This window comes from Pipistrellus hanaki, assembly GCF_964339955.1.
Source record: "Pipistrellus hanaki genome assembly, chromosome: 1".
Lineage (NCBI taxonomy): Eukaryota > Metazoa > Chordata > Mammalia > Chiroptera > Vespertilionidae > Pipistrellus > Pipistrellus hanaki.
This window is the reverse complement of record NC_140503.1, coordinates 19,856,801-19,998,895: the sequence shown is the minus strand read 5'-3', so window position 1 is coordinate 19,998,895 and position 142,095 is coordinate 19,856,801. Positions and strand designations below refer to the sequence as shown.

General features: G+C 51.8%; 1 protein-coding gene and 1 pseudogene across 2 annotated transcripts; one reads left to right on the top strand and one right to left on the bottom strand.

The window, feature by feature from the left end:
* The first annotated feature begins 37,214 nt into the window (after positions 1-37,214).
* ESRRB (estrogen related receptor beta) lies at positions 37,215-140,285 on the top strand. The gene is made up of 7 exons (XM_084891078.1): positions 37,215-37,464; positions 85,571-85,980; positions 103,242-103,358; positions 121,616-121,726; positions 122,251-122,412; positions 130,546-130,815; positions 136,773-140,285. The coding sequence occupies exons 1-7, from the start codon at positions 37,415-37,417 to the stop codon at positions 137,015-137,017; spliced, it is 1,365 nt and encodes a 454-aa protein (XP_084747204.1). The 5' UTR covers positions 37,215-37,414; the 3' UTR covers positions 137,018-140,285.
* LOC311611729 (large ribosomal subunit protein uL11-like) lies at positions 92,531-93,795 on the bottom strand (annotated as a pseudogene). The gene is made up of 3 exons: positions 93,756-93,795; positions 93,296-93,380; positions 92,531-92,959 (listed from the first exon to the last, which is right to left on the bottom strand). The product of its transcript is annotated as a large ribosomal subunit protein uL11-like (transcript).
* Positions 140,286-142,095: the final 1,810 nt, after the last annotated feature.

Genomic DNA, 142,095 nt, shown 5'->3' with positions numbered 1-142,095 from the left:
GCCTGCGACATGCATTTTTAATCATAACAAAACAGAATGACAAAGGGAGTCATTTGCAGCGAGGCAGCCCCTGCTGGCCGGCCCCCTCCAAGAATCCACTCGGAGGGGGAGGAGGAGCTGGCTTGCCAGCCCAGGAGACATCCCCCATTCTGGTGCCAAGATTGCTCCCCGACTTCAGAGGAGGTGTAGCTAGGGGCCCAGCCTCTGGCCCTGGAAGTCATTCTCTCTGGTCTGTGGCCCCTGCCAGAAGGGGCTGCTGGGTTGCAGGAAACAGAACCCCCTGGGCACCCATTGGCTGGGGCTGGAGAAGCTGGTGTAGTGGAGACTTGACCACCTCCCTAAGATGTGGCTGACCCCCAGCAGGGATAAAGAATTTGCCTCTGCTGATGTGGCTCAGTGGTTGAGCATCAGCCTATAAACCAGGGTTTGATTCCTGGTCAGGGCACATGCCGGGATTGTGGGCTCGGTCCCCAGTGGGCAGTGTGCAGAAAACAGCCAATTAGTGATTCTCACCATTGATAGTTCTTTCTCCCTCTCCCTTCCTCTCCATAATCAATAAATATGTGTTTTGAAAAAAAGAATTTTGGGGGTGATGTGGGTATGGGGGTTCTGAGGAATCCACCTGCCCATTCTCCACAGCCTGGGTCATTCTTCTTTCCTGAGCCCCCAGCAGGCTTGGGATGGGCACACCAGAGCTGGCCAAGTGCCATCTGGGCTGGCCTCCCCTTGGTGGCACCTGGGATCGGCTGGCCCCTTTCTGCTGGAGGCGACACCTCGGTTCCCTGTTAGACCACCTTCTGCAGCTGCTGCTCTTGGCCCGTTTGGTTTGGTGACCAGCTTGGCACGGAGCCAGCCTCGGTGCTCTCCTCACTCTTCCGGATCCTGTGCGGGCCCAGCCTGAATCCTGTCTCCTTTCCTGACTGTCAGCCACAGGAATGATCTCCTTCCCCCAGGCTCCCCGTCTCCTTTTCACCCACATTTCCCACTGTCTGCCCCACTCCCCTGGCAATTCTGCTGCCCTCTGACCATCCTTCTGTCCACCCACCCGCTCTTGCTGTGCCTGCTCGCTCAGCCCAGTGGGGAAGGCCAACAGTCAGCCTGTAAACCTTCTCACCATATGGAAAGGGAATGTGAAAAGGAGTGTTGTGCTTTAATGTACACGTGCTATTTATTCCACCAACACTTATGAAGGACCTACTACGTGCCAGGCCCTGTGCTGGGTATGCAGCCACAGAGGCAAAGGACGCAGACACAGTCTCTGCCTTCATAGTGTTTAGAGTTAGGTGGGGAAGATGCAACAAACTCGCGGGCACCCTGTGCCGCTTTTATATTCTCCCTTGTGTCCTGTACACAGCAGGCACTCAATAAGTGTTTGCTGGCTGGTTGGCTTCAGAGTTAGGTGACGGTGCCACTTTCAAATCCTTTGCTTATAGCATTTTTGTTTGTTTGTTTGTTTTGTTAATCCTTACCTGAGAGTATTTTTTTCCCATTGATTTTTAGAGAGAGTGGAAGGGAGGTTAGGGGGAGAAAGAAACATCAGTTTGAGAGAGACACATCAATTGGTTGCTTCCTGCATGCACCCCAACCAAGGCCAGGATTGAACCTGCAACCCAGGTACTTGTCCGTGACTGGGAATCTTCATGTGCCAGCCGGTGCTCTAACTTAGAAGCACTGGCCAGGACCCTTGCTTTATGCTTGTGAAGCTGGTTCCTAGGTTGGACCTTTTACCACCATGAAATCCCAGTCACGATTTGGCTAGCTCCCCTCTCAGGTGCAATAAATTAATAACAGCGACCACCAACATTTATTAGCTGCTCCTTATGTGCTAAGCACGTAGGGGCTAAGCACTTTGCCAATACAAGCAATACAATCATTTAATCTTCACAACAACCCCGCGGACCAGGTATTATTATCCAACTCACTTCATCCAAGAGGAAAGTCAGACACAGGGAGGTTAACTCGCTTGCCTGCGGTCGCCCAGAGCTGGGATATAACCCGGGGCAGTCTGGCCCCAGGGCCTGGGCCCCATGCCACACTGTTACCCGGTGGCTGCCTCCTGTCGGGTAGAAAACGGGTCAGGAGGAGCATCTTCACCCCTTTTGCAGAAGCTTGTTGCCTTTTAGTTAACAGGGCACCGTTGCTGGGTATGCCCAAGCTGTGCACCACATGCCCCAGGAATCTCGGGATGGCAGCCCCGGGGCCTCAGAGGTCCTCTCTGCACCCCCCTCAGGGGAAGGGAACCCAGGCCCCGGGATGGAAAGGGACTGGCCCAAGGGCTCACATCCAAGCCCTGGTTGGGCACCTTTCCGGGGCCAGGCTGTCCACAGCCACATTGTTTTACACGGTTCGTAGAGACAGGGCGGCTGACAGCTGGTCTCCGGGGCAGGGGCAGGAAGGCCAGTGAGCGGCTCCTGACCCCTGAGTCTGTGCCTGCTTTTCAGCTGCCCTTTGACTCTGAGGACCCTTATTCCTGGCCTCTCAGGCCCCCTGCCCCCTGCCCTCCTTGCCCTATGTCACCGTCTTCAGAGTTGGCACCTCTGGCTTCCTTCCCGTTGCCTTTCCCCTGAGGTGCCAGGTGCCAGCAGCCCGTGCTTCCATTCAGGGGGCCTGGGGAAGGGGTGTGGGGGGGAGAGGCCAGCCCTGATGGCTTGGTAGTGACTGTAGCTGCCCCGGCTCTGCTCGTCGGCAGGAGGCGCCTGTCCCCTGGTCTCTCCTCACTCTTCATTCACTCATGCGTTCCAACATGTACACTAGCATGTTCCGGTGCAGGGTACAGTCCTGAGCAAGACAGCGCACTGTGGGGTGAGCAGAGGCGGGTGGGCAGGAGGCCCAGTCTCCAGGCGGCACAGACTCTGCTGGGGCAGAGGCTTCCGGTCCCCGTGGGCAAGGAAGGCCGGCGTGGCCTCTCACTGGGTGGAAGCAGAGGATTTTCCCCGTGAAGCCGGGGTCCCTGAGCAGCCCTGGCTTTCTCAGGCGTGCCGGAGGGTTTGTGGGAACCTCTAGCAGGTAGGACGAAGGCACAGAGATGGCTGTTTCTGTCCTCTGCAACCCCCGCCTTTGACCGAGGGCGTCCCCGAACAGGGCTTGGCAGAGCTCTCGTGCCCACACCGGCCCTGGGAAGGGGGCCACAGTCCATCCCGGGCTTTCCTGGGGTCTTCCAGGGTCCGGGTCACGGTTCCGAGGGGCCTCTCCGGAGGACACGTCAGTGAGCACAGCCTTGCGCTGACCCATCTCTGCTTCTCCTGCTCCCGCCTGGGGTCCCTAACCCAGTGGCCCAGGGCTCCCGGGGACTCCGGCCACGAGGCGCAGGCCGTCTGGCCGTGGAGCCTGCGGCCTCTGCTCTCCATGCCCCTGTCCCCTCCTTCCCGCCGCCAGCCGCGCGCTCTGATCTAAGGGCAGCTATTCCCCAGCCGCCGGAGGCTCCTCTTTCTGATGGTGTTACAGTCCCCACAGTTCTCCCCTCATTACTGATCGGCATATTTTTACCTCTCGCTGAAGGAGCTTCAAGGCGCCTCCCGGGGGGCTGCTCTCCGATGGAACAATTTCATCCTGCTCCAGAAACGCATTAAAAAGGGTTTGTCAGGATCTTACTGCCCGTTAGAGAAAGCGAGTCAAATCGCTCCTATTTACTCGGTGGGGCAGGTGTGTGTCTCTCCAGCAAGCCCTGGTCCCGGCTGTGGCCTGGGGTGGGTGCGAACAGAGCACCCTAGCACCCCGGCTGCTGGAGGAGAGGCCGTGCTGGCCGCCGCTGGCCAGCCTCTCTGTCCCCAGTGGGCGTCTTTGTATCAGCCCCTCCTGCCAGGCGAGCCACGATGAGGCGCTGGTCCACCCAAACCAAAGGCACCTGTCAGAGGCGGCTCCTTCCCGGCACTTGCTGCTCCCACAGCCAGAAGGCGCACCTCCGCCCAGGTGGCTGTGTTCCTAAGATCACACCTATTCTCCTCCACTTCACCAGAGAAAAGTGTAGACTATTTCTCCTTTGGGGGTAGGTGTGTGTGTGTGTGTGTGTTTTTAAATATATTTTATTTATTTTTTACAGAGGAAAGGAGAGGGACAGAGTTAGAAACCTCGATGAGATAGAGTTATCGATCAGCTGCCTCCTGCACACCTCCTACTGGGGAAGTGCCCGCAGCCAAGGTACATGCCCTTGACCGGAATTGAATCCACTGAGCCAAACCAGTTCCGGCTGTTGCTTGCTTTTTTTTTTTTTTTTTTTTTTTTTAAAGAAGACAGCATTAAAAAAAAAAAAAAAAAAAATACTACAGGATATAGTATGTATCCACCACTCCAAAATTGACAACTGATAATCTGTTGTGATCTATGCTTTATGTCTTAGCAATGGAATTGCCCTTTCGGGCAAGTGAAAGGCTCCTCTGTGCCCATCCCTCAGCTGCATTATGTTCCAGCGCCTCCACCGTGATGAGTGTCCTGAACTTTTTATGTATCTTTCTAGGTCCTTACAACTCCCTTTACACTCCCAAACCGGTTTGGCTCAGTGGATAGAGCGTCGGCTTGCGGACTGAAAGGTCCCGGGTTCGATTCCGGTCAAGGGCATGTACCTTGGTTGCGGCACATCCCCTGTGGGGGCTGTGCAAGAGGCAGCTGATCAATGTCTCTCTCGTTGATGTTTCTAACACTCTATCTCTCTCTCTTCCTCTCTGTAAAAAATCAATAAAATATTTTTTTTTTAAAAAAAACAAAACAAAACACTCCTTTTACGTAACCTCTGTGTCCCCAAGGATGGTGCTGCGTGCTGGGCTAGTGGCTCTCCTCCCCTCGGCAGCTTCGTGGGCCTCAGCATGGACGCTGGGAGCCAGCGGCAGCTCGCAGCTCCGTGACCTTGGCTAGTAACGGAGGCCCCCCACACACCTCGGCTTTCCCGCCTCCAACATGGGGGTACCCACGGCACCTGCCTTGTGAGGCTGGTGAGGATGAAATGCGATGATGGAAGCCCTTAGCCACATGCTGGCCCCTGATGAGTGGCCACAAATGTCTCCCCTCTCCCCTTCCACCTGCACCTCGTTGGCGGGGGGGGGGGGAGGGGGGGCGCGCGGCCCGAGGCTTCCAGGTGCCCCTCAAATGTCCACGTCCATGCCCACCCAACCGCAGGCTGCTTCAGGGTGTGTGGAGGACACCTTGCAGACAGGCCCAGCTGGAATCCTTTCATGTGCTGTTGGGAGGAAGCGGGCCGGGAGGGAAATCCAGCTGGTCCCCCGGCTCCCAGGTCCAGCATCCCTCGATCAGGGCCAGGATGGAGCAGAGGAGCAGCCGGCCCGGCCAGCCCGAGGCCAGGGCCCTTCCAGCTGCGCGGCTCCGAGAGGGGCTCCGGGAGCGGTTCAAAAGGCTGTGCCTCGTGCCCCGTCACGAAGCACAAAAGGACGTATTGATTGGTTTGTAGGAGCATTTCCTGGGGTCCTTTATATCTCTCTCCCTCGCCGCCGTAATGAAGAGGCTGAGTGCTCGGAGGAGGGGCGAGGCCGGCCCACATCCGTCCAGGTGGGGTGCCTCGTCTTATCCATCAGCACTTTAATTAGACACGTCCGAGAGGGCAGTTCCATCTCAGGGCGGGCGGCAATCTTTATCAAGCGTGCCACATCTCTAATTACTGTGTACTGACAGATAACGACGGAGGGGCAGGTGGGGAGAGAGGACAGCAGGGCCCCGAGAGTGGCTGCTCACCCAAGGAGAGTGTCCTTCCCCGGCAATCTGGAAGGAATGGCTCAGGCCCTGCTGCCCAGGGGCAGCAACGTGGCCTCCGATAACAGCCTTCCGAGTGAGTGCGGGAGGAGGCATGGGAGCGGCTGGGTCAGTAGATGGACAGGGGTAAGGATTCCCCCTCCCCCCTACCCCTACCTGTGCTCCTGACACACACATTTGGCTCTGAATTTAATGTTTGCTCTGTGTTTTTAATGATACGGTAGAAAGAACCATGGCCTGGCTGGTATGGCTCCGTGGTTGGGCATTGATCTAGGAACCAGGAGGTCACAGTTCAATTCCTGATCAGGGCATGTGCCCAGGTTGCAGTCTCCATCCCCAGGATGGGGCATGTGTAGGCAGCCGATCAATGGTTCTCTCTGATCATTGATGCTTCTCTCTCTCTCTCTCTCTCTCTCTCTCTCTCTCTCTCTCTTTTTTGCCCCATCCCTTCCTCTCTGAAATCGATAAAAATATATTTTAAAAAAATAAATAAAAGAACTAGCAAGTTCTAGGTTTGAATCCTGTGGCTTGGCTCCCTGGCTCCAGGACCCAACCAGTTTGAGACCTTGGATGGACGGTGTAACCTCTCTGGGCTCAGTCGCCTTCACTGCTAACTGGGGACCGTCACACCTCCTGGTAGGATTGCTGTGGCCGTGGATTGGACCGAGGTGTGAGCAAGGGTCCGTGCGTTTTTTTTTTTTTCTTGCCCTTCCCTCCTGCCCCTGCGTCTGGTGAGCCGCTTTATTTAGGGAGTGGGGGCGGTTAGACCATCAAAGGCTAATGGCAAAGGCTCCTGACTTTCCCGGGTGATTTCTGCTCGGCAGTGTTGGCAGATCTCAGGGACGTGGCATCTGCGGGTGATGAACAGGGCGTGGAGCTGCACATTCTGTTTTGGGTGAGGTTCGCTGGCTTGGAAGTAACATAAATACCACGAGTTTGGGCACTGGACCTGGGTTGGACCGATTGAGTTATGAATTGGATTCATCTTTCATTTCTCTTTGAGGCTCGGTTTCCTCAGGAGCTGCATGGGTGTGACCATCCCTCCCTCTCAGGGCTGGAGAAATAACCGGACTGGGCTCCGGCTACACCCGGGTTAATCTAAACCGCATTGCCCGCCCCCCAGCAATGCACATGCTCCGGCTGCTGTCCCCAGAACCCCTTCTCCTTGCTCCCTCCAGAGGTCCTGTGATCATTCTCCGTGGCCTCCTGTCCCTGGAGACCTGTCTGGTCCCTCCTGACGCCACCAGAGCCCTGGCTCTCAGGCCCCGGGGACCAGCATCTCTCCCTCAAGAGAGAGTTGGCTTGACAGCACTCGTGCTTCTGGCTGCCAGCCTTTCAGGCCTCGGAAGGAATGGGCTTGAGATAGTGGAGGTGGCGTGGGGAAACAGGCCTGCTAGCTCTTTATGAATTATGTAATTTATTAGAGAGCCTTGCTGGACAGAGTTTCTGCTCAGACAGGTACATAAACCCACCCACTGTCTCTCAGAGCCTAGTACAGTAGCCAAGTGGGTATTTTTTTAAAAACTACTTGCAGGAAAGTGAGAACATTGAAAACGCAATGAGACGGGGCGCCACAGGCTCCGGATGTCTGAGAATGTCCTTGGATGGGAATTCTGTGAGACATTTCGACACTCCAGACTTCCCTTTCTCCAAGCAAAAACTCCGTGGGAGAACGATGGTGTGGGAGGCAGGTCCTCAGGGGGCAGAGTTAATGTGTCGCTGAGTGTGCCCCATGGGGCCGCTCACCTGCTGGACCCTGGACTTGGTCTGATGGGGACCCCAGGGTGGAGTTTCATAGGCAAGACTGGTTGAGGTGTGGAGGACAGGCGGTGAGGCAGTGACGAGGTGTACAGAAGGAAAAGACATGGTTATACCCTAGAGCACATGTGTCAAACACAAGGCCCGCGGGCCAAATCCAGCCCGCCAGGCCTTGCAATGTGGCCCGCACCGCGCTGTCATCACTGCACTCCGCTGTCAGTTTATGACATTGTCAGTTTATGACTGTTCAGTAAACCATTCGGCCAGCGATTTAGGCTGGATTTTAGATTTTGGCCCCTTCTCTGATTGAGTTCGACACCCCTACCCTAGAGACACGGGACGTACATGGGGAGACAGAGCCAACACAAGACCCTGCTGGAGAACCACGGGGGGCCCCCTGGTGGCACAGTGAGAGTTCACAGGAAGGCCGGGCAGCATGGGCCACAGCTCCCCGAGGCCTCCTCGGATGGGAGCCATTGTCTGTCCTCTGTCTCTTCTAATCACACACCTTTCTGAAGATGTGGCATTCCTTCCAGCAGGGAACAAGGAACATCAGGAGCAAAGGTGGCAGGTCAGCAGGGAACTTGGTGAGAGCCCTAAGCAAGCCTGTAGCCAGGTCAAAGGTGGCAGGTCAGCAGGGAACTTGGTGAGAGCCCTAAGCAAGCCTGTAGCCAGTGGTTGGCAAACTGCGGCTCAAGAGCCACATGCGGCTCTTTGGCCCCTTGAGTGCTCTAACGCCACTTCAAAATAGACTCGCCCAGGCCAAAAACCGACTTCTGCGCATGGGCCACAAAGTTTCAATTGCACTGTATGTGCGCGCCCACACGTGGTATTTTGTGGAAGAGCCGTACTCAAGGGGTCAAAGAGCTGCATGTGGCTCTCGAGCCACGGTTTGCCGAACACTGCTGTAGGTAATGGCCTCCAAGCTCCTGGCCTTGGAATATTCCAACCCGGGAAAGGTATTCCTCCACCCGACACGTGACATGTTCCACTTGCATTCCTCCCCAGTGGCCAGCCAATCTGAGAGGCAGGGGATGGGATGATCTCCATTGAGCGAGATGAGGAAACTGAGGCAAGTGAAGAGACTCATGCAGACCAGACCGGAGTTAAGCACATGGGGTTATGGGGCCAGAGTTCTGGTTTGAATTCGGTGCATTGAGCTTTGATTTTCTTGTCGGAGGAAGGGGATTGGTATCATTCCTGCCACAGAATCATGGGATAGCCACCACTTAGCATACTTCCTGGCACAGAGTTAGAACTCAAAAAATAGTCACTGCCTGAATGTTTCATTCATTCATTCATTCATTCATTCATTCACTCATCTATTCATTGAGATGATGCTTGTGGAGCACCTACTTTATGCCAAGCATGGTGCCAGGCCCTGGGGTCACAGCAGTGAACAAGGTGGCTGAGCTCCAGGTCTGCTGGCACTGAGGAACTAGTGAGGAGATGGGTGATACACAAAGAATGGGATTGTAACAAAGTGGAATAAGAGGGGATGAAGGAGAAAAACAGAGTGGTGGAGAGACAGTGGCCGGGAAAGACGGAGGGATCTCCTAGGCAGGGTGCTCGGGGGAAGTCGTCTCAGAACTTCCTGATCTCGGGCCTGAAGCGTGAGAATGACTGAGTCCTGCCAAGACCGGCCCAGGTAGAGGCACAGCAAGTGCAAAGGCCTGGCCTGGGGTCGTTCAGCTGTCAGAGGAACAGAAATGCGTGGAGCCCAGCCAGGGAAAGGGTGGTCCAAGGAGAAGTTGGACAGACAGACTAGGCAGGGCACTAGGTGCTGGGAAGGCCAGCCCCCACGCCATGCCTTCATTCCCAGGCACCCTGGTTCTGCCCATGCCCCTCCGCTTGGCTGCTGCCTCTGGGGCCTGCTGTCCACATGGCCAGGCCCTGGGGGGGGTCTGCCCCAGCTGCTCCCCACAGGCTGTCCCAGCCAGGCTGAGCCCACGCCCTGCCAGCTCTGAGGAGTGTGCCCAGAATCAGCCAGGATTCCGTAATTGGACTGTTGTTCTTTCCTCTGGCCACGCCGTAGCGTGCAGATTATAGGCACCACATGCTATAGATTTCCTGTCAGACCTCATGAATCAAGCCCCACTGTCTTATTTACTGTTGGCCAGCGACTGTGAATAACATGGCCCCAGGCATGTGCTTGTACAAACCCCGCCCTCAGAGCTGGGCTGTCTGGGAGGGGACAGGGAGGGAAGGGCCCCCACCCCCTCCCGGCCCTGGCTCTTGGGAACCAGCAAGGGGCCTTGTCGCTGGGACAGCAGCCTTACTCTGTAGGGAGATTGCTTCATTCAGACTTGACTTTTCTTTATCCAAGTTGGGATGACTTTCTGTGGGCTTCGGGGAGAGTCAGACCCTATAGACCAGCATGCTGTGGGTCTGAGCCTATGCATGCAGATGGTAGAAAATGTTAATATTGTGCATGGGCTCTGGGACCAGAGAGATGTGGCTCAAATCCCAGCAAGGCCTCTTGCTACCTGTGCAGCCCTGGGTCGGTTCCATAGCCCGAGGTGATACAGCATTAGTGTGTGTGTGTGTGTGTGTGTGAGAGAGAGAGAGAGAGAGAGAGAGAGAGAGAGAGAGAGAGAGAGAGGATCATAGATACTGAGCCAACTCATTAATCTGCCCAGATCTCTTCCAGGTGGGGCATGGCTCCACTTTGTATATAAAGAACCTAAGGCTCAGAGGGGTTTAGTAATTCGTTCAAAGTTGCACAGCTATTAAGAGACAAAGCCAGAACTCAAATTCAGCTCTGTCCAGGACACCTTCATTAGGCTCACTTTGAAGTCAAGGACCCAAGCAAACTAGTCTGGAGCCTCTACTCCCTACCAAGCCACCAACCAATCCAATTGCCAAGGTGGCACCCCTTCATCCCGTTCTCCTGACCTGGCGGGGACTTCGAGGTTGGCATTTACCCTCCTTGTGGAGCTTAAACCCTGATCACCTTGCTCAGGGCTGGCGGGGGGTCGGGGTGGGGCTCAATAGATGTTTGCCTTTTGTTACAGAGTGTCTATCACTGATAGCATGCACGTCAGACTGGAGCCTCTGAGGGCATGCGCCATGCATGTCTGTGCCACGGTTCTCCCTGCACTGAAACCGCACAGGAGTGTCTGAATGGTTAGGTGGGTGGATGGATGGATGGATGGATGGATGGATATGTCCCTACCAGCTTCATAAGAAAAGTGTCTGTGTCAAAACCGGTTTGGCTCAATGGATAGAGCATCGGCTTGGGGACTGAAGGGTCCCGGGTTCGATTCCGGTCAAGGGCATGTACCTTGATGCGGGCACATCCCCAGTAGGGGGTGTGCAAGAGGCAGCTGATCTATGATTCTCTCTCATTGATGTTTCTAACTCTCTATCTCTCTCCCTTCCTCTCTGTACAAAACCAATAAAATATATTTTTTTAAAAAGAAAGAAAAGTGTCTGTGTGCATTTTAAACATAATAAGTGCCACATTTCCCATGGAATGTCTCTTGTCCAGGATCCTCAGTAACAACCCCTTCGAGGTGGCACGCACCTGGGAAAATCATCCTTGAAATTCAATGTAAACAGAGATGCCAGCTCCCAGCGGAGGGAACACCAGTGCTGTCTCCACCCTCAGGAGTGGGGCGGACCCCGCCCCAGGGTGGGTGTCTGGGGTGTGACCCTGGTGCTTCCAGAGGCTGGCAGGGGGCTGGCCTTCGACAGCAACAGGACCTTTCCTCCTGAATGCTTTCATCACAGCCACCGAAGCCTGATTTCTCACCATCCTCTCCTGGAGTCTTCAAGACCCACATCAGGAAAAGGGACTGGGGCTTCCATTTTTCTGGGTTTTCCCCAGTCACCGGTGCTAGAGCTCAGAATCATTTTGGCTAATTTCGTTGTTAAAGGCTGTGTGGTTCTGAGAAAGCAGGTCACTTCCTGTCTCCGAGCCTTGATTTCCGGACCCTGAAATGGGATGAAGAATACCTGTCTCATGGGGATGGGATGGAGCCTGGAGGCTTTGATTCTTCCCTCAAGCTGAGGGTGACGGATCATATTTCATTTCTTCTGTGTCTTGACAGGCACGTGGGCGCTTTTACTATTTGTTTTGTTTTGTTAATCCTCACTCAAGGATATTTTCCCCACTGACTTTTTAGAGAGAGAGGAAGGAAGGGAAGGAGTGAGGGGGGGGGAGAGGAGAGAGAGAGAGAGAGAGAGAGAGAGAGAGAGAGAGAGAGAGAGAGGTTGGTTACCTCCTGCACATGCCCAAAATGAACTGGGGCCAGGAATTGAACCTGCAACCCAGGTACATGCCCTTGACCAGGAATTGAACCTGCGATCCTTTAGTTTGGGGGTCCGTGCTCTAAGCACTGAGCCAAACCGGCCAGGGCTCAGCACAGGTGCTTTGCCAGGGTCTGGTACAGCCATGCTGAAGTACGCACTAGCCCCTTTCTCTGGGGGTAGACGCATTTCTTTCCTTCCCCCAAGAAGAAGACTCCGCAGAGCAGTGAGGCCCACCAGACAGATAAGGTTGGAGTGAGACCATGCCCTTCGAGGCACCGCTGACCTCCAGGCCTGCTCTGTGAGTCATCTCCAAGCAGCCCCCTCCCGCTCCCCCAGAAATGCTTTCCCTGGCGTGTTCTGTGCCCGGAGGAAATGCTTCATCTTCAAATGTAATTGTGTCTGCGGAGGTGTCCTCTGCACTGGGCGGGTCAGGGAGCCCAGGAGTGAGTCAGCGTATCCGGGCCGAGTTAATTAAGGCGGCGAGGGCTGGCGAGCAGTGAGAGTCCGGGTGCGGGGCTGCTGCGGGAGCAATGGCTTCAGGGCGGGCCTGGGCTCCCCTCTGCGGTCTGCTGGACTCCAAAAGGTGCAAAGGAGACAGTGGGTGTGAAAGGGGTGGTCTGGGTCTGGGTACAGGAAGGGAGGTGGATGCCTCAGTGGCTCCCCAGCCAGCTCAACACATTGGCTTAATATTGGCTGTTTCCGCTTCCCTTTGGGTTCTGTGCACAGAATCCACAGGTAATCACGTTTCCTGTGGCTTCTCTGTGTCCAGTGAGATGGACTGGTGTGGCAGGGAAGGTAATCCTCTTAGATGGCTCTTCACCCATCAAATGTGGCCTCATGATGGGCGCCCAGGACATCCAGAGCCTGGCATGGGGCCTGACACCCTGTAGGCACTTCATTGATAGCTTTGCATGAAGGATGAGATTGAGACTCTCCAACTGGAGGCTGTCTTAGCTAGCAAGAGCTAGGTCCGAGGTCAGAGAAGAGAGTGGAAAGAAATGAGCTGTTAAAAGGGCATCTGGTGGGAGGTAGATTCTACAGAGGCGGGATTTTTGCCTGTTTTCTCACTGCTGGGTCTGTGCCAGCACCTAGAGCAATACCTGGCTCAGAGTCATGCCCCCTAAAGACTTGTAAATAGAGAAGGAAGGAAGGAAGGAAGGAAGGAAGGAAGGAAGGAAGGAAAGGAGGGAGGGAGGGAAAAATGGAGGGAGAGAGGGAGAACTCATGCACCTGGGTTCCAGGCAAGCTTGATGAGAACAATGCTATTCTCTATACCAGTGGTTCTCAACCTTCCTAATGCCTCGACCCTTTAATACAGTTCCTCATGTTGTGGTGACTCCCACAGGTTGCGAACCGCTAGCAGGGTCGCCTGAGACCATCAGAAAACACATACATTTACATTACGGTTCATTAACAGTAGCAAAATTACAGTTATGAAGTAGCAACGAAAATAATTTTATGGTTGGGGGTCACCACAACATGAGGAACTGTATTAAAGGGCACTAGGAAGGTTGAGAACCACTGCTCTATACTGTCTTCCTTTCTCAGACACCTCTTCGTGGAGGAGACAGCATTCTCTTAGCAAACCATGGTGTCCCAGGTTTCTATTCTCCTCCACACCCTGATGCCACCCACCCACCTGCTCTGGTTTCTCCATCCCAGGGTCAGCTCCAGCCCAGGGCTGTCTCCAGTCCCAGGGAGGATGTCTCCCTGGAGTCTCTGCCTCTTTCCCTCCCTCCTAAGCGGAGCAGACCATCCAGAAGAAGCCTGTACTTCTAAAGCATGTCCCCATCGAGCCAGCGGGGGTTGGGGTCAGGCAGGCCACACGCCAGCTGCCTTGGATTTCGGAAGGTGCCGTGCTAGACAAGAGGATTCAGAGCAGCCTCTCCCTCTGAGTTTGCCACCTTCCGCAGACACAGGTTGCCTGCAAAGGGAAATCAGTGAGCCCAGAATCATGCAGCGAGCTGAGGGTGACGGGAGGCTCGCCAGGCTGCCCAGGAGATGGGATGTGAGCACAGCTGAGGCCCAGCCTCCCAGAGAGTAGAAGCCACTGGGTCCATTCATATCCGGGGTTCCACAGAGAGGGACTCGGTCAGGCCAGCGTTCAGATTTGTCACTGTGCATTTCCCATCCGAGTGAATCAGTGTCAGCCTCCGGAACTGAGCCCTCAGATGCACCAGGCAGGCTGACAGCTGTAGCCAGGCACTTTGTGGGGTGACTGTTGAGTGACTTCCCACGGCCCTGATGGCCTCTGTCTGCCACCGTCGTGGGCCACCTGGACACAGCTGGTTGGACTGGTATGACTTGGCCTCTCCCTCTGCCCCTTCCCTCTCCAGGAATCAACAAGCAGCACAGCGGCACCACGGGGCCTTGGCAATGCCGAGGGAGGCTGGCAGGGCTGAGGCGGGCAGGTGAGGTGCGGGGGCCCGGGCACACCTGCCAGCTGTGTGCCCTGCCTGCCAACTGGATACACCTTTAGCATCTAGGCTATGAGCCATGGGCTGGTGCGGACAGGTAGAGGACGGTGAGGCTGAGACCATAGCTCAGTTGTGGCCACCGTAACACCCCTGACTGTGACCTTGACCGCTGGGAGGTGGAGGGAGAAAAACACTGGCTGGATGAGCCAGGTTCATCCCATTCATGGGAACACAATTGAAGTTAATACCATCAGAGGAGCTTCCTGGCAGCCGGAGTACCCTGGATGGCTTGAAACCACGGAAATGTGTTGTCTCGGTCCTGGAGCCTGGAAGTGTAGAATCGAGGGGTCAGCAGGACCGTGCTCCCTCTGAGATCTATAAGGGAGAATCCCCCCTTGCCGCTTGGCACCTTCTGAGGTGGCCGGCAGCCCTGGGAGTTCCGTGGCTTACAGGTGCATACTCAGTCTCCGCCTCGTGTGAGTGTGTGTGCGAGTGTGTGTGTGTCACAGTTTTGTGTGTGTATGAGTATGTGTGTATGCATGAGAGTGTGTGAGTATGTGTGTGTGAGTGTGTATGTGTGTGTGTGTGATTATGTGTGTGAGTGTGTGTGTGTGTGAGAGAGAGAGTGTGTGTGTATGTGTCTTTGTGTGTGAGTCATGTCCCATTAGGGCCACCCTACTCCAGTACGACCTCATCTTAACTTGATTGTATCTGCAAAGACCATATTCCCCAATGAGGCCACATTCACAGGCACGGGGGAGGAGGGTCAGAGTTTTAAATATCGCATTGGGGGTCACAATTCTACCCATAACTGCCATCAAGGTCAGGAATGTGCTCACCTATGGCACCGCAAGCAGAAAGCTCGTTTTCCTTTCCGTACACATGGCCTCGCCCCCTAAGCCACCTGGAAACAAGAACTGGGTGATGTCACGGGGGACTTCCTGAAGCTGATGAAGAACGTGAGCTCCGGGAAAGCGAGGGTTTTTATCTGTCCCAGCACCCAGCCAGCGCCTGGCACAGAGTAGGTGCTCAGGGAAAGTGTGAGAAATGAATAAATGAATGGATAGGTATGGTGGTGGGACCCCCAGTCACGTTTTAACTGTGACTTAGAATCAGTTACCTCTCTGACTTGCGTTCCTTGTATGTAACATGGAAATAAGAACCAGCACGTATAATTCCCCCAGCATTGGGAGCGTTGCAGGAGAGCCTGTGTCAGTGCATTAACGAGTTAATTCCTGGCACATAGTAAGTGTTCAATAAACGTTAATTACAGCAGAGTCTGTTGGAGGCCATGGCATGGTTGTTGCATTTGGCAGCTGGAGAGATGGAAACGTGGCTCCACACCGTCTTTGCTGCAGGGAGGGGCTGAGCTGCTTTAACCCTCGAGCTGCTAGTGAGAAAGTGATTGACCCTCCGATGGAAGGAGGGGAATGGATCACTAGAGAGAGATCATTATAACCTGTCTCTTAAGGGCACAGGCTCCGGGCGGGTCTCTGGGGATTTGGATCCCAGCGGTGGCCCTCGCCAGCTGAATGATCTGTGGCCCACTGAGGCTCAGTTTCTCCAGCTATAAAGTGAGGTGATCATGGCATCTGTCTCCTGGGGTTGCAGTGCGTGAGGATCGGATTACAGGTGTCTAGGTGTCCCTCATGGAGGGAGCAATGTGTGAGTTTGGTATGATCACCATCACTTTTCTAAGTGCTCTGTCCTAATTGCTCCGAGCTAGATCATTGGAAAACCTAACCCTCCAGCTCTCGGCTGACTTCCGGGAACACAGGCTCTCTCCCCTGTCTTTCCGTGGTCCGCAGCACACAGGCCAGTGCTCCCCAGCCAGCCTGCGCCTCGCACCGTGCCCTCAACCGTGCAGCTGGCCAGCTCGCACTCTGAAATCCAGAGCGCCCTCTGGTGGCGCTCGGCCTGAGACCGGTCGCAGGAGGCCCCTTTGCTCACAGCTGGTGAGTGGAGACTCCCCCAGAGGGAACTCCTGTTACTCTGCCACCTCCCCTTCCCAGGCACGCTTGGCTGTGCCTTTCTAACCTGGGGGGTTGGAGAGAAGCTGTTTTGCTCCGCAACTTCCCTCGCGCTGCTTTCCCGGAGCGCTCCAGAGTCCACCCTCGAGAGCAGGGAGGAGAGGTGAGAGGTGTCAGGGAAGAGAGGTGTCAGGATCTTCTCTCCTGTCCTGGACAAAGAGCGGGGGCGGGGGAGGAGGAGGAGAGAGCAGAGCTGAGGAGCACTATTTTGTGTACCCTCATCCCACTACTTTTCCCTCTCTTCTGATGTTGAAACCGACTGGCTGCTGAAAGGGGCTAATCTCTGCAAATTGGCCTGTTTGAAGGTTCACCCTGGATACCTTGGATTCACAGTCATTTCCAACCCCTAAGACCCGGGATTAGAGTTCCCACCCTGTCTATGTTGGCATTTCCATGTCAGGATTCAGCAGCAGCAGCATCTCTAACTTTTATTTAGACTAAGCCTGGCCCAGGGACGGTGCTTAGGGCTCTGCGTGTATCCCTCGTTCTCTCCAGGAACGCCTATGAGAGACTGAGCTCGGAGAAGGGAGGGACTGTGGCAGGTGGCGGGGGTTTGGGTCCGGGCTCCAAGCTGATGTCACTCCCACTGTGTCTTACTAAGCCCCCTGCTGAATTCTGTGCAGGGGACCCGACCCCATGCCCTTGCATAGGTGTACCCTGACCTCTCCATCTTGCATGCTCTTCCTCACCACCAGGGCATCTGCTTAGCAAACTCTCCGTGAGTTCTCCTCGCCTCCCCCATCCCACCGCATCCCTCCATGTGCCTGTCCCTGTACCACTCGTCTGCCTCTGCTGCTGGGCCATAGGGTCTTGCTCTCCTGCTGCCGAGCACAGCACCAGGCACACAGCACAGTGCCAGGCACACAGCAGTGCCCACTAGGTGAAGCCAGGCTCAAACAGCGGCCGCCTTTTCCCAAGGACACATCCCACCCTTACCGACTGAGGCGGGAAGGGAAGGTACCTCCATCCCATGGGAGAGGTGGCAATGCTGAGGTCACGGAAACAAGGGATTCCGCCAACTCCGCAGAATGAACCGAATCGCTGTTCTTACCTCAGCCCCTTGGTCTGTGTTCAGCTCCTCGGGCCAGAGACTTACCTGGGGGCGGGTGTCTGTGTAGGAAGGTCCTAGGTTTTATCTGTATGGGAGAGAATTTGAAATCAACTTTTTATTCTTACTCCCCATCCTGTGAGTGCAACTTCCTCCCTGGTGTGTCTCCTTTGCAGGCAGGCCTCTCAGCAGCCTGGAGCAGGGACCACACAGGGACAGAGACAGTGGAGCCCTAGTGGGGGCCAGAGAAATAGAGGATGGTTGCCAGAGACTGGGGTGCTGCTCTCCGGGAGAGCTGGAGTCTGTAAGGCAGAGTGTATGCCTGACAAGGGCCCTGACACATGCTCACTCGCCCCCTTTCTCCCTCTAGTGATCGAAATGCTTGCCTCACTCCCAGTGCCTACCCCATCGTTCCAAACTTCCAAGCCCAGTCTAAGCCAGGCCACACCTCTTCTGGCCCAAGTGTCAGGTCTCCTCTCTCCATCCCAACTTCCCGTGAACGCCACGGAGCCCCGAGCCATGGCATGGAGCATTTGGTCAGCATGGGTCGTACCATGGATTTCCCAGGCCAGTCCTGTTTCTCCCCGACAGTGGGTGCTCCTTGAAGAGAAGGCGCAGGTAGAAGGTGCAGGTGGAAGGTGCGGCCTGGCTGCCATTGACTTCACCCATTACAGAGCCCCTTCCCACCTTTACCATAAGTGGATGGATGAATGAATAGATGGAAGAATAGGGTCCAGGGCTAGATTTCTTATTGATTTTTAGAGAGAGAGGGAGGGAGGGAGAGAAACATTGGTGTGCGAGTGAAACATTGATCAGCTACCTCACCCATGCACACCCCTTACCAGGGATGGAGGCCAAAACCCGGGCATGTGCCCTAACCAGAATCAAACCCGCAACCTTTCAATGCATGGGGTGATCCCCAACCAACTGAGCCACACTGGCCAAGGCTACTATTTCTTTTCTTTTTTAAAAAAATATATTTTTTATTTCAGAGAGGAAGGGAGAGTGGAGAGACAGAAACATCAATGATGAGAGAGAATCATTGATCTACTGCCTTCTGATGCCCCCTACTGAGGATTGGGCCCACAACCAAGCATATGCCCTTGACCAGAATCGAATCCAAGACTCTTCAGTCTGCAGGCTGATGCTCTATCCACTGAGCCAAACCAGCTAGGGCCAACGTTAGGATTTCTTGATGGGCACTTGTGTTCATGGGTGATGGTGTGAAGGTCAGGAGCAAACACTTCTTAACCTTTCTCCCCTGGCTGTCTTCCAGCCAAACCATGGCTCCCCCAGTGTGTCCAGAGGTAGGCTTATTGGATGTTCCTAAGTGTTTTCTTATATTAACTCATTTCATCCTCACAAGAACCCTATGAGCTAGGTACCGTGTTTCTCACATTTTACATGTAAGGATACACAGAATTTAGCTCTGGAAGCTGTGCTGTCTACTGTCACGCTGTCTCCAGGATGACAGAGCAAACATTGTAATTTGAACCCCACAGCCTGATTTTCTCTGGTCCCAGCCTGCCTTTCTGGCCCGTGGCTGAGTGGGCCTGCCCGCCTCACATGGACCAGGGGAGGGAGAACTCTCCACTCAGGCCTCCCAGCTCTGAGCTCCCTCCAGACTCATCCTACCCTTTGGCGCTGCCCAACTTTTAAGGAGAAGAGGAAGTCCCTGGGAATGGGGAATGAGCAGCACAGGAGTCAATAATCACTCCTGTCGGGCTCCATCAGCTCCCGGGCTCGTGATTGCTCAGGGAGGCTGGACTCTTTCTGTGGGTTTTCACCCAATCTTACTTTCTTGTCCAACCTTATGACCTTTCACTGCACGGCATCCACCATCCCTTGCTGGGCCTATGATGGCCACAGGGAGGTTCCTGTGGGGAACCTAGGAAAGGTTTACACTCTCCTGGAGCCACCCCCACCCTGGGGGGAGGGAGGTCCAGGCTCTTGCCTGTTGTTGGGGTCAAGCTACTGCCTTCCTAACGGGGTTAGGGGCGAGGGTAAGTCATCAGCATTCTCCACTCCCACCCAAAGTTACCAAAAGTGTTCTCCTGAGTTCGAAGGAGGATGGGAGAGAAGAGTCTAAATCAGGGGTCTTCAAACTTTTTAAAGTGGGGGCCAGATCACGGTCCCTCAGAGAGCTGGAGGGCCGGACTATATGAACTACTAATTCCTACTGTAACACCTTGGCTGCACTCACTGCCCAAAAAACCTGGCGGGTAGGATCAGACTCCCCTGGGGGCTGCATGTGGCCCCCGGGCCATAGTTTGAAGACCCCTGGTCTAAATTCAGAATTCTAAGATTCTGGGAGCTCGGAAGTGCACAAAGTATTACCCAAATGAGATGGGGTTTGCAGTTTTTAAAAAAATATATTTTATTGATTTTTTACAGAGAGGAAGGGAGAGGGATAGAGAGCTGGAAACATTGATGAGAGAGAAACATCAATCAGCTGCCTCCTGCACACTCCCTACTGGGGATGTGCCCGCAACCAAGGTACTTGCCCTTGACCGGAATCAAACCCAGGACCCCCCTAGTCTGCAGGCCGACGCTTTATCCACTGAGCCAAACTGGTTTTGCCTGGGGTTTGCGTTTTAAAAAATAGTGCAAATAATAAAGAGCCACTAAAATGCCAGGGCCTTTGACAGTAACTTCACTTCTGAGAGCTGATTCTATAGAAATCATTCTGGAAAAGAAGGAAGCATGAGGTTCAAAGAAGTTCATTGCAGAAGTGAAAGTTAAAAACAGCCTAAATAGGGGCCTGGTAAAATTGATGAACACTTTGATGTGATGGTATAAAGTGGGATCATTTTAACTGATGCTTAGGAGGAATATGCAATAGCAAGGAACATGCCTACGTTATAACTACAGAACATACAAAACTACATAAAATAGGTATGCAGAAGGGAATGAACAAAGTTGAAATAATTTTGGTGTAAGTGACTAGAGTGGCAACTTTCCTTTTTAAAAATAATTTTCCTCGTTTAAAATATTTCCACAATTAAAAAAAGAAAAGAAAAGAAAAGAAATGAATGGGAGCAAGAATAGTGATTGAAAGGGGGACCCTGCTGGCCAGGTTCCATGTCTTGATCTGGGTGCCGGGTACATAACTGTGTTTATCCTGTGAATATCCAGGGAACTGTCCACTTAGCTGTTCTATGTCTCTTGCTTCCATGAAAACTTGAAAAAGAAAAGTGAGATACTATTGAAAACGAAAGGGTGGTCCCTCGTGTTTAATCAGATGCACCATTAGTGAGGGTTTATTTTTCCTAAAATGTCCTCTTATTAGAGATTAGTAATGACTATTTTAAAAAGTTATTTGCTCTGGGATTGTTTGAAGCTGAAGACATGGGCTGCAGAAGGTAGACTTAAGAAATTATACTACTTCATGTGTGTGAAACCTTTCAATTAGGATTCCAAGCCTGAGGTGCATCCAGATCTTCTGGTGCCTTGACTGCTTACTGCAGTACAGATTGTTGATCCCCACCCAGGGCTGGGATGGGGCCCAAGACTCAGCATTTCTCCTTCTTCTTCTTCTTCTTCTTCTTCTTCTTCTTCTTTTTTTTTTTTTTTAATAGTTTATTGATTTTGAGAGAGATGGGAAAGGAGAGAAACATCTATGTGAGAGCAGAACATCGATTGGCTGCCTTCTGCACAACCTTCCCCCTTTCCCCCACAAAGGGGATCAAGTCGAAACCTGGGCATGTGTCCTGACTGGGAATTGAACGGGCAATCTTTTAGTGCACAAACAATGCCCAATCAACTAGGCAACACTGGCCAGGGCTAAACTCAGCATTTCTAACAAGTTTCAGGGTGATACCTGTGCTGCTGGTCTGTGGAACCCACTTTGAGAACCATTGCCCTAAAATAACCCTCTGGAATTCCAAGCATGATGGTAGGGGAGGACCATTGCTGATGAATATTTAGGCATATTCTTCCTTTTGCAAAACCAAATCAGGTCTGGTGTGAGAGGGACATAGAAACAAAATCACTCAAGGATGCGGAATGTACAAATTAAAACTCTTGGCATTGTATCTTTATTTTTATTATTTCTTAAGATATATTTTATTAATTTTTTTACAGAGAAGAAAGGAGAGGGATAAAGAGTTAGAAACATCGGTGAGAGAGAAACATCAATCAGCTGCCTCCTACACACCACCTACTAGGGATGTGCCCACAACCAAGGTACAGGACCTTGGCCAGAATCGAACCTGGGACCCTTCAGTCCACAGGTGGATGCTCTATCCACTGAGCCAAACTGGTTAGGGTGGCATTGTAAGTTTAAACACAAGTGAGTGTCATTTTAGGGGTGAAAAACCAGTAAACACCTATTGAGCAATAATTCTGGCCCAGGCACTATGCCAAGAGCTTTATTGTACCCTTGTGGCAGTTCAGAGCCATCTTCTGAGGTCACTACGACCATTATCCCCATGGCCAGAGAGCTAAGTGGCCGCCGAAAGCCCTGTGTCCAGAGCCTGAGGCCCTGCCAGGCAGAGGCGATGGGCACACATCACCTGCTCTGTGAACCACCTGTTCTGAAAGAAAAGAGGAGAATGAGAACAAACTGACTTTGTCTGTAAGAAGAAGCTGGAGGCCCTGAAGGTCAAGTGGGCAAGACAGAGTCCTGGGAAGGTCCTGCCACGAGTAGAATGTGGCCCAGAAAATGTCCGAGGCACTAACCAATCAGACGAACTCCTCCTGCCTTTCCTGTGGGCAGAGGGGGAAGGGTGAGGAGCAGGCTGCCAGTCTCCCTTTCCCTTTAGCAGGCATCCTTATATGAGGTGGGGTGCCCCACCAAGCTGAAGTTCACTGCTTCGCAGACTGCCTTATTACGGGCTCTTTGTAGTAGCTGCGTTGAGTATAAAGAGACTGAACGGATGATAAAGATGTCCTATGTATTGCTCTGATCCTGGGCTCAGGTCTGTAAGCACCTGCCTACTATTTGGGTTCCATCCTGAGCTCCAAGAACATGCTGTTAATCTTCAATATCTTTTCTCTGCACAAGCCCCTCCCCCACCAAAAAGGACCCTTGAGTGTCACACAGAGGGTGGGTTGACTATTTCCCACTTGCCAGGTGGAAGGTATTGCTCTGCCTCTGATTGTAAGCTAATAAGACTCATGAGATAACATTGAAGAAGGGCTTTGAGATGGCAACTCATCGTACACACGTAGGGCTTCCCTCTGCTTGAAGGTGCTGCCACCTGGTTCCTCCTGCAGATGCTGGACAGGGAACTCGTTCACATTGTTGGTCATGAACTCATGAAGGGCCATTTGAGAAGCCATCTCTGTGTTTTCATTACACCGGGGCCATCCTACATTGGAGAGGGACCCAACCCATCCCAGGTGACTTGGCTGCGCGATGGCCACATAGGTGGGGCCAGGGGCTCACATGCCTCTCCGCCTGGGCCCATTCAAGGTGGCTGCATTGAGATGGGCGGCTGGGGTGTGAGGGGGACCTCAAGGTAGTCAGCTCCCTCTCTGCCCCAGCAGGGAGGTGAGGCAACTCCAACTGTGGGAAATTAAATAACCTTGTCTCCTCATTACCTGCAAAAGGTCCCTTGGAGAAGAAATGGCCAGCATTTGGATTTTTACATATTGATGACTTTTCCTTCAAGAGTAAGAGATGGGAGTAATTAATATATATGTCTGGTGTTATGAGTTAACACTGAAGCTAACACAGGTGTGTAGAAGAAAGGACTTCTAAGGAGGAATAAGTCTCAGAGGCTGCAAAGAATGCAGTTCTTTGAATCCCTGCTGAAGGACGCAGATCTATGATGTGTTAGGTTGGCATAAGGTTTCATGTTTGATTCACAGCAAGGACTTGAGAGCATCTCTAATGGGTGGTCCTGATGGTGGCCTTGACCCTGATGTTGAATGAGAGTCTACAGCTCCCCATGATGGGCCAGGCATTGAACACTTGGGCTGTGAGTTTGAGGAGCTCATGGTGAGGTGGGCAGAGGATGTGGGCTCTGGGGAACTGTGCTCCAATTACAGCTGAGAAAATGCTGTTTCATATCCTCAGGGTGGAAATGAGGTGAGGCAGAGAGAGGAGCATGTGAATAGGGCTGTCACCGTGAATAAAGTCAGCCACTGACTAAATGCCTCAGTTGCTCTCTCCTCTGGGGAGCTGAGTGTAATACAGATGATGGATATGCTATAGAGAAGAAAATCACCGTGAGAGGCAGGCTAGAGTTGAGTCAGGACCTCCATTTAGGGAAGGAGGGAGCGGAACTAGTGTCTGTTGACCACCTACTGTGTGCCAGGCACTATGCATAGTGCTTTTATACACACTGTCCTGCAACAAAACATTTTAAAAGTTGAGAAAACATGGACAGGGCGGTTACATACTATCTCCGTATCATAGCTAATGAAGGGCAGAGTGAGGATTTGAACTGAATTCTGCCAGACTCCTAAGTCCACGCCTGTCAGCTGCTTCCCCCCAGACACAACAGGAAACATTTGCCTGGAGACACGCTCTCATCAGCACACAAGGTGTTGCTTATAACTCAGAAAGCAGTAGATGTATCTTCATTCACCCCTTATTCTCCACTCAAGAAAGCAATCCCATGCAAGTAGATGGTAGTGACATTATTAAGTACTAAATGAGGAAGGGTATTGTGCTTGCACATGCTGGTGCTTTACCAATATTAACATTCTTGGTAACTGACTTCATACCTGATTTGAAATCTACCTGCACAGCGTGATGCTGTTTGAGCACCACCATGCTACACTATCCCTGATAATGACTTTGGTCCTTGCTCATAAGGATGCTGTAAGGCCAGCCACCTAAATGGGGTTGGCCTCATTCTGAATGGCAAAGGACAGTGATACAAAAAGCATGATGTTTGAGCAGGTTACTAACCTTTTAACCATGGCCTCCTCTAGCATGGCCCCTGGGCCTCCAAAGGGATGCCGTTCTAGGCATGTGTCCGATTTATAGTAGCGATGCTTGTTATTTTATTTTTATTGGTTGATTGAGTCGACACTATTTAGAGAACATTGATTTTAGAGATGCCATGCTGATTTTCAAAGTTGGCTCCCAGGGGACCTAGGGTTCTATAGAGGTGGCTTGAGGTCTCCTTGGGGGTGGGAGGGAAGGACTGAGAGTGAGACCCACTTGTCTAAACCAGGACAGCTATTTTTTTTGCTGCTTTATATACCAGAGTTCTAGGTACAGTTCTATCTGAAGACTCTTTAAAAAATTAGAATCATTGCTTTAAAATTGTGCTTTTGCAGTCCCATAGGTAAAAATCATTGCGGGAGAGTGTGTCTCCTGTGGACCACCTTGTTGGCTGTCACTGACGAGTATTAAGGAACTAAGTCTCTGTAGAGACCCATCTTCTAGCCCCGTGGTAGGCAAACTGCGGCTCGCGAGCCACATGCGGCTCTTTGGCCCCTTGAGTGTGGCTCTTGCACAAAATACCACAGCCTGGGTGAGTCTATTTTGAAGAAGTGGCGTTAGAAGAAGTTTAAGTTTAAAAAATTTGGCTTTCAAAAGAAATTTCAATCGTTGTACTATTGATATCTGGCTCTGTTGACTAATGAGTTTGCCGACCACTCTTCTAGCCCATCCTCCGATAGTGAAGCTGGAAGTGGATCTCCGTAGTTGAATGGGTAGGTAAGTTAGGACCCAAAGGACAAAGGGAAATGTGCATTGGTTGATGTTGGAAGAAATGGGGGAGGGGAGAGAAACACGTATTTGGTCTTGTGGTGGCCTTTCAAACTAGAAGGAGAAAGACTGTGAGGTAATGGGCCTCCTTATTTTATTAAGGAATTCACTCTACCTCCAGAGGGGACCTCCTCATTTCCTGGGTGTTTACAGAAACCATTCACGCACACCCAGCTGTCTCAGAATTTCTACCCGTTTGAACCTGCTCCAACCAAGCAAATTGGCCCAAATTGAGGAAATTTTGCTTGGCAGTAGATCATCTTCCTTTTCATCGCCTCCTCCTCCTCCTTCTTCCGGTTGCCCTTCACTTTCTCCAAGTCACAGAAAGTTAAAATTTACCCCTTGGCACCATTCCATGAAGTCAGTCAGTTTATTCCCCAACGTTACACTCCTTTTTCTCATTTTCTCCCTTTCGTGCTGAGAGCACACCTCACTCTGATGTTAAAGAATGCCTTTATTCGTAATGAACATGTCTTGCTAAATGCATTTACAGAGGGGATAGGCCTGGTTCTTGCTGACTTCCCAGGGCCTATGTTCCTGAAGTCCTCTTATAAATTGGTTGCTTGTACCTGAGCTCTTGTTTTCCCAGCTCCCTATGATGCTAAATAAGGTTCCACACTAGCCCACAAGAGCCTCTTCCTTAGTCATAAGACTGAGTGCGGTGTGGACTGCATTAACGTGACCTAATGGAATGGACAGGCTTTTGGGGCAAACTAGAAATGGGGTTAAGTTTCAGGTTGTCTTCTGGTTTTGGGTCACTTACCCTCACTGCTTCGATTTTCTCCTCAGTAGATACAGTGAGGTGATCATAACCACCTCAAATGGAGGCTGGGCTTGATTTCCCTGTGCCAGGGCTATTACCCCTCTCCGCCCTCATCACTGAGTCTGAAGAGTCACACTAGAGTTAGTGTTCTCCAATGAAGAGTGCAAAAATGAAAACAGAGAATTAACCATGTCATGAATAAGAAATAGAGTTTCTGTCTTTATTGATGGCATTTGGTAAAGGGCAGAGTTATTCAATTAAAGGGAGACAGAATAAAGATGCTGAGGGGATTTTTGGACACTTTGAGGCTTAGACTGGTTACTACTGATCTGTCTGGAGATGAGTTCCTTAAATATATCTTAGGGGATGCCCGCTGGTGTGGCTCAGAGGTTGAATGTTGACCCATGAACCAGGAGGTCACGATTTGATTCCTGGTCAGGGTTGCATGCTCCAACCCCAGTAGGGGGCCTGCAGGAGGCAGCCAATTGATGATTCTCATCATTAATGTTTTTCTCTCTTTCTCTCCCTGTTTCTGAAATCAATAAGAAGATATTTTTAAATATATATTTTAGGGGAATAGGGACAGTTGCCTTTCTGATTTTGAGGACCACTAGCCCAAGATAAAAAAGATTTTTAAAAAAAACAACTGGGAAAGATGGGAAAATGGGAAAAAGGAAGATGGGAAAAGAGGAAAGATGGGAAAACCTTAGGTAACACCTGGGACTTCCCTCCTCTGTACAACAAAATTATACTTAGTAATAATCGTGCCATAATTAATAATTATCATAATTAATAATGAAAATAATTAAAATTATTTTCCTGATTTGTTGATTAACTTAAAAACCATAAACAATTCAAAATGAAGAGTAAATGTCTATGCTAAAATATATTCAAGTTCAATAAAATTTGTCATGTGTGAACTAATATTTGAACTTATAATATCATATCTCATAGTTCTGCCCTGAGCCACAGTTTTAAAGTTTAAATGCAAACAGAAACACCAAGGGTCACATACAAGAGCATGACTGGAGCACTTCCGGTTCTTTCTCTGTCTCCAGAGTCACTGTGCCCTCACTGTTGTTTTCTTCTTATTGTTTAAAAATAAGTTTTCATTGATTTTTTTTTTTTTTTTTTTTATAGAGAGAGAGAAAGGAAGAGGGAGAGGTAGAAATCTCAATGAGAGAGAAACATGAACACCCATTGGCTGCCTCCTGCATGCCCCCTGCTGGGGATCGAGCTCACAACCTGGGCATGAAACCATGACCTCCTGATTCATGGGTTGACAGCCAACCACTGGGCTACCCTGTGGGGTGCTGACCCACAGCCGTTCCCACCTCTGCTCTAACGGAAGTGGATCTGTTTGCCTTTGAACATTGGTGCACTCAGGAATGGGAGCCTCGCCCCCAGCTTTGAGGAGTAAACATATTTTAAATAAATCACGGTGATCCATTTCTCCTCGACAGTGGTTGGTTTGGTGTGAGTATGTGGCTGGACGCTGGCCAAGAAGATGTGAGGATACGCCTGCGGGGATGGGGAGGGGGAAATTCTGGGGAAGAACTTCCTCTCGACTAAAATCAAATCAAAACAAACAAACGATAAACAAACTAGAGTCCCAAGGAGCAACATTCCCCCCAGCAAAAATGCACATCTGCATACACCCCCTTCCTGGATTTGGGTGCAGCTGGGGGAGGCAGTGGTGCCTAGGCCAGGAGAGCCATTCTTCAATCACGGGGGATGAGCTGGAGGTGACAGCCAGTGTGCCAAGGACGGTAGACCAGAAAGCTGAAACTACTTGCCACTTAGATGTCTGCCATGTGAGGCCACAAGCTTCTACTCCTGAAGCTGTAAGCCCAAAAGCAGCTTAGAGGTATTGCTGGGTGGGTATGGGTACAGGGAAAAAGGAGCGTACAGTACAGGTGGCCCATGAACAACCTTTCGCAGCCAGAAATCCACTAACTTCTGGCTCCCCAAAACGTTACTATTAATAGCCCACTGTTGACAGGAAGCCTTACCAATAACATAGTGGAATACCATGAATTTTGTATGTTACATGTATTACATACTATACTGTCACAATAAAGTAAGCTGGAGAAAAGAAAATGTTATTAAGAAAAATCATAAGGAACAGAAAATGCATTCACAGTATTTATTGAGGGAAAAATCTAGGTATAAGTGGGCCTGTGTAGTTTAAACCCTTGTTGTTCAAGAGTCCGTTGTATGCGCTTGGCCTTCTGGGTATGTTGGGTGAAGGAAAAAGGAGAGTGGAGAAGGGATACTGGGTCAGATGGTCCCATCAGCCGGCTTCAGATGACGCCACTGAGCTGAACTTCTTGATGGTAGAATCACAGTGTCCAAGTGGATGGGTGAGTGGGTGAGTAGGGTGAGGTCCAAGTGGGCCTTTGTAAAACAGTGAGTCTGTAACTCAAGCAGTGACCACCCAGCGTAATCCATCAATCACTGTCCTGGTTATACTCGCCTCCCCTAACCAAGGGAGAGGTGGTAAATAACAGTTTCATGTGGGAGCAAGTCAGTGGACCTTCGTTGTTTGCTCATTCAGCCTGTATATTAGCCCTGGTCCCCTAGAACGGAGACCCTGAGGCAGGCATGGAAAATGCCAACACTTCATTTGGGAGGTGCAAGGCCAGGGAATCGAGGGTGAGAAAAGCGGGGATTGAGGTGAGAACCGATGCCAAGCAGTCTGACATGATACGCTGTGGTGGTGGCCACCACTTCCCATGCAGCCCCAAAGACACTTGCAGGTGGCTTTGACATGTGTGTCTTTTCTGGAAGGTTTCTTAAAAAAAGGGAAAAAAAATCACCACAAAACAGTACACAAAGGGCAGAAAAGGAGGAATTTGGGGAGCTATTGTCCTTCTCGTCTGGGGTACATCATCTGGCCTCTCGGTAAGCCAGACCCATGCACAGGAAGGGTAGGTGAGACTTGGCCTGAATGGGGTGCTGAACAAGAGACAGAAAAAGGAGGCCGTCACAGGAACTTGAGACGACACCTACTGTGTGCAGGGGCAACCCATCCCACCTTGCTCCCTGTTGTCCCTCTCCTGGGGGGGCTCACACACCTTCAGGAGGCCGTGGGCACCGTCTCCACCTCTCTTCAAGACCTTTCCTCCTCACCCCTCCGGTCTGCTTTCGAAGCAAGCTCCTCGGGGCTGAGCATAAAATCTCATCTGTGCCTTTTGTAAGGGAGAGTAAAGAGGAATTATTGCTGCTCCTTGCTCGGCTGGGTTTTGTAGAATTACCCCAAAGCAGTGTTTATCATGCCATTGAGCTGGAGGCCCATGCTTAATGTGCTATCTGCTCTGACCCCAGATGTCTCTCTGCATCGCTGCTCTCCCACCGGCTCTGCCACCGTCCGCTCCTTCTAGGGTCATTGCTGACAAGTGTATTACCGGTGTTTATCCATATTAAATCTTGTATCGCTGACTGCCTTCCACCCATTTTTTCTAAGCACTCTTGGGTTCTGTGGTTTCCCTTCCTGACTTGTCTTGTCCTTCTAGGGAAGGCAACCCCTTCTAAGTCAAGAGGCTTCCTGAAGCCCCATGCTCCCAGTTGTTTGTGAGGAATAAAGATGTGAGGGACGGCCCTGCGACAGAGCCCAAGACTGCATCTGGAATTGGTACTGACCGCTCCCGATCACGCTGTCCCAAGCAGGGGGCAGCTCACCAGGGGGGCTGGTTTCGCTGTGATATACATCGTGAAGGTCGCGCTTGTCCAACAGAGTGTTCCTGGAGGAACACTGTCAGAAGGTACCACCTTGATCATGTTTATGCAGGGACAGTTTACAAACCACATTTGATTGTTCCTAAAACCTAAACATTTTTTTTTCTTCTCCATTAAACATTTTTTTAAATATATTTTATTGATTTTTTACAGAGAGGAAGGGAAAGGGATAGAGAGTTAGAAACATCAATGAGAGAGAATCATCGATCAGCTGCCTCTTGCACACCCCCCCACCGGGAATGTGCCCACAACCAATGCACATGCCCTTGACTGGAGTTGAACTTGGGACCCTTCAGTCCATAGCAGATGCTCCATCCACTGAGCCAAACCGGTTTTGGCTCCATTAAACATTTTATTAAAGTGAAACAAACACCAAAAAAAAAGCATTTTATTCTGAAAAAGAATGAAATAAAAAGGTCTACCTTCATTGAGCCATTAGGAAATGAAGGTGCTTCTGAATGTTCCCAGTTTTGAATCTCATATCATTGAAGCCAGGGAGACAGGCCCGGCCAAAATGTCCCTTTGTTCTCACTCAATAGCAACACTTTACATGTGTGTGGCCCCTTCGAATTCATTTTCCAAACCTATCATGTATTTGGAGGTTTCTCTGAGATAATTATCCTTGAGAACAGGAATATATATGGAGGATAATCTGTGAGTTCGCAAAGCAAACCGTTACTTCTGTGGCCAGTGCTGACCATGAGATATTCACAGTTGTTTTCCCATCGAAGAGAGGCTTTCCTTTTACCTTCAATTCTGAGTGATAGCTTTTCTGGGTAGAGTATTTTTGGCTGTAGGTTCTTGCTATTCATCACCTTGAATATTTCTTGCCATTCCCGTCTGGCCTGCATGGTTTCTGTTGAGAAATCAGCTGACAATCATATGGATGTTCCTTTATAGGTAACTACCTGCTTTTCTCTTGCTGCTTTTAATATTCTCTTTGTCTTTTGCTCTTGGAATTTTAATTATGATGTGTCTTGGTGTGTTCCTCTTTGGATTCCTTTTGTTTGGGGTTCTGTGCGCTTCCTGGACTTGTAAATCTATTTCTTTCACCAGGTGGGGGAAGTTTTCTGTCACTATTTCTTTCAGTATGTTTTTGGTATCTTGCTCTCTCTCATCTTCTGGGACCCCCATAATTCTGATGTTGGTTCGCTTGAAGTTGTCCCAGAGTTTTCTTACACTACCTTCAACTTTCTGGATTCTCTTATCTTCTTGCTTCTGTGGAGGAGTGTCCTCTGGCTCTTTGTGTTCCAAATCTTTGACTTGATTCTTGCGATCTTCTATTCTGTTTTTAGGACTCTGTATAATATTTTTATTTCAGACAATGTAGTCTTCATTTCTAGTTGATCCCTTTTCATATCCTCACAGGTCTCGTTTATTTTATTGGCCTTTTCTAGGAACCTCTTGAAAAACCTTATAAGTGTGGTTTTGAACTCTATATCCAGTCACTTCTTGTCCTCCATTTCTTTTGTTTGTGATCTGTTTCCTTGTCTCGGCATTTTCACAGCTTCCCTGAGTTGGTAGGGTGGCTTTGTGTGCTAAGGTGTCCTATATGGTTCAGTGGGTCAGCTTCCCAGTTATCTGAGGTGGACAGTCTTGGTGTAGCCCTTTGTGGGCTGTCTGTGCAGTCTTGTTGTTAAGCTTTGCTTGTTGTTGGTATCAGTGGGAAGTGTTGATCTCCAAGCCAATTGGCTATGAGGATCAGAAGTGTCTCAGCTAGGAGGATTTCTGTATTCCACTTGGATGGGGCGGAGTCTCAGGGTGGCACAGCCAAGTTTGGTGAATCCCAAAAATTGGTTGCAGGCACGCGCACCTCTTTGGTATAGGCGCAGACAAGCTTTAGATTCCTGTCTGCCCCTCCCTAGGAGAGTCCTATTCGAGGCAAACGAGAAAGCTAGTCACTGGAAGGGCTTCTGTGCTCTGCTTGGATAGGGCGGAGTCTCCGGGTGGTGCAGACAAGCTTTAGTCAGCCCCTCCCTATGAGGGTCTGGTTTCTGAGTCCCGCAGTAATGGCTGCTGGCTTCACATACCACCGAGAGATCTCTGCCCACTGCCTGACAGTCTGGCCTCTCCCTGTTTAGGGCCGTCTATCAAAGCAATAGGGTGCTTCTGTTTTCCTCCCACACAAGAAAGCCAGCCACGCCCTCTTCAAGCGCAGGGAGTAAGCCAGCAGCGAACTTGGCCCACCCTCTCCACGCATCGCAAGTAAGCCAGCAGAAAAGTCTGGCAGCCACCTTTTCGCGCGCACAGTTCTCCGCACCTTCACAGTTCCTGAGGTTCAGCGTGCCTTCTCTCTCCTTCCCAGATGGTAGAACCTCCTCTCAGCCAGCTGTCCGGCACTTCAGGGTGATGCTTCCCCTCTTTTCCAGTTCTAAATTAAAATTTGTTGTGGTAGGCTGCATTCAGGTATTTACCCTATGCCGCCATCTTGGTTTCTCGAAAGCTATCATGTCTTAATGAGCTTCTATCCTCCTGGTGATTGGGAGGGAGAAAGGTCCTTGTTTCTACTGAGAGACATGTGTCACATGCCTGACCCCCACCTGCCTGGTCGGCAGTTGCCCCCTTGCTCACTGCCCAAGGGAAGGGGTCTTTTTGGCAGAGAACTCAGATATCCTATTCAGCCATGTTGATGAGAATAGGATTTTGAGACTCAAAAAAAGTCATAATGGATCTTTGAAATGCCTGGAATGCATTCCAAGACTCCTGGTAGGGCTTTCAGATAATGAAAGGGATGACATGACGGTGATGGTGGGAGGGACCCAAGCATTTCTCCACTCAAGAAGCAGTCCCTTTAGTATGTTGTCTTTGGTGTCATGGTGGCGGTGCTAATAGGACATGAGCCTTCTTGCCCCAATAATGGCCCATTACAGTGCCAGGAAAAGCCATCATGCTTCCGCAGCATTTATCTGTCAGCAGGAGACTATTATGGGAGCACAAACTCTCATTGTATTAGTGTTATCAGTTAATTATGATCCTTGGGATGCGTGCCAGCCAATGGGCCGCCAGTCTGCTGACCACCACTGGGGGATATAACTCCACACACCACCCCCCATTCAAATAGGGGAGACAAGAGTGAATGGGACCGCAAATGTGTGGGGCCAGAGACATTCGCCCTAGCATGGAGCCCATGGCGCCCCGGCCCGAGGGGCACTGTGGCCGGGGATGCGCCAGGTAGGCTTGCTGTCCAGGCTGGGCCCTCCTTACTCCTCACGGACTGTCGATGGACCCACCTCGTCCAGTGCTGACCCCGGGGCGGAGGAGAAACCAGCTCGGAGTGTGATTCAGACAGTGGGTTCCACGGAGGCACCTCTCCGGCCCTGGCTGGTGGTAAGAAGTGGCTGGGCACCTCGGGTGTTTCACAAGGCACCATTCTCACCAGGAAACATGAGTTCTGGGAATATGGGTGAGGCTGAGGGTCAGGGATGGCATCACAAGTCAATTAGCGTCCACATTTTCTGGGCTTATGGACATGTGGTGGCGGAGTCTTCAAAAATTCCCCGTGGCTCCTATCTTTGAGTGGGGAAGCCATTAAGTCCTCTGCCTTCCTGAGGCCCAGGATGAGTCCAACAGCTCCTACTAAGTTGCCTGGCTTGAAAAGTGAGGGGGGGAGGGGGAACCTGCCTCTTCTCTCTCTCTCTCTCTTTCTCTCTCTCTTTCTCTCTCTTTACAGAGAGGAAAGAGAGAGGGATAGAGAGTTAGAAACATTAATGAGAGAGAATCATCAATCAGTTGCCTCTTGCACACCCCCTACTGGGGATGTGCCCACAACCAAGGTACATGCCCTTGACCGGAATCGAACCTGGGACCTTTCAGTCCTCAGGCCAATGCTCTATCTACTGAGCCAAACCAGTTTCAGCCTGCCTCTTCTTACTGGGTTGTGAGCATCATATAGGGAGGGGATACAAGAACCCAGGATAACCTGCTTGCTGCTGCCTTGTGTGCAGAAATGACTGGTGTCAGCAAGCCTGCCTCAGGTGAGGGAAGATGCATACCAAGACCAGACTTGAGAGCGGTGGGGTTTTTACCACCTGTGGCCAGAAGTGCTGTGCTGAGGTCCGGTGACCCTGGAGATCCAGGTGCAGGCAATAGGACAGCCCATTCTAAGGACTTAGCCAGACTGGGATGGGAAAGTGGGGTGGGTAACGTGGACCTGTGTCCCACAACCCGCCGCTCAGTTGGAGATTTTCGTATCCGGAGACACACGGGTTTGGGGAACAGAGAGGGCAGACTGTGTCTGGGGATGTTTTCCTGGGCTTCTGTCTCCAGGCACCGCCTCCCAGGAAACCACCCGGGGAGGGTGTGGGCATAGAAGCCGGGGTGTGTGCTGCTCGGTTTGGCTTCAGATTCCCTAGGAAAGAGGTTGAACTTGGGGGAGGAGAGAGGAGAGAAAGTGAAGAGACTTGAGGACGGAGATTCAGGAGCTGGATACGTGGAAGTCCACCGACGGCATGCTTTGCTACAATAGTTACTCGCTGGGTGACCTTGGGTAGGTCACTTCACTGCGCAGCGAAATTCACCAACTCCCTTAATTATAAATTCTGATGGCAGTTCTAAATGATCCCTGAGCCTTCTTACCTGTAAGGTTCTGTGAATGCAATACATATCTATGTAAGGGGGTTTGTCATGAAAACAAAATGAGCTGCGGCCCCTTACACGCTCTGCAGTTACTGCGTCTAATACCATTTGCCCCATTTCCTTTTGGCTGGTGTGCCCGGTTGGGGGTGCCAGTATTGGGACATAGGACAGTGAAGGGGTGGCTGGCCTAGAGCTTTTTGTGAGAGGTGGATTACACACAGCCCCTGCTCTGGGTGAGCTGTGGAGGTATGAAGTGATGATTGATTGGTTGGATGAATTTCTGGTTTGAAGAAATCCAAGGGCCCTGCCTGTCCCATTTACCCCCTGTGCCATCTTGGTTTTCTGGAGAACAGATGACTTTGGCAAGGTCGCAGGGATCCAGGAGTCCTCTGAATTCACCGCCCCCCCCCCCCTGCCCCTGCCTCTCCAGCTCCGTGGAAAGGACCCTGGCTCTGGGGAGAAATCCTGTCCCCTGTGAGCTGGCTGCAGACAGAATGGGCTGGCCCCACGAACACTGTAACCTGGCCATGGTGGCCTGGGCCTGCCAGGCTGGCTCGGATTCACAGGGTGTCCCTGCCGGGCGGGCCCTCATCTCTCCTGTAGCAGGGTCTGCAGGCTCAGGCTTGCCAGGGAGGCAAAGGAGAGAAAACTCTGCCCCCAGGCTGAGGCGGCTGGATGGGCACAATGGAGGGAGGCAGTCTGAGGAGGATGGGTCTCAAGGACCTCCTTCTAGGGAGGACAACCAGCGAATGCCCAGAGGCGAGGCCAGACAGACAGTGCTTGTGTGCAGGCGTGAGGTTAGCTTTCCAACCAGCACAGACCTCCTCCTGCCCCTTGTTTGCCACCAGAGGCTTTGCGCCCACGGCTCTGGGCTGTGAAGTTTTCTTTTCACGCTCCACCGAGTGTTCTGCCGCCATTTAAACACAGTGCACCCACACCAGGCACAGTCAGCTGATCCCGTGCAACCTGCCAGGGCCTCACCCCCTTCTGGGGCAGCAGGCCCTGGCACCCCACCCCAGGCGGCCACAGTTTACAAATTCATTCACAAAATCTTTATCAAGCAACTTCTAAGTGCCAGTGAGATTCCCCAGTGAACCAAAACAGACAGGGTCCTTGCCTTCACTGAGCTTACAATCTAGTTGTGTGTGTGAGTCTGTGTGTGTGTGTGTGTGTGATTGCTCATACCGATACGTGTGTGTGTGTGTGTGTGTGTGTGTGTGTATATATATATATATATATATATATATATATATATATATATATAATTGCAAACTGGTAAATTACCTCAAGCAAAGTGACTAGCTGAAGGTCTGGTGTGGTCTGGGAAGGTGGGGTGTTCTAGGTGGCAGACGCAGGGACTGGGCTGAGGAGGGGTGCCGAGGATGCTCAGGAGCCTGTCGTGCGGGGCCTTCCTCGTAGGCCATGGGAAGAACCGGGGTCTCTTTCTGAATTGTGACACGGGCGCATCAGACGTGCATTTACAAAGCGCTCCCTGGCCGCTGCGTGCTTGGAGAAGGGACTTCCGGAGCCAGACAGGATGCAGAGAAACCGGCACTGAGGTCTTGGCAAGATAGGGTGGCTGGGTAGCCACTGAAGGAGAGTGTCTCTGCACCCTTTCCTTCTCTAATGTCACCAGGTCCTTCTGCGGTGGAAAAAAAAAAAAAAAAAAAAAAAAGCCCCGGGGCTGCTGGGGTTCTGCTGACAGAGCAGACATCTTCATCCATCTCTCTGTGAGATACCTGCCCGAGCCCCTGCGCAGAGAATCCCGCGTTCCTCCACTTCAGCGCTTATGAAAGATCTCAGCTGCGTCCCAGCCTGCGCGCTTTCATTTATCCCAGTCAAGAATCATCTGCAGCCTTTGCTGCCCAGTCCCCTGCCCCTCCCAGCGGCAGGCCCCTCCTGGGGTTTCTCACAACCCTCCTGCTTTTATTCCTGAAGTGCTTGAGCACTGCCTGGAGTTACACTCCATTTAGAGGTTATTTTGATGATAAAATTATGTCTCCTTTCACCCCCACCCCCCACCCCCCACTGCTCATTGTCTTCTGTAGAATCTAGGAGAACAAGGTGGTGTTCTCTCCTGAGGGCTTTTCTTCCCCTTTTAAATAATTCTATGCCTACCTCCCCTCCCCACACTCATTTGAATCATCAAATTGATTATTATCCCTGTGGCTGGCACCTCTCAGATGACAAGCCCCAGAAGAAGAATTGGGGCATGGCTTACAGCTTGCTTTTGGTTCTGTGGCAGCCCATAACATTCGGGTTCAGGGAGGGAGCAGCAGACAGGAATGCAGGTGTGTTCGTGGCTGGGGATTCAGGTGTGTGTGTGTGTGTTGAAGTGCCTACTTGTGTGCCTCGAAGTGGATGTGGCAGGGAGATTGGTTGTGTTAACCAGTGTTGTATTTTCCGAAGCGGACTGGGATTTATTTGCCTGTGTCTGTGTCCTGGGTACATTTCCAAGAGTTGCCAATGAAGAGAGGGTCATTTTATGCATCTAGAGAGCATTTTATAGGCGCACACCCTGGGTATGGGGCCATGTGAAAGCGGTTCAGAACCAACTGGCCCCGATGAGGGGCGCTGGACAGGGAATTGTTTCTCTTCTGCGCTCTCTCTCTCTCTCTCTCTCTCTCTCTCTCTCTCTCTCTCTCTCTCTCTCTGCCTCACCTGCTGGCCTGACCCTTTGCACTTCTGCACACCAAACACAAGGTTTGAGGCTGCAAATGTCTAGGGCGCTGGCCTCTTCTCCTTGGTGTACGAGTGGAGAAATGTGACTCGTTTTCAATCTGGAAAACAGACCCATTCCCCAAAGGCTGAGAGGTGAGTTTGCTAGACCTGCCAGTTAAACAGATAGGACGGAGGTAGGGCATATAGGCAGCAAATCTTTCAAACCCCCTCCTCCCCCCCCCGCCCCCCCCCCCCCCCAGTCCCACGAGCCAGTTGGACGAGCCAGTTGGACAAAAACTGTTTTTTCTTTAACGGTGCGAGGGCAGGCTTTGTGGCTCCACTGCCCGGTCCCCCTGCTCCTCAGGAGGTGGGGACCTCGCTGGAGCGCCTAATTCCATTGAAGTCTCTCTGGCTCTCCCCCCCTCCCCCCACCCCGGCTTGATTCTGTCACTTTAAGTCCAGCCCCTGAGAGGTAGCCAATAGGAGCCAAACCATACATCAGTCTCCCAGCCTTAAAGCTACAGTAGAGTGAGTGGGCTCCAAGTCTCCCGTGCCCGCCCGCGCCTCCTCCGCGGCGCCCCGTCCCCTCTGCCCGCCCGGAGCAGCGTGTGCGGGAGCCGGTGCGCCGGGCTGGGCGCGCACCGCTCCCGCCTCCCCTCGCCCGCCGCGGCGCTCCCCCCGCCCTGCCTCCCGCGCACCGTGCCCGCCGGCCGGACTCGCACCTCGCCGGTGCCCTTCACTCGCTCTTCCGCGCGATTTCCCCGCCGTCCTTCTCTACCAACTGGGAATGCTAAGCCGGGCCTGATGGACGTGTCAGAACTCTGCATCCCGGACCCCCTCGGCTACCACAACCAGTAAGTAGGTGCCCGGCTCCTCCGTGGGTCGGTCGGTCGGTCGGTCTGTCTGTCCTTCCGCCGGCGGGGCAGTCTCCGTCCTGGGTGTCGCAGTTCTGGAAGCGACCGGGACCCCGCGTGCACTTGGGGGAGTGTCGGATGGGGGGAAGCCGCACACTTCCTGGGGTTTCCTTCTCGGCGGGGTGGCCTGCTTCTAACTTTTCCCCGCATCCCCTTTGCGAACTCTTGACTTTCAGAGCCGCGGTTTCTCATCCGCTCTCCCTTCCTCTCCTGGAGAGAAAAGATTTGAGTTGCTGTGGGATGGGGAGGAGCAAGCCCAGAACAGGTGCGGGGAAGTCGCGAAGCTGTCTGGTCCTGTGTGAGAAAGCCTCCCTTTGAACATGTATTTCCATCCTGGGGGGTCAACAATGGTGGGCAAGGAGGCGAAATCGTAGGTGGTGCGCGGGTTTGGAAACAGCGGGCGGGCAGCGTGGGGAGCCCCGAGGGCGCGCCCGCAGCGCGGTCCCCGGGGCCCAGGCTCCCCGGGGTGCAGCCGGGCCGGGACGCACTGCACCCCGCACACCCTGCGAGGGAAGCCCGCACCGGCCGGGATCGGGACGCGGCTCGGCGCTGCGGCACCAGCACCGGCACCGGCAAAGTTGGTTCCAGGCTTTGGAGGAGGCTGTGCCCTGTGGAACAGACAGGCGAGGTTTCCGAGCCCCGGGGCGGCTTTGCACTCACCTGGAGGGAACCCGAGGTGGTCCGAGCGGCGTGGGCGTAGGTGGCAGCTGGGGGCTACGAAACGGGACTCCCAGGACCCGCGGGTCCCCGGGCTGGGGCAGCCCACCGCGCAGGAGCGCACGCACAGTGGAAAGTGGAGAACGGATCCCCCTGAAAGGCGGAGGGCTGACCCGAGCATCCAACCCTGGGCTCCCTCCGCGGAGTCAGGCTCTGGCCACCGGCAGTTTCCTGCCCAGGGCCACCTGTCCGGGTCCCTGTCCGGTCCCTGTCCCGGTCTCTGCCCGGGTCTCCCCTCCGGCGCTCAGCGTCCCTCCGCTTCCGGGCAGGTGCCCAGGCACCTGGGTGCGGGAGCCCGCACAGGGGTCCCTCGGAATGCTTAGGAAACAATAATGAAACGAAAACTCTAGGTTCTCTCGGACCTGCTCAACTTCGTGCTTTTGTTCCTCTTTCCCCACCCCACCCCCACCCCCTAAAGCTAAACTACCAGAGTCTCTGCTCGTTCCGCCTTTCTTTCATTTTTGTACCCCTCTCCCAAGACACAGTGCACCCCTAAAATAAATACTCTGGATTGTGATTGTGGGATTCAGGGGAGCCTTCAGCCGCCCCTTCGCTGCACAGACCACCTCCATCCCGGGTGGACCACGCGCGAAAGCCAAGGCAACTTCCCAGCAGCGTCTCCCGTCAACGACCAACAGGACAGCTCCAGCTTCTGAGCTGACTTTTTCGGTTCTAGTTTTAGGAGTTCCTTGGGTGAGGGTCCTTTGGGTGCCGCTGGAATTTAGACAAGATTGTAAATTTAGAAGGTGGTGCGTGGGTCGGGAGAGGAGGGGAACCCTTCATTATAATGGATTCAGGTTTCCCTCCGCTGGAAAAGTGGCTCTTCCTTCTATGGATGGGTTACACAGAGGATCCCAGCTTGTATGGCGGGTGGGGAAGGGGGTGGGGTGGTGCCATGAGAGACTCCCTCCTCAAAGCTAGTGGGAGCCGGGAAAGAAACCTCCTAGGGTGGGTAGGTGAGGCTGAGAACAATGTTGGATGCCTGCGGGGCATTTTCTCACATAGCACTTACCAAGTGCGACAAATATTTGATATTTAAATTATTTAGGCTCCCTCTTTCCAGAGGTGACTTCTTTAGGTGAGCTGGAGATATCTGTGTAGGTGTCCCTGGCGCAAGTCTTAGACAAAAATATAAAAATTCGAATGGGGGAAATACATCCTTTGACAATGATCAGAAAGCAAGGAGAGGGGAGGTGGAGGCGTTAGCAGCCAGGTAATTCATCGACGTGACAGCAACCCTGGCTTGGGGTTGAGGAGAAATCTGGGCAAAGAGGGAAGGTCAGGGAAGCAGCTGCAGGAGTGAGGGAGCCGAGGTCCAGGGTGTCTGGGAGGTTTGATGTGGGAGTCATTGATGGAGGGAGCCTGACTGTGGTTTGGATTCCCTGCTCTTCCTGGTTTCTTTGCAAAGAATCAGCTTCTCACTCCGTGGGGCACAGGAAAACCCATAAATATACCCGCTGTTGCCCCTGAGGAACGAAGCAAGCCTGTGCGGTGCCCGGCACATTGGCGAGCTGGCCCCACACACAGAAGTGAGCCTCCTGGCGAGGTTTAGGTCTGCTGTAGTTCAGGTGCAAAGTCTCCAAGGGCCAGGCTGGGAGGGCAGAGGCTGGGGTAGGGGAGGCAGCTTTCTGACCTCAACACCCTCCCCCCCTCCCCGTGCTTCATGAGAAGTAGCTTTAGAGCCCTTGGTACCATTTTGTGGTTGGCTGGAAGGCAGTAGGGCGAATCCTACATTCATTTCAGTGCTGATGTTTCTCCGGGACCATATACAGGAGTGGGTGCATGTGCTCCGTACACACGGTTTCTACCCATGTGGCTTAGTCAACATTCCAGGACTTGAGAAAACCCAGGGACACGGGGGCCACGCCACGCTCAGCCCTCCTCACCTGCTGACATTCAGAGAGCATTTTTCAAGGCTTTAGTGTTATTCTCACTTCCCCAGGTGAGAAATTCTCTCCCCCCCACACACACATACATGTGCGCGTACACACACACACACACACACACACACACCACACACACATACCTTCATACCTTTCTATCCTTCATTTTCATTTTCCTGTAGCCAGTCCTGTAGGTGACTCCATTACCATTTCTAATCAATATTTTATGTACATATATAATCAGCTGGAGTGGGAGTGAGCGTGCTGGCCTGCGTGTGCCTGTGTATAAATGTACCCGTGAGCCACCCGGCTGGAGACCCTCAGCATGAAAACCGGGGTGTGGAGGGGGGGGGGGGGCGGGCTGCCAGTGACCACTTTCCTGCTATTAAAGAAACAAAGAACAAATTGTCCTGAAGGTAAAATATGTGGCTTCACACGTAGGAAAAATGCCACATGGTAATTCAGAATCAGTGACCCAGAGAAAAACAAAGGGGGAAATTAATTTTTAATGGTACATTTAAAAATAAATCACAGCGAGGACATTAGCCTGGGTTTTCCAAGGGCGGGGCTCTAGGAACTAAGCCTGTGTGCCGGCCCCCCTTCTGGAAAGGCAGGCTGCCGGGCGAGAGGATGGGTGACAGGGGGCCGGACCTGCTCAGGCCCACGGGCGATGAACTGGGAGGAAAGGGGAGGTCAATGAGGAAGGCCCAGTCCCGGGAAGGCCCTTTCCAGCTCAGTGAGAACCTGACATCAACTGGAAATTTCCTCCTGGGGTTTATTATTGCCCCAGTCCCCTTCCTTTTAGAAACAATCCTCTATTTTACCAGTAATGGTAAAGATGTTTCATATATATATATATATATATATATATATATATATATATATATTTATTTATTTATTTATAGAAGCAACTTGTCCCACAATTAAGTATCTCATTTAGTCCAAGAGAGAGGGACAGAGGGGACTGTTTTAGGAAAGTGGCTGTGATAGAGAATTCATGTCACAACCCCGCCGTCTCAGCCTCAAAGTGCCCCCAGCCTTAGCTCAGGGCGTCCTTGTATCTTTGTCTGGATTCATGTTCCTCATAATTGTTGTTTTAAAATATATTTTTATTGATTTCAGAGAGGAAGGGAGAGGGGAGAGATAGAAACATCCATGATAAGAGAGAATCCCTTATCGGCTGCCTGCTTCACGCCCCACACTGGGGATCGAGCCTGCAACCTGGGCTTGTGCCTTGATCGGGAATTGAACCGTGACCTCCTGGTTCACAGGTCGATGGCTGGACCACTGAGCCACGCTGGCTGGCCCCGAATGGTTTTTAAAGATAATATAAACTCAATGAAGAGGTTTGCCTCCTTCCTCAGCCCTTTGCAAAACACCTTGTTTCTTTGGATCGCTTGGAACTGGAGGGGTCGGTGCAAGTTTGCAGACCAAAGGAGAGGGTGTGAGAGAGACATTGAGAATGCATGTGCACTGGGGGTGGCGATGGCATTGGTGTGTGAATGGGCAGGACACAAAAGGAGGGAGAATTTTCTAGTAGAAGACAAAGGGACGAGAAACAGATGCTTTTGATGGTCCTCCAGTGCCCTTCCTGGACCTTGTCTTCCCAGATGCGCTAGGACTTCCTCAACACGATTCCAATTGTTTGTGGTTCTAATGTAAGGGGGAGGGATAACACATATTCAGACCATAAGCTATTCCTTCAAAGTGAACTCTGACCCACACCCTGAACACCCCATGTGATGCCTTCCCACACCTGTGGGCCCTCCCGGGGCTCTTTCCGCCTCTCCGGAGAGCGAGGCCCCCATGTGCTGGCCCAGCCTGCCCAGGAGGCCTGCCCAGAATCAGCCAGAACTCCCTCCGGCTCTGTGGGAGCCTCTGTCTTAGAGTCTGGTGACACTTGACCGAATGTTTCCATAGGGGCCCTTTGGGCTCAACCTCTGATGTCCTCCACAGGCACTTAGAGGGCACGTGGGCCCAGGAAGGGTTTCAAGTGGAGGGTCCGCTCACCATGCCAGGAACTCGGGAATGGGCTGGAACCAGACAAGTCTGATTCTGCCTGTCTGCCCTTGAGGCCTTTTGCTGATTTCTACGGATAAATCAAGGACCATAAACGCTGGTGACCCCTGACTGGGCTTTGTCTCTGGTGAGCTTCCCTTTCTCAGCCCCAGCTGTCCCGGACCTCCAGGAGCGTGCGTGTGGTCATTCTTCGGAGATGGGGCCCAGAGGCTCCCCCTGGTCCCCGTGTCCCCTGGCGTGGCCGGTGTGGCCTGGTCCCCAGGCAGGGAGGTGGCGGTAGTTATAATTGCAAATGTAATTAGCAGACTGGCTCTGGGGGTCGGGGATGCTCAACTTCTCTGCACATCACGGTGACCCTGCGATGGCAGGCCGGGCGGATTAACTCTCCCCGGGCCAGCCCGCCTCCTGCCTCCGGGGCGGCCGCTGACCTTTCGCTGGTCATGGCAGAGCTGACCTGGTAACGAGTGGCGGGGCCAGCCCAGTCCTCAGAGGGGGTGTCGGGGCAGTGTCTGGGAGAGGTGCGTTATTTCTTCCCTAGGCCACTGGACAAGTGACCCTCGCCTCCTGTAACAGGGTGACCCAGTGTGGCAGGCTGCTCCGGGCATTCCCTCCCTCTCCCCCCAGCACTCTGGGCCCATGCTGGTCTGTAGCCCTCAGGGCCTTCTGGGAGAAAGGCAGGCTCTAGAGGGGACACATCTTAACTTCCGGTGAGCACTCCTACGGCTCAGCAGACAGGGGGTAGGGCCTGTCTGTCTGCCGGCTCCTGGGTTCTGCAGAGCTGGACAGCCCGGGGGTCTCACTCAGGGAGGGGCTCGGCCATAGGAGAGCAGTGGCTCCATTTGTCCCTGGGAGCAGAGAGCCCCCCAACCAGCCACCTGGACAAGTGGGGAGCCACGGAGCCACGTGGTCTCCCTATCCTGTGAGTGCACTCATACTTGCCTATCTGCAGCATCTTTCTGTGCCGGTCAGGATTAGAATAGAAAGGACCCTTCAGCCCCTTTATCTGTCAGCAGTGGCTTAAGGGAGTGTCAAGCCCTTTCTTATTGCTGTGAGCGCCCCTGTTGGAGGGGATTTCTCTGAACCCCCAAACATGAAAAGCTGCATCCATTCCTGGGAGAATTCCTTCCTGAAGGGCGTGTGTGTGTGTGTGTGTGTGTGTGTGTGTGTGTGAGAGAGAGAGAGAGAGAGAGTTACAGACTGTTTCCCTTCAGGATGGGAGGAAGAGGGGGCCAGGGGCTCTGCTATTTAAACGCAGCCCCTGCTGCCTGCGGTGTCCGGGCCTGAGCTGAGATTGGGCCGTGGCCACATTCCAGTGGCAGCTGTGGAGCCTGGGGTTTTTCCACGGTGCGTGAGGGAGCACGGAGAGAGCGGAGGGCAGGCTGTCCCTGCAGCCGACTTCAGTCTTTCTTAACGGCCTCTCCACTGTGCTGGCCTGGGCAGGGCTGGGCAGAGCCTGGAGGACAGGAGGGGGCAGCCCTGCCCACACTCACAGGAGCCTGTGGGCCGCGCTGGGCCAGGTTCCCGGCTTCCCCTTCTCTCCCTGGATGTAGCTATTGATTACCTATTGCTGAAAGGGCCCAATGTTTTCTTAAACCGAGGACAGTCATACCAGTTATCCTGCCCATGGAACTTTCAGTATGGAATTGGACAAGGTAGAAAAACAACTTATTGGTGGAACAGCTTAAATTCAAATGTGTATGAACTCAGATCAAAATAAACCCCAAACAAAAGTTTTCCCGGGGATTAGAGATACAATTTCCTCCTATCTTCTTAACCTATACACATTTTAGTCTCAGAGAAGTATATTCTCTCTCTCTCATTCTCTCTCTCTCTCTCTCTCTCTCTCTCTCTCTCTCTCTCTCTACTTTAAAATATTCTAATCAGTACTGTAGTTCTGCATCTCTGGGAATGAACCTTTTCTAGGAATGGTTTTCTGGACCAAGTTCTTTTATTTCTCAATGTCATTTCATCCAGAGGTCAATAGGCAGTCAAACGAACTCCGACAAGGTTTTGTTTTTATCTTCTGGTTTTAACTGCGATCGATTTTCATTTAAAATGATATCAGGGTCCTCTCCCGCCAATCACAGCGGCATCCAGCCTCTCCGGGAGGCCGGTGTTTGGGGAAAAGACTGTCCGGATGCAAAGTGCCAGTGAGAGGCGAGCCTTCACCTCGGAAACCAGGCGTTTCCAACCCCCAGCCCAGGTGTTATTTTAACTCGGTGCTCTTTTTTAGAAATTGCTTGAATTCACTTGAATTGATAAGTTAAGTTTGTGTTTTATTTTCCTTGTTAATTTTTTAGGATTTTATTACATTGATGGTTTTGGTGGGGTTTTTTACCTGGTATGTGTGTATTTTTTTTTTTTTTTTAAGATACCTGGAAAATGGTTTTTGAGCATCCCTGGCCTATTCGTGTTTTCTTGGTTTCTGAAGGGCAAAGAACAAGGAAATACAGTCGTAAGGAGATGCTACGGGAAGGTGGGGGTGTGAGGGGTGATGTTTTAGATGAGATTTCTCTGGTGCCTTACAACTTAACACTTTCCTTTGTCCTTACTTGTTTCCCCCTGCATTTGTATTCCAAGTTGCTCTGTTTGCCCTTGTCCTTCCCTCCCTCTTTGATTTTCTGTTTTGGAGAAAGGAAGACAGGGTGTGTAGGTCTGTGTGTGTGTGTGGGGGGGGGGTGTCTACCTGAGTGTGTGCGTGTGTATGTGCCTGTATGAGTGTGTGTGTGTGTGGGGGGGGGGGTCTACCTGAGTATGTGCGTGTGTATGTGCCTGTATGAGTGTGTGGGTGTGTGTGTGGGGTCTACCTGAGTGTGTGCGTGTGTATGTGCCTGTATGAGTTGCATGGGTGTGTTTGAGCTGTTTTGAGGGACCGAGCAGGATTAGCGGGGTGAAGTCCCAAAGCAGGGTGCCCTCGGTGGCCAGCCTGTCCTGACGCAGCCTTCAGTGTCTGATGCACACGGTCAGGGGTCGGCTCACGTGCCTGGGTGGGACCAGGGAGGAAAGCCTCCTGGTTACAGGCAGATGCCGGGTTTGCTGTGCCTGGCATCTGAGAACCACGGTGTGGGCGAGGATGTCCGGAAGTACGAAACTTTATTCAAAAGCAGTATTTAAGTCTCTCCTCTCGTCTCACTTCCTGGCACTCGGAGCTCCTATTTGGGACCTTGGCCACACGGAGGGAACGAGCTGGCGCATCCTTTTGTTGTTGTTGTTTTTGTTTTGTTTTGTTTTGTTTTTGCACCGGTCGGCAGGACACATCCCCTTCGGAAGGCGCAGCACCCCCCCTCCAGCACGCATGCAGAGCGCGGTACTCATCCTCTCCTGTTAGCCTCCATCCTTGTCGTTTGTCTCCAGGGTGTGTTGACATTGTCTACCTAGGCAATCAAGCTTAACACGCGTTGGCAGAAAGCACGCCGCTTTTCCAGAAATAATAGCAATAACGTGACGGTTGCAATAATTAGGATAACGGTAATAACAGCTTGCAGCTTTTTCCTTCCCCAAAAGCACAAAGTAATTCCCCTGACCAGTTTCTCATGGTAACCGACTGAGGGTTGCCGTGGCTTCCCCCCCCCCCCCGAACATAAATGTTTTCCTGCAAACATAGCCATGCGTGTCTGAATCCATCCCGGAGCGAACACTGCCTGGTCTCTGAAATGATGGACACACGGACAGTCAGCCCCGAGTGCCCCCCGCCCCTCCTCCACCCCGAGAAATGCTGGGTGTGTTGCCTTTGGATTAAGAGGGGAGAAATGTGTCTTGTAGAAGGATGCTGCGTCAGGTCTGACCACTGCCACAAGCAGCTGAGGCCCATGCTCTGCCTCTGGATCTCCCCGAGTCCTGGGTTCCTCTGGCTGCGATCTCAGGAGCAGTTTGCAGACCAAAGGCACACAGAGGACGGAATGGGGGGGGGGGGGCGGAGAGGGGGGATGGGAAGGGGGGCTATGACTGGCGCATGTGAGTAGCTGGGAAAAGAACTGTGTGAAGCAAGAGGCAAAGTCACCTCACCACCCTTGATTGCCTTCCTGGCCATCCCGCTTCTCTGAGGCTGCTGTTCCCTGCTCCTGGGTACGCCACCTGCATCTCCGGAGGCAAAGATTGGAGGGAGGTCACCAGGGAGCCAACCCCCTGGGTCCCGTGTCCCTCTCCTGCGACTCCTCATACTGACTTCCAGGCTCAGACCTGCTCCCGCGCAGACTGCTCATCTGGGCGTTACTTTTGAAATCGGAGCTGCCATTGTTAATTCCTCCCATGCCTCACCCCACCACCCACCCCCCTTTTTGTATGTGCCTTGAAAATGGGAGGCAGCCTAATACACACACCAGCCTAGTATAAAGGAGGCACCTCAGATTCCAGGGTCCCTCCGCTGTTTGTCTTTTTTCTGTACTTTAATTTTTTACTTATGTTCTTATTTAATTTTTTTTTTCCCCTAAAAGGAAAACAACCCAAAGCTTTGGGCTTTTAATTGATTATTAACTGATTTGACAAACAAAACGGCCTGCCCCCAAGGATCCCCGCCTGCGTGGCCGTGCTGCGCAGGTCGGCCGAGCGCGATCTGCTTTCTCCCCCTCCGTCGGCGAGGAACGTGATAGCTTCAATTCCCTGGTTGGACCCCGAGTAAAAAATTAATTCATGAATAATAAAAACCAATCAGTCTTGTTGAGTTTAAGAGGGATTAGGAGAAAGGGTGCTTTTTTTTTTTTCTCACAGAGAACATTTGGAATCCGCCTGTCATTGTCCCCGAGTGCTGGGGTGGCTGGAGCGTGCTTTTATTCACAGCAAATGAGCTGTTTGTTATCCCGGGTGTAACACACCCCCCTCGGCTGTAAGGCCAACTATACGGAAGACTGTAATGGGTTTCCCGCCCGCCCGCCTCTCCCCCGCAATCCCGCACCCCACGCCAGGGATGGTTTATTGAAATTCAGACAGTTTCCTGGGGTTGCATTAGGAATATGTCATTTGCCGATGGGATGGAGTCTGTCTTGGTTTCCTTCCTCTTCTCTCCCCCCCGCCCCCCCCCCCCCCGCCCCCCGGGAAGTAATTGACCAGAAATGTAGGTGCCTTTGCAAGAACTACAGAAACGAGACCTGTAGGTGTTCTGTTCCGTTTCCACGGACAGTGTCTACTTCCCAGGGCTGTGAAGGGTAAACCTTGTTCATTCACAAGGGCCAGGTGGCAGTGGGCGTTCACTAAGTGTTTCCATGCTCTCGCTAATTTCTTGATGTTACCTTTTAGAAGTTGCTTTTCCTCCCTTTGACATAACCTCACCAGGAGCGTCCTCGGCAGTAAGATTGGCGTGCCTGGACGGATTGCCTTGTTTAATGCGATCAACGTAGCTTGGGTTTCCCTACGTAACACAGGGGATTAGCGAAGGAATTATGATTTGGGACAGGGATAGGGGTGTGTGAATAGGATATTTCCTCTGAATGAATTTCTACATCCTCAGTCCTGTGGGCAGTGTTGCCCAGTAAAATACAGGACACCCAGTTGAGTTTGGATTTTAGGTAAACAGTGACTATTTTTTTTTTTTTTTTTTTTTTTTTAGGATAAGCATATCCCAGGCAATATTTGCTAAATCTGACAACCCTACACATGGTTGTGTGTGTATTTTTTAAGTTGTTTTGGTTAAGAAACACAGTTTCCTTATTTTTTTCTATTTTTGGAGCCCAGAATAATGATTACATGTTTAGTGTTTTTAAATTTTTTTTTAATGACTATCTTTAACTTTTTGCCAATATTAACTTGTTCGGTTGAGAGTGTCCTTAGAAGTTAGTGGGTACTAGTGATTTCTGTCATCCAGACACATGGATAGAATTTCAGTCAGGTAAGTAAATCTGCCGAATGCGGTCTCCGCACCCAGGACCCAAAGCTGCTGAGTTTTGCCTTAGGGAGGAACAGGATGAGCCAGGTCTTTTCAGGAACCTGTCTCTGCGTGATGCTTCCCCAACAAGCAGGTTGGGGGCTGGATTGTTAGGCCCTGAGACCCCAGCAACTGGAAGCCACCCTTGCTGCACCTTGGAAGCCAAAGCAGTGGCCTCTGCCTGCCTTCCCGCACAAGGACGAGAGGCTGCCCTTTGGCCGAATCCCCTGGGTGGCCGTGGAGAAACTGCCCCAATCAGTGTTAGACGGTGGGGTAGGGGGGACAAGGAGCTAAATCTGCAACAGCCAGTTGGGAGTGTGGACGCACTGGGGCTTACTAATAGGGCATCCGCAAACCTCAGCTTCTCTTCACTCCTCTTTGAGCAGCAAAGTCACACAGTCTGGGGAAGCACACCATTGTTTTAAGCGTGGTCCCTTCACAGCTGAGTATGGGGAATGGAAGAGCTCTAGAGCCCCCTACAGGCCTTCGATGGCACTACACCTCATGGGCCACTACGGAGCCTTCCCAGGGTGGGAAGGAGTGTGGAGGACGCCAGTGGGTGAGCCTGCAGAAACGCAGGATCCTGGAGGAGTGGATGCAAGACTCCTGCTCTAGAAAGCAGGTCTGATTTGGGAACTGCCTTTCAGAGTCACTTACACACACACACACACACACACACACTCACTCACTCACCACATACTTAGTCCCCATGTCTTGTCTGACCTCCAGGCTGGAAAGTGCTCAGGCCTCATTCCATCGGAGGAAAGCCATCCATCCAGCTGCTGGATTTGTTGAAGCAGCACAGCCAGAGCTCAGCCAGCAGCATTTTCAGAGCCCAGTACTTGCATTTAGATTCTGCAGTGTCAGAGGTGGGCAGTTATAACCGTAGTAATAGTATGAACACGTTTATTGAGCACTTACTATGTGCCCGGCTTTGTCCTAAGGGCATTTCATGTATTAACTTATTTCTTCCTCACAACCATCCTATGAAGTAGGTCCTATTACCATTCCCCATTTGACAGGTAAGGAAACTGAGGTTCAGAGACATTAAGACACTTGTCCAAGGTCACACCGCTGGGATTTGCTCAGGGCCAGTCTAGTCTGGCTGCCAGCCTGGTCTCCTAACCACCACATGAATTTCACTCTTTGTGTTTGGAATTCCGGCTAACTCCCCTCTCAGGACACCCCTTCTTGGCTGTGTGGGCCGGACACATAGGTAAAGTTTAGTGCGGAGGTGGGAGGGGAAATGGGGCCCTTGTCTCATTTCTGAAATGGCAGGTGGAAGAATTGCCACAGCCTGAGAGGCTTCTCCTCCCTCTCAGCCTGTGTGGTTGCACAGGGGAGGTTCGACTTCCCGACATCCTCCGGGGGGCGCCCTGATGCTCCGCCCTGCTCCGTGTCTCCCTTCAGTCTGGCATCAACATATTTGAAGGCCGAAGGCCTCTCTTCTGAGCCAGGGCTTTCCCCCATCCCATGCCCCTCCTTATTCTCTCACCACCTGCCCTCAATGACCCCTGTGTCTGAATCTCAGCGCCTCACTCTGGTGCCGACTCAGGATGGCTCACACCAGGAATACAACATGGAATTGCGGCCTCGCTCTCCAGCCCTGCTTCTCCCGTGCCTTCCTCATCTCCCCCTCCTTTGATGCAGGGACCCCAGCCAAGACATGGAGGGTATTTTATTCGTCTCTCTCTTCTTTGTCCAATCGCCTCCTTAATCTGGACAACTTTTATCTCAATATACACCTCAGACTTATTCCTTTCTTTTTGAACAATTGCTGACCCCGAGTCAGCCTAGCAAATGCCTATTTATCCTTTAAAACCCTTCTCACCTATGAGGGAAGCCACCCCTGATCACTCCTGAGGGGAAATGATCTCTCTCTCTCTCTCACTCTCTCTCTCTGCAGCTGCAGGCTGGCCCATCTCCTTGACTGGTTATCATCTGTTGGACTTGAATACATGCTTATCTCTTCTCACCAGATTATGAACCCCACAAATAGAAATCATCTCTGTGTCCCCAGTGCCTAGAACAGCACATCGCCCAGAGTAGGTGCTTAACGCATAGTGGTGGAGCTAACCTAGGGACACAGGAAGTGGTTAAAGGGGAATTCCAAGGGCATAGAGGGAGGTCAAAGCCATGGAAAAAGTGTAGAGTCTGTTGCCTTGTTGATCAACAGGGGCAAAACTCGCTGGCTAGATGGGTGTCCTCATCCTTCTCGGGGGCAGTGTAGTGTAGTGGTTAGGACTGGGCATAAAGCCTGGCCCCAGTGGTGTGCTGCAACCAGCTCAGACTGGCTTGGGAGAGCTGATTTGTTACATTTTCAGGAATTTTGTGGGCTGATGGTTAAATACAAACATTAAATATGACATTATATACACTTACAAGTAAATAGATTGTATTAGAAGCAATGATAATAAGTACTCAAAACTCACGGCTTCCCAGTATTTCACTACCTTTAACTTCACATGCTTGAAGTCAGTTTGCATCTCACGAATATGCACAGTGGGAATACGATATGAAGGTTGCTTAGGGGCCCGGGGCTTCACACTGCACAATGCCAATCACAGTGGAAGCCAGAAACTGGCCACGATGGGAGTGTGTACCCCATGGAGATCAGCAAATGCTTCTATCATCCCCCCCCCCCTTCTAGCCTGTTGTTAAGCCTTGGCCCCACCCACTGCCTGGCCATGTGACATCCCAGCTCTGTGACCCTGGGCCAGTGACTTAAACTCTCAGTGCCTCAGATTCCCATCATCAGGGACCACCTGGTGGTTATAACAATTAACCAATCCTGGATGGGCCTGGAAAACATTACGCTAAGTGAAATAAGCTGAACAGAGAAAGACAAGTACCACCTCACCTCCCTTGTGGAATTAAATGAACAAAACGAATTGACCAGCAAAATAAGACCTGAACGAGGCTGGGGGAAACAAGAAGAGATAAAGCACAGAACTGATATACTTACGTGCTTAGCCCTGGCACAGGGCAATAGGATAGTGAAGATCTAGGGAGGGGGGATTTGGGGCTGGGAGGAGGGAGGGGAGATATCGATAATGCTATCAACAACAAAAGATAAAATAAATTAAAAAAAGATTCACCATTGATCCACATGAAGAACTTAAAGCAGAGTCTGGTTTGGCTCTTTTTAGGATTTCTTCCTCAAGGCTCCAGTCACGTCCCCATCCAAATTCTATCAGAACAAATGACCTTCAAAGGTGGAATGTGAGTTTCATGCCTAAGGTGTAAGGTTATTATTGCTTTTCCCTGCTGGGCTGTTGGTGTAACTGCAGTAGCTAAAAGCAGGAAGCAGGAGACACTCACTCGTTTTTTTTCCAAGGGGAAAGGTGGGAAGTGTGCTCAGTCCTCCAGCCAGGGCGGGTTGTGCCTCAGGCTCCGTGAGGAATTGGGACCACAACAGCAGCAGCCAATCCGACCCTTGCTGGGGCAGGGAGGGGGCAGAGGAGGAAAGAGTGGGGCCATGTCCACAAAAGCAAGGGCCCCTCTGGCTTTGGGGGATGAGGGATATTACAGACCATTCCCAAGTTAGCGCGTGCTGTCCACAGCTGGAGCTGGGCTGGCACGGGCTGAGCTGCAGCGGCTGGGAGGCCACAGGAGAGCATCTGTCTGCAGCTCCCAGGACGGCATGGACCCGGGAGTTGCCAGAATGCGCTAGGGCCCTCCCGGCTCTTCCTCAGCGGGCTCCTCAGTTCCCAGACCTGGACATGCCTTCGCCCTGGCAGAGGGTTTGCACAGGTCCCTGGAATCTGGTTCAGGCTCAGACCTTTGGCATCAGGAGGCCCAGCTCAGTAGTTACACACAATCCCACCCAGCCAGCCCCTTGTGGTGATAAGCGAGCTGCAAGCCAGCAGACACCGGGGACTGGCTGGGTCGGCTTTACAACCCGGGAATTGAATCCCTGGTCTGTAGGGAAATGCCCTTGGCAGTCTTGACAATGAAGCCATCCCTCCCACCTCTCCATGAGAGTCGTTCCTTTACCCTGAGCCCCTCCAGGGCCCGGATCCGATTTGTTGTGAAGCTGCAGCACAGGGCTGGGCCTGGAAGAGCCTTCAGTAAATAGGAGGGGAACATGGGGGTACATTTTGAGAAAATGTGTGCACTGGGCTGCCCTGCCAGGGGGCTGCCCACCCAGTTGCACAGGTTGACTGACCAAAGTGGCTGGTTGAGGGGGAGTGACGTCTGAGCTGAGTTTTTCTAATTCACGTGAAGGCATGCATGGCAGCAAGGGGTGCAGAGCCGAGAGGGGGGCTGAGGATCAGGCCCCGGCTCCGGCACTGCAGCAGCCCCTGGCGGACTGTGCTCTGGTTCTCTGAAGCCACCGTGTTTCTGTTTGCCCAGCACCAGCCCTGCATCCTGAATGGGGAGCTTTGGAAAACTCCCGCAGCTCTCAGCAGCCCCGCTCCTGCTGCAGCTGGTGGTTCAGGATGCCCGCGGAGCAGGGGCAGGCGGGGACCCTGTGTTCCTGGACTCAGGTGGCAGGTGGGGTGTGGGTGTGGGGAAATTGGGGGCCTGGCCAGCAGGGACATGTTATAGGGGCTGTGGCCAGTCCCGAGCAGAACCAGTTTAATGTTGGAGGCTTTTTCTCCCCTGGGTTCCCTGAGCTCCCCTGCACCCCTAGCTCCACACCAGCCAAGCAGTCCCAAGGGGAGACCCTGTAGGCTTGATGTGGGGCTCTGATCTGCCCTCCCTAGAGACAGGGACCCCCCTCTCCCCACAAAAAAAGCTCTCATCGCCCTGAGCGGTGCCTCTAACGTGGCTCCATTAGATGCCCCCTGTGTGCTCCTGGCCATCAGCCTTACTCATCCCCTCCACCCCTCAAAACCTCCTGAGCCTCCTCTTTACCAAGCACTTCCCTGTGTAATAAAAACAATTAGTAACAGCAATAAAAACAGTCTGGCAATGGGTCACTTTTTGGAGGTCTGTAAATGTGGTTATCTAAACATTTGCACGTTTGATGCCATCTTGGTGTTGCATGAAATATCTTTATTGCAAAGAAAAAAGTTAGGTGGGATCAGAGCAGTCCAAGAAAATGGGGACCCCTGACAGCCAACCCATGCCCATGGGGAGAGCGGAGGTCAAGCCAGGAGGTGGGCCCACGGGGAGTGCCCCTGCCGGGGGTGTGGCCAGGTGTGGGCTGCATGTGGGTGAGTCTGCAGTGTTCCCAACCTACAGCAGCACCTACAGGACCTGGATCAGAGGCCTCTCCCCAGTGGCAGGGGGGCTGGGTGTGCAGGGGCGTGCAGGCGGGGTCTCCATCGCTGCCGTCTTCTCAGGGGCAACACTTTGGATTCCGTTGATGCTGTAATCTCAGCTCCTGGCCGCCCAGGTGAGACCAGAGACTGTGCCCCTGACAGGTGGACTTGACCACGCCAGGCTCAATCAGTTTCTCTCCGATTCTGCAGCTCTTTGCTTTCTCTCCATCAGTCTAGCCCTGTATGTCTGCCTCTGTCAACTTAGGCTAGTCACTGTATTTTTCTGTTCTGTTGCTGGTGACAACAGTAATCATTGATAACATCTGCTGAATGCCTACTATGAGCCCCCACTGAGGGTCCTGTATGACGACTCTGGGACTTCCTCCTTCCCAGCGGGAGAAGGCAGGGTGTGTGGGGGCAGGGGAAGACCCAAGAGGCTCATCAGCTCCTGCGCACTCATTTCACTCAAACCAGGCCCTGAACAGATGAGGGCCTGTCCACAGCCCGGGAGCTCAGGTGCAGAGCTCAGCCCAGGCTCCAGCCTCTGCACCCCAGCCAGCACTCTGTCCTGCACTGCCTGGCTTTCCTCATGTACATTCCATCTGCCCTCAGCTTCAGTAAGCCCGCATGGCCTGTGCTCTGGAGGACTTGAATGTGAGCCTCAGGGCCGAATAGTATAGCCAAGGAGCCAGACAGAACCAAAGGAGGTCTGGACAGAATGATGCAAAGAGTCCCAATTAAAAAAAAAAAAAAATCAGCCCACCCATCATGGCTCAGTGGTTGAGTGTCGACCTAAGAACCAGGAGGTCATGGTTTGATTCCAATTACTAGGGCACATACCTGGGTTGCAGGCTCGATCCCCCGGTAGGGGGTGTGCAGGAGGCAGAAGTTTAATTATTCTATCTCATCATTGATGTTTTTTATTTCACTCTCCCTTCCTCTCTGAAATTAATAAAAATATTTTTTAAAAATTAAATCAAAGAATTGAAAGAGTTGTGAGTACACAAAACATGAAGTTTATTCTTGAATTGTTATCTATTAATTGTTGTATTATTGTATTTTTGAAATAGATGGAAACTGGTAGGATCAAGGTGAGTGGATCTTTCTGGCAAGGTGTTCTGCTCCACAGGGTTCCTCTGCCATTGCCCCTCAATGCAGGCCCTTGACCCTTCATGCGTCTCTCCCCCAGCCATCTCATAGTTTTTAATTCATTTTAGAGAGAGATGAAGGGAGAGGGAGAGAGAGAGAAACATCAATGAGAATGAAGCATCCATTGACTGCCTAGCGGGGTATCCAGCCCAAAACCTGGGCATATGCCCTGATAGGGAATTGACCCTGTGACCTTTCTGCATAGGACAACACTCAACCAACTGAGCCACACCAGCCAGGGCATCCCCAGGCCATCTCTTTAGGCTGTTCTCTGTTCTTGGTGACAAAAGAGGAGACACAGTAAGAAGGTCCTCTTCCCGTGGGCATGAGGAAGAGACGATGGGAGAAAAAAGCCATGTGAAATAGACCACGTACTCTGCCTGGCTCACATTGGCCTTCCTGGTGCCTCGCCCCACGGCTGGCATGAAAATAGGAACACCTGGCCCTGCTGCCGGTGCCGTGGGTACTTCCAGGCAGCATCCTAGCTAACTGCAGCCCATGTCCAAGGTCAGCACCTAGCCGGCCATTCCTGCTCTGAGGTCAGCCTCAGGCTCTGGTAGTGTCCCTGTGTCCACAAGATCAGCTGGCCCAGCTGCCAAGGCTAAGGAAGGGCTCTTTGGAGGAAGGAGAGGGGTTCTTTCTGACTCAGGACTCATAATAGATGGACGGACGTGTGGGAACGGGCAACCCCTGTGTGATATGGTGGAGAAGGTGGGACCTTGGAAGTCAGACTGGTCTGGATTCGCCTGGTAACTCTGCCTCCCACCTTTGCTCTGAAACCTTGGGCAAGTCACCTAACCTCCCTGTGTCACGCTGGCCTCATCTGAAAAATTGAAATAACAATCCTTCCCTTATAGGGTCACAGGAGGATTCAGTAAAATAACCCTTGTTAAATGCTCACACAGGGGTATTGTCAGGACTTCACGGAGTCAGCCGTGCCCTGAGCATTCTCTGTAGATGTTGCTGTGGCCATTTGCAAGTTCATTTTAAAGTATTATTGAACTGTGAGTTTATTATGTTTTCTTACAGCTAATGGAGAATAAAGATCATGGTACAGGGGATCAAGAAATATTGTGGCATTAAAAGGAGACCCTCACAGGTCCATCGGTACCAAAATGCAGGCAGCAGAGAGCTAACTGGGCAAAAGTAGGCTTACCGTTGTTTGTATGGAAAATAAAAGAATACAACAATTAATAAGTAATAATTCAAGAAGAAACTTGGTGTTTTGTGTTCTCACAACTGTAAACTTACTTTCGCCCCACCCTGTACGTAGTAAAATCACACGGATGGGTTTTAAGTTCCGATTGCTGGGCATTCGCTTTGGAAACTTCTGGGAGGTAACACAAAGGCTGTCATTTGAGTCACCTCCGGGGAATCTGCTTTGAATTCCTGGGATTGTTACCTTTGATTTTACCCTTTGATTGTATGCAAGTATGTACAGTATTCTACAATGAAACCAACTTTCAGGTAAAAGTTAAGGACAAAGCATGAAAGCAAACTCACAAAACCTCCTAAGAAAAATCACCTCAACATAAAGAAGGTCCTTCTGCCAACCTAGAAGCCAGGGTGCAGACAGACCAACTTCTAGAAACAGGGTCTGTCCTTGCCCGGCTCCTGTACCTGCTCTCCCCCCATCCCCCTCACCCCCCATAGTGCACTTCTCACCAGCCAGGGACCTCTGCCAGCACCCTGACAAAGACAAGCCAGGTGGGCGCTCAGCCCGCAGGCCGGGCTCCCAGGGGCGGAGCTGACAGTGGACTCGGCGGGCCAGCCTGGCTCGGCCTGGCTTGGCAAGGGTTGCCTCTCACCAGCTTCTTTCTCCACTTCACGCCTCACGGAGCCAGGCCGAGGGAGTCACTGGAGGATCGTGACTGGACCAGTGGGCGGCTGCCCCCTGCCTCGGAAGCCATTAATCTTGTGTCTCCCCGCCTCCCGTGCTCCCACCCCGGCCGCCCTGGCACAGACTGACTCGGGGAAGGGCATGCAAAGGGACCCTGGGCTTCTCTCCACGGTGGACTGCGACCCTGGAAAATGCCATCTGGCTTTCCTGTGTGTCTTCTGACACCCATTCCCCAGGTCGGGACACATCCAAGAGAGCCGTGTCTGCTGACAGTTCTCATTGTTATTCCTTTGGCAGGGCCTTCAGATTCAAGGTCACAGGTAGACTCCTGCTTCCAGAGGCTGCCTGTGGGCCCTGGGCCTTCCGTCCTAGGATGCCATGGAAGGGGGCTCGTAGAGGGCAACCTTCTCCCTGCCCCAGACAGGCCTGCCAGGCCAGGCCAGGCAGCAGGATGCCCTGGCTCTGCGTTTCCTCCCCTGCAGGCTGACTCTGCCCACACAACTAGCCAACGCGCTGGGTAACCGATCTGGGGTGTCAGCAAATGTGCGTGGTTTGACCTTGGCCCTGAGATTCTTGGCTTTACTCTCAGATCGGCATTTTCTTTAAGATGGCGAGGTTGCTGGCTTCAGAGTAATCCCCAAATACAATTATTTGGTGTAAAGTCAGTTTTTGTCAAGATGCTCAGTACTCAGAAGTGGACTCCTAAGCAGCGAGTCCTCTGTCGCTAGAGGCATGTAAGCGGCAAGGGGACTTGTTTGGAATGTTCTAGAGGCTACATAAATGGGTAGGAGATTGAACACTGTCAGAATATCCCCCTTTGGAATAAACCTCTTCATTCTATATTGGTGGGGAGCTGATGGTGAGCCTGAGCAAGGCCCCAATGGCCATCTTCTCACTTTTATTTTTACACTAGAGGCCAGGTGCATGAAATTCATGTACGGGTAGGGTTTCCTAGGTCTGCCTGGCAATCAAGGCCCATCTGTGGGGTGATCAGCAGGGTGATTGGGGCTCCCACTCACACTCACCTAGGCCTGGCGCTGCCTACTCCTCTCACCACCACTGCCAGTTGCCTTCCTCTGCAGAACAACTGGTGGGGTCGGGGGGCCCTGGCCACCGCTGGTCAGGGTGTGTGGGCTGCGGGCAGCTCCTGCATTGAGCATCTGTCCCCTGGTGGTCAGTGCACATCATAGCGACCGGTTGTTCTGCCTTTCAGTCAATTTGCATATTAGGATTTTATATAGATAGATCATCTTGCTTGTCTTTCCAATGGGGCCAGTGCCTCCTGAGCTGGCCTGCATGTGTTAGAAAGCTGGTTCCCTAACCCTAAAAGCTAACACACGTGTTTTCTCTGTGACACGCACAGCACTGCTTTTCCCTGTTTTCTTTTTGTCTCTGAATCTCCATTGTACAGCTGCATAGGCACATGTATTTTCCCCCTTTTACAGATGAGAAGACGGGGCCCCAGTGAGGTGAGGACCATCCCCAAAGTCACAGAGCTCATCACAGGCAAAGCCGGGACTTGAACCCAAGTCCACATCCAGAGTCCACCGTGCTGGACATGCCTGTGGATGACAAGTGATTCCCCCTGTATTCAGTCCTCTCTTTTTTGGAAATTGTTTGGTTCTCTGTTATATATGCCATCAGGGCTCAGAGGCAGCCAAGGAATGGGGTGGTCCCTGCTCTGCTGCTTTCTGCCCCAGCAGGTCCAGTGAGGGTGCTTGAGCACCTCTGAGAGAGCCACGGTCCTCACCCTCCCTGTCAGCTCTGAGGTCTGCCTCCTGCAGGGACCGGCTGCATGTGTCTGAGAAGAAAGGCTGCCGTCACCCTTTGTCTGGCCAGGCCGCTGCTGAGACCAGCTCAGCCCTGGCTATTCACGTGGGAGGACGGAGAGGAGAAAAGCACTAAACTGCGTGTGTCAAAGACGGGAACAAAAAGGGGGAATCTGGAACAGGCTGGGAGGTGCCATTCGTGAAAGGGCAGGCCTCCCTAATCCCTCCCAGTCTTCTCAGCCTGGAGACTGCGGATTCAAGAGAAGGTGATGCATGGGGACCACAGTGATACATTCTTCAGAGGGCATCCCCCGGGGTAGGCTGCGGGTAGCCCCAGAGCCCTGGTCCCTTAGATTCTGACCCTCAACTACAGCATTCCTGGCAGACTTTATGGAACTTAATGACTGCACGATACCCTTGTGGAGAAAGAAGCTTTCTGTGGTTGTATTAGGGTTCTCCAGGGAAACAACAAATAAGGTGTGTGTGTGTGTGTGTGTGTACCCCTCACCTCCACACATATTTACATATGGGGATGATAATACAAGAAAAGGGGGATTGAGTGCCCACATTTAGGGCTCCCACTGCCAGGACATTAAAATATGTATATATTTTTTAATAAATTGACTCATGCAATTATGACTGTAGGCAAGCCCTAAGATCTGCAGGGTGCGATAGCCAGTCCAAAGGCCTGAGGACCAGGAGAGCCGGTAGTGTAGAGTACCTCCAGTCCCAAGGCCAGCAGGCTTGAGACCCAGGAAGAGCTGATGTTCCAGTCTGAGTCCAAAGGCAGGAGAGCACGGATGTCCTGGTGTGAAAGCCGTCAGGCAGGAGAAACCCTCTGTTTCTCAGAAAAGGGTTAGCAAGCCTTCAACTGATTGGGTGAGGCCCACCCACATGAGGAAGGGCAATCTGCTTTAAATGTTCATCTCTAAAACTGCCAGAACAATATTTGAGCCAATATCTGGGCACTCGGTGACCCAGACAAGTTAACACAGAAAATTAACCCTCACTGTGGTCAAATGAACTTGGGGGATTCTGTATGCTGCAGCTCTCAGACCTTCCACTGTGTGTTAGTGTATTAACAGTTCCGAGAGGTTTTGCAATAAAGAAACCTATTTGACTTGCTCACCCAAGTGTCTTCCTTATGTTTTGACAATGGTCCTGGTGTGGTTTTTGTTTCTTTTTGGCAGAGGGAGGGGAGAAGGGGTAAGCTACTTGTTAAAATCATGTGGAACTGGATTCTACGGACCATACTGCAGAACACTGCCTCGGAGATGACAACTGAGACCTCCCTGGTCCTCAGAACGTCCTCTGGCATAACCTCTGTCCCTGAAAATACTTGATGATGGCTTCTTGGGCCCCTCCCCACTGCTGTCTGCTGTGCCGTGCTGGATGGAGAAGGCGGCCTGTCCTTGATTGGCCCTATTGTGCATCTTGAGGCCTCCACACGCTGTCACTGTCAGACTGCATCCCAATGTGAGAGGACTGGAGAGAACGTTCTGAGAGTTCTGTTAGGTTGTGTTCATTGGTGCTTACTCAAGCAGTGCTGGCTTGATGGGTGTGAGGCTCTTTATATGCATTATCTTCCTTATGAACCCTTTGAGTTGGGAACTGGTGACTCACTTTACAGGTCCAGAAATAGGCACCGGGAGTTCCCATGACCTTCTAGCAGGTGGGAAGAGGATTTGAACCCAGGCCTGTGACCATGGCGTGGCTGGGAAACCTTCAGGAGCGAAGGAAGCAGAGGCCTCACCCGGCGTGTAGTTTGAAAGTCGGACAGTTTATCTGAAAGCCCTTACCTGACAAGATGCCTTTTGATGGGGAAAGAGAACATCAGAGAGATTAAGGGGTGGGAGGAAGCCAGTGAGGGGAGACAGACTTTGCATGTGTGCTAAATGTGCTCACGTTCCAGAGGGAAAGGCAGGAAAAAGGACATTGGTTTAGGGTGTCCTGGGCCATCATCCCCCTGGCTGGTGCCACACAGACCCTGCCCAGCTCTGCATCTCACTTGGGGCACAATGGCCTGGTGCCCTCGGAGGCGGTCCCTGAGAGCACCAGGCGAAATAAGGTGATAACAGGCAGCGAGACCCTGCTCGGAGGGAACAGGACTTGGGTCCAGGAACGGGTGTGACTCGGAGAAGTCCGGGTGCTCTCAGACGTCTGGCGTGCGGCCGGCCTCGCTAAGTGAGCGAGGTACTGCATCCTATTCTGCACGAGGGTGTTCCACAGAGGAAGGACACCGGGGTCACGTGGGCGGCTGTGTCTGCCTTCGGCTGCCAGTGCTTGTTTGGGGCCCAGCCCCTGCCACACAGGTGCCCGTGAGCAATGTGTCTGCACACGTATGTGTACATACATACCACCCAAAAAGCATTCCTGTATCACAATTTTTAACTACTTATATATTACATAATTATATATATGTGTGTGTGTATATGTTACATCATATATATGTGTGTATGTATATATACATATACACACATATATGTGATGTAACATATATAACGTATACACATATATATTATGTAACATGATATGTGATGTTATGATTTGATATAATATCCTTGGTAATTATCTGTCTCTCCCACTAGAATAAAAACTGCTGGAGGGGTTGCCCAAACCAGTTTGGCTCAGTGGATAGAGCATCGGTCTGCAGACTCAAGGGTCCCAGGTTTGATTCCGGTCAAGGGCATGTACATTGGTTGCGGGCACATCCCCAGTGGAGGGTTATGCAGGAGGCAGCTGGTAGATGTATCTCTCTCATTGATGTTTCTAGCTCTCTATCCCTCTCCCTTCCTCTCTGTGAAAAATCAATAAAATATATTTTTTTAAAAACTGCCTGAGGGTCAAGGGCCTTGTTTTCACTGGCAGGCAGTGTCCAGAGCACTGACGTATCCGATAAGTGTTATGGGTAAAGGCATGAATGGACAGACTACCAGGTACGACCTTTTCATAAGCGCCCTGGATTTTACACCAGCGTATAAACTGCACCCCTTCAGTGGAGTTCCTGGAAACTGCCGTTTGCCGGCCCGGCCTCCTTCCCCTCCTTTCCCTCTCCCCTCCGTCCTCTGTCCCTCCTCGCCCTCCTGCTGCTCACTCGGTGTCCCCTCCACTCCCCTCTTAGCACTGCGCTCAGAGTCATCTCTGGCTCCAGCCCAGCCTCTTGAATACCCTTAATGATGATTTTGACTTTTTTTTCCCTCCTGAGAGACAAAGTCATTGGAAACCAAGCATGTGAGCTTGTTTGTTGGCCAAGTTAGTCACTAACCCAGAGATGATAAATGAGGTGCCGTAATCAGACACATATCTTTGAATCCTAATAATATTAATAGTTTTTGAAGAGGGCCCGGTGCCCAGAGCGGGGGATGAACCGCCCTCTAGTTTACCTTGGGAGGTAGTTTGGGAGCTTCTCCTTGGACGCTGAGTCCCTGGGTGTGATCAGAAGACGGTAGAGTGTGTTCAGTGGCTTTCCCTAGACAGCCTGGGGGTGAGGCATCGGTAAATGTGCCCCAACAGGTCAGAAAGGGGAACAGAGCCTGGAATCTTCAAGCACCTGCTGTGGTCAGGTCGGTAAACCGCGCCCAGGAATGTCCTCTGTCACGGCTTCCCTCTGTGTCACTGCGTCACTGTGGGGCCTTGACAGGGACCCTCCCCCCCCTCCCACATACACATACACTCCGATTCCCTCTTCCCTGTGCTCAGGCCCCGCCCTGCCCTTCATGGGCACCTTATTCCTCCCCGTGCTCCGTGCTGTGCTCGCACCTGCCTGGGGAGCCACTGTTCAGGAGGCGGGCCCTTCCCCTGTGATAGATGGTGTGGCTGCCTCAGGGGCTGGCCCCTCCTGGGAGTGCAGGTGGAGTGGGGCACAGTGGCTGTGTCCTGCCTCACGGATTAACCTTGCTGGCCAGGCTCCTCATTCTGTCCACAGCCCAGGCTCTAGGACTGCATTGCTACTTCCTGCCTCAGCTCCAGGAGCCCTGATCTTGGGCCTGGTTTGGAGCCACTGCCTTTGCTTCCGCTCACACAGCTCAACCTAGAGCCATGCAGGACTCACCCAATCAGGCCTGTCCTGAGGTCTTCACAAATCTGCGTCAGAGCATATAGATGATACGCCCCATGCATACAATGTTCGTTGTGAAAATTACTTGGAATCTTTTGAATGCAAAAAACTGAGTGAGTTTAACATAGGCTCTGATTTCTTAGAAATCATCAAGGCAATTCAGAAATTTCTACTCAGGAAATCTAACCTATGTTATGTTCAGATGTGGTGAAATGTGTATGAATACACCCTAAACGAACCGCGTTGACACGTTATACTTTGTGGACCTTTAATCGAGTGTTAAAATGTTTTATTTTGCTTTTTTGATGATTGTAGATAAACATGTGAAGTAGGGAGTGTCCTGTCTGGCACTAGTTTCTCTAATTGCCTGTGGTCTGTCTGGACCCGCCTCCTGGGGGCTGGGATTGTGTTCTGTTCGCCACACCGTCTCCAGCACCTTGGACAGTGCCTGGCACTTAGGGACTCCACACAGTGAACAACTGCTGGCTCCAAAAGTGAGTGAGTGAGTGGATCTTGACTCTCCTGCCTCCACAGGCTGTTGGGAGAATCAGGTGAGAAGAGACCAACATGCCGGTGGCCCGGGAGTCAGGACACATTTTCTGCTTGTGAAGGGCTTTCCGGATGTTCACTACGTGGGTCGCAGAACCGCGGCTCTCAATCTCCCATTGGCATCTTGCAGAGCAGGTTGACCCTAGAAGCTCTGACCCCACAGGTCTGGGGCAGAGCCCGGGCATCATTCCTAACGAACCCTCTGCTGGTACTGATGCTGCTGGTCCCCAGTCTGTGCTGAGAGAAACCCCCACAAGAACTAGTGATTTGCACTTCACTTGGCAGGTAGGACAGAAACCTAGGGCCCATGGGCGGTCTCAACTGGAGTGCAATGTGACCCAGGAGCCCGTGGTCCCAAAGCTGGTGAAAGGGTGGGGGTGGGGGGTGGAGGATGGGGGTTGCCCCTCTCTGTGTTTGAGGGCCCCAGAGCCTGCATGGAGCTGAGTGCCACCTTGACTCTGGTTCAGGCACCCCTCGGAGTTCTGGTTTCCCCATTTGTTTGTATTAGATCAGAGGGGTTGGGAGCTTCGGGCCATGCAGGCTGCTCAGTGCACACGTCGGTTCCTGCAGGGCCATGCAGCCCGGGTCACACTCAGCCTGAAGCCCTTGTTGCTGAGCATTGATGGGCACGAGTGGGTCTGGGCACCTCTAGGCGGCAGGGGTACCACCCCTGATGACCTTGGAACAGGGCACAGAGGTGCTGGCATCGGAGGCTGGGCAGCCCGAAGCCAGTGAACCCACTATGGATGGAGGCGGCCAGTTGGCTACTTCCCCCAAACAGGATGGATCCTCCCGGCCTGCTCTGCTGGCGCCAAGCTACCTGTGAATTCCTCTGGTGTGGCCCCTGGGGGAGGTGACTGTTGACTCTGGACCATGGGTCCTGGTACCCCTCTGACAATACCAAGCAGCCCATGGTGTGTAGGTCACACACACACCAGCACAATCTTCGAGGACAGGGTACTAGGCTGCAGTCACTTACAGCTCAGAGCAGGCTCGGGACCCTGAGTCACCAGGCAGGTGTGAGGAGCCATCAGGCCTTGGCCTCCAAAGAGTGCAAAAACCAGGGCTAGTCCTTGCCTAGGGTCATCTGGTCCCCCGCAGTGACTCATTCTTTTGTTCACTCCACAAAACATTATCAGGCACCTTCTCTGAGGGCACCAGGATGAATAGGATGGTCCCTGTCCTCAAGGGACTTTCCTGGTAAATGAAGCACAAGAAGCACAGAGAGCAAGGAGCACTCCGGGTGCTCCATCAATCTGTCCAAAGAGCAAGTGCTGGGGGGGGGGGGGGGCGTCAGGGGGAGCCTGGCCAGGCTTCTTTTTTTAAATATATTTTATTGATTTTTTTTACAGAGAGGAAAAGAGAAGGATAGAGAGGTAGAAACATGGATGAGAGAGAAACATCAATCAGCTGCCTCCTGCCCATCCCCTACAGGGGATGTGCCCGCAACCAAAGTACATGCCCTTGACCGTAATCGAACCTGGGACCCTTCAGTCCACAGGCCGATGCTCTATTCACTGAGCCAAATCGGTTAGGGCCTGGCCAGGCTTCTTCATGAAGGAAGAGGGGAAGGCATTCCAGAGAAAAGGTGTGACGTCATCAAATATTTGCAGTCTGACAAACATGTGGTGGGAGTGGCAGTGCAGAGAAGAGAAGAAAGTAAGGGCTGATGTTTATTAAGCCCTTGGTTCTAGCCAGGCAATGCTGTGAGCACAGTCTACACCCCATCTCGTTAACCCTTTGACATGAGCCTATTGCTGTCACTCCCATCTGACAGATGCACAGTCTGAGGCCCGGAGAGGTCACATCAATGCTCCAGGCCAGGCAGGTAGCAGTGGCAGTGTTAGGTGTTAACTCCTCCTCCCCAGCTGGCACTTAACCCATCTAAGCCTCCATTGCCCCATCTGTGAAATGGGACACCCAGGCTTCCCTTGCAGGTGTCTGGGAGGGATTACGTAAGCTGTGTATAAATGCACGTGGAAAACCTGTGAAAAGATTACCCGAGTCACAAAAAACTGGGTTACTCTAGGCAGTTGGTCAAGGGGACTAAGGATTAGAGAAAAAAGAATAACAATCGAGTCCCTGGATCACTTATTGGGCCGCTGGTGCAGAAAGGTTCAATGAGAAGGAAAGTTTAGAGGAAGGAGTTGGGTGGGGGGTCGGCCAGAAAGGGGACAGAGAAGTGAAGCTGGTGTTCCCGCGGTGGGTCAGTTGAGTCGGGATGGCATTTGTCTGTCCTGGGCACGTGCCCTGTGCTCCACTCTCTTTGAGGAGGAGGACTCTGGCGACAGGCTTCCTCCTTAATGCAGCCTGTGCGTGCGCTTTATCTCTGCAGACTTCTTGCAGACTCGGTTTAGAGATCTCAGCTCAATACCATTAGTGTGTATCTGCAGAGGGCCCTTTGTAAAATTGATTAGAAAGTGGGCTTTTGCATGGGGGGTGGGGTGGGGGTGGGACCTAATCGGATTTGAACACTAGATGGTATCTCATTCCCTGCATCTACTGAAGGCCAGGGACCTCCCGGGGAGCCAGGGCCCCTAATTTGGTTTGCGAATACATTAACCAAACAAGCCGAGGGGGCTCCTTTGGGGAGGGAGTTTGGGGGAGGGGGCGGGCATGAGGTGGGGAGAAGGCTGAGGAAGGAAGAAGGGGTGCTTGCTGCATAGAGCCTGGGTGGAAGCTGTACCCTAGGTCCCCCACGGTGTGCATTTCCGATGGTTTTACCCAGGCCACAAGAACACAGCCCTTTTAAGGGGACTTGTTATTGTATCACCTGCCGTTACGGAGTGCCCATCAGTGTACTTGTTCATTTTTCAGTCTCAAAACAAGTTCTATTCCCACATACAATGACGGTCACACAGTACCAGAGTGTAGGCAATGACTGTACATTATTCTTTCTTTCTTCCCTGGACAGACCCCCCAGAGTAACCACTGCCACCAAGTTTTCTGTCACTTGTATCTTTGCACAGCTTTCCTCGTCCCTTCAAGAAACTCGCAGGGAAGCCTGGGTGTCCCCTTCCAGAGATGGGGAAAGTGTGGTTTAGGTTGGTAAAGTGCCAGTGGGTGGGTGGCCAGCACAGGACGCCAATTGTCCCTGGTCTGGCTTTCAACCCCAGAGTCTTTCCACGGAATTGTGTGCTCTACCTGAAAAGAGAGGGTACTGCTCAAAGCTGAACCAAGGCTCCTGGATTCTTACTTGTCCAGCGCTTTCCTTGGGCCCATTCACGGGCTATCGCCTTGTCTGCTTATACCGGAGCATCCTCACCACAGAATGGAAACGTCCCAGGCAGCCTGGTGCAGAGCCTCCTGCAGTTCAACAGCCCTTGGGGAGAGGGAGTTGAGTCCTTGGCCGCTTTATCAGGTTCTAGCAAGTAGCCTCCTGCTGCCCTCGTCCCTACTGGGCACCTGAGGGTGTGGGTGTGGAGGGCGGGGAGGGTGCCAGGGGCTGTGCGTGCTGCAAAATAAGGGTTGCATCAGAACCTAGGGTCGGGGCCAAGCTTCAGTACAGTAATAAATCTGCCACCATAAGGTTCTTGGGAGGTCTGAAGGCTATGATGCCATGGTACATAGTAAGCTCTCATTTAATATTAGCAATTACTAGTATTACTAGCTGATAAACTTCAACATATTACTCATCCACTTCGTGCCAGTAAGGTTAACCAGAATATAAGAATAATATTGTTCTTATACTATACTATTTTTAAGTTCTTATACTATACTATTTTTATATTATTTAAAATATAATTGTATTTACATAATGAAATAGTATTGTCTTAAATAGAATTAGTGCAATGCGAGGCATACAAGAGATGCTCAATCTGTGTGATTTCTCATTTTTGTTCCCTTCCCTTTACCAGCTTTAAGTCAAGATCTTGGTTCTTTTTCAATCCCCGTTCTGAATTGAGTTTCTGTAAAGTGAACCAGTTTTAATTCCCACTCAACACATTGATTGAGCACCTGCTGTTTACTTGGCACTGCCATCTTAGAACAGGGGGATCACTTGCAGTCTGAGCTGTCTGAGGGTGTTGGGGGTGCTGTAGGGTAAAGGGAGAGACTGTGACTTACTACTCTCCGGTACCTCCATTTCCCCTCGTGAGGGGGGCTACCTCCTTTTGGTGGCTTGGCGTTTGGAAGATGTGGAACAACCTGGCTGATGTGATTTAAGTCTCCTGGAGGCCAGAAGGGCCTAGCCCAGTGGTCGGCAAACCACACCTCTCGAGCCACATGCAGTTTTTTGGCCCCTTGAGTGTGGCTCTTCCACAAAATACCACTTACAGTGCGATTGAAACTTTGTGGCCCATGCGCAGAATTCTGTTTTCGGCCTGGGCGAGTCTATTTTTTTTTTAAATATAATATATTTTATTGATTTTTTTACAGAAAGGAAGAGAGAAGGATAAAGTTAGAAACATCGATGAGAGAGAATCATTGATCAGCTGCCTCTTGCACACCCCCTACTGGGGATGTGCCTGCAACCAAGGTACATGCCCTTGACCGGAATCAAACCCAGGACCTTTCAGTCCGCAGGCTGATGCTCTATCCACTGAGCCAAACCTATCTCTGTTGGGCGAGTTTATTTTGAAGAAATGGTGTTAGAACACTCAAGGGGCCAAAGAGCCACATGTGGTTTGTGAGCCTCGGTTTGCCGACCACTGGCCTAGCCTTTTCTTTTTCCCACCCACCTCTCCCCATCACTAAGTACCCTGTACCCCACTGTGGCCACTGCTGGGAGCTGGGTTGGCTCATTCTCAGGGCTGCAGGAACACACTGCGGATCGGGGGACCTCCTCCCCGCCTTCTCCTTTCAGCCCCAACACCCCTCCCATACAAGCTACACCTTTCCAACAGTTCTTTATCCATCCTCTCCCCACAAGGAAGGTTTTGTAAGGACCAGAATCCCTCAGCCTCAGCACTGTACGTAAAACCCAGAATTATGTAACAGCTGGATTATGGGCGATTATTAGCTTTGCTTAAAGATTTTCCGTTTACTCAAGGATTATTAGCTGCAGGGTTCCTTTAAATAGCTAGCGTTGCTAATACATTTGTATTGAAAGAAAGGTGGCTGGGAAAGAGGGGTGGGGCAGACTGGGAGATGGACTGATGGAGTTCTAAGCCAGCTGTGTGACGGTTTCCTCTTGGGGCCTCAGTTTCCTTGTTGGGGGACAGTGAAAAGCAGCTCCCTGCCCAGTCCCAGCGTTCCCCATTTCCCCGCACAGTGAACGCTACGTGTAACCCCGCACCCTGCAGATCTAAGGCCTTTGTGTGCAGGGGGCGGGGGGGGGGGGGGCGCAGACTGCCCAGCGTGGTGCCCGTGTGCTGCAGCCAGCCCCTCGCAGGCCCCAGGATCGCTGGGGTTCCAGTTCCAAACCTTTACAATTAGCACCCAAGGATTTTCAGGAACTGAAAATCCTGGCCCATCTCTTCACTGGGTCTCCTGCCACGCCCTCACCTGACATGGTCCTGGCCCCGCCCCCTGCCACACACCTCTAGTCCAGATGTCCCCAGGTGCCTGCACTTCCCTGGGTGTGTTTGCTGTTGGCTACCTCTGTAGCTTCGCGCATGCTGGTCCTGGCTGGCTGGAACTCCATTCCATCCCCACTCCCTTTACTGGCCTGGTTAACACCTTACTAGTCCCTCAGGACAGCCCAGGTGGCCCCTCCTCCAGGAAGCCTTCCCTGATCCCCTTCTCCCAAGGAGGGTTAGACACCCCTTCTCTCTGCCTCGGGAGCTCCCGTGAATAGGCATGTGTGACTCTATCTTCACACTTTTGGCCACGTGGTTGTGATGATCACTGGTTTGTATCTGCCATGAGCTGCTGTGCTTACGGGCCAAGCTCCTGTTGGGTAGAACTCAGTAAAGGTGTGGTACATGAAATTAAATAATCAAATGAGTAATAACTGCTTTTTATAGGAGATAAATGTGCTTTCTTCCTATGCACACAAGCACCCCACCTCCTAGGCAGCAAACGGCACGTCCTTTAAGGGCAAAATCCTGGTGTTAGCCGACAGGAGTCCAAATAAATCTTGGCTGTACCCCAGCTGTGGGGCTAAATGTGTTTGCCCCTCAGTTTTCCCATTTGTAAAAATCATTACAGTTCTCTGATCTCTTAGGGTTGCTGTGAAGAATAAATGAGTTAATATGCGTGTCATACTTAGAACAGTGCCTGCACATAGTTTTGTGTTTTGTAATAGGTTTTTTTTGAGGGCCCTGGAACTGCCCCATCGGCCATCCCAGCCGCCCCCCCCCCCACCACCAGTGTCCCCTCCCAGGCCTTCAGTGTCCCCCCGTAGTCCCCCAGGTTGCTGAGCTGGCTGTTTGCTTCTCTTCTCTTGCTCCGGTGAACTTTTTCACTTCCCTACCCACCCCAACTAGTCAGCACAGTAATAATCCAATTTCACTTGATTATTAGTCATTACCTGCTGCTGCTGTTTTGTTTATTACTTGTTTTTAGGCGTTCTAGATTTAATTGAGTTGATTGATTAGCACAATCGCTGATTGGAAGGAGATGCTCTGTAACCCTCTCCTCCCCCTGCCTGTGCCTTCCCCAGTGAGCCCGGGGTGGATGGCTGGGGTCCAGGCCTCCTGTACCCAGGGTGCAGCAGGGATGCCAGGTGCGGGCTGAGTGGCCTGGGGCCATTTCCCGCTTCCCCCTGAGCCTGAGGACTTCATCTGTGAAAAGGGGTGGAACTAAATGAACCTTCTGATCTCTTCCTGCCCTAAAAGTCTACAAAAAGAAAACTCTTCACCCAAGCTCCCCTGCCCTTCCTGGTTGGTGAATGAGTCACTCATTCATTCAGCATCCCTGAGAGCCCGCTCTGTGCCCAGCACTTAGCCACGTGTTGTGGGATCCAGATGTGAGCGAGACAAGAACCTCTGCTTTCTTGGAGCTAGCGGGGAGAAGGCTGACAAGCAGCCAAGGTCTAGGGTTTATGTTTCCTGTGTCCTAAGTACAGCGGGGTCCCTGGTTTTGGAAAGTTGCAGAGGGGGGTGGTGACATTTGGGTTTAGTTCAAAACAAAAACAAACAATACAAACAAAACTGAACAGACTGTGATGGGGGGAAGCGACCTTTACAGAGGGAGGTCTCTCCTCCCCCCCCTACCCCCCCCCCACCCCGCATGCCACGTGCTGCGCTGAGCACTTGCTTCTCATTTTCTCTCCCATCCTCCCAGAAGCCCTCTGAACAGGGGGATGTGGTACCAGCTTCACAGAAGAACCACTGGCAGCTTGGAGAGGCTGAGAGGGAGAGGCAGATGTTGAAATGAGGTCTGAACGATACGCAAGCACATCTTCTTTATGCAAGTTCATACCAGGCTCCTGCGGGGAGCTGTTTCCCTGTTTTCCGTGTCCATCACGGAACACGACAGGTTCCTGAGTGGAGGAGCAGGGGATTAAAAAAATACTGAAAGAAAGAAGAGACCAGGAGGCAGAAATAGATTCATCAAGCTGGGCACCATCCTCTCTGATAGAGAGACAGCAAGGCGACCCCCCAGGCCACGCAGCAGGTTTATTTATAGGGTCAAAGGAGCTTACTTGCATTCTTTTTATTTTATTTTTATTGATTTTTCACAGAGAGGAAGGGAGAGGGATAGAAAACTCGAAACATCAATCAGCCGCCTCCTGCACACTCCCCCCCGGGGATGTGCCCGCAACCAACGTACATGCCCCTGACCGGAATTGAACCCTGGACCCTTGAGTCCGCAGACCGACACTATCCACTGAGCCAAACCGGTTTCGGCTTACTTGCATTCTTAACTAGGCCCTAGCATTACTGGATTTACTTATCTAGATCCGTCCCTGCTGACACCTGGACAAAGTACTCTGCCAGTGCCTGGGGCTCAGCTAACAATTTAAAGAATGTCCCTGTGCCTTCTCAGGCGGCCCTCTACAGGTTACAGTATAAATAATTTGAGAAAACGTTTTTAAAAGTTCAGCTACTTCCCCCAACAATCACTTCTCTTTTCACGTTTGCACATTATCTTCCAAACATACTCTTTTTACATTGTGTACCCATGCAGCCAGTGCAAGGGCCCTGGGGTAGTAATGGCATATTGCCCAGAACACGGGGTGGAAGGGCCGAAGTTAAAGTGGCAAAGGTAGCCAGAACTGGTTGCAAACATCGTTGCAGGCCATGGAAGGGACTCTTATTTCCAACGTGTTTTTCCATTTTCTTCCAATTCCCGCTGTTTCCACAGTGCCACAACTCAACCCAGTGGGTTTGGCTTTAAAACCCAGCATCAAGTTTGTTTTCAGCCGTGTTGGTGCCCTCGTGGGCGTGTGAACGTGTGTGAGTTTGAAGTGAACCCTTCAGGTCACACGTCAAGCATGTGGCTGTTGCTTCTGATGAGCGGTGTCAGGCTAAATCGATAGGAGTGAGATTCCCGATTCGGACGAAGTGTTTGGTCGCCTGTGTGGCACCAGACCCGTCAGGCCACGAGGTGACAGCAGGCGGAGAGACAAGCCTTCCAGGCAGAGCTCCTGTGTGTGCGAAGGCGCAGAGCGAGGCAGAGCAGGCTTGCTGAGGCTTCCGGCCTGCGGGAGGTCGGGAGGTCAGAGAGTAGGTGCCTCCTGAGGAGGCAGCACGTGAGTCGCGTGGCTCTTCACCTTCAATTCAAGAAGCAAAGTTGGAGCTTTAACATGGTTTCCAGTTTTAAAAAACAAAACAAAAAAAAACCCACCCAACTTTTTATTAGCTTAGTTTTGCCTTTACAGAAAAATTGCAAAGATCATGCAAACAATTCCGTACGATGCTGTCCGTGTTCCCCACTCGCTAACCTCTCCTTACTGAGGTGCATCGGTCACAGGAACGCACTGAGGCGGGTGCTATTAACGAAACCCTGTCCGTTATCCAGATTTCGTTCGCTTTCCCACCGACAACCTTTTTCTCCTCCAGGAGCCGCAGTCCCACAGGGCATTTAGTTGTCGAGTCTCTGTAATCTCCTTTGGTCTGTGACAGGTTGTCAGACTTGCCTTAGGTCATGGCCTTGAACTGTTGGAGGCATGCTGGCCAGGTAGTTTGCCTCTGCGTTTTTAAACTACTTCCGTTTGGAATTGTGATCTCAGAGGCTGCAAAATGCTGAAATCAAGCTCAGAACTCAGGAGCTGGAGAGCTGTGGATTCAAATCCTGATTCTGTCCCCAGCTCCTGAGGGGACATTGAATGAGAATACCTCCCATCCTCAGTCCCTCCACTCTGACCGTGGCCGTGGCGGAAGGCTGCTTACCTTGGTTAACTGGACAGACGTGTGAGTGCTCCTCAGCTCAGGGGTCACGTTTGTTTCATTTGTGAGTGGCCAGCGGGACCGATGGCCCTGCAGACCTTGTTCGCCACCCCCTCCCCACTACTCTGGAGCTGGGGATTGTGAATGCCGAAGTAAGGAAGATGGGGGAGATGTGACAGTGTTGCAGGAGGATGGCACTTTGCAAAGCTTTTGAAAAACAATATCCTGATTTGATCCTCTCAGTAACTCCTCAAGGTGGCAAGATGGGTTATCACTGTTTTAGAGATGAACAAACCGAGGCCCAGAGAAGGTCACAAACCTGCGGAAGGTCATGGAGGAAAGAAAGGGCAGAAGCCAAGACTTGAACCTGACTGGGAGAGCCTAGGGTTGGCGGCTCCTCCTCTGGGCGTAGCCGGCCTGAGCTGGCCAGACGAGGGGCAGCTGCTCTGGATAGAGAAGCCCTGCTCCCCTGACCCTGGGCTGGGGAGGCGGTGTCGTGTGGGGCAGGAGGACTGGCATTTGGCTGGAAAGCACATCGGGGGGAGGAAGACTAGGGGTTATGGATTGCCAGTCTGTACACGTCATATTGATCTCAGGTCATTGTATTACAGGGAGTGTTTCATTTTGTAATGTGGTGTGTGTGTTTTTTGTGTGTGTGTGTGTGTTTTTTTTCTTTAGGTGATTTCATTTTTAACCCTTCTGTTACCTGTGAAACTGGCGTGAGCTCAAAGCTTGTGACTGGTGTCCAGCTTCCCAGGTTAGCCTGGGCACCAGCAGTCCTTCCACTGTGGCACCTCCTGTGTCATGTGTCTTCAGGCCTCTCTGGGACACGGCTAAGGGCTGTCTCCGTTTCCATAGAGGGAAGTGGAATGGCTGAGACCAGATAGGGCAAGTGACTATCTCAAGGACACATACAGCCTCAGAGCTGGACCAGAAGTCATACTGGTGAAGGGATTGAGCCTGCAAACTGGGGAATAGGCCACCATCTCTTGATTCATAAGTTGACGCTCAACCACTGAGCCATGCCGACTGAGCCAGAATCAGTTCTTGATCTTAGCTTGGAGGAGGAAGAGGGGGGTGAGTCAGAGCGGCTGGACCCCCAGACATGGGTGTCACAATGGAGTTTAAAACTTGACCCTTTAATACACCGGAGACACTGTGTGACCCACGACACTCAACATCCTTGTGCCTAAATGGATTTTCCCATCTGTAAAGCAGGATTAAAAATCCTGAGTTTTCATGAGGGTTCAAAAAGCTGATATGGCCCTAGCCGGCTTGGCTCAGTAGATAAACGTAGGCCCACGGACTGAAGAGTCCTGGGATTCTGGTCAAGGGATTCCGCTTGCACACTTGATGGATACAATGAGAGGCAACAGATCGATGTGTCTCTCTCACATGGATGTTACTCTCTTTCTTTCTCTCCCCCTCTCTTCCACTCTCTATAAACAAAGAGTTAGCCCTAACTGGTTTGGCTCAGGGGGTAGAGTGTCGGCCTGCAGACTCAAGGGTCCCAGGTTCGATCCTGGTCAAGGGCAAGTACCTTGGTTGTGGGCACATTCCCAGTGGAAGGTGTGCAGGAGGCAGCTGATTGATGTTTCTCTCTCACTGATGTTTCTAATTCTCTATCCCTCTCCCTTCCTCTCTGTAAAAAAATCAATAAAATATATATATATATTTTAAAAACCCCAAAAGAGTTAATGGGAAAATATCCTTAGATAAGGATTAACAACGTCAACAACAACAACAACAAAAAGGCTTATCTGTGAAAAGCACATAGTTAAGTGCTTAGCAAGAAGGGACACTTCATGGTCTTATTCCATTAAATGACACAGCAGCATTCATGTCTTTTTCCCTCCAAAGGGCTTCCCATCTGTTTTCTCACTGTGTCTTCACCACAGCCCAGCGAAGGAGGGTGGTTGTTCTTGGGCCCAGCTCACCAGTGCAGCAGCTGAGTTGCAGGGGAGTGTGGGGATACACCTTGGCCATTCAGCAAACCAGGGGGCTCACCCAGGCCAGACTCTGAGGTCCCGGGGGGCCACTGGCTGGGTTACCTGCAGCCACAAGGGCGTGCAGAGTCCCCCCCTCCGTGGCCCCCCCCTTCTCCACTCCTCCTCCCTCACCTCCTGGGAGCGGCTGTCTTCCCAGAAGGCTCTGCCTCTCAGGCCTGTGGCAGGGCTGGTGTCATTGCCAGCAGCATCTTGGTGGGCTGAAGGTTGCATTAGTGAGCAGTAATTGAAATGCAAAATAACATTTTGATCGAGCCAGCAGGCTGTTTATTTATCAGATCAATATTCAAAATGCTCCATCTGGGGCAGTCAGCTGTGATAAGTGACAGCTCTTCCTAGGGCAAGCTCCCTGAGCCAGTGCCCCGCCCTCCACTGCCCCAGGGACTGCCCCAACCGCACCCCCCATATACCTCTGCTTCCCCTCTCCCACATTTTCTTCTTCCAGCCAGCTTATGGAGGAGATTCTGACCCAAATTGTCAGGACCTCCTTCTGGCTGGAGGGCCCGGCCCAGGAGAGCTGAGGAGTCACAGTTAACAGCTCATGTTTACTGAGTACTTCCTGTGTGCAGCCATTTATTGTGACATTCAATCCTCACAGAAACTCCATGAGGTCGGGCAACTTTCACGTTTTGCAGATGGAGACGCTGAGGTGTGGAGCGTGAAGCAACTGGTGGTACAGCCAGCGAGCGACAGGGACGGGCTCTGCTCCTTCAGCACTGGCTGACCCCCTTGCTGGGACGCTGGTCCGGTCCTGTGGCTCACTCCGTGACTGTCACGTCCTGAGCAGGTGTTGGCCTTGGGGACTCAGATCCCACCCAACTCTCAGGCCTCCTCATTCATTTGTTTAGGTATTTACTGAGCACCTATTGTGTGCCTGGAAGGGCCCAGACCATGCAGAACAGTGGAAAGGAAAGCAGACACGGCCCTGCCCACATCTCACGTACAGAGGTGAAACATGAGGTCAAGAAACAGCCCTGAGGCCAGTGTGGCTGGCACAGAGCACTGGGGGTAGGAGGAGTGTGTGTGTGTTGGGGGAGAGGGGGGTAGGGTATGGGGTGGAGGGAGTGGGTATAGGATAGCATCAGAGAGATGGTGGGACTAGACCCACCCCAGGGCCTCCCCAGCTGAGGTAAGGATTCCTGGTTTCTGGGAGTGTGAGGGGAAGCCCCAGACTGATTTGGGCAGAAGGAGTGTTGTGACTTAGTTCTCTTTGCTTTGTAAACCACTGCAGCACCTTCTGGCTGTGTGACTCCTGCCAAGATAGTTAGACCATCTGAGCCTCAGTTTCCTGATCTGCAAAATGGGAAAAATGTTGAAGTACCTGCGGGGGCTGTTTCTCTGTTTTCCTTGTCCATCAGGTTCCTAAGGGGAGGAGCTGGGGAATAAGAAAGAAAGAGACAAGGAGGCAGAAATAGATTCATCAAGCAGGGCGCAATATCTCTGATGGAGAGGCAGCAAGCACCCCCCAAGCCACGCAGCAGGTTTATTTATAGGGTCAAAGGAGCTTATTTGCATTCATATATATATATATATATATATATATATATATAATTGATTATTTTACAGAGAGGAAGAGAGAGGGATAGAGAGTTTGAAACATCAATGAGAGAAACATCGATCAGCCGCCTCCTGCACACCCCCTATTGGGGATGTGCCCACACCCCCTTGACTGGAATCGAACCCAGGACCCCTCGTCTGCAGGCCGATGCTCCATCCACTGAGCCAAACCTGCTTCAGCATTATTTACATTCTTTACTAGGCCTTAGCATTACTGGATTTACCTATCTAGACCCGCCCCTGCAGACACCTGGACAAAGGCACTCTGCCAGTGCCTGGGGCTCAGCTAACAATTTAAAGAATGTCCATGTGTCTTCTCAGGTGGCCCTCTACAATGCCTACTTCAACAGGTTGTTGCAGGGAACCAGTGACTGAATGCATATCGTCCCGTGCCCAGCATAGAGGAAGGCCTTTCTCATCACCCTGCCATCAGCATTGCAGAGTCAGCAGCAGGTCCTGGGTGGCTGCAGTGCCAGGCTCCCACCTTGTCCACTGAGTTATGATTCTTGGTCATCTTCCCAGTTGCCCATTAGCACAAAGACCAGAAAACTGAGTCAGGAAGAGAAATGGATGTTGGGAGCCTCAAATTTCCTGTGTCATCTCTCCTGTGCATAGGCCCACAGTCAGGGTCACTGCCATGGCCAGGAGGTGGGAACATAGATGGGGAAGCGGCAATAAGACCCACCTTCAGCACACAACAAAGAGACTCCGGGGCGTGATCACACAAGGACCAGAGCGGAAGTTGACAGTGTGAGCCAAGGGCCTTAAACACTGATTTCACCTCAGGTTGCATCAACAGATGTACAGTGTCTAAGATGAGGGAGGTGTCAGCAAGGTCCTGCTCTGTGCTGTCCAGAACTCCCCTGAAGAGCTGTGCTTGGTTCTTATGCTCTTTAGGTGGAATAGACAGAGCAGATAGATTCTCCTCAAAGGAGGGAACATGTGGATCCTGGTGCGGAGAGGGCTTACTAGGGAGCAGGGAGCATCTTCACAATCTAGAGGGTTCAGAATTGTTCTGTAGATCCTGAGGGGGAGAGCTGTATAAATTATACTGGAAGCTCCAGAGGGAAGAAATGTTTGGGGTCTTGACAAGAGTTATTAAAAAACAAAAAAATCTGAGTGGCCTAACGATGGAAAAGCTGCCTCCAGAATTAGTGATCTCCCTATCGCTGGGGTCTTCTCCAAAGGCAGGGGGTCAGCTGGCCATGGGGACACCAAAAGCCCTTTGGTCTCAGTGCTTCTGGCTGGAAGAGGACCCTGCCTGCCTCCCCTGGTCTCCACTGTTCCTCCCACACAGCACTTTCCCCATGTGCCTCCCTCTCTTTCTTCAGGCCTCTGCTGCCATGTCCCCCCTCAGAGAGGCCTTCTCTGGACACGCCTTCACCTGTCATCTTCTTTAGCACTCCTCACTAACTGAATCTACACTATTTGGTTGTTTGAGTACCGTTAGTGATTATCACATACAACCCCAGTATTTCAGTGGCTTAACACAGCGGAAGTTAATTTACATCTTGCCCACTCAGCATCCTGGTGAGGGTGTTCAGGGACCCGGGGCTCCTTCCAATTTGTGGCTTTGCCATCCCCCAGGGCCTTGGAGCTAAGAATCTTTGCCCAGATCCTATGTGGCCTGCAGAATGGAGAAAGAGAAGGAGATGGGGAGTAAGGTGCAGGAGTGAGTGCCATTGGGAGATTTTTATGGGCCAGAAAGGGGGCGTGGCTTATATCACTTTGACCACATTCCATTGGCCAGGACCCGTTATTGGGCAGGGCTAACAGAAAGGAAACTGGGAAATGTAGTATTTCTAATGTCTAGGAAGAAAATGAAATTGCTCTTGGTGAACTCATTACAGTCTCATCTAAACTTTTAATATTTCATTGAATCTATGACATCATCTATTTATTTATTTTTTAAATTTCTTTATTGATTAAAGTATCACATATTTGTCCTCATCCCCCCATTCCCATCCCCCACCCCTCTCCACTCATCCCCCCACCTCCCTGACCACGGTTAGGCTCATATGCATGCACACAAGTCCTGTGGTTGATCTCTCCTTACCCTCACCCTCCCCTACTTTCCCTTTGAGGTCTGACAGTCTGATCCATGCCTTGTCTTTGGGTCTGTTCTTGTTCATCAGTCTATGTTGTTCATCATTTCCCCTAGATGAGTGAGATCATGTCCTATAGAAATACACTTATAAGAACTGAAAATGAGACAAGCAATAATGGTTATGCTGAAAGGCAAATGAATCAGTCTGTAGTGAGTTTATTTCTGGGCCAACAGTTCTTTTGAGACCCAATTTCAGTGTCAAACAGTTCCTTATGTGTACATGTCAGCAATGATATTTCAGTTCTGGATGGTGGACAAATGGTGGTAATGCAGGTCCGACCCTCTCTGGTTTGGTCCTGGGCAACCTGCAGTGACGCACAGCTGCTGACTGCTAGTATGGCAAGGTGACATCAGCGTCTTCCATCTCTGGACTGCTTCTCTTCTTCATGGCTGGAGCAGTCCTTCAATTTCTCTCTGTTGCCGGAATCCACATTGTTGTTTTCTGAAAATATACAAATATATTTTTGACCAAAAGTTAATAAAGGAATATTTTCTATAAATTTGATTTGGGATCCTTTTTCATTTTTTGCCCAAACAATTTTCCTCTAGCTTGTTTTGACACCATGTGGGTTTTTCATGGGTGTCTATGACATCATCTATTGCTAAAGACACTATTATTTTTGGAACCACAAATTAAACCAAACTTTGGCATGCTTTTGATTCAAGATACATTCTGATTATAAGATGTTAAAATGTGAAAAAATAGTATAGTTTATAGAGTCATTGAAATATGGAATTGTCACTCCTTGAGGGCAGGAACAGAATAGTATCTGCCACACAGAAGATATTCAAGAACTGGCAATGAAAGGAGGAGGGAAGAAGGGAGGGCACAAATGAATGAGATGGTGTGTGAGTGGCTCTTTGGTTACGTATCAGGACCCCCTTGTGTGAGCCATGGGGTTAGGGAGTCAGGCTCTTCCCACTCACCTGAGCAGAGGGGCTGGGGGCTTGTGAGCACCTGCCAACAGGAGTAAGGCTTGCTCCCAGGACTCTGCCCCTGGCCAGCCCTTCTCTGCTGCCAGCTTCCATGTTCTTCTCCCTCACTGCACGTCGGTGTGAAGTATGACCTTGCTTACGCTCGAGCTGTCCATCTTACTGCTCTGTCCCTAGAGAGGCAGACCTGACACCTCAGATATCCTAGGAGAGATCCAATAGCCCTGCTTGGGTCTGGTGCACACCCCTAGGTCAGTCAGCTGGGCCAGTGGGGTGGAGATCTGTAAGAATAATAATGTGGCGATTTCTATAGGAGCTCTCTGTGTGTGTGTGTGTGTGTGTGTGTGTGTGTGTGTGTGTGTGAGAGAGAGAGAGAGAGAGAGAGAGAGAGAGAGAGAGAGAGAGAGAGAATATGCTGGAGTAGAATTTCACCTCCTAGGAGAGGGGCTAGTTAATTCTAATAGATGGTTCTAATATAGTACCTGAATGAGGAGTCTCTTTGTCCAAAAAGGAAGTCCCAGCATGCAAAGAGGCATGCAAATGTATGATTAAATGGGCAGCTAGGTACATGCACGGATGGCTGAATGATGGAAGGAGAGGGAGTTAGACAGTCTTGCTTGCTATGGGACTGAGTTTTTAGAGACTGAATGGAAGACATCTCCTCATTACCAAAAAGGGGGTGCTAGGAACTGCTAACTGCTGACATTTATTTATTGAGCGCTTTCTGTATGCCAAGCACTGCTCCAAGCTCTTTTCTGTATTGACTCACTAATCATTCTATGAGCTGAATATGGTAACAATCACCCCCATTTTATAGATGAGGAAACCGAGGCACCAAAAGGTTAAATAAGTTTCGGGGTCAGAACTGGAATTCAAACTCAGTGGTCAGTCCAGCTGCAACTACTAAGCTCCAAGGCCCAGCAGCACTGCTACTGTGAGGATTGCATGCCATGTGCAAACTGCCGAATCGGATCAATGACAGGAGGTGGAATTATTATGTTATATCAGTACTTGGTATAGGGTGAGCATAAGAACAGATTCAAGAAGAGTTAAGATAAATTTACAGATGTCAGCTCTCCAGTAGCTGGAGAATGCTGGAAGAATGCTGGAAGTGTGTTTGGGACATATTCTGAGTGTGTGATGCTCTCTTTCCTCCCAACCTTACCCTCTGTGGTAGTCAGAGCCCAGAGTTGGTTGAGTGAGCTAAAGTGAGAGCCACCAAGTACCTGTGGGTCCTGCATAAAGACCCTGAGAGAACCAAGGTCTCCCCAAGGGGTGGGGGAGGGGGAGGTCTAATCTGTTCGGAGCGGAGCCAGGGCCTGAGCCCACTGTGGCCGTCCATCACGGCCCTCCCACTGCCCCGAGGCAGGCGCTCCACGTCCGGTTATCTCCTCCTCCTCTGGCAGAGCCTCTCTCTTCTCGTTATGATGGATGCAGCCTGGAAAATCATGGATAAAAAGCCCCGATTGAAAGGCACTAATTACCCATCATTATTTTCCATGCCGTAATTTGTGTGGAACGAGATTTCAATCAGTTGTCTGGGATCAGCCTGGTTTTGACTAATCCTTCTAACGACAAGATGCTTAATTACAGATTTCTGCCCGAGCTCCAGCGCACGCGGGGAGGCAGGTTGTCACGGAAGCCAGTTTGCTATTGGGGCGTTCGGCAGCCCCAGGTCCCAGAGGGGCTCCCAAGAGGAAAAGAGGGAGAGAGTGTTGGGAAAGTCTCACGGAGGAGACCAGGTAGTAGAACCACCATGAGATGTGGCGATGGAGGCGGGCAGGTGGGCCACCCGGGCCAGCTCATTCTCCAGGGCAGCTCACCAGCTCTCTGTGTCCCTAAGCCCCAACCAGCCTGGCTCTCTAGTTAGCAGCTTTGGGGGCGTCACAGCTTCTTGGGGCTTTAGCCCCCTCTTCTGAAAGTCACCAGGGCAGGCAGGAGATTCTCTGTGGACGTAAGTTCACGCCTCCAGCTGTGCTGCTGTGTCTGTCCAGAGAAATGGCTCTACTCTTGCAAGGTACACATAACTAAGATTTCAACCCCACGGTAGTGACAAAACCCCCTTTATTACAATAGGTCAGTGGTCGGCAAACTGCGCTCGCAAGCCACATGTGGCTCTTTGGCCCCTTGAGTGTGGCTCTTCCACAAAACACCACGGCCTGGGCGAGTCTATTTTGAAGAAGTGGAGTTAGAAGAAGTTTAAGTTTAAAAATTTGTCTCTCAAAAGAAATTTCAATTGTTGTACTGTTGATATTTGGCTCTGTTGACTACTGAGTCTGCCGACCACTGGAATAGGTGATTCAGACTACTCAGGGGGAAAGTCAGTTTGAAACATCAGTGAGGAGAGAGAATCACCCATCGGCTGCCTCCTGCACACTCCACACTGGAGATTGAAAGCAACAACCTGGGCGTGTGGCCTGACTGGGAATCTGATAGATTAAATGGAGAAGGTAGACCGGAGACTGGGTGGCAGGACACAGGCTTTATTGGAGGAAGGGTACCCCTGCCGGCTGCTTCCACAGAGAGGTGCGGAAGAGAGTGAGCGAGGGGCTTACAAGCACCTTTAAGGATAGGGGGCGGGGCTTAGGGCACTCAGCACACGCTGATTGATTAGGGACCCAGGGACTTAGGAATCGGGAGCTTAGGGTATTTGGCAGGTGCTGATTGGTGGTTCAGAGCTCAGGAATGTCTGGCTGCAGGTGGGATTTATGTCTGTCCATCAACTGAGGGAAAGGGAGGATCTATCAGAATCGAACCTGTATCAGAATCGAACCTGGACCTCCTAGTTCATGGTTTGATGCTCAATCACTGAGCCACACCGGCTGGGATCATTTATCCTCTTAATTTGCCTAGCCAACCGCTTTCCCTCCCGGCAAATGGCAAGTCATTATGGAAATATCTATTCTAGATCTGGGGACTTGGTTGAGGGAAGAGCTTTGCTGGGTTTGGCCACGGGCCCCAGGTGCTGGCTTTTCGGGAAGGGGTTTCCGGGAGAACCAGAGCAGCAGCCAATGCCCTCTGAGTGTTTGCTGGGTGCCAGCTCGCTCTATAGATTTTTCCTGGATTAGCTCATGCTCACCCAGACCAACCCTAGGAAGGAGGTGTTGTGTTTGAGCCCATTTTACAGATGTGGACCCTGAGGCCCAGAGAGGGTGACCTGTTGACTCAAAGGGAACAGCTACCATGTCATAGAACCGGCTGGTTTGATGCCACAGTGCAGGCTCATAACCGGGGAAAAACTCTGCTGTTTGTTGCTGTTCTTAGAGGGGCAGCCCCAGCAAAAGAGAAGACTCTGAGGGCCCCTCTGCATGTAGTGGGGGGACATTACCTCTTAAGGAGAGCAGGCCAGACACGGGCCAGCCATCCCTCTTTTCTCCAGAAGCTTCTCTCCCGCTGTCTGCCCGCCAGGAGGCCACCTTGAGGGGCCTCGGTCCCTGGATGACAGCTTAGACGTTCATGGTTGTCTGGTAGTCACAGCCTGAGCTATCTCTTCCTCTGGGAACCTGGCAGACTCTCTCAGCAGTTGGGGTTTCACCCACATCTCCCAAGATTCTGAGGAAAATCTTAAACCCACTATGCTGTCCAGCAACCCACGTTGCTGTGCAGCAGAGGCGGAGAGCCCCCCAGTCAGCTCAGGCACCCCTGGAGCTCAGGCCGCTCTGGGTCCAGGGCCCCTGCACTGGCATGAGGAGGGCCAGGGCTGGGGCGGGGGCAGGGTGGAGTGGGTCGGGGCGGGAGGAGGCCCAGTCCTATCAGAGGCAGTGGAATCCAGGCCAGCGCTATGTCCTGTTCCGAGATGGATGGCAGGGAAAGCGATGCCTGGAGGGGCTTTGACCACGGACCGCTGCTCTTCCAGAGGCTGCTGAGAGGCGGCATCTGTCCCCACTCATGGAGTCAATAGCCATCGACCCAGCTGGAAACTGGGTCTCAGCCAACTGACCCGGATGATGAGCCCAACGTGACTCCTCTCCCCAGAGGAGTGTCAGCCACCTCCCCCAAGTCCTGAGGGGGCCTGCCACCAGGCCTTCCCCTGAAGTCTTCCCTGACCCAGCCCCCTTCCTTCCCTTTCTCTCTTTTTCCTCCCGCACCTCGGCCTCCACCCCCCTGGAAGCCTCCACACTCAGACCTCTCTGGTTCTCCCACATCCATGATTTCTGACATCACTCCCCTGGATCCTGAAATGGCTGCATCCATTTGCCCAACCCTCAGTTCCTGTACCCTCTTCCCTGTACATCTAAGTCAGTGATTCTCACCTGGGGTGACTTTGCACACACACATGCCCCCTGGAACATTTGGTAATGTGTGGAGAAGGTTTCGTGGTCAGATCTGAATGAATGGAGCAAGACTGGTGTTGTGTCCACCCCCCCTTCCTGGAGCTCTGCACATTTTTGTTTGTTTAGTGTCTGTCCTTCCGTGGGAGTGTCTGAGGTCGAGGAGTGAGCCTATCCTGTTCCCATTATCTGCAGGCTGACGCTCTATCCACTGAGCCAAACCGGTTTCGGCTGTTCCCATTATCTGGCTAGCACGTAGCACACAGTAGGTGCCTGAAACACAGGTTGACCATCTCTGGAAAAGTCATTCTGGTGGAGCTGAAAGAATGATCACAAACATGAGAACGTTGCAAGAATGAAATCGTTAGCCCGCCTGGTATGACTCAGTGGTTGTGTGTTGACCTATGAACCAAAGGTCATGGTTTGATAGTCAGGGCACATGCCCAGGTTGCGGGCTTGATCCCCAGTAGGGGGCATGCAGGAGGCAGCCGATTGATTGATGATTTCTCATCATGGATGTTTCTATCTCTCTTTCTCCCTTCTTCTCTCTGAAATCAATAAAAACATATCTTAAGAAACACACAAAAACAATGAAATCATTAGGATCCCCACTAGCCTGGGACTCAAGCATCAAATTGGCACAGCTTTCCTTGCCAACTCTGGCTGGTCAAGTTTGCTTCCTTCTCAGCCTCAGGTCTCTGACGTGGGTGTGGAGGCAGGGTCTTTACAGGGCGTGTCTGGGCTGCACCGCCAGCTGGCAGAAGCTTTGTGCCCTTCTGAACCAAGAAAGAGAGGGTCAGCCCGACCTGCGGCCAGCATGGCTCAGTGGATGAGCATCGGGCATGTGCCCTGACTGGGAATTGAATGAGAAAGGAAAGGGCACCTCGTCAGCCCTCCCGGCCTACCCCGTGCAAGGGCCTTGTGGGAAGGGACCTAAAGGTGCGCTTGTGTTCGCTCAGGCAGGTGTTCTGCCTGGTTTACACCCTGCCAGGCTGACGGTGTTTCCTGAGGACAAACGGACCCACTGGTGGTAGAGGGGAAGCAGGAGGCTGTGGGGAGCCCAAGGCACCAGCCAGGGATGGGTAAGGACCCGGAGGAGACCCTCAGTGGGGGCACCCTCTGCCCCTGTAAGGGAAACCTGGGGCCTGTAGGAGAGGGGCTCCAAGGACGTGAGGACTCAATGGTCATTTGGAATAAACCGGGGAGCCTCTGTTGTCAAACTCTACACGTTTGAAAATAATAACAACAATAAGCCTCTTCGAAGCCAAAACCTTTTATCTTTGTGCCTGCAGTGCCCAGTTTCTGTTTAGAACTGTCTCTAGGGCAATGGCTTCCCTATCTCCAGACATCTTCAAGTGTAGATGCCCGGGACAGCCCCTTGGCAGGTGTTAGCTCTGGACTTATTGGCGTGCCGGGACAATGAAGGCCCCTCCCCATCGGGAGATAGTATTTGGTGATGTGGGCATGTGGCCGACCTCGTGTTGTGGGGGTGGGCTCTGTGGGGTGAGAAGGTGACCCCCTTCCCCAGGTGGTAACCAGCCCTTTCCCTAGTAGGCTGCTTAGAAAATAGGGGCTCCCTCTGAGCAACTCTGGAGGTAGGTCTGTGGCTGCCCCTCTCCCCACCACAAGTGGGCCCTCCAGCACTGAGACCCTCCCTTCCAACCTGGAGCCATCTTGCCACTCATGGGCTATACTCCTGACCTCTCCAGGACCTCTCCCTCGTTCCTGCCACCTGCTCCTCGGGCATCAGCCGTGGCCTCCTCTTTTCCTCCACGTGGCCAGGCCAGGCCAGGCCAGGCCCAGCTGGCCCCTGCTAGCCTCCTGATTCCAGATCCTGCCTGGCCCTGAGGGCCTGAGCATGGGCTGCAGCTGAGCTTCCCTAAATGCGTGCCATCTCCCGGCTGTGAGCCTTTCCAGCCCATTCAGAGGCCCCTCCTCTCGTGCTGGGCGCTGGGCTGTGGGAGGGGCCTGCCGGCCCATCACCTCCTCCCGCAGCAGGGTGCTCATCCCCACAGGGTCTCAGAGGAGCGGCTTTCCTTATGGGAAACTGGGTGCTTCCTAATGTTTCTGTCATGTTGGAAATGCTCCCCTGACTCCCCTGGTGAGGCAGGGGCATGTAAGCGTTGACATTTAAAGTTACAAACAGCTGAGAATGATGGAGTTGGGGTTGGAAGGTTCTCTTTTACTGCCTGACGGAAGCGCAGTGTCCAGAGGTGAGGGGCTGGGTGGGAGCCTGCCCGCTCGGGGTGCCAGGCAGGGCCATGGGAGAGGGGCCTGGAGCCACCCTCCCATGTGCCCTGGGCCAGTGGCAAAGCCCAGAGGCAACCAGTCTAGCTGGGACTTTTGCCACAAGCCCTGCCTCTTGGCCTGGTGGGAGGTCTTCTGGTTCCAATCCCGGTGATGGTGGTGGGCCGGGGAAGCTCCAGGCTTGGACTTACCTGAAGTACGAGTGGGAATGGGCAAGATGGGCTACCCAGGGGTTGTCTGGTCCCTGGCTTGGCACGCCCACACTTTCAAGGGCAGCCACCATCTTTTATTCTTGGGCAGAAAGTTTGGCCAAATACTTTAGCTGAGTTGTTACCTTTTTTGGTCACCCTCAAGCCAGCAGTTGTCCAAGAACTGGGTGCCTAACCTGAAGCTAATTGATTAAACATAGTTTGTGGGGGTTTTTTTTTCTTTGTTTTTTTTCTGAAGGTTCTAGGGATTGGGAGTGTCTTGATGAAAACTTGCTCTAGGCTGTTGTGGCTTCAGGTCCAATCAACCTTCTCCAATTTTATCTCCCTGAAGCCTTAGCATAGCACCCCTCCCAGCCGCCCCGCCCGCCGTGCCCGGGCCGGGAGCTAATTCTTGGGTCCGAGATGCACCTCGGGGCCCTGCACAGACCTGACTCCCCACCTCTGCCTGCAGGCTGCTGAACAGGATGTCCGCGGACGACCGGCACCTGAGCTCCAGCTGCGGCTCCTTCATCAAGACCGAGCCGTCCAGCCCATCCTCAGGCATCGATGCCCTCAGCCACCACAGCCCCAGCGGCTCCTCGGATGCCAGCGGCGGCTTCGGCCTGGCCCTGGGCCCCCAAGCCAATGGCCTGGACTCCCCGCCCATGTTTGTAGGCGCCGGGCTGGGAGGCACCCCATGTCGCAAGAGCTACGAGGACTGTGGCGGCATCATCATGGAGGAACCGGCCATCAAGTGCGAGTTCATGATGAACGCCATCCCCAAGCGCCTGTGCCTCGTGTGTGGGGACATTGCCTCCGGCTACCACTACGGCGTGGCCTCCTGCGAGGCCTGCAAGGCGTTCTTCAAGAGGACCATCCAAGGTACATGGGCGCCGGAGGGGTTGCGGGGTGGCGACCCTGGCCTGCGGTACGGGGAGCCTGGTGGTCCCTCAGGCCAGGGCTGGGTGCTGGGAGCAGAGGTTTGGGGGCGTTGTTTTCTGTCTTTCGGGTTTTCTCATGCTATAGTCTGGATGAGGACTCTCACTCCGGACGGGACTGTTATTGAAATGGCATGCACCCCGAGATGGTGCCTCAGAACCCCTCATACCCCACAGAGTGTCTCACCACGGCGTGGGCTTTCACCGGGATGGGAAACAATGTGAAAAAAGCTGATTTTGGGGGGAAATAGCATTATTTACCCTGCAGTAGCAGGCCTCTTGAAATATAAAGAGTTTCTCTTTTTTTTAATTACACAAGTGAAATATGACTATTTTCATGAGAAAGGCTCAGGCTGACTGAGAAGGAGACGTGCCCGGGCCCGGGCCTCAGCGAGGCCTGCCTTCTATGCTTTTTTGGAGCATCTGTGTATCAGCTGAGTCACGGCCCAGTGGCTGTGGGGAGGCTGCCTCTTTCCATGGATTCTGGAGCAAATAATCCTGGTGAAGGTGTGCGAGAGCCTGATGGGTGCCCTCTGCAAAACGATCCCTAGTTCAACTGGGAATGATGATGGGCTGTTATCAGGCCCCGGCCCAGCACTGAGAGACAGTGGGGTAAACGGGAGCTGAGACTTACTGCACCAGGCCTCAGGTAGCGCAGTTGCTACATCCACCCCAGCTGGTAACTTCGGAGCGCTCTCCCTAGGTGCTGGTGGCAGGATGGACAAAAGCCCGGCTCCTGCAGGTCACTGAGATGCGCTGATAACAGGCCGCTGGGACAGACACTGGAGGCAGACTGGGGAAAACCAGGGCCTCTGTCCTTCCCCCCCACTTCCCCTTTGAAAGAGGCAGGCCGGCCTTCTCTGGTATGAGTCTCCGTTGATTCAGTCAACAAGTATTTATTTGTTGAGATCTCTCCAGATGACAATCTATTTATTAAACCAATTGAGGGATTTAAGCTTGGTCATGCTTCCAACTCTGCATATGAGTTGAGACTGTGTGGTACAGTGGCTTGCCACCTGGGCACTTGGATCAGACTGCTCCATTCGTTGCCTTACGACCAATTGCTTTGGGCCTCAGTTCCTCTCTCACCTTCAGTGAGAGGAGAGTTTCCTCACCTCACAGAGAGCTGATAAAACAGGATTAAGCGAGTTAATATATATTTAGCACTTAGATTATGCACTGGCACCTGGTAAGCATGAAATAAATGTTTATGAGGATTATTTTCACTTTTACAGAATCACTGAAGATATGTTACTAGGACAGCAGATATATTAATTTGCTTTACCTTACAGAGAAAGCTTTTATAGTTACATATATTTAAACTATAGTTACTTTGACTTAAGAGGATTTAAATTAATCTTAGCTATTTTAGTTTTAGATAGCCTGTATTTTTTTAAAATATATTTTATTGATTTTGTACAGAGAGGAAGAGAGAGAGATAGAGTTAGAAACATCGATGAGAGAGAGTCATTGATCAGCTGCCTCTTGCACACCCCCTACTGGGGATATGCCCGCAACCAAGGTACATGCCCTTGTCCAGAATCGAACCTGGGACCCTTCAGTCCCCAAGCCGATGCTCTATCCATTGAGCCAAACCGATTTTGGTGATAGCCTGTATTTTTAAAAAAATAAAATAAACTCTTTAAAAAAGTGAATATATGGCCCTGTCTGGATTGGCTCAGTGGATAGAGCATCAGCCTGTAGACTGAAGGGTCCTGGGTTCGATTCCTGGTCAAGGGCACATGCCTAGGGTTGCCGGCTTGATCTTCAGTAAGGGGCGTGCAGGAGGCAGCTGATCCATGATTCTCTCTCATCATGAATGTTTCTATCTCTCTCTCCCTCTCCCTTCCTTTCTGAAATCAATAAAAATATTTTTAAAAATGAATAATGTAAAAATTCAAAGTGTAAAAGAGTAAAACAGTAAAAAGTAAATTTTGAAAAAATTCCTGACTCTGGTTTCCTGAACCATCCCCAGAAGGAGCCATGATACGATTTCTTTCAGCAAATATTGACTGGGAGCACTTTCCCACCAGGCCTTGTGCCAGTCTGCAGCATGGTGAATGGATGCATCTGCTCTCTGCCAGCTTTGTACCCCCAAGTCTGAGGGCCCTGGCATCTCTAGATTTGAAAAGCCTTGGCTGGTGGTTCTAAGTCTCTTACCTCAGCCAGGGTTGAAAACCTCCAGTCCGATTGCTAATTTGTACCAATAGATATTTGGCAAACATGAGGTGTTGAAACCTTTTTAAGTTACTGAAAAATTAGCATTTTTTTTTCTTCCCAAATTGGGAATTGATCTTGGAATAAGATCAGCTCTTCGAGTCAGTTTTTGAAAAATTGCTTTTTAGGAGACAATTGTATTTTCTTCTCTCTATCATGCTCCTAAGTGAGCTGGAGAGCTCTGCATCAGATGTCCTGAAAGCAGAGGCTGGTGTGGACTCAGAAACCCTGTTACACTCAACATTGCTGGGTATGTCCTTAGCAAATCAGGAGTCTTCAGGAAGGATCCGCAAACAGTTTTAATTACTTGCTCCCACGAACAGGATAGCCATCTCTTCTGAGAAGTCAAAGACAAACAGCAGCCTCTGAGTGCAATCAAAACTGAACGGCTCTCCCCTCTTTCTCACGGGAAGAGTTTCAGGTTTATAACCAGAAACAGGTTTCCATCTAGAACAGGGAGAAGTCCACGCCAAGGCTGATGGATCGCTCTGGCTCTTTTCTCGGCTCTTTGCCTTTGCTCTAACAAAGATTCTGATTTTGTTGTTTCTGAACATAATGGCTGTGGGAAAACTAAGAAAAGTACAAACAAGGGGAGAGATGACCTGTAATGAGAGGGCGTTAATGAGTCCCCCCTCTGAGGATGTGACTGCAGGGGAGCAGAGAGCAGTGATGCCAGCTTAGAGCATCTCTGTCTGCAGGCATAGCCCTGGGCAGTTTCCTAAGCAACCACCCAATCAAGAAGGATATTTTAAAAAGCTCAATATCTTATTATAGAATGATCCATGTATGCTTGGAAAGCTTTGAAAATCTTGCTGGCTCACACCTAGCACCTTCCTTGTAGGTAACTTTAATCTGCTCAAATACAGTGGAAAGAAATTTTGGGAAGTGAGGCTATCATGATAGATTTAGTGAGGTAGGCCTCAGTCATGCTAGCACTATGGCGTGGGGTGGGGGTGGGTGGAGGTGGGTGGGTGGGTGGGTGGGTGGGGGGAAAGGTGGGCAAAATACAGCCTTCGGGCTGGTCACCTGCTTTTGTAAATCAAGTTTATTGGGATGAGCCACACCTGTTTATTTACATTTAGTCTTTGATGAGCCAATAAGCCACTTTGAGTAGTTTCGACACAGACCTTCAGGCCACAGAGCCTAAATCATTTACTATCTGGCCCTTCCCAGATAAAAGGTGCTCTCCCTTGCAGCGAGACATTGACCTGGGGAGATGCGGTACCCATGCCATCAAGGGGCTTAGAGGTGAAGTGTTTGTTACAATGTTCCCTGCAGATTCTTTGCTATGAAAAGGAGTTTCTTAGCTTACACTCACCCATAGTAGATGAGCTCTGAGAGGGACAAAAAGGGCACCTCCCAAAGGAACTCAATGGCTCCAAAGAAGCGAACCCCCCACCTGATTGGGTTAGGGGGGTGGGGATAAGTGCCCACCAAAAGGCTTGATCAGCCATGGGGACATAGACTCAGGCACCTCTCCTGGGGAAAGGGAGTCAGGTTGGGGCCAGCCTGCTGTGATCAAACATTCCGGTGGTCTGACCTCAGGTGGTCTGACCTAGTTCCTGACAGGCCTTCTGATCAGATTGAACTTGCTGGCCAGGCCCCTCAGCTTCTCCTTGGACTGGAGTTCGCTGCTGTTTCTGGTTCCTGAATTGGAGCAATGGGAGTCTGCCCCTGGGGATGGAGCCCCTGCCAGTGGCTGTCAGTCGGCCTTTGAACTAGGGCTGAGCGCCAGATCTGGCCTGTGAGACGGACCCCACAGTAATGAGAGCCTTTGTAATGCGTGCTGGGAACATGGAGGAGCCACGCTGGGTCTTTTCTAAGCCCTACTCCTTGGACCCTGTCAGTCTCTCATTCTCAGCAATGACCCTGCCTCCTGCTCCGTGGAGAAACCGGAAGCCTCTGAGGGGAACTGCTCAGAGACTTTTACCACCAAACCTATACACTCCCACATCTGCAGTATCTTGCATTCACTATTTGTATAGTTATTTATAGCTTCCCATGCACTGTTGGAAGCTGTCTCCTCCCCCAGGCTCAACCCTTCCAGCCTTTGAATCTGTCTCCTCCCTTCTTCCCAGAGACCCTCCTAACATTATTTCTTCTCTTTTTATCTTATTTGCACTCTCTCCATTCTCTTTCTGTCCATTAGCATTTAAATACCCCTAGTATCTCTAGTTAGAAAAAATATATATCTCTCCCTCAACTTTCAGTTTCCAGTGTCCCCCTTCTCTTCCTTCCCTCACTTTAAAAAAAATAAAATAAAAATAAATATATATATATATATATATATATATATATATATATATATTATTGATTTTTTTACAGAGAGGAAGGGAGAAGGATAGAAAGCTAGAAACATTGATGAGAGAGAAACATCAATCAGCTGCCTCCTGCATACCCCCTACTGGGGATGTGCCCACAACCAAGGTACATGCCCTTGACCGGAATCAAACCTGAGACCCTTCAGTCTGCAAGCCGATGCTCTATCCACTGAGCCAAACCGGTTTTGGCCCTTCCCTCACTTTTGAAAAAAAAAATTATTTATTTATTTATTTATTTATTTATTTGTTTGTTTATTTCAGAGAGGAAGAGAAAGGGAGAGAGAGATAGAAACATTATTGATAAGAATCATTGACCAACTGCACCCTCCCTACTGGGGATCAAGCCCACAACCTAGGCATGTGCTCTTGGCTGGAATCAAACCTGGGACCTTCCAGTCCGCAGGCTGATGCTCCATCCACTGAGCCAAACCTGCCAGGGCGTCCCCTCACTTCTTGCCCCACCTTATAAGTGTCTGCTGATGCACCTAATATCTCCTCCTGCCCACCGATTCAACTGCTTCTGGAATCGGGATGACTCCCAGTTCTGTAGCTCTTGCCCTCAACTTCTGCCTGAGGTCCAGCCCTCTAACATCCGAGGAACATTTCCATGGGATGTCCCAGCGCACCCCAAACACAATAGGTCCGAATTAGAAGCTAAGTCTCTGCTGTTTCTCTTTGTGTTCCCAGGTCATTACCAATGCACTCTTATAAATGTTTAAGTCAGAAATGGGTCTTTCCTTTAACTTTGCTTCCTGCTCCCCTGTAATTTCCCTCCCACTCCCTACCTTTCCAACCCAACAGGTTCTCCACACCCCTTGCTTCTGCCCAGGCCACCGCCCACTGCCACAGTTTCTGAAATGCTCTCTCAGCTGCCAGGTCCACCCCCCTCCCACTGAAGTGCTACCAGAGAGACCTTTCTGAACACATATCTGAACATGTCACTCTTCTGTCTTATTTGGGTGAAATCAAAGCTCCAGTACATGACTGAGGACCCCCTTTGGAATAGCCCCACGCTGACCTTACGGCCTTAGACTTCGCACATAATCTTCCAGTCTTCTCTTTGCTCCCCGCCCCAATCTCCAGTCCTTCCCTTTGTCCATTAGAGCTTTTGGCGTTTCCTCCAGGAAGCCTTCTCGGACTTCCTCTGCTCATTTGTCATGTGTAGTGCCCCTCCTGGCTGCTCCGGGGAATCTCCCAGCACCCAGTAATACTTACCACACTGTACGGTTATTGTGATTTCTTGTCCAAGCGCCCAAGAAGGTTGCGTGCTTTTTAGGAACAGCATTAATATATACCTTGATTTTTCACTGAGCCTCACACCCGCCCACAGTCCCTGGCAAGAGGAAATTCTCTGAGTAGAAGGTGATCCTCAAAGTGACTTCCCGCCCTCCCCCCCCCCCCCCATTTTCCCAATGAGGACACACTGAAAAAGTTTGGCCTGTTTGTATATATCAATATAAACTTTTAGGGATCTAGATAAAAAGAGTCAAATGTCTATGTATCACAATATGGGAACCTTTGCTGTATTGCATATTTCAAGTTATAATACATTGTATAAAACGATATATTTTTTGGAAAACCTTTTCTACTCACATTTTTATTTTTTATCTAAACAATGGACATTTATTTTTTTCACAGTCCTGGAGGCTGGAAGTTCAAGATCAAGTTCCCAGGGCAGGAGGCCTCTCTTCCTGGCTTGTAGATGGCTGCTTTTCTCCTTCGGCCTCCACCGCCATTTTCCCTTTTTTTTGGTTGTCAAATGATCTTTAATCTCTCATCAATGTTTCTAGCTCTCGAACTGACCCTCTTTCTCTCCCTTCCTCTCTGTAAAATCTCAATAAAATATACTAATATATTTTATATTATATATATTAATTATATATATATATATATATATATATATATATATATATATATATATATATTAAAAAGAAAAAACATTTTCCTTTGTGGTTCCTAACTAGCTGGACATTCCACTGCCCCACGGTTGATGCCATCTATGATGTCACGAGGTGGCGGCCATCAGCCTTGCAGCCCGCAGCCCAGGCCGTCCCCAGGATCTCTGTAATGGTTCCTGAGAGCTCCCTAGCTAATGACCGGCGCGGGGCAATGCTGGCAATCTCATCAAGTGATAGTTCGGCTGTGCTTAATGTGTTTCCCTTCTTTCTGTCTCTTGGCGGGTCTTTGAGGGCTTTGAGGACCAGGGCAGAGGCAGAAGGCACTACTTCCATCAGGGCCTGTCTGTTCTTATGGCCAGTTTCACTGTAATCCGCGAACCCTTCCAATCACCATTTGCTTTGGCAATATCATCACCCACCTGTTTTTGGAGACAGGCCCAGGGGGCCGATCTTGGGGGTCAGGGCAGGCAGGGCACCCACTTCCCCACTGCGGGAGGGTGTGGGGGGAGGAGAAGGGGTTCTGTTTCTCTGTTTTCTGTGTCCAGCACGGAAAAACGACAGGTTCCTGAGTGGAGGAGCTGGGGATTAAGAAAGAAAGAGACCAGGAGGCAGAAATAGATTCATCAAGCTGGGCGCTAGGTGGGCAGCAGGTTTATTTTTATAGGGTCAAAGGAGCTTATTTGCATTCTTAACTAGGTCCTAACATTACTGGATTTACATATTTAGACCTGCCCATGCACCTGGACAAAGATACTCTGCCAGTGCCTGGGGCTCAGCTAACAATTTAAAGAATGTCCATGTGCCTTCTCAGGCAGCCCTCTACACCCCACCGGTGCACCTCAGGTATACAACTTTGATTTCGTTAGGGTTGAACTTCAGCGGTGGGTGGTGGAGGCGGCTGGTGCTGGCTGAACCCAGATTTAGGACGACCCCAGAAAGTTGCACCTGAGCCGAGAGCCTGAAGTCCCTCTTCCATGCGCGCATGTAAAGCAAGGCTCACCAAACGTGCCCCAGGAGTCTCTGCCTTCTCTTGGGCAACTTTTGAACCAGTCTCAGAGCGCGCTCCCTTCGCTCCCATTTCAGTTACTTGAGATCTTACAAGCTTGCTTGGGCTGCTATCCCTGAAAATTTTTACGTTGAGCCATATGTACAGTTCCTTTTTCATTTGGGTCAGTTTACAGTCACAACTTCCACAATCAGGTGTGTACTGCTTTTGCCACTTACCATCTGCAATTATGAGCTCATAGTCTCAGGACCAACTGAGTTTGTGTAAAATTTCCTACCTCCCTTCGCTACTGATTCCCTCAGGCGACTGGCTCTCATTGCGGTCTTCTCAAATGGGGGCTGTTCCATACAAAGCGGTTGGTGTAGCACCTCCAATGTGAGTCCCCCTAAAGAGTGAAGTGTTAAACACCTTTCTTTCCTAAAGGACAAGGTGTGCAGAAAGCTCCTGCCTTACACGTGAGCTTATGTGGCCAAGGTTCCGTCCCAGCTATTGTTCTGGGAGCTGAGATGGAGCAGTGGCCCTACCTTGCTGGGCTGGGGTTCTAGCGAGGAAGGCGGACAGTAAACATGTTAACAAATAAAAGCACAGTCCTGGCTGGTTTGGTTCAGTGGATAGAGCATCCGCCTGTGGACTGAAGTGTCCCAGATTTGATTCCGGCCAAGGGCACATGCCCGGGTTGTAGGCTCTATCCCCAGTGCAGGAGGCATGCAGGAGGCAGCCGGTCAATGATTCTCTCCCTCTCCCTTCCTCTCTGAAATCAATAAAGAATATATATATATATATATATATATATATATATATATATATATATATAACATTTTTTAAAGAAGCACAGACAAAAAATAAATAAATAAAGAAGCACAAAGACAGACTGAAATAAGTGTTTCAAGGAGAAAAACCAAAGAGATGAAAGGTGATTGAGAGAGGAGGTCTCCTATGGACAGATTTAGGGCAGAGATGCTAAGAAGGTGACTTTCAAGGTAGGGTGGAGTATGGGAAAGAATCCTGAGACCACGTTCAGGCTGAGGAAACAGCAGTGCATTTCAGGACCAGACGGAAGGCCAGTGCGGCCGGCCTGACTGACTGAGGGCAGAGTAGAAGGAGAGGGGGCTGGAGGGAGTTGCAGACCATGTGGGTGCCACCCTTGGATCTTCTTCCAGGTGGAATGAAAGCAATTGACGAATAAATGGACGCTGGGTGCATGGCCGAGAGGGGCTGTCAGAGGGTAAAGCCAGCCTGTACCCTCCTTAGGCTCCCAGGGCATGTGGCCAACTTCTCAGGTCACTGGGAGGCCCTGGAGCAGCTTCTGGCCTGTGACTTACTCGTGGAGGAGCTAGTGAGACAGCGGCCCTGGCACTGTGCTGCCTCTGCTCACCTGGGGCCCAGATGCAGGCCTAGAAGGAAACTCCCTGTGGAGAGGGGCAGGGGGATGATTGATGGGTTATTCTGCCTTGGACCACCTCCAGGCCTTTTGTCCTGGAGAATGAGGCTGGAGGACCGCAGGGGACACAAGACAATGGGGGGTGGGGAGTATAACAGAGACAAAGCCAGAAGTGGGTGAAAGTTGGGAGTGGGGTGCCACTCACCAGCTGGTTGACCTTGGGCAAGGATTAGGTCCATCTATACAAAGAGAGTCAACAAACCCACAGACTCAGGGTGCTGTCTGGAGTGCCCTGAAGGAATGAGAGGAAGAACCTATCACAATTCCTCTTTTCAGAGGCACAGCCACCTGCTGGGGGGAAGGTTGGGGGAGGCACAGAGATCAGAAAGGGCTTCCCAGAGGAAGGGCCATTTAAGCAGGAGTGAAAGGTGAGCCTGTGTGGCCGAGAGAACATCCAGAGCAGGGCCCAGAGGAGGTGAACTTGCTTGGCTAAGGAGGGTGGTGCTCAGGGGAAGATGCGGGGCTGGGAAAGCAGTGCAGGCTGGGAAAGCAGTGCGGGCTGGATGTAGAAGGGTTTCTGAGGCTGTGTTACTGCTGCTGTTGCAATCACCAGGCTATTAATTAGCACATTGCAGACCAGTAGTTTTATTGCTAGCTTTACCCAGTGGCCAGATAAGTTTCTATTGAACGAGTACAAAAAACGCTTCACATAAATGTTAAAGGCACCCCTTAAAATTAAATGCCCATTGCATTTTGGAGTTATTTATTACACGTTCTTAGAAGCTAATATCTTTTTAAAGTATGATACTTGGTAAAATACTGTGTAATATGAAAACATGGGCCAACTATTACAGACATGCCCAGGAAAGTCTGGTAAAATAGGGAAGGTACTTTCCGTCAGTGACACCCGGGAACTGCAAGCACAGGACGATTTAATATATATTGACTGGCCAGATTATTATGATCTCTTAATGCATAATAACCTGGCCCCACTCAGTGAGTGTGTGTGTATGTGTGTATGTATATCTTAGAGGCCTGGTGCATGAATTAGTGCATGGGTGGGGTCCAGCCAGCCTGGTCAGGGGTGGGGGGGACATGGGCGGTTGGCCAGCCTGCCTGCTGGTCGAACTCCTGGTTGAGGGGACAATTTGCATATTAGCCTTTTATTATATAGGATATACACTGAGTGGCTAGATTATTATGTGTTCAGAGATTGTAATAATCTGGCCACTCAGTGTATTTAATCTCCTAAACAAAAGAGTTCTCTCTTTCTTGCTCTTAACTTGCTCCTGCTTGACTCCCAGTGACCTGTACGCATTCGCCCACATAGCTCACAGCCATGCGGACCTCACTCATGGACCGTAGCTAGCCTGATGCTACACCAGACCCAGCTCCACCAGGAAACGGAAACTCTCTGGATGCTGGCTTTGCTTTGAGCTCTGCTAACTCCCCAGCTGCACCTCTTCCAGGACTGGATTAAGGGAAATAGGACTTGAAATCCCAAAAATATAATTCCACACAAATGAAAACCACTCGTCCTCCCATGGAGCCTCTGGAATGCTTATCCCAGTGGCACCCCAAGAACCCCACACCCACAAGAGCCTCCGTTTCTCCGATAACATTAGGAAGAATATAGAGTAATATTTCAGTGTGAGGGCCGCTTCACCTGGCTCAGAATCCCAGCTGTGCAATCTCTTGGTTGTATTAACTTGGGCGAGATCCTTAGTTTCTCTGGGCCTTGGAGTCCTTGTCAAGAAAATGAGACGAATGGGGCTAATCAACAGTTCCTGCTCCTAGAATGTTATTGCAGAAGTCAAATGAGACACACTTGTAAAATGCTTAGCTTTGAGCCTGGCATATGATAACCATCATATGAATAGCAATTGTTTTTGTTTTTTATGCTTGGCAATAGGAAACCGCTGAAGGTTTTTGAGTAGGGAATGAACCAAATCTCCTTTTAAAAAATCAATTTATTGATTTCTTTTAGAGAGAGAGGAAAGAGAGCGAGAGAGAGACAGAGAGAGAAACACCAACAATGGTCTGCCTCCTGCACGCCCCTCACTGAGGATCAAGCCTGCAATCCAGCATGTGCCCCGACCCTGATCGGGAATTGAACCGGTAACCTCCTGGTCACTCAACCACTGGGCCACACGGCAGGGCCCAAATCTTCTTTTAGTAAGGCGGTCTGGCAGTGATAGGGAAGATGGTCTGGATTTGGGGGAGCCTGGGGGCAGGGAGACCTGTGAGGAGGCAACTTAACTGTCCAGTGAAGAGATTGGCTCAGAGTCCACTCCGAAGGGCCCCAGCGGGACAGTGGCCGAAGGTTAAAGGGAGGGGCAGGCTCCAGAGACTTTTGACAGTGGAGTCAGGAAAAAAGAATCCTGGCTCCTAGATTCCTAATCTCGGCTCTTGGGGAGATAGTGAGGCCATGGCGGGGGGAGGGGGGGGGGGGGAGACACGACGACGACGACGACGACGACACACACACGACCCAGAAAGGGGGCTTTTGCTGGTGGAAGGGGTCAGGCAGGGAGGAAGAGGCTGGGGCCACGGATAAAGCTGGGCACATGCCGAGTTTGATCAGTTCACAGGGCTTACCCTGGAGAGTTGGAAACGGGGCCTAAAGTGCTCTTCAGAGGTTGTGGTTCTCAGAGCCCTGTCCCCAGGCCCAAGCTCAGGCTTCACGTGGGACCCGGTTAGAAATGCAAATTTCTGGCTCCTCCCAGACCCAGAATCCGAGGGGGTGGGGTAAACATGCCCTCCTGGAGAGCTTGTTTCTGGGAAAGCTGTTCAGAAGAAGGGGGGAAGGGGGGAAGGTGGGGCAGGAGCAGGGGCCCTGTGAGAGGAAGGGGGAAGGGAGGAGGGTATAGGAGCCTTGAAGGAGACTGAGAAGTACCAGATTTCATCAGTTCTAAGAAGCACATTCTCTCCATGTAACGTCTCTGAGTCGGCTGTGTGATTCAGAGATGTTACATACAACTGTCCGCCAGGTGACAGCTGTATGTGTTTGTCACTGCCCTCACATGTGCATTAGAGCTTGCAGGAAGGGGCCAGTGACCTGGCAGGAAACCCCGGGACAGCAACAGGACACGCTCTAGAAGCATAGCTCCCTCGTTAGCGGAGAGGACGATCCCGAAGGAAAACAGGAAAATGATGGCTTTGATAAAAAATGAGAGAGAGTCCTGGCCAATGCTCAGTGGTTAGAGCGTCTGTCCATGCACTGAAGGGTTTCAGGTTTGATTCCCAGTCAAGGGCATCTACATGGGTTGCAGGTTCCATCCGTGGCCCAGTTGGGGCATTCAAGGGAGGCAACCAATCCGTGCGTCTCTCTCACACTGATGTCTCTCTCTCTCCCCTCCCTCCCTTCCTCTCTCTCTGGAAATCAATGGGAAAAAATGTCCTCTGGTGAGGATTAAAAACAACAACAACAACAAAATGATTCTCTTTCCCCTATTTTCTCTTTCATGTAAGCACAAAAATGCTATATGATCAAACTTGTATCTAAATCTCAAAGAGCTCTTTTAATCAGAAATGAAAATGCCAGTGGCAAGGAAGCACAGTCCTGGTTTGATTGGCAGTTTTTTCTTTTCTTTCTTAGTGATACATAAAATAATGCTTCAGTCTTATCACTCAAAGCATCTTGGATTCGATGTGATAAATAGAGAGGCGGTCAGAGATGCTGTCAGACCCCTCAAGGAGAAGGGAGGTGTGGGTCTGAAGAGGTGTGAGGGGTGTCCGTGGCTTCAGGGAGGACCGAGGGCAAGGGATGGCCTTTTTTTTTTTTTTTTTTTTTTTAACAATAACCCACAACCTTCGGACCAACTCAAGGCATGGCCTTTGACACGTGGGAGGTCGCCTTTGAATTCTAGGGTTCTGTGGGTGGGGCTTTTGCTTTCAGTTCATTGGCTTTGACCAGCAGGTATTTTCAAGTGCCAGGCACTGTATTTGGATACAACCAGGGAAGACCTAGTGACCTCTCTCTCCAATGAGCTCACGGTTCAGAGGGGAGGCAACAAGCGAAACGCTGGTTGTGAGGCACTAAGCTAGCTGTTTTGTGTGTGTGTGGGGGTGTGTGTGTGTGTGTGTGATGGATAAGGCCAGTAGGGGCAAACCCAAAGGAGCAGGTGAGCTTACCTGGGAAGAGGGAAGGGAAGAGGGAAGTGTGAGGCCTGAGGCTGAAGGATGTAGAAGAGTTTGCCGGGAGGAGTTCCAGGTAGAGGGAGGGCTGAGGGCTGGGAGGTCCATGTGGTTTCCAGGGGCCTCCAATCTGGGGGCCTGTGAAGGGGGAAATTAGGGTGGACTGGTCAGAGGTGGCCAGATCACAAAGGTAGGCTCTGCCCTGGGGGTTAGATGTCATTCTTGACACAATGAGGAGCAGTGGGACGATTTCTTAAATGTACATTTTAAATTAATTTCTAATTTTTGTCAAAATAAGACATGCACATAAGTTTAAGAAGGAAATGGCAGTGTAAATTTGACAATGAAAAATAACTGTCTCTGGCCCTAGCCATCTTTTCTCCTCCCTCCATGATCCAGAATTAGCCATTTAAAAGTTCTCTTTCGCCTAGCCAGTATGGCTCAGTTTATCTTTACAAAAAACCCCTGTGTTTATGCCATTGACCATGACCCTGTCCTATTGTCCCATGCACCAGGAGGTCTGCTGCTGAGTCTTGAGTCCTCAACATCCGAGGCTTTCTGAGGTTCTACAGGACAAAGGGCTTAGTCCTTTTTCTTTTTAAAATATGTTGTTATTGCCGAGACCGGTTTGGCTCAGTGGATAGAGCGTTGGCTTGGGGACTGAAGGGTCCCGGGTTCGATTCCGGTCAAGGGCATGTACCTTGGTTGCGGGCATATCCCCAGTAGAGGGTGTGCAAGAGGCAGCTGATCGATGACTCTCTCTCATCGATGTTTCTAACTCTCTATCTCTCTCCCTTCCTCTGTGTACAAAATCAATAAAAATATATTTAAAAAAATATATATATGTTGTTATTGATTTCAGAGAGGAAGGGAGAGGGAGAGAGAGATAGAAACATCAATGATGAGAGAGAATCATTGATTGGCTGCCTCCTGCATTCCCTGCAAGGGGGATCGAGCCCTCAACATGGGCATGTGCCCTGACTGGAATTGAACTATGACCTCCCAGTTCATAGGTTGACACTTAACCACTGAGCCACACCAGCTGGGCCTTAGTTCTTATCTGGATCCCCCTCCTTAGCGACTTTGGTTTCTACTTCCTCCATTGTTCTGTGACAGTCCTCACTCAGGTACTGCCCGTTTCAGTGTGCCATGAAGAACCAGAGGTCCCTTGCCCAACCGGGTTTGGTTCAATGGGTTGAGCATCAGCCTGCAGATTGAAGGGTCCTGGGTTTGATTCCGGCCAAGGGCACATGCCTAGGTTCCGGGCTTGATCCCTCGTGTGGGCATGTGGAAGGCAGTCGATCCATGATTCTCTCTCATCTTGGATGTTTCTATCTTTCTCTCCCTTCCTCTCTGAAATTAACAATAATAATAAAAAAGAACCAGAGGTCCCTCGAGGGATCTAGCACAGGAGAGTTATTAATGTGCCACCATCGGCCAAGTGGAAGGGAGATGGAGACAGAGGAGGCTAGCACATTAGAAGGTGAGGCAAGAGATGCTTAGCACAGCCAAGGCAGAGGGGAAGGAGGGAGGAAATATCAGGGGAGTGGGATAAAAAGGCTCTTAGAAATATCCCGGATGCCACCTCAGTATCTGACCTGGTGATGGGTGGCCAGTGGCCCCTTTGCTAAGACGAGGAGCACAGTAAGAGGAACTTGCTGGATGAGGATGGGTGCTGTGTGAGGAGCCTAAGGGACTTGCAGGTGGAAATAAGCAGCAGGTAGATGGGTAGTGGTGTGAAGCACCGGTAGAAAGTCTAGCTGCCCGTCCTTACCAGCTCCCGGATAGCCGAAGCTTGTAGCAGGAATGAGATAATGCAACCAAGGGGGAAGGAGGAGGGGGGCAGGAGGAGGGGAGGGAGGAGAGCTGAGGACAGTGGACCACACAGAGGGGAAGGGATAGTCTCTGGCCCCCAGGAGTGAGATGGAGAAGGGAGTGGAACCTGCCAGCCTAGCCTGCTCACGCCCGCAGTTTAACATGTGTCCATTCAGACTCTGGGGTTTGCCAGCATCCCTGGCAGCCATTTACCTAAGCTCAACAGCCCCGTCCCTGAGCTCCAAGAGAGGGCGGCTGCCCCTGCCCTTGTTCAAGGACAGAGGCTGATGGCCCTGGCTTTCCGGCTGCTGGGGAGCAGGATCAGAGAGTGGATGGTGGCAATTTCCCCTCTGGCGCAAGTTAACAGAAATCCAGGTCAGACTGTGGGCTTGCCTGCTGCCCTCCCACAGGCACACGGCATCGGCTCTGAGGTCCAGCTGTGGGCGGCCCGTCGTAATGCTCTCGGGTGTCAGAATGGGTGGCTCGCTTCAGGTGACACTGAGCAAAGACTGCCCCAGAGCCTTTGGCTGTGTGCACCCCGGCAGCCCTGCCGAGATGTGAAATAGCCTGGTGACCTTGAACACGTGCCGCCGTGTGCGGGCGTCACACCACCTTTATGTGCTTGCTGTCACCGAAACCGCACAGTTTTATGAGCTGGAACCTGTGCCCCTTTAACCGATGAGGAAACAGAGAGGTTAAGGGACTTGCCTGCCTGCAGTGGAGTCTGCATGTGTCTGTAGTGGGTACACTTCCAAGTTAGAACCCTGAAATGTTTTATTTGTTTGTTTTTAATGTAAATTCTTTGTTGTTGAAAGTATTGCACATATCTCCTGTTTCCCCACTGATCCCACCCCCCAGCACATGCCTTTGCCCCCACACTGTCTGTATCCATGGGTTATGCTTCATGCGTACAAGTCCTTTGGGAGAACCCTGAATTTATGCCATTGACCATGACCCTGTCCTATGAGAGCCCCCCTCCCCAAACCTGCCACACCTGAGCTTGGGGGGTGGTGATGATGATATGCATGTGTATATGTGAGTGTGTATGTGTGTGTGTGTGTGTGTGTGTGTGTGTGTGAGAGAGAGAGAGAGAGAGAGAGAGAGAGAGACAGAGAGACAGAGAGAGACAGACAGAGAGAGAAAGACCGAGAGACCTCTCCCTCCTCTGGAGCTCTCCTAGACTGCCCTCAAGAGACCACGGGAATTCCAATGAATTAATCTCATCACTTTATCGAGGAGGCACTTACAGAAATTACAAGGCCACCAGCCTGGCTTCGCTGGCAGTCAGCCTCTGGGGCCATAAAACAAATTGAAAGGAACAAAAATAAATAAATAAAGTTAGAAAACTCTCTTTCTCTCTCTCTCTCTCTCTCTCTCTCTCTCTCTCTCTCTCTCTCTCTCTCTTTCTCTCTCTCTCTCTCTCTCTCTCTCTCTCACACACACACACACACACACACACACACACACAGAGAGAGAGAGAGAGAGAGAGAGAGAGAGAGAGAGAGAGAGGCCTGAATCACTCAGTTCCAGGAACTGGTAAGGATGCAGAGCAGCAGGGGTTGAGGCTGGAGCCAGGGGTGGGCGGGGCCAGATTCTACAGAGCTTTAAGTCTGGGTAGACTTGGGTAAATTAGTTTAAGTATAGAGCTTATTTTTTTTTAAATTTTATCATCTTATCAAATATTGAAATTGTTTCCCAAGAAGCCAGAGTGACTTAAGAAACAGATAAGGTATAGGCAGCAGAGAGGGGCACATGGAATCTTAATTCCTTCCCTTCCTGTCCTCTCGCATCCCAGCATGCTGCCTGCAGGAAATGGGATGGGAAAGGTGTGGAGGTGTGGGCTGACTGAGAGAGAGAGAGAGAGAGAGAGAGAGAGAGAGAGAGAGAGAGGGGATTGAGGTCTTAAGCTACCCTGGGCCAATCAGCCTCTTCGAGCCTGTTTCCTCACCTTAGAATGGGGCTAGGAGCACTCACCCAGCCACTGTGAGTACTCAATATCCAGTCAGCCACGTTGTCCTTGGGATTCAATCGTTTCATTACTTCCAAGCACTTTGTGGTGGTGGAACCTGGCTCCTGGCGGTTTTCAGAAAAACCCATAGAAAGTGAGTTCCATGTGCCACTGGGGAGCCTGAGGTACACAGAAGCCTGAGGAACCCCGCAGGGAGCTCTCAGGTCCCAGCTCAGTGGGTGACCTTTCTTCAAAGCTGTGGTGCCTGGCCCACCCAGACTCGGGAACGGGGGTCTCCGTATTTAAGAGAGTTGGAAACAGTTTGGCAAGTACCTCAGAGCACCTACTCAGAACCACTGCCCTGTGGGAGCCACGGTGTGGTGGGCAGGGTAGGTCTGGCCAATGGATCCCCATCCGGTCTCTGGCCGGCGGGTGGGGGCCCCCCGCATGGCACCTGGCAACCTGTCTGTGTCTGCTTCCAGGGAACATCGAGTACAGCTGCCCGGCCACCAACGAGTGTGAGATCACCAAGCGGAGGCGGAAGTCCTGCCAGGCCTGCCGCTTTATGAAATGCCTCAAAGTCGGGATGCTGAAGGAAGGTAAGAGGCCCGCCCGCCAGGGCTCACCGGGAGTCTCAGAGTACCCGCAAGCTGTGGATAGCTCCAGGCCAGCGCATGTGCACACGGCTCCAGGGGTCCCCAGACCCTAGAAGTCCCTCTGGGCATCCCAAGTTAAGACCTGCTCCCTGGAGTGCCCATCCTTCCTTTGTCACACACCCTGTAAGCAGGCTCGCAGCCTCCAGACCCCGCCTGGCTTTTCACTCCTAAAGGATTTGGGGGCACCAACCTGGCTCAGTGGTGGAGCATCGACCTATGAACCAGGAGATAGTGGTTCGATTCCCGATTGGAGCACACGCCTGGGGTCCAGCCTGGAGAGGCCCTTCCAGGAGCTCTGCCTGGAGGAGGAAGGGCGGCCACCAGAGCACGGCCCTCCCCACCGCTTCCCAGCACTGGCACTTCTGAGCCCAGTGGGGGAAAGATGCCACAAAGGCTCCTCGTGTGGACAAAGCTGAGCTCCGCTGTTTCCTTTCTGTCCCCTCTCCCAGGGCAGAGCCTTGGCGAGACCCTGGGATCTGCAGCTCCGCGGGGACTGGCCCCCTCAGGAGGTGTGTGCCTCACTGAGAAGCCTTGCCAGGCAGGGCTCTTGGCAGCTGCCCTGCTCCTGCTTTTGTTTGGGTGTCTCCCCAACAGCCCCCCCCCCCCACAACCCCCCTCGCCTCACTTGCCTCCTGTGCAGGAGCCCAGACCCCCTGCCTCCTGTTTCCCTCTGGCTCTGACCTGACTCTGAAAGGCAAGCGCCAGCCTTTGCCGGGGCTGCTCCGTTCTCTAAGATCCCACAGCAGGCCTCGGGCTTGGGGATGGTGTGGCGCTGGGGTCCTGGGTCCTGGGAGAGAGGTTCTGGGGAAGAGGAGAATGTGGATGCCAGTCTCCCCTTCTTCCCCATCTCACCTACACATCTGAACCCTGTTCCCATCCTCCATGCTGCAGCTCTGGATGCCTTTTACAGGGTCCCCCCCCCCTTTTTTTTTTCTCACTTTAATTTACTTTAAATTATATTTTTATTGATTTCAGAGAGGAAGGGAGGAGAGAGATAGAAACATCAATGATAGAGAAGCATTGATTGGCTGCCTCCTGCACGCCCCCTACTGGGGATTGAGCCTGCAAACCAGGCATGTACCATGACCAGAAATCAAACCGTGACCTCCTGGCTCATAGGTCAACTGACACTCAACCACAGATCCATGCTGGCTAGGCCCTTTCTTTTTAAAAAAGAAAGTGAGGACTCGAGGACATGCTTAGAGAGGGAGAGGAGCATTGATGTGAGAAAGATTGACCAGCTGTCTCTCCAAACATGCCTCCACCAGGAGTGGAACCTGCATGTGCCCTTACGATGAAGGGGGTGGGGCAGTAGCTGCTGGGAGAGGTCAGGTCTGGTTCTGTTGGCTCAGCTTCTACCTGGAGGCTGCTGTTGGCTCTGGAACCCATGACAGTGGAATGTGGGTGATGTCCAGGGTTTGGTCTTGCTTTAAGCAAACACAGGGCATAAAAATTTGTATTTTCATGGGGAAAAAGTGATTATTCTCTTTATAAAGAATTGAATACAGACTCTGCACCAGGTTAGGAGTTGGTGCTGTGTCCTCCTCCTGGCTCTGGGGAATTCTTGATGTTCATATTATTCTCATTCGGGCTTCCATTTCTTCACCTGTAGAGCAGGGATGTTGAAACCGGCTCTCGAACCTTAACCAGTTTGGCTCAGTGGATAGAGCATTGTCATGCGACCAAAGGCTCCCAGGTTTGATTCTGGTCAAGGGCACATACCTTGGTTGCAGGCTTCTTCCCAGTCCAGGGCCTGGTTGGGATGCTTGCAGGAGGCAACCAATCAATATGCTTCTCTTACATAGATATTTCTCTGTCTTTCCCTCTCTCTTCCACTCTCCCAAAAAATCAATGGGAAAATATCCTCAGGGGAGGATTAAAAGAAAAAGAATCTGACTCTCCATCCCGGAGGCAAGTCAAGGTGGGGACCACGTGGACAACTCCTTGGTGAAATGCACTGTGGGATTGCTTTAAGATGTCAGCTTCCTGGGCATGTTGTAATAGTGTTTGACTCAAGGATAGTCTCGTCTGCACTCAACTTTTCAGCGGCCTTCCCATTGCGTGGGTTGGCTGGGGGCTCTGAGAGGAGGCATCTGTCTTGGGTTGGCCTCTTGTCTGGGGTCTAAAATCAGGATAAGGGGTTTCCCTGGGAAGCCAGTGAGGCTCTTCCCCATAGGCCTGACAGCCTCTAAGCCAGTAGAACCTGGAAAAATATTAGCTGCATTTCACAGGGTCTCCCAAGTCCTTAGCACAGCTCTGGGCTTTCAGCAATCCTCCCTAGACAGCTTGTCTCTGCAAACTTCTCCTCACCTCCCATCTCCCCCCAGCCCCCAGCCCCCCAGTCCCACTCCATTTCCTCCTCCCATCAGCCCCTGCCTGCCTTTCCCCAAGTGTTTTCTAAAAGATATTTGATTTCAGTGAAAGCTAGGCTGACATCGATGCAATGTGCTCTCACCCTTTGTGCTGGTTGGAAGGCAGAGGGCTCCTCCGGGGACTCTGGGTAATTGGGTTAGTGGCCAGCTCATGTCAGGAAATTAAAAGGAGGCCCCGATCAGGTTCCCGCTGCATGGGATTTAATGGCTTTGTATTTTATAGAGTATTCTGCCTCTAGCCCATGCCAGAAGTACCACGTTTCTGGCCTTTTGAATTAAGAGATGGCTAACCTTTAAAAATGCTTTTTCTTTTCCAAAATACATTCATGTTATGAAACAAACTGCCTCTCCTGCATTTCAGAGAATAGCTTTGAACTAGAGCCGGAGACCTCGGATATATGTTTGTATCCTCCAACCACTTTCTATCCTATGTACACACACACACTCACACTTGCACACATGCGTGCATATACACATATGTCTGATGGCTCACAAGATCATCCCAGTGGCCTGAAGCCTCTGGGCCACTCAGGCACAATGACCTGTGACCTCTGGCCAGGAAAGCGTGGATGGAAAGGAGTGCAGGGGATGGTCTTATCTGTGCTGAGTCCTTATTACTGCTCATTCAGGCTCTCTGTTTCAAGCATTGGGTAACAGGATTAGGGGCCATACAGACCCAGGAAAACCCTAGTACCATGTTTCCCCGAAAATAAGACATCCTCCGAAAATAAGACCTAGCGCAACTTTGGGAGAAAAAAAAAATAATATAAGACACTGTCTTATTTTCAGGGAAACAGGGTATCACCACGTATCAGCTCTGTGGGCAATTTACTTATGACTCTTTAAGCCTCCCCCTCCTCCTCTATAAAACGGGAATAATAATGACCATTTGAATTTGCTCCCACTTTACAAGGACAGCCCCTAGAGTTGTGCCACAAAGTAGGGTGTTGGTCATTGGTTTGAGATAGGTACCCATCATCCTATTATAAAGTTGGTTTTCCTCTGTGATCCAGAAGGCACTGTTGACTCTCACAGCCTTTCTCCCCACTCCTTGAATGATGACCTTCCTTCACATTTTCCTGAAAAAATAAAATAGAAGCAGTCATGTGGGGGAATTTCTTACCCTTCTGCTATTGAATCCACAAACCAACCTGCTTGATTTCTGCATTCACTCCTGTTAGAGCCGGCTCTGCTCCTATCAGAAGCCAGTCCACCACCTGTGCTCCAAATCCCTCTTCTTTATCAAGGACTTCACTCCTAGAGCAGCGTCTCTGCTTCCAGCACCATCGCGCTCTGCCTCACTCACGAGTGGCTCATTTTCTTTTTTAAAATATATTTTTATTGATTTCAGAGTGTCAGGGAGAGGGAGAGAGAGACATAAACATCAATGATGAGAGATAATCATTGATTGGCTGCTTCCTGCACGGCCCCTACTGGGGATCGAACCCAAAACCCAGGCATATGCTCTTGACTGGAATTGTACCTGGAACCCTTCAGTCCTCGGGCTGACGCTCTATCCACTGAGCCAAACTGGCTAGGGCGAGTGGCTCATTTTCATCAACACACAATCTCCTATACTTTGGTTCTCCTATTTTGAAAACAAAATTAAAATGCATAACTGTATTTTGAGTCTTTATCTCCATCCTGCTATTGTTTCATTACTCTTCTCCCTTCTCAACAAAACTTTCCCAAGGAAGTTGTCAGATTTACTATATCTGCTTCCTTACTCCAAAAAGTAAACACTGAGTAGATCCAGAAAAATATTTATAATACTGCACATTATATTAGGGTAAGCTAAGCTTCTGAGAGAGAGGCACTCCTTTCCTCCCTCAAAAACCAAAACAAACAAATAAACCAGAAACTTTGGCTTATAAAAGTTTAGTTCTCTCTCATCTCTCATGTGATAGTCAACAGTCAGAGGTTTTCCAGGATTGATTGGCAGCTTGGCCATCCTTAGCAATTGGCTTCCATGTGTGGACCCAGTCCTCCATCCCCTAGACTCTAATTTCTGTTCATCATGGGACTCCATAAAGAGAAAGAAGTGACAAATGAGATTTTTACAATGCTAACAACCTTTTAGCATTGTAAAAATGAGAGCCAGAACATTCAAAGGGCGGGACTTAGAAGGGGCACATGGCCCTGTCATTCACAATCCATTGGAGAACCTGGTCACATGGCCATACTGCTCTGCAAGGAATTCTGGGAATTGTAGTCACTAACTGGGATACCATGTGCTCAGTTAAAATTCTTGTTATGGAAGAGGGAATAACATTTTAGAGGACAAGCATTGTTAAACTGTTTTTGACTTAATTATACTGATTTACCACATGAGTTCAGATGTTCTGGTTGCTCCATATACTCACCCTTTTTACATTTTTTGCTGGTGAGTGTAAAGTGGTGTCTTCTTACTGCTTTGATACATATTTTCTCGACTATGAGATAAGCATATTTTACATGTTTATTGGCCACTTGGGATTCCTTTTCTGGGAGGGGCTTGTCCAAGCCTTTCCCTATTTTTATAGTTTCTGTTTGCTTGTTTGCTTGTTTATTAATAGTTGTAGAAATCTTTACATATTCTGGTCATTTTGTAAGACCTTTTCAGTTGTTAGCATTGTAAAAATCTCATTTGTCACTCCTTTCTCTTTATGGAGTCCCATGATGAACAGAAATTAGTTATTTTATTAAATGGAGTTTATCTTTTCCTTTCTGGCTTGCATGTTTATGTCATTTAAAGACTATTTTCCTAACCTGCTTTGTAAAGATGTTTCCTTAATCTGCCTTACCCACTTGTGTCTTTGGTCCCGATGGAGTTGAGTTTTGCATCCGATAAGCCGGTCACCTTCAGTTTACTCCAGTGGACTTCATTTCTGACCACACAGAACCTGCCCTTCGCAGCGCCTGAATTGCCAAACCTAGCTTCTGCTTACTCCTCCTCTCGGCAATAGTATTTCAAACAATTTTCCAGCCCTCCTTGGACCTTTTTATCTTTGCTTTTCTGACACCGTGCTTGCCTTACCTCTCTGACCATGCTTTTTAGTCTTTTTTGCAAGCTCCCCCTCTTTCCTCCTGACCTGTATATTTTTGTGTTATTCTGGATGTGGAACCAGGCCCTCTTCTTCTCTGACACCCTGCAGGTGATCTCAGACTAGGTACAGATGACCCTCAGTCTTAACCTCCAGTTCTAGCTCCTTCCCTGCATTTAAGACTCCAGAATCTGACTGTCCTACTGGCATTTCCACTTGGATCCTTTACAAGGCATCAAAGATTCAACACATCTAGAGAGGAACTCTAGATTTCCCCCACCCCTCCCTCCACCATTCCAGGCTTCCCCATTTTCGGAATGGCATCTCTGAATGACCATTGCTCAAGCGAAACCTAGCAGCCACCCGTAGGTTTTGGCCTGCATAGCAGTGTGATGCTCCTCCTGAGTCAACGTCCAAAATGCATTTCAGATCTGCCTCTCTGACCCTGGCCTTGGTCCAGGGAAGCAAGTTTCCAGACTGGACTTCTGATTCTTATTCATCCGACTCCCACAGCAGCTAGAGTGGGCTTTTCAAACCCTAATAGGATTCTGCTGCTCTGCTTTGCATTGTTCAGGGATGTTCTATTGCACTTTGAATAAAATCTAAGCACTTGACTCTGGTCTTCAAGACCCTGCTCAACCTAGCCCCTCCCCACCTCTTCAGTGGCATCTCGCACCACCATTCCTTTCCTGCTCCTCCCATCTACTCCGTGGCAGCCTCGCCAGCTTACTTGTGATCCTCAAGCACAACACACAGGGTCCTCGGGCTATTTCCTCTGCCTAGAATGCTCTCCGCAACGTAAATGCCATCTTCGTTTCTATTGTAGCCCATTGTGTACTTTCTATGAATTTCTCCCGGTCTGAAATGATCTTATTCATTCTTTTGTTTGTATTCTTGTTCACCCTGACAGCCTCTCACACAATTGTTCTTGATTCAGGAACTCACAAATCCTTTTGAAAATCCAGCGAAACTCTATCATAAAACATACGCAAGTACCAGCACATAAAATTTTGCTGACAATTTAAGAGCTTTGCAGAACTAAGAGGTTCCTGAAGCCAGGTTGAGAGCTGATGTTGCAGAATCAGACTTTTAGAAATAGAGAGGACCTGAGGAACCATCGGGACCCCGGGTGGCCTTTAATTGGACTCTCTCCCCTAGGGTGAGGCGTGGCTGCCTAGAGTGCATGATTGAAAGGCTTCTTAGGCTGTTGTCGGGTCAGTAGGCAAGAGTGTTGTGATTGATTAGCAATGTCTGCCACAGACTGGGAAAGGGAAGGCAGTGATATTGCCGAGAGCTCTTTGCCAAGTCTGACCTGGTGCATCTGAATTTAAATGATTTCCCCAAGGCCACACAGTTAGTAAATAACAAAGCTGGATGGAGTCTAGTCTGCTGGGTTATGTAAGAGTTCCTTCTAAGAAGCCCATTTCAACTCAAGGAGATGGCTTGGCCAGTAGCAAAGCCCATAGTACTTCCTCAAAAGGGAGAAAAGAAGAAGGGAAGGGTAAGGGAGGTTGGGCTGAAGTAATTTTTCCTTGGAAGGTGTATATTTTGGGGGACTTCCTAGCAGTGAGGAATGCAGCCATAGCTGCCAATGTTGTTGGGGAAATGACCCCCTGGGTGAGAAGGATCCCCAAGAGAAAGCAGTGCCAGGTGGACACTTTCCTAACAGGCAGGAGGCCAGAGGCTCATCCCTCAGTACCATTGCACCCACCCTGGAGCAGTCTGCATTGCACCGGGATATCAGGTGGCCTGCGTGCTTCTCCACTTCTTGGCCTTCATTGAGTCTCTTGTGAGGCACTTGTCACTATGACGATATGGCACCGGGATAAGAGGCAGCCCCCAATAGCCATCCTTCCCAAGGTCTCAAGGTGAGCTCACCTGTCATCCAGAAATCCCCACAGGACAGGTGGCTGGGGGCAGTCCCACATATGCAGGGGATGTGGATGAGTGGTTAGGGCATGCTGCTGGGGCACCCATCGGCATACCCCCTGACCCACAGCCTCTGGGCCCACAGGAGCCCAGGATACCCACATCAACCTTGGGTGGTTTTCTCCTCTTCCTGGAGATGGTCAGCTGTGCATTGGGAGGACATAGAGGCAAAGAGTCAACCGCCAAGACCCTTGAGAAGAATGTGGGTCAGATAAAAGTATTGGGAGGGGGAAATGGAGAGGGGGGGGTGATGCAGTGCTCCCCAGGCCTGGCAGATAGTCAGAACATTAGAAGAGCTATGAAAAATTACCCATTCCTGGACATCACCCCAGAGCCACTGGCACAGGGTAAGTCCTCCACGTGGGTGTAGCTCAAAGGCTTTCCAGGGCATTCTATGATGATACAGGATGGGCCAAGGAGATGGGCCTGGAGATCCCAGTTCAGCTCCTCCCTCTGACATTTCCTGGTTGTGTGACCATGAGCAAGTCACCTGTTCTTTCTGAGCCTCCCTTCCCAAGTGGGAAAATAATAATGTCTTCTACCTCCTGTCCCAGGGTTCCGCAGACCAACGGAGATATGGAAACAGCTCTGTTAACTGTGAAGCATTTCATTGCATGTCCATGAATCTGCTTCATCGTTAATATGCCAAGGGCATTGGATATGAAGGAAGAGAGAGGGGTTTCTGAGTAAGAGGAGGGGAAGGGTCTTGACCATGAAAACTTTGCATGTCAGGAGAGATCCCGCCCTAACGTGTGGACAGCGGCTCCGCAGAGGAGGCTGGAGAAGGACACGGGCTCCGAGGCCTTGTCTGAGCCTTTCCCGCCGGGAGAGAAACATGACAGGGGCAGCGCCGGGGATGGGCTCGGGGCCAGGGGCAGGGCCACGCTTTTCCGAGCGCTGCCGGCTATTTTTAGCGCCTGGGTATAAATGAAAGAAATTTAAACTGCCCCCCGCTGCTGCCACCCTGCACACTCGGCTATTTTTACTTCCGAAAGACTGGGCTCCGGTCCAGCTTATGGAGGGAAACAGAGAAGAAAGGTGGAGGGTCGGGGTGGGGGGTGGACAATTGGGAATTAGTTTTCTTCCATTAAGAAAAAAGCAGAAGCCCGATGTTATCTGTCAGCAAGTGGACATCCGATCCAGGATGTGGCAGCCACCAGCCCTGGGCGCTCTGGGCACTCCGGCATGCCTGCAGTGGGATAGAGAGGTCAGCGGGTGGGGCGTGGGTTGCAGAGAGGATTGGGGAGCCCCGCTCTCCTCCTCCCAAGGTGTGTTTCTGCCCCAGAGGGGCCTGCAGCTGTTTTCTTTTCTTTTTTTTTTTTTTTAATATATTTTATTGATTTTTTTACAGAGAGGAGGAGAGAGGGATAGAGAGCTAGAAACGTCGATGAGAGAGAAACATCGACCAGCTGCCTCTTGCACAGCCCCTACCGGGGATGTGCCCGCAACCAACGTACATGCCCTTGACCAGAATCGAACCTGGAACCCTTGAGTCCGCAGGCCAACACTCTATCCACTGAGCCACGGCCAAGCATCTTTTTTTATTTTTTAAATATATTTTATTGATTTTTCACAGAGAGGAAGAGAGAGGGATAGAGACTTAGAAATGTCGATGAGAGAGAAACATCGACCAGCTGTCTCCTGCACACCCCCCACTGGGGATGTGCCCGCAACCAAGGTACGTGCCCTTGACCGGAATCGAACCTGGGACCTTTCAGTCCGCAGACCGATGCTCTACCACTGAGCCAAACCGGTTTCGGCGCCTGCAGCTGTTTTCTGTGCCCTAAGCCGGGGAGTGGGATTGGATACTGCAGATGTGGAGACAGCAGCTGAGGGATGAGACTTAGGAGGGGGTTGAGGGGTCTTTCTCCTCTGCCCTCTGCCCTTGGCACATATTCAGGAGAGCACAGTGTTGGAGCTGTGTGCCCTGGCACAACCTCTCTGAACCTCAGTTTCTTCTGGTTTTTCATTTAACGCGTCTGGCCCATGGCAGTTATAGCAAAGGGGGTGTGTTTCTCCCTCTTCTGAGCAGGAAAGCAGGCAGTTGAGGCCCAGACCCTACCACCTTCAATAGCAGATGAAAGGAAAGAAAGTACTATAAAGTGTCTACTGTGTACCAAGCACTTTGCCATGTTTCACATATTTTATGTTATTTAATTCCTCTAACCTGAGAAAGGTGAAACATGTAAAAAAATCTTTTCACAGCTTTATTTGAGGTAAAATTCACCCATTTAAAGTATGCAAATCAATGGTTTTTAGGTATATTACATTGTTAGTGGTTTTTTAATCATGGAAAAATATGTAAAGTAATAAGATGCCCACTTTAAAACCCATTTTTAAATGTACAATTTAGTGACATGAAGTACATTCACAATGTTTTGCAACCATCACTATTATTTCCAAACTTTTTTTTTTAATATTGTTTATTGATTTTTTACAGAGAGGAAGGGAGATAGAGAGAGAGTTAGAAACATCGATGAGAGAGAGTCATCGATCAGCTGCCTCTTGCACATCCCCCACTGGGGATGTGCCCGCAACCAAGGTACATGCCCTTGACCGGAATCGAACCCTGGTCCTTCCAGTCTGCAGGCTGAAGCTCTATCCACTGAGCCAAACCGGTTTTGGCTCCAAAACTTTTTTATTATCTCAAACAGAAACTGTATTCATTGAACAATAACTCCTCATCCTTCCTGCCCTCTAACCCATGGCGACCCTCAACCTCAATCTACTTCCAGTCTATTCTAGGTATTTCTTATGAGAGAAATCATACAATACTTCTCATTTTGTGTCTGGATTATTTCACTTAGTATGTTTTCCAAGTCCATCAGTATCATAGTATGTATCAGAACTTTATCCCTTTTTATGACTGAGTATAGTGTCACATTTGTTTGTGTGAATAGTGTGTATAGCACCACATTTTATTTATCCCTTCATCTTTCAATAGATAATTGGGTTGCCTCACCTTTTGGCTATCTATATATATAAAAGCCTAAGAGCCTCTCCTACCGTTCGACTGTTTGCCTGGTAGTTATGATTCACAATGACCACCAGGGGGCAGATGCTCCAACCAGTAGAGGAGGGAGACTGCTGGGGCACTATCGGCCCCGAATCTGCTTCACTGCACCCCAGACCCAGAGAGAAGGGAGCCCAATTCTGGGGTACATCACCCAAGAACTGCCCGCTCATAATCTGGGACCCTTCAGGTTTCAGCCCGGTCCCTTCAGGCCAGGCCAAGGAATCAGTGCACTGGGCCTCTAGTTGTGAATAATGTTGCAATGAACATTGGTGTGCAAGTATCTGAATTCCTGATTTCAATTCTTTTACATATATACCCAGGAGTGGAAATACTTGGTCATATGATAATTCTGTTTAGCTTTTTGAAGAATCACTAAGCTGTTTTATACAATGGCAACATCATTTTATATTTCCTCAAGTACTTACAGTTTTTTAATTAACCTTTTAATTTCAAGATCATTGTAGATTCACATGCAAGTGTAAGAAATAATACAGGAGGTTCCATATACTGTTACCCAGTGTCTCCAGTGGTAACATCTTGTAAAACAATAAGACAATATCTCAGCAGACAATTGACTTGACTATATCAATCAAGATATAGGACATTTTCAAGAGTTAAGTATTTTTAATATTAATAGTAGCTTCTTTTCTTTGGTATTTTCTATGTGCCATCTATAATATTTTCAGTGCCTCACATGTGTTAACTCACTTAATCCTCACAACAATCCTACAAGATAAGTACTATTATTAGCCCCGTTTTACAGGTGCAGAAACGGAGGCACAGAGAAGTGAAGAAGTAGTAAGGGGTAGAGTTAGGGCTGACCATGGCCTCGTGCTTTTTTCTTCTGCACCAGAGGGCTCCACGCAGTTGCTTCTCTCAAAGTAAACACAGTCACTGAGGTAGGCGTAGGAAGCCACAGTCAGGAAGGCCCCTGGGCGCTTGCATCCAGGTGTGATGATGGAGCATCTCAGCATCTAGGTTACTCCTTCTATTCACCTTGTCTGCCCTTCCCCCCACTTCCTTGCCAGGAAGACCAAGTCCATCCCACCTCCCTGCTGTCTTGGTCAGGGTTGGGCCTGAGCAGATGTGAGAACTGGGGCTGCATTTAGAGGTCAAAGTCGCCGAAACCGGTTTGGCTCAGCGGTAGAGCGTAGGTCTGTGGACTGAAGAGTCCCAGGTTCAATTCCGGTCAAGGGCATGTACATTGGTTGCGGGCACATCCCGGTAGGGGTTGTGCAAGAGGCAGCTGGTCGATGTTTCTCTCTCATCGACATTTCCAGCTCTCTATCCCTCTTCCTTCCTCTCTGTAAAAATCAATAAAATATATTCTTAATAATAGAGGTCAAAGTCTAGGACACACCCTGCCCCAACAGAAATGGACAGAAGTGTTGGGAGTCGGGGATAAACACCCCAAGGTCCCCATTCTCTCATCTCCTGTGGCGCCTCCATGGGGACAGGGGTAGGGAGCCAGAGGACAGGGGATGCCAGGAGACAGCAGGGCAGAGGAGAGGAGAGTGTGGAACTGGGGGAGCAAAGGAAACCCAGCTGAGGGGGAGCCACCTCTGCCTCTGACAGCGTGGATGCCACAGTAGGGTCTTCTGTGAATCATACGCTATGGTACGACCTCTGGGCAGGATCGGCCCATCAGCGATGAGGGAGGCTGAACTCAGCTGAGTCATCTCAGGGGGTGCCATTCAGACTGAATTCTAGGTGAATGGTGCCCCGGGAGCTGTGTGATGGTGGTCCTGGTAGGGTCTCTCTGCTGCTTGTCTTCTAACATGAAGACCCTTGGCCCGCTGAGAGACGCCTGGTGCCAGAGAGGTTAGATCCTGGGCTCTGGAGTCAGACTCCAGTCCTACCTGTGCGGCCTTGGCAAGTTACTCCTCCTCGCTTAGCCTCACTTTTCCCATATATAAAATGGGATAGTAATGGCGGTTCCCTCATAGGATTGTTACAATTCCTAAGTGACACCCATACGATGCTCAGAGCACAGGCCGCACCTGGTAGCAACTGGTCAGTAGATGTGAGCTTCTGCTTATACTGGTGTCCACAAGATTTAGGGGGGTTGTCCTGCTGCCAAGATGCCAATTCCTTATCTGGTTTTGGGCCAACTAAAGGAGTCGGTCTGCACAGGTGCATGTATTTAGTGATTATCACCCTTTTGTGTGTGTGTGTTCGTGGCACCTACAAACTTAAATTTTGACTTGCATGTGTGAAGAGATTAAACCATGTTGAACAGTGGTTAAAACCAAGGACATATTTATTACAGTACTTTGAGATCTGGTACACTCTACACATGAGTATTATTAATGCTTGTTTCTATTCAGAAAGTGCCAATAAGATGCTACAATCAATCTAATAATCCCAGGCAGCAATTGTGAATTAGTATTTTGATATGCTCCTGAGCCTACTTTTCAGCTATTTTGTTAAAGATAAGGACACAAACAATAAGGCAACTCCCATTTCAAGCTCAAGTCTCCTTTTTTTTTTTTTCAGTTTGGTGTTTGTAAGACTTCAACATCCTAATTGAAAAGTAATTGCCCATCGTGTTTGTGGAAATTGCTCTCCGCTGCAAGTGGCAGAGAACTTAACTGTGAGTGGCTTCAGCACTGACAAATGAGACGGATTTCCCCTCTCACAGGAAGCTGGGGTCAGTGGTTGCTGCATTGCACAGGCTGCTCAGACACAACATCAAGCGCTCAGGCTCTTTCTTCGGGTCTTTGCTGTCCTTACACAGTGGCCTGTCACAGCTCTGGGCTTCACCTTCCAGGTCAGGGTAGGAGAAAGGCAACAGTAGCTGCATCAGCTTGTGTGACTCTTTTATCAGAAAGGCAAAACCATTCCCAGAAAGCCCCCACCATGGAATGTCCCTTCTCTCCCATTGGCCAGAACCAAGTCATAGACCAGCCCTTCTTAACTGGGAAAGTGGGGAATGGATGGTTGGGACTAGGGCACGTTGTCTTCACAGACAAAACCCCAGTTCTGTTAGTGTGGAAGAGGGGGGATGGAATGAAAGCTGGGTAAACAGCTAGTGATGTCTGCCAGGCCCAGCTGTGAGAAGTGGGTGATCTGCTTCTCAAACTTTCATGATCCGACATCTTGCTCTCAGGATGAAAACCCAGTCCCTACCTCTTGAGGAGGGGCTTCTTGTTTACTAAAATTATGAGCAGCAAACTAAAAAATAAATAAATAAATAAAATTATATATATATATATATATATATATATATATATATATATATATATATATATATAAACACACTGGTTGATAAAAGTTTAAGTACCACTGAGCAATGTCCATTTAGGTAGAATGCAGAGGAATTCAGACCTCTGTGCCCTGTGGAACTGACCCTTCTCAGTGCAGAGCAGATCGCACCAATAAAGACAAATGCATAGGAAGCAGGGAGGGGATTGGCCTGCAAACACTGCACAGATATAGAAAATAAAGAGTGCTTGGAAATGGAAGGAGGGAGCCCAAGGAAGTTCAAGTCCATAAAGGGTTGTCTTGTGGAAGGGTATCGTCTTATTGGATGGGGTGAAGGGAGGGACCTGATTCAGAGACAGAATGCAACTCAATACAAGGAGGAAATGTCCTGAGGAATGAATGGCCAGTCTTGAGGGAGTGGATTTCTGGAGGGACCAATGGAAACTGGACAAAAGATCAGACTCTGAGATTCTTCTGCTTCATTTCAGCGGGGCACACCATTTACTTGGACCCTGGGTCGGGCAACAAAGACGAATGGAAGACCTTGCCCAGGGAGAGGGGTGTGCGGTGTATTGTGAAGAATTGTTTTAACCGCAGGGACTTTAAGAGAGGATGAGCAAAGGGAGCCCAGGAAGAGTGCCAGGAGAGAGAATGCTTGAACTGGGCCTTCAGACAAGTGGATGTGAATTGCCTTTGGGGAGAGTGTGGGCAGGAGGGATAAGGGCACTCACTTCCCTTAAGGGGTGCCCTTCTGCCGAAGCCCCGCCTACGGGAAGGAGTCTCTTGGTTGAGAAGCACATGTTTCTGCCACAAGACCCTTCTCTTGGAAATGATCGTTAGCAAACCGTGCCTGTGGGGCAGGGTGCTCAGCAAATGCTGCAGACCGGGGCCCTGTCCTCTGAGAGCCTGTTGAATTGAAGAGCTGTGATGGGACCAGAGGGGAGGGGGGGGGAGGGGGGGAGGGCGGGGGCGGCAGGAGAAGTGCCAGGTGAATGCTGAAGCACAGGGTGCTGGGGTGACAGCCTCTCCTGCCTGCTGGAACCACTTCGCAACTTACCGAGCATTTCCCATTAGCATGTCATTTGATCATCACAAAAGCCATATTTGGTGAGTGGGGCTGGTGTTACTATTGCCTCCTCCCCTGTATGTGATGAGGAAAGCAGACCCTGCAGTAGGATTGAGTCTCTCTGGGCACAAGGGACACCTAGTGGGGGGTGGGGGTGGGGGGGTAAGGCCAGTTTGTTTTGGATTCCTGGAAGAGGCCCCCGGTCTGGGTGGGGTGGGGCCTGGGACCTTGATCTTTGGATCCCCTGGGCTGAGGCTATTACAGGGACAGCAGGCAGGAGGCAGGGGAGCAAAGGCATCTCACCACCGGTCTCGTGCATAATCAAAACCAACAGGGTATTAAAAAAAAATACAACCAAATGACCTGATAATTGATACATTTATTGATTGAAGCCATTGACCACTGTGCTGTAAAGATCTGGAGGAGAAAATTTAAAGGAGAGTTTACACGTTTGTGCCCCGGGAGGTCATACCCTGGAATGGCAAAGAGCTTGGATGCTGGCTTTTTTATTGGAAAAATTACTGAATCTCTCAGGGCGGGGGGAGGAAGGCGTGTGTGTGGTTGGGGGGGGGGTGTGTGTGGAGAGAATAAAATAGGCATAATAGCACCTGCTTTGTATGCTGTGAATTAAGTAGGGCAATACATGAAGTCCTTTGTAAATTAGGCTGTTCACATTTTTACTATTAATGTGATTTTCCAGAGAGATGCACACAGTGCTGGGGAGAAAAACGATGATGATGATGATAATGATGATGGTGGTGGTGGTGGTGGTGGTAATATTTCTTAAGCATCCACTCGTATGGGGTGCCAAGGTAGACCCTGCAGTAGGATTGAGTCTCTCTGGGCATAAGGGGCACCTAGTTGGTGGGGGAGGATTCCTGGAAGAGGCCCCTGGCCTGGGTAGGGTGGGGAGAAAGGAGGTACCCCCATTTCTGTATTCATCAAGACTTTCTTGAACACTCACTATGGATCAGGTCCTGTATCAGGACAGAGAACAAATGTGGGGACTGCCCCTCTCCCTGTCTTGCTAAGAGATAGGTCCCTCTTTACTGTTTGTTGAGAAATGTCCACCCTCCTTGACAGCTGCCTGGGGCCAGGCAGGCTGGGCGGGAGGGAAGAGCTCAGGAGGCGACCTTCAAAGAGAGGAAGTCGGTGATGGGGGGAAGGGCTCCTCCTGGACCCCACGTTAGACCCTGGCACAGAGGAGGTGCCCAGGACATGGGGGCCCTGGCGTCCTTCATGAATGAAGCCTGGCATTGTCACTCGGTCTTATCAGCTCTCCGAGGGGAAGCCAAGCTGGTGGAGGGCTGACTCCCCTCGGGTGTAGTAGGCAGGGGGGCTGCTGTGTGGCTGTGTCACAGGATGGGGCCAGGAAAACCCTGCCAGAGGACTTTCCCCAAAAACCTTCAAGGGAAGAGCCATCCTTCCTGTGTTTGTGCGCCTGCTCCTTCTGCCCTCTCTTGAAGGGGCTGGGAGTGGGGAGGGAGCAAATGTGGGCCGAGGTAGCAGCAGCAGCAGCAGCAGCACAGGTGTCTAGGTTTTGTGCCAGAGAAGATTCAGCTGTCCCTTCAAGGTCCCAGGGACGGATGGGAGCTGATTGACAGCAGCCCCGCCAGGATGCCGGAGTGCGGCACTTCCCAAACTCCTGCCTGCTATGAATCACCTTGTTAAAATGCTGACTCCGACTCCTTGGGGGCCGGGCCTGAGATTTTTGCATTTCTAACGAGCTCCTGGACGCTGCTGATGCCGCTGGCCCTGGACCACACTGTGAAGGAAGGTGGCCCGTGGTGGCCCCCCACATGTACTCAGCCAACTATCGCTGGCCGGTGCGCTGACCTGCCACCTTGGGACTGCAGCTCTGCCCAGGGCTCGCTCTGGCTACCAAAGCCGGCTTGGCCTGGACCTAGGAGGCCCACTGACTGTGCAAGAGGGGGCTCAATGCCCGGCCCTTCTCTGCATCCGGGCGGGTGAAACATGTTCCGCACGGTCTCCCAGGGTCCTCGGTAGCCCACTGGATAGCCTGCTCCGGAGCACGGTCGTCCCCCAAATAAGCTGCCTGCCTGCGTGTGCGTCCTTGTCTCAGGTCTGCTCCTGGGGAACCCCCTACAGAGGTGGTCAGTTGCAACCCACTCTGGCCCCTGAAGCAGATGGGGAGTTCATTGGGAACCTATCAGGAGGCTCAAGGACCACACCCAAAACCAGCCAAAGACTCAGACTCGGGGATGCCGAGGAGCCCAGGCCCGGGGGACCCAGTGACCAGGAGGGTCTGGCCCCGTGCTGCCTACACCCCTACCCCTCTTGTCTTTGTGTCATTTGATCCTGATTCAAAGCCTGCCTGTGTCACCATCCATGCTTCCACCTCCAGAGGACTACTTTGATATCCACAGTGGGGGGGGGGGGCACAAGTGTGCGCCCCCCCCCCCGCCCCCCAGCCCCCCCCCCAGCCTAGACCCACAATCAGGGGATTGATTGCCTCCCATTATACAGGAAGCAGGGTGGGATGCTGAGTTTCCGGGCTGGAAGGTGAAAAGGAGGCAACTGATGAAAATGCTGAGCAGTGACTGCATGCCACCCCTCCCCCACAACTCTCCTTCTCTACCTCTCCCCACAAAGACACGTCTGTGTCTCCTGGGGCAGTCTGCTAGGCTTGATGAGCTCAAGGCAGCCTCCTCACCCTCCAGGAGGTGGATGTGCTCAGAGCCCCTAACTGGAAGCAGTGGGCGGGGCACTCCTGCCTGGAAGTTCCTTTAGGGCCATAGCATTTAAAGAGGTGGCCCCTGCCCGGTAGGTAAAAGGTGATGTTACTCTAGTTGTTCTCCTGCTCTGGGTAACTTCTCTCCTGCACATCCTCACAGAAGAAACAGCCAGAAAACCACCCCTAGCTTGAATGGAATCTGAATTTCCATTCTGTTAAATTGGGATTATTCCTGCCTTTTTCTTCCCTGCCCTCTACCAACCCACCCTCCCCAGGGGAGGCCTGGGCTGGTAGGACCTGAGAGCCCTGTAAGCTGGGAGGATGGAAGGGGCCAGAACCCATGGAGAAAGTGCTGGGGTGGGGAGAGGACAGGGCTCTGAAGACCAGGACTGACTGGGGCTCTGGGAGGGTGAAGCTTGACCTTTGGGGAAAGAACAGAAAGTTGAACTTAGGGGGTCAAATCAGAGGTGGGGAGGCCACTGAGCTCTCTTTCAGGACCTTGGCCCCGACTCCTCATGTGTTTTAGTCAAGGCTCATTTCGTGGTGAGGAAAGGGCAGCCCTTCTGTTTTCTGCGTTTGTTTCCACTTTGGAGCTAACGTGGTGGGTCTCCCCATCCTTTCAGGTCAGGCCATGGGGGTGGGGGGTGGCCAGTCAGAGTTGTGTGCCCTTGGAGGATGAGGTGCCCTCTCCAGGTCCTGCCCACTCTGCTGGCTGGTGAGGGTGTCAGACAGCAGGAGCTGGGGGAGGGGCAGGTTTCTTCTGAAAACCAGCAGCTGTCAGAGGCCATGAGGGTGTGGGCCGGAAGGACTCAGCCAGGGCTGACATCCCAGTCAGCGCTGACCTCCCTGGTGATGCCGAACGACCCCTGAGTCTTCCTGCCTTTCCTCCCGACAGGCGTGCGTCTTGACCGAGTGCGTGGAGGCCGCCAGAAATACAAGCGACGGCTGGATGCGGAGAACAGCCCGTACCTGAGCTTACAGATTCCCCCACCTGCTAAAAAGCCATGTGAGTGCCGGGGCAGTCCATGCCCCTTCTGCCAGCTTCTGTACGGGAACATCTGACATCCCTTGGGGACACGCTGTCTTCCCAGTACTGGGTTATGGGATACTGTGGACCTGAGGGAGGAGGCACCAGTGCCTGGCATTGGTAGAAGGTGCTTCAGGATGATCCTGTATTCAGAAGGCCTTTCCCTAAGGGATGCCCCAGAATGTGGTTCCAAATGCAGTGTGGTCCCCAGAGGCCTGGGCTCCAGCATCCAGAGCATGCCCCTCTAGCCACCCACACGCAACGGGTTCTTCTTGGGAGAATTCACCAGGCAACTTCCCTTCGAGGCTATCTCTCGGCAACCTGAATCGCCACTGTCAGCAACCCTGTGGAGTCAGGAAGAGGGGAGGGATGATTACAGCCAAGTCTGACCTTGGCTCCTCAGTACCTGACCTGTCTTCCTGACCCATCCCGACCTCCACCCCGGCCTCCCCCAGCCCCGTTCCTCTCTCCAGCCATTTACTTGCCTCCTCTGGTCTCTGCAGTGACCAAGATCGTCTCCTACCTGCTGGTGGCTGAGCCGAACAAGCCATCTGCCAGGCCTCCCCCCGGCATGCCTGAGAGCGACATCAAGGCCCTGACCACTCTCTGTGACCTGGCAGACCAAGAGCTCGTGAGCATCATCGGCTGGGCCAAGCACATCCCAGGTGAGTCACACACAACCCGGGAGAGCGTGCTCGCAGGGGCCTCCGGCCTCTCTCCCCACGGGAGCCTGGCCTCAGCAGCCCCATGACACCTTGGCAAGCCTGTTTGTCTCTGGTTTCCTTTTCTCTCCCTGTGGGAGTGGAGGTGAGCATGTGTTTGGAAGGTCCCGTCATGTCTCTAAACTTCTGGGGGCTCCTCAGAACTGGTTATCATTCTAAAGGGGGTTATAATTGCATCTATAAGAGGTGATACAGACTCAATTATAACCCCTTTAGAATGAAGGTCTTTGAGTCCATGTAGGCCCTGTTGGAAACATGCTGGAAAACAGCTCAGGAGAGGGATCCGCTCTCCAGCTCCCTGTCGGGGGCCGGTGAAGTGGAAAGGTTAAGAACATGGCTTGGGAATCAGACTGGGATTCATACTCTGGGCCTGCAGCTTACTAGCTGAGTAACCCTGGGCGGCTCCATCCTCCTCTCTGGGATTTACCTCCTCTGTGGGCTGCACCGTGAGACTGACATGTGGCCATGCATGTGCACACGAGACACATGCTAACATCAGCTGCACGCTCACTGTTGCCAGCAGGGAGGCCTGTCTCCTTGTCCGGGTTCTGGGATTTTGCGATCGTTTCTGGCATGGGAAGTACATGTAACAGACATGTTTCAGACATGTTTCAGACGATGCGGACTTTTCTTCATTGCATGCGGCCCGACCCCTCACCCTTGTTTAGCTCTTCTTGCTCTGGATAAATGATGGGAGATGATTTTTTATTTTGTTTCTGTAGACACTGGCACCCACATAGTTTGTATGACCCACTCGGCGGGGACCTTGCTGAAGTCTGTGCAGCGTATCCCTTTAAGGCAGTGGCCGGCAAACGTCATTAGTCAACAGAGCCAAATATGAACAGTTCAACGATTGAAATTTCTTTTGAGAGCCTACTTCTGCGCACTGGCCATGAAGTTTCGAGCGTACTGTACATGTGCACCCGCACATGGTATTTTGTGGAAGAGCCACACTCAAGGGGCCAAAGAGCCGCATGTGGCTCTCGAGCCGTGGTTTGCCGACCACTGCTTTAACGTTCTAACACACTCGGCTCGTAGTGCGGTGGGGACGGCCCATAGTCCTCTGGTACTGGCTCTCCTGGACTGGGATTCTCCCTCGCCACGCGGCACGGGACCCCGAATCTTGTCTGCGGGTCCTCTCTCTGTTTGCCTGTCACGAGCTCTGAATGATGAAACGGCCGCCATGCTTATGTAGCAAAGGTGTCCTGGCCTTGTGATGCCAAGACCCAAGGTTGGTGGGGCGAGTGGAAAGGTCTTCCCGTGAGTCGTGTGCACAGTTCAAAGGGAGGTCCCTCCCCGCAGGCGAGGGCTGGTGGGGGGCCGTGCGGCTCAGAGGGGATGCCCATGCCACTCAGCTGGCAGGATGCCTAGAATCCCCGCTGTGCTGCTGGACTCCCTGTGGCCCGAGGTATTTTTTCACGGGGGTGGGCGCGCTGGGGCTCTGGACTGAAGCGGCCTCAGTAAGCGGCTCAGCCTCTTGGGATTACACACTCAGTGGTTTTGAATCTGCCCTGTGCTGGGTCAGCACAGGTGTGGGGTCAGGCCACTGCTTAAGACACCTCAGCCTGGATTGCTCCACTAACCCAGGGCCAAATCGGGTGCAGCTCCCCGGGACCCCTCCTATCACTCACTCCTCTTCTGGGCTGAGCAGACACAGCATCCCTGCGATGGCTCAGGAGTGGCTCCTGGTGGCCCTCTGGTCCATTGCTTCCCCTTCCTACCACCCAGCCCTGCGCCACCTCCCAGAGAGTAGGGTAGAGCTAGGAAGTACCGTCTCCCCTGCACCCAATCCTCCCCGTCTGTCCTGTCATCCCAACTCCGCCTCCTGTCTGTGCCCAACCCAGAGGTCAGTGGTCAGAGCAGAGTGGTTCCTGGGGATACAAACCCTGGGTTCAGCTGATCCCAGTTGCTTTTTCTGGTGTTACAAGAGACTTCATTTTCCCCTGAGAATCAGTGTCCTCTCCTGTGAGCTGGGACTCGGAATAGATCCTCTTCCCCAGGTGCTAGGAGGATAAGGCACAGGCCCAGGCCCGCACATGGCAAAGACCATGGCCATCGTTGCTGCTGGTACGTTATTGGCAATAGTGTTAAAAGACCCCTTTCGCATCACCATTGCTCTTTGTCCACAGCTGAATTCTTTTTGATTAAAAAATAAAATAAACACAGGGGCTCACTTGTCTGCCTCAGACACTAATATGCCTATTTTGCATAAATCTGCATGCTGAATTATTTGGGCCTGACCTTCTAGTGTTTACTAGTAAGGCAAAATTAATTAATAGAGCCTCCTGCCACTGCATGCAAACCTCATATTAAGGGTGATGACACATCAAGTGCCTGATACATTTAAAGGATACATTCTTTGGCCCATCCACTGAAGGGTCCCAGATTCGATTATGGTCAAGGACATGCATCTTGGTTGCAGGCTCAACTCCCAGCCCCAGTCAAGGCAATAGGTCTCTCTCTCTCTCTCTCTCTCTCTCTCTCTCTCTCTCTCTCTCTCTGTCTCCGTCTCTGTCTCTTCCTCTCTCTCCCTCTCCCTTCCTTCCTTCCTTCCTTCCTTCCTTCCTTCCTTCCTTCCTTCCTTCCTTCCTTCCTTCCTTCCTGGAAGAGTGGGAGAGAGAGGGAAAGACAAAGAGAAACATTGATGTGAGAGAAACACATCTTTGGTTTGCCTTCTGCATGAGCCCCAACCAGGGCCTGGGCTGGGGAGGAGCCTGCAACCAAGGTACATGCTCTTAACTGGAATCGAACCCAGAACCCTTTGGTCTGCAGGCCAATGCTCTCGCCACTGAACCGGTTAGACCTTCAGACTTGATTGGGCAGAGGCCACGGAGGAAAAGTCCAAAAGGGCATGAGACGCTGTGAACAGTCCAACGGCACACAGAAGCTTGGAGCCACCTGCTTAGCTAGAGCAGGGGTCCTCAAACTTTTTAAAGTGGGGGCCAGATCACAGTCCCTCAGAGAGCTGGAGGGCCGGACTATATGAACTACTAATCCCTACTGTAACACCTTGGCTGCGCTCACTGCCCAAAAAACCTGGCGGGCAGGATCAGACTCCCCTGGGGGCTGCATGTGGCCCGCGGGCTGTAGTTTGAAGACCCCTGAGCTAGAGGAAGGCTGGTTTCAGCACCCACTCCTTCCCAGCGCCACCCCCCCCCCCCTTTTAACCGGGGAGGTGAACACACAGGGTGGGCCTGGTTGGGATTTGCTCAGAGTAACAGCCGCTCTTTTGTGTGTGTCAGGCCTAAGTCTCCCTCCCCCAGATGCTGACTTTCCAAGAGCTGGGCTGCCCAGGGGACAAGCTCGAGCCTTCAGTGTGTCCGCCTCTTGCTTCCGGTGAGCAAGAGGTTAGAAGCGGAGCCCTGGACTTCCTCAGGTGGTAGGCACCACTTGATGGACCGCAGCCTCCAGGTGTGATTAACCGGTCTCCCTCTGCAGCCCAGGCAGCCTGGAGGGTGCCCCGGCCGGAACTTTCTCCTGCCAGGCCTGGGGGAGTCCTCACCAACATGTGGTGGCTTCTGCAGGGGACCCCAGAGGCGCCCCACATCGGGCCCCCCAGTGGCCCTGCTCCCAGGTAGCCACCGTCTGGCCCGCCCTGGGAGCAGCATGCCAGCGGCCGATGAAATATGGGCTGCCGAGTGACAGCAGCTGTGTCTGGAGTGGCCTCAGAGCCTATAATTACATCTCCCTTTATTACCTCTGCTAATGGCCCTCCAGGTCGACAGAAACGATAATAAATTAACAGATTATGAACTCCACTTGCCACAAATTATGTGCTCTCTCTCTCTCTCTCTCTCTCTCTCTCTCTCTCTCTCTCTCTCTCTCTCTCTTTTTTAAATTCTAGGAGCTCCTGCTGTCAAGTCACAAGGGGATGGGGGATGGGGGAGAACCTGACGTTATTAGATCAGTTGGTGCAGATAAAGCAACTTTCTGAGGGCAGCAGAGCTCAAGGTGGGAGACTCCGGGAGAGAGGGCCCATGGGCAGCCAGCGGGGCAGAACCGAAGGGGCCAGTGCCCTCGGGGGTCAGCCAGGCACATGGAAGGCTGCACTCCTGGGGCACGGCCACACCCAGCCCTTCCAGCGGCCCCCTGGGCCCCAGAATTGCTAATTACTTGATGGAGGAGCGGAGGAGCCCTGGCAGAAAAGCAGAAGTGGAGGGTGCTTTGCTGAAGGGCTCAGCCCCTTTGTTTGGGTTTAAATAAAAGAAGGAGTATGGGCTTCTGGTAAAGTTGTGGGTGTGACAGAGGGGTGGAGTTCCAAATGCATCCCTCTGGGAGTTTCCTGTACGTGTACACCCACCCAGCATGCACCCACCGCACACCCACTGTATGTGTGTGTGTGTGTGTGTGTGTGTGTGTGTGTGTGCACACGAGTGTTCATGCACACGTGTTCTCCTCCCCTCCAGGGTCATACTATAACTTGCTGTACCTGCTTCTTCCATTTAATTATAGGTAGTAGTATAGCACCTGCCATGTGCTAAGCAGTGTTCTAAATGTCCCGTCCTTAGCTCATTTAATTCAAACAGCCCCCCGAGGTCAGGACTGTTAGTATTCCTGCTTTACTAACAAAGAAACTGAGGCACAGAGAGCTAGACAGCCAGTGGTCAGCAAAGCTGGGGTTTTAATATATGGTCCACCTCCGGCCTCTGCCCTTCACCCTTATCCCCTCCCTTATTATGCTCTTGAGTATCTTCCACATCCACACACATTCTACCTTATTCTTCTAGTGGCTTCCAGTGTGCTGCTCATTTAACGAATTAGCACATTTGTATAATAATTGCATGTATTACCTGGGTTACATCGGGGTTGTCCTGCTTTGGGCCATTTCAGATGGACCCAGCAAACTCCTCTGCACACGTGGTTGGGTGTATTTACACATGCTTTTCTTTCTGGGAGAAGTTCCCAGCTGTGGAATCGCTGGGTTAGAGGGAGCATACCTTTCCTTTTGCACTTGATTTAATTTTATCCTTGGACACCTTAAACAGGGGCAGGTTCAAACGCCCCAAATAGGCAAAAATGTATTCACAGGACTCGTCTCCATCCCCGTCCCCTCCTCCTCCTTCCTCCTAGAGGTTTTTCTTTCCCATTTCCCCTCCTAGTGTTTCTTTTCTCAAATATTAGAAAAGGTCACATATTTCCCCCTTCCTTGCACTTGGCATTTGGATTTTCAAGCTAATCCAGCTCCTTTTGAAAACGCTCAAGGAGGAAGGGAGAAGTCAGGGGCTGAGACCACTCAGATCAGCCGAGCAGGGCGGTCTGGCCACAGGCCTCAGGGGCATACCCTCCAGAGGTGGCACACAGCTCTCCCAGGAGCTGTCTCCCTCCCTCCCCAGCCTCCCTGCCCCCCTCGCCACAGGGCAGGCCTGCCTCTGACTCAAAGGCAGCTACACCCCCCCCCCCCCCCCGTCCCCCCACGCCTGGGGGACTACAAGGGGCTCACTACAAATTGTGTCCTCTTGGCACAATTTCTTATCACCTGGGAGTCAAGGCCCAGTGACCTTTGCCTGTTCTCTCCTCCGACTTGGACACTTGCTGGGCACCTTCTTGGCACCAGGATGGGAGCTTGGCAGCGGGGATGGGAAGATGACAGGAAGCTCAGGGCATGGGGCACACAGACATGGAGCTGTGTGCTGTCAGAGCTCCTTGTTACCCTGCAGGGCTCAGCCTCAGAGTCTCCTCCTCCGGGAAGCCTCCCAGGCTCTCCTCTGGGCCACTCCCCCACTGTGTGTGCTCAGAGCCCTCCGTCTCCTCATGGCGCTTCTTCTTGTCACGACTTCCTGGTGACACGCGGTACTTGGCGTGTCCTTCCCTCCTTACCGCGAGCTCTTGAAGGCTGGGCCAGTACCAGTTCCGGTTTGAGCTGGCCATCCTGTCCCCGGGGCCTTTTATTAGTAGGTGTTCAATAAATGCTTGTTGGATGCATGAAGGGGCAGAGGCATGCTATTCACGTTCTTCCTGTGATCGTACCTGCATGATTAGCCTCACGGGGGGCTTTTCTCTGTTTCCAGAAGGAGACCTTCCCTTCCCCTCCCTCTCTGCCACCTTCCGATCCAACTGTCTATTAATTTCTCCCCATCCACCTCCTACCTCTTTCCTCCCGTTCTGTCTGCTGTCAGACGCCCCCACCCCAGCGCCGTCCCCCGCGTCCCCACACACACACACACACACACACCCTCGTGGGCTGGCTGATTGGTATCTGTTAATTAATGTCACCCGAGGCCTCTCTTGCTCAGAAGCCCGATAAGGGAAATTGGATGTCCATTTCTATCTATCTTTTATTACCTCCCGGCTCTCCCCGCCACCACGGGGAGCCACACACCGGCTCCCACCCCAGGATCAGGACAGCACACGCCCCTGACCCCCTGTGCCGCGGCCCGTCCCCCGAGAAGGCGCGTTGATGCAGCAGGGTAATGGAGGTAATTGATCGGCTCTTTTGTCGGTCACCCCGGATGCCGGCAGCCAGGGCCTGGGTGGGGCAGATCAGGCCCGAGAACTGCGAGGATAGACTAAGAGGGTGCTCACGGGGAGAGGACAGCCTGCCAGGTAAGGGAGCACCCTACAGAGGAACACACATACACAGGTTGGAAAAGAGGTAAGACGGTGTTTTTTAGAGACAGAGGAGGGTGGGACAGACGCCACGGAAGCCCACAGCGAGGGGCCAGTCCCAAAGCTTGGGGCCACCCCAGGCCTCCAGTCCAATGGGCGGTGAGAGTCATGGCAATAGCATGCTAACAACACCGGGATGCGTAGCCACAACGATAGCCTTCACTGCTGAGCACCCACTGTGTGCAGGGCGATGCTCGGGCTTCCACGCACCATCCTCATCCTCACAGCCCGCTCATCCAGGCGGGGTCAGGTACCAGGTCTGCAAGGGAAGTGAGGGGTCCTACACAGGCAAATTACCCCTGAGAGTCCCCGACTTTTCATTGCCGTGACACCTGGTGCCGCTGTGTGTGTGTGGATGCTGCTCCTTTTTTCAGCTCATCTGGGATGTGGTCCGCATTGGAACCAGTCACAGAAGTGACTAGCTGTTTGAAAATCGTTTCCTTCCTTCCTTCCTACCTCTCTGCCTTGTGTATCGAGATGGTAATTGACTTTGCACAGTTAAGCACATATAATGCAATTCCAGTACATTATTCTCATTTTGCTGATGCATTTCATCTCATCACTAACAATAGTAAAAGCCTCGCAACCTTGCTGTGTGTCCTGTCACCATTGTCTCACTTAGCCCTCACAGCGACACTCTTTAAGCGGGCACTACTGTTACACCCATTTCACGGATGAGGAAACTGAGGCATGGAGAAGCTGCGCAGCTTTCCCAAGGTCAGCCTACAGCTAGTAAATGGAGAGTCGGAATGCAAGCCCGGGCAATCCTGAGAACACACTGGACAAGACGGTGGCACAATTCTGGAGCCTTCCCTATGCCCAGGCTCACAGGACACGGGACTGCTGCATCATTGTTAGATGGAGAGGAATGGCCTGGGCAGCAGGGTCCTGACCCCAGGGAAGACAGGCTGCCCTGTGACAAAGTGCCCCCTGACCCTAGAGACCCCTGAGCATTTTGTAGGCCCAGGCTGAAGGTCACCGGAGGTCACTGGCCAGGAGCAGCTGGGTCCTGAGCAGCTGGGACTCTGCACGGAGGGGCAGGCTCCACTTCAGCACATTGAAGCCTTCTGGGGCTCGAGCAGACTGGGGAGCCTGGAAACTGCCCAGACTCGAGGAGACCCCGTCCTGCCACCTCCTAATTCTATGAATTCACGACCTCCTTAAATTACAAATGCATTTCATTTATCAAAAAGCCTCTCCAGGCGTTTGAAAAAATACCATAGAACAAGCAGTAATGACGATAATAACAAGTGTCAATGCTGACTGAGCTCGTTAGGTACGTCTTTTCCGTGAAACCCACGTCTGACCCATTCACCAACAAAAGGACGATGAGGCCCAAAGGTATGAGGGGGAATGGCAGGATCCGGAGGTGCCCGGACCCCTGCCCGATCCGGCCCTCCGGCCAGCCTCAGGGAGGCCCAGGCCCGCCCGCCTGACCACGGCCGCCCTCCTTGCGTCCTCTCCCCGCAGGCTTCTCGAACCTCTCCCTGGGGGACCAGATGAGCCTGCTGCAGAGCGCCTGGATGGAGATCCTCATCCTGGGCATCGTGTACCGCTCTCAGCCCTATGACGACAAGCTGGCGTACGCCGACGACTACATCATGGACGAGGAGCACTCCCGCCTGGCGGGGCTGCTGGAGCTCTACCGGGCCATCCTGCATCTCGTGCGCCGATACAAGAAGCTCAAGGTCGAGAAGGAGGAGTTTGTCACCCTCAAGGCCCTGGCCCTGGCCAACTCAGGTAACGGGGAATGTGGGACATCACCTCAGGCCCGGGGAGCACCCCACTGAGCCCTGTGAGGGAGATGGGTGTGAAGGTACCGGAGGCTCTTGTCCCCAAAGGTTGTGCAAGGGGCGGTCTGGGGTTAAAAGGGTGGTGGCGAAGGCCGGCATTGGCTGAGTGTTTCCTGAGCCCTGATTTGCAGAACACTGTGCTGGGCCCTTGACCTCCAGGCCAGCACATGGTCAAGGACACAGATTTCAGAGCAAAAGGTGACTCAGAGTCAAATCTTGCTTCTTTCACTCAGGCAGGCTGCTTTATGCAGTGCCTCCACCTGCTCATCAGTAAAATGAGAACAGTAGGAAGGCCCTACCCCACAAGACTGTGTGCATGATTTATTTGTATGTAATTAAAATTATATTGACAACATATCTGGCCCATGGTAAGTGCCCAGCCTGTTAAATAAATTAGCTGTGCACTTATTTCATGCTTACAAACAACCCTGGGAGCAAAGTTCTTATTTTTAACCCCATTTTACAGATGTGGAAACTGAGGCTCAGAAAGGTGAAACAAATTGTCCAGGGTCATACAGAGCTAGGAGTCAAGCCAACATCCTATGATTCCAAAACCAACCTGAGCTCATGCCCATTCTTTGAATCTCTCGATCAAATTGTTCAGGTCCAAGAGAAAAATGTCCTGAGTTGTTTAGTCTGGTGTTCAAAGGAGGCCTTGTTCCATTTCTTCATTCCCACCAGCTCCTGGGAAAAAGGGCTGACACAGGGAAATGAGCTTAAACATATTCTAGTCTGTCTGCACATGGCGTCCGCCTGTGCAGGGTGCCATGGGGATGCAGAAGGGAGGGAAAGGCGAGGTCCCATCCTAAAGACTGTCAGCACGCGCATGTGTTGTTCTGCTGCTGGACGGCGTGTTGAATTACCTGCTCAAGTCTGGGTCACATGGACCCAAGTTCAAATTCCAGCTCTGCTCCTTGGTAGCAGTGTGACCTTGGACACGTTGGCAGTCTTCCTAGCTCCGTCCTTGTGTGTCGGGGATATCCCAGTACCTCCTCCAAGCACTTGTGTATGAAATGATCGACGGGAGATAAAGCACTTAGCCAGTGCCTGACCTGGAGGAAATGTTCAATAAATATTAATTATTATCATTATTATTAATATTAGAGGACACAGAGCGTTATCAGCATATGGGAGAGGGAGAGCTGGCTCAGGTGGAGACAGTACAAACAGGGCAACCTACGGGTTTGCTTGCTATTGTTGTGCTTTTCCTGCAAGCCCCACATCCAGGAAGCCTCGGTCCCAGGCTAACGGGATCCGTGGGACCCCTCACAGATGGCTCCACAAAGAACACAGGGGACACTGCTGATGCCCCATCTGACCCCCTTCCCTGGGTCCCTGCATGCAGGCCCAGCTGCTGAATTTTGTAGTTGATGCTCACAGTCCCCCCCCTTCGCCAGAGATTCACCCGCACCTGCCTTGCCAGGAGGGGTACCTACCCTACCCACCCCTTGGCACCTTCAGCCAATGGTGGGCCCACACGGGGGAACCAAAGGCTGAACTCCTGGCAGGGTGGGGTCAGGCTAAGCCTAGGCCACGTCCTTACCTTGCAGGCTCCTGCCCTGCCCCATCCCCCTGCCCTCTCTTCCTTTCTCCTGAAAACATGCCCTCTATGAACCCCATGCGTCTGAACTCCTGTCGCAGCCCCTGCTTCCAGGGAACCTGACCTAATCCAAAAAAGGGAAGCTTTTGGTTTTTTTATTTTAGTTCAAATCCCTTTTATTAGTAAACCAATACAAAATAATAATTTAAAATTTGCATGCTTCTATAGAGATCGTTTATGCTTTGAGTCCCCTTTTGTAGTATGTGTTTTGTAGGAGAATGCCAGTGCTGTTGGGGTTTTTTAGTGACTTTAGATTGACAGGATAAGCAGGTGGTTTGTAAGTACCATACACCCCTGTATAGTTCCCCCTACTAGGAACATCGTGCATTGGTGTGCTAACTTGTTACCATGAATGAGCCAATGTTGGTATGTTATTATTAACAAAAGTCCACAGTTGCCACCGGGGTCTTCACTCTGCATTGTATAGGGACAGATCTCCATCCTTACATGTCCTACAGAGTAGCGTCACCACCCCCTGTGCCCACCTGCTCAGCGCAGCACCTTAGGCAGCACTGTGGATGGGCACAGGAAGGGAGGGGACACAGTGAAATCAGAGGGCACAGGGCCACCACAGGGAGACAGCCAGGCTGGCAGGCCTTGGAGGGCGATTTTGGAGTCTCCTGATCACTTCACAACAGACCTGAGCTCAAGTTTATCCCAGTTGGGATGAGAGAGAGAAAAGCGGGGAGGCCACTCAACTGTCACCTTCATTCCCTCCGCCCCCCCCTCTCCCCCCCCTCCACACACGCTGCTAGAACTGTCAGGAGGCTCTTTAGCCCGACCAGCGGCTCTCGCTTTGATCTCAACACATACAGACATGCACACACGCTTACAGACATGCACACACGCTTATAGATATTCACACATGCACACATACACACAAGTATATACATGCACACACTCACACGGATATGCACATACCACCTGAGGTTTGGTGCCATGAGCACCAAGCTTTGCCTAAATACACACGGGTCATGTGAGACGAAGTTCCAGGAGCCTGGACTTCTTGTCCCAGTGGCATCTATGGGGCTATCCTGCTGCTTCTGTGCCGGGACAGGAAGCCTAAGGTGGAAGAGAAGGCGTTGGTGATGCCCAAGGCCCTGGCTGCACAGTGAAGCAATCAGCTGCAGGCAGAGACGGGGAAAGAACAGGCCATTTGGGGGGTTAGGCTAGAAAAACAGTTTGGGGTCACAGAGGCTCCTAGCTGTGAAAGGATTGGGAGCCGTGAAAGATAGAAGGGAAGAGGAAGTGGCCTGTCCCCAGCAGTGAGGTAGGCAAGTCACCCAGGCTGACAGAGCGTGTTAGCTGGAGGAGAGACGGGGACGGGGGGTCAGCCTGGTGGCAGCCGCATGGGCCACTGAGGGAGCCACTGCTCAGGTAGAGTGGATGGGACAGGGCCTCTCAGTGGCTCAGGGGGCTGACACTAGACAGGGCGAAGCACATCAGAGACAGGCTGAGCCCCAAACCAGGGTCTCTCGGGAGCCTGCTGGCCGACGTTCACCCCGTGTCCCAGCCTCTGCAAGCCTCCCTGACAGCAGGAAAGAAATCATCGCCATTGATTTTGTAATTAAGTTTATCAATGCCATCGATACAGACGTGCTGATGGATTGCAAAGAAATTAATCCTGCAATGTTATTTTATTTCATTTTTGGTCGAAGGCAGCTGCCAATTTTGGCCTCCTTGGGGAGGCGGGGGTGGGGAGGGGAAGCTGGCAGAGGCAGGGAGTCTGGAGGGCCAGGTCCCAGCCTACAGGGCCTAGCGCATCTGAGGTGCACACTCTGTAAACAGCTGGGAGAGGAGGAAGGGAGCCCTGCTGCCTCTGTAACCGGCAAAGGAGTCCTCACCGCCTTGGTATCAGGAGCAGAAAGTGTGGAGGGACCTTGTGTATGGGGCCAGTGACATCCCAGCTCTGCTAGGGCACTCATCCTGTTAGAGTCTTCACCATCCTATAGTAAAAGGCTAATATATAAATCCACTGAACGGTGGAATGACCAGTCGCTATGAAGCACACTGACCACCAGGGGGCAGATGCTCAATGCAGGAGCTGCCCCCTGGTGGTCAGTGTGTTCCCACAGGGAGAGCTCTGCTCAGCCCGAAACCAGGCTCATGGCTAGCGAGCACCGCGGTGGTGGCAGGAGCCTCTCCCGCCTCTGCAGGAGCACTCAGGATGTCCGACTGATGACAGGCTCGCTCCCCCTTAGGAGGGGGAGCCATTTGTTGGACATCCCTCAAGGTCTCCTGGACTGCAAGAGTGCAGGCCGGGCTGAGGAATTCCTTGCCCACCTCCTCCACCTCCCCAGAGCACAAACCTTGTGCACCAGGCCTCTAATAATGAAAGTAGTATCATGTACTAGGTGTTTATTAAGTACCTGGTAACAAGCTATTTCATTTAACCCTCAGCACCACTCTGTGAGGTGTGCACTCTTAGGTGCTCCATTTTATATACTAGGACACAGTCTCAGAGAGTCTAAGTGACTTGGCCAAAGCCACGCAGCATCTTAAGATTCCGGAGTCTTGTCTAGCTCATCCTACTCCCATCCTCCCAAGAGAAAGAGGCAGGACCCTTGAAGGCACAGGCTGCGTGTAGACCCAGAAGGTTAGGGGGGTGGTCACTGGTGTCAGCTGGCTGGTGCAGCTGCCCTTGGCAGTCTGGTATCTACACCAACCCAACATGCAAGGGAATTGCCCCGCTCCTTTGAGTAGCTCAGGAAACTTGCCCAGTCTTCCTGGATACCCACTCAGCTTTAAGCTCCCTGATCCACATGCTCCCTTCCCCTCCCAGCTTTGGCAGGCCCTGGGCGATGCAGTTCAGGGTGGCGGCTCAGAGTCTTTAAGGAACATTAGTCAGAAGAAGGCTGTTATTTTCTCTGGCATCAGGGAATGGTTTCCAGGAGATGTCCTTTGCTTCAGCTCAGACCTGACTGTTGCCCAGCTATCATCAGGCACCTCCTGCTCCGCTGAGATTTGAGTAAATTTTGTTTGAACCCCCAATTCATGGCATGAGACCGAAACACTCCCCAGGGTTTTAGATTGGAAAGGCCCCTTCCAACAGCTACCTGCATCACTGTGCCTCATGTGTCCAGCCATGTGTCTCAGTACCCGCCATGTTCCCTACCACGGGGCACCCCGCCAGAGCTTAGCCTCTTCACCTGTGTCTGTGTTCTGTGATCAGCATTTTACAAGGTTACCTATTGCACTGAAGGCTTGAGCTGGTGTCTGGCATCAGAAGCAGCAACAGTAAAGTGATGGTGCTGGTGGTAGTGATAATAGTGGTGATGGTATGATGGTAGTGGTGGTGATAATGGCAGTGGTTATGACAATGGTGATGCCGATGGTGATGATGTTGGTTGTGGTTGTGATGATGGTGTGATGGTAGCGATAATGATGGTGATGGTGGTAGTGGTAATAGTGGTGATGGTATGATGGTAGTGGTGGTGATGATGGCAGTGGTTATGATGATGATGATGGTCGATGCGATGATAATGGTGATGATGGTGGGATGGTAGCGATAATGGTGGTGGTGGTGGTTGTGGTTGTAATGGTAGTGATGGTGGTGGGTGTGATGATGGTGGTGATGATGGTGGTGGTGGCTGTGGTTGTAATGGTGGTGAGGGTGATGATGATGGTGGGTGTGATGGTAGCAATGATGATGGTGGTGGTGGTGGTGGTGGTGATTGTAATGGTGGTGAGGGTGATGATGGGTGTGATGATGGTATGATGATGGCGATTGTGGTGGTGGTGATGTGATGGTGGTGAGGAGGAGGATGATGATGATGGGTATGATTGTGATGGTGATGGTGGTGGTGGTGATATCACTAGCTGGGCACTTACTTTGTACTGTTTTAAGCCCTTGACCTGTATTGACAGGTAAGTATGGCTGTTATCTCATTTCACAAATGAAGAAAATGGGGCACCAAGAAGTTAAATAACTTGCCTAGAGTCACACAGGTAGCAAGTGAGGGACACAGGGTGCCACCACCACCAGTCTGGCTCCACAGTCCACCCGGCTCCTCAGGGCAATTACAGGTTTGTTCACAGTCATGCCCTTTGGGGTCTCTGCTTCTGTCTCTCAAAATGTCCTCCATAGATAGGATCTCTCGCTGGGTCCAACCCTCGCTCTGCCATTGGCCTCTGTGACCTCAGACTGACTGGCAGCCTCTGAGCCCTGGTTTTCCTCTCCCTAAAATGAGGACTTGGGTGGCTCCAAAGTCTGCTTCTGTGGTGGCAGGCTTCTGTGGTGGCCTCCATCGCCCACGACGGTGCCCTCCACCCAGGGCCCCTGACCCTCTCCCTTGCGCCCACAGATTCCATGTACATCGAGGACCTGGAGGCGGTCCAGAAGCTGCAGGATCTGCTGCACGAGGCTCTGCAGGACTACGAGCTGAGCCAGCGCCACGCGGAGCCGCGGAGGACGGGCCAGCTGCTGCTGACGCTGCCCCTGCTGCGGCAGACGGCCGCCAAGGCTGTACAACACTTCTACAGCCTCAAACTGCAGGGCAAAGTGCAAATGCACAAACTCTTCCTGGAGATGCTGGAGGCCAAGGTCTGATGGCCCGGCACCCAGACGGACTCCTGCCTGTGGACAAACGGCCGGCCGGATGCAGAGACCTCCTCAGCCACCAGCCTCGACCTGCAAGCCTATGTCATGGCCACGGGCAGTCCCAGAAGGAGGGGTTACGTGCCTCCAGCTGCGTGCAGGGTCCTGGACGCTGGGGATGGGAGCGGGGATGGGAGGGCAGGGCGTGGGGCTCATCTGTAACTGGCTTTTTCTTTGGTATGTTTTTCCTTCTCCATGGGCAGTGCTGAGACCGGAGACCACCCAGGAGGGCCCTCTCTCCACCAACCACCCAGAGGCAGCTCAGACGTTTCCCGGCCCATCCCTTCCCCCTGTACCGACCCCTGGCCTGGTGGGCAGTGCTGGTACCTAGGACTCGGGCACACTCACGTGGGTTCCACCTGGAGCAGTTCCTTTCTCCGAGGGCAGGTGCTTGTCCTGGGGGCCCTCCCCACTCTGGAGTTCAGAGATCCTTCAAGGGGCCCCACGCCTTCCACAGGCCAGTGGGCCCTTCCTCCACACGCCCCCTCAGCTCCGCACACACCAGCTCCCAGCAGGCACTCACCATCCAGAGAACAGCAGCTAGACTCACGCATTTTCCTGGCGCTCCAGCCCTCAGTGTCCTGCCTCCCCGGACCTGCCGCTCCTCTTCTCCCCCAGGAGCCCCTGCTGCCTCCTGCCCTCCCTCAGAGCTCACCGAGCCCTGCTTCAGCCAGCCAGGGGGCCACAGCTGGGACAGTGCTGGCTCAGAGAGGAGCTCCTCCTTTCTCCTTGCCTTTACCCTCTGTCAACCTTCAGGGCAGTCCACACAGGCTGTCTGTGGGAAGTGGGGGTTGTGCAGCACCCTGGCCCCATCCTAGGGCACCCCCTTTCTAGAATGGCAATCCTGGGAACCTGGGCACCCCGAGTCAAGGCTGGCAGTCCTGGAACCTTCGGCACCCTGATTCTAGGCTGGCAGCCCTGGGGCTCTGGGCACCCCAATTTTTTCCTGGGATCCTGGACACCCCAATTCCAGGCTGGCAGTCCTGGGGCCGCAGGCACCTCGATTCTAGGCTGGCAGTCCTGGTAGGATCCAGGCAGAATAGAGAGGCCAAAACCAACATTTGCTGAGCACAGAAAAGCCCCAAAGCAGATAAACAAGAGGGGAAACCAGAAGACGGGGAGCCCAGTGGAGGTCACCAGCCTCTGATCACCCTGGTTCTGGGCAGCGGACCTCAGGTCACCCCTCCTGCATTCCCAAGGGAAGGGCTGGGAGAAGGTGCCATGGGGTGGCGGTGGCTCCAGCCGCCCTCTGACTAAGCAGGTGTGGTGCACTGGGAGGCTCAGCTCTCATGTGGAACCACCCAGCCCCCACGCTGCTATGAGGGGTGACCAAGCACCCCAGCTTGCCCTGGATGTTCCTGGTTTGAGCACTGAAAGTCCTGTGTCCCAGGAAATCCTCCGTGTGGGCAAACAGGGACAGTTGGTCCCCCGAGTGGTAGCGAAAGTCTGTGGTAGCCCACTTGGGGGAGGACAGCTCTGACCGCCCCGTCGGGTGTGACAGGTGCCTAGGGCAGCTTAGGGGCCTGAGGATGGACCTTCCAGGCCTTGTGACGCAGGCATCATAGCCACACCACCCGGGACACTTCTGGGGAATCCACACCCATTCTAGCCCAACCTCCGGGCACCTGGAGAGGCAGGCAGACCCCACCCACCTGTCGCCAGGACACCAGGCAGCCAGGCGCCCTCTTCCTCAGCCTCGTGGTGTTTCTAAAGCAAACTGGCAAACCGCAGCTGCTGGCTCCCCTCCGTCTCCCCACACAGACCCGTTTCCCAGGCAGGAGGGCCGGCTGACGTCCTCCTGTAGGAAAGGTGAAGGGCTCCAAAGGACTCAGACCAGAGACGCGTGCTCCACCCATCCCCTCCCCTGTGGCTGTGGGGAATCCAAGGCCCTGGCCACTTGACGGTCAGCATTGGGTTACACTCCCTCCCTAGCTCTGTGTGGGTCCCCATTGTCCCTGGTCTGGATGGACGCACAGACACTTCCTCAGCATCAAGGAACGGAGACCAGAGCCCAGGTCTAACAACCATCAGCCATCGTGCCCTGAGGTCTGAACTGGAGAACTCCCGGTGCGAGAACGTGCCCCTCACTGTGCCCAGCGCTGGAGGAGGTGGGGCAGAGGGTTCCATCGCCTCACCTGGGCTCCCGCCTCTGTGTGGTATCACTTCTTGCTCGAGCGTGAGGACCGTGCTGCCAGTCCCCCTCCTGGGAAAAGCCTCTAAGGCACCACAACTGGCGTGGCATGGGCAGTGTTCTGTACCCGGGCAGCTCCCTCACCCCTTTCCAGCAGGGTGGGGTGGTGGCCCTGGTGTCAATGAGGCGTCGCTGCTGATGCTCTTAACTCTTAGGGCAACGGAAGTCCGCTCAGTGAGGCGGCCCTGCGTGCACATGACGGAGCCACAAGCTTTCAGAGAACACATTTGGGGCGGCTTCTAGGTGGGGACTGAGCCCTCCCTGGGAAGGGGTGGCCCTGCCTTAGGGGGGATGGTGCTTTGAGGAGAGTTTAGGGACACCCAGTCCCCTCCCCCAAACAGGACAGAATTCAAGTTGACCCCAAACCTGCTGTTCCTGGGAACCCTGTAAAGCGGAACGAGCTCTTCTCAGTTGTATTCTCATGATTCAGGTCATGACGTGAACAAGAAATAAAGTGGAAAAATCCAACCACGGAGAAGGCGGTATCGGCTGGGTTTTGTTTGGTCCCCGTGTCCCCACCCTTTCTAAAGCCTCTGGCCGGTCTTGTTACGCATGACCCTGGATGGTGACCCCAGGTTATGCATACAGGAAACCAGTTGTCTCAGAACCAGAGAGGGGTGTGGTCTGGGAGGCCATGTCAAGGCCTCAAAGGAGCTGAATCTGCACGCAGCCCTGCGCCAGGGTCACCCTCCCCTCCATACTCTCCCTTCCCCCCTGTGCAGGTGGGAGAGGTCGGGAGGGGGGAGCGGTGAGAAACCTGGGACAAGCAGAGGGGCCCATGCCCAGGGGACAGCACCAAAGAAAAGCACTATGTGGAAAGATGATTTTATTTTCTAATAATGCTAATGTGGCTGGAATGGCTTAAGATGTGTGTATATTTTTAAATGGCATCCATCATCGCATCAGCACCTGTGGTATTTCCTCTGTATGTGTTACCCCCAGGACGCCCCTGTACATGCAACCCCCCTAGGATTCTCCGGTCCTGGCCCCGTGTATCTGGAATCTAATAAATAAGGAACGGCCTATTGGAAATTTCTTCACCTTATGTTTGGGCCGCCGTATCCTGGACGGCACAGCTCTCGGGTCTCACAGGCTGATGGCAGGAGAGGCCGTGAGAACCAGCTCAGCCTCCATTCTCTGGGCAGCCAAGTATGTTCAGTGGCCACCTCAGAGGTGTAAGTGGTGAGGTCTGGGCCAGGTCTACTGCTTTGTAGACTTTCAGTGCTAGCGGTGAGGCCACCTGATTGCACTTGCACTCTCTCCCCGTGTTCAAAGCCCCTCACTCAGTGCGTGCCCCTGCAAGAGCCCAAGGTCATGTTCAATGCCCAGCCACTCACCCCAAAGAAACAGCCCAGCAAACCACCAAACCAAAGTGACCCAAGTCTTTACCCTGAGCATTGTCAACATCAGCAGTGGGACGTTCGGTTATTAATGTGCAGCCAAACTTCACCAGAAACCTCTTTCTTTACCTCCTCTCCTCCCTCACAGCAGCTGCCCCTGAAAACCCCTCGGGCATCTCCTCATGCCCCCAACTCAGCCTCTGTGGGTGCCCAGATCCAGCTTTTTGTTATCTAGATCAGCGGTTGCCAACCGGCGGTGCACAGACCACTGGTGGTCCGTGAAGTCCAAAAGGTTGGCGACCACTGGTCTAGATCAGCTCAGCCTCTTCGCATCTTTCCACCTTTCCACACAAGCCAAGGTCAGAAGCTGGTCCAGTAAACAAATCCTTCTCGAGCGAAGGCTGTGGGGTGGGGGGAGTGGAGCAAACCTCACCACCTCAGATACTTCATTTTGCCTCTGTTGCAAATTCATGTTGCCCCAAAGAACAGCCACCACCTGGAATCCAGACAGCTGTCCCTCACCTGGCCTGACACTTTGTTGTGCAAAAGGACCGTATATAGTTTGCCAGACCAGGGATCACCTTCCCAGGCACCACCTCCAGCTTCCTAGGCGGGCAGTGGAGTCTTATTTCAAAAAACACCCGGAAAAGCAGATCCTTCCTTCCCAGGGTGTGCTCTCGCGCCTCAGTCCTCATTTCCCTGACCGACTCATCACCTGGCACAGGGCCAGTTTGGGGCCATGGTGGTGGCTCCCAGTTGAACAGAGAAAATAGCAGTTTACGAGGGCATCTGAAACAGGAGACTTTCAGCAGCCTACTGGAGTGTGGAAGGGGAACCAGTCTGGCCTTTGGGTGGGAAGGTTGTACAAGGAAACCATCCCGAGGAAGCAGGTGGAGGCTGGGACCTGGAGGAGAGGAGAAGCCAGGTGAGGCTGGGGGTGGCATATCAGAGGGGGGAGAGGGAGAGAGAGAGAGGGAGAGGGGGAGAGGGAGAGAGAGAGAGAGATGCTGAAGAATAGAGAGGAAGAGACAGCGAGGCTGATGTGCTCTGGACTTGCTCGAGAAGCTGGAAGAAGACCATCTGCCCGGTTGGTGGCAGAGGGGAGGACGAGGAGGCTGGAAAGCAGAGAGGCCAGATGGCACAGGGCTTGGTCAGATGCCTATCCTAGGACAAGAGGGAAACCCTGACAGAGCTTTAAGCAGGGGAGGGTCCTAGTCAGATCTGCCTCTCCTATTTAAACACAGCAGGTCAAGCTTTCAGTCCTCTGTGGACCGGCTACCAAGGTGAGGCCTGAGCTTTGGATCCAGCCTGGCTGAGGCTCAGAAACCCTGCTCTGGCCTCACCGGCGGTGTGGCCAAGGGCCAGACGCCTTCCTCCCCATCTGCACCGTGACACTGACCTCATCCTGAAAAGATGCTAACAGGATCTATCAGTGGGTTGCTGGCTATATCCTAGACATTCTACCCATATTGTCCCATTCATTCCTCACTGTATGTTTG

Excerpts from the sequence above, each read along its gene's own strand:
- ESRRB (XM_084891078.1), top strand. The coding sequence starts at position 37,415 with ATGGACGTGTCAGAACTCTGCATCCCGGACCCCCTCGGCTACCACAAC. Across the intron at positions 122,413-130,545 it reads CTGGGCCAAGCACATCCCAG|GCTTCTCGAACCTCTCCCTG; the intron begins GTGAGTCACACA and ends CTCTCCCCGCAG. Across the intron at positions 130,816-136,772 it reads CCTGGCCCTGGCCAACTCAG|ATTCCATGTACATCGAGGAC; the intron begins GTAACGGGGAAT and ends TTGCGCCCACAG.